This window comes from Passer domesticus, chromosome 5 (assembly GCF_036417665.1).
Source record: "Passer domesticus isolate bPasDom1 chromosome 5, bPasDom1.hap1, whole genome shotgun sequence".
NCBI lineage: Eukaryota > Metazoa > Chordata > Aves > Passeriformes > Passeridae > Passer > Passer domesticus.
Genome location: NC_087478.1, coordinates 68,265,401 through 68,381,338, shown reverse-complemented (window position 1 = coordinate 68,381,338; position 115,938 = coordinate 68,265,401). Strand labels below are relative to the sequence as shown.

Genomic DNA, 115,938 nt, shown 5'->3' with positions numbered 1-115,938 from the left:
AGAGATTAGGAGATTCCACCTTTTTGGTCCAACACCTCAGGTCCTCTCTGTAGTTAACACCTTTAGGTTAGGGTGAGAAACAAAAAGGATCCAAGCAGGCACGGGACTACGCTCCCATCCTTAGACATCACTTAGGTCACTTAGTTCTATGTTGGCTCGTAATTTTTAGGGTTTTTCCTGGAAAACTGCAACATTGGTGCAATGCATTTCTCATCTGCATACTAGCTCTGATGCCACTCCCATTCTCCTGGTACCTGCAGGGTCCCCGGTGTCCCTCCCTGGCAAGCATCAGGGGGACAATGGTTAATCACCAACCATTAACAGGTAATTGAAGAAGAACTCTTAACAATGAAGCTAACTTAACAGCACTGGACTAACTTGTTTTAACTCTGCAATCTTAAAAAAATAGATAACTTTTTATTCATAACAGCACTGCAAGATGGACAATGAGGGGCTGGGTGTGTCCAGAGGAGGGAACGGAGCTGGGCAAGGGGCCGGAGCACAAGTGTGAATGAGGAGCAGTTGAGGGAGCTGGGGGTGTTTAACCTGGACGAAAAGGAGGCTCAGGGGAGCCCTATTGCTCTCCACACCTCCCAGACAGGAGGGTGCAGCCAGGTGGGGGTCAGGCTCTGCTCCCAGGGAACAAGGGACAAGACGAGAGGACACAGTCTTAAGCTGAGCCAGGGAAGGTTTAGTTTGGACATAAGGTGGATCTATTTCATAGAAAGGGTGATTAGATATCGGAAAGGGCTGCCCGGGGAGGCGGCGGAGTCCCAGTCCCTGGAGCTGTCAGAAAGAAGCACGTGGCGCTCAGTGCCGTGGTGCAGCTGACGCGGCGGCGAGCGTTCAAAGGTTGGGCTCGCTCATCCCCGAGGTCTCTTCCAGGCCGAATGCTCCCGTGACCCTGCGCAGGGCGCAGCCGGTGGGTGCGGGTTTCCCACCAGCACGCCCTCGCACCGCGCACCCCGGGGCCGCCTCGCTTCGCTCCCGTCTCCGCGGCAACCGGGCGGGCCGGGCGGGGCCGCGCCGCCCCTCGGCGCCCAGGCGCGGGGCCGGGCCGCGGCGGGCGGAGCGTCCCGGGAGCGGCGGCGCGGGCAGACCCGGCAGCCCCGGCCCTTCTCCTTCGCGGCTCCGCCGGCGGCCCTGCCGGCTCTCCCGGCGCCATGTGCGAACCCAGCAAGCAGGACATCGTCGCCATCTTCAAGCGGCTCCGCTCCGTGCCCACCAACAAGGTAAGGGGCCGGGCCGGGCCGGGCCGGCGGGCAGCGCTCCGCCGCGGTGACACGTCGCACAGCCGGCGGGGCGGGGGAGGCGTGGGGCCCGCAGCCGGGCACGTCCGGCCCGGGACAGCAGGGAAAGGCCCGGTGAGTCCTCGGGCTGGCTGTCCCGGGATCGGGGGAGCTTTTCCCTGCCTGCCCCTCGTCCCTCCGGCCGGCATCCCGAAGGGATGAGCCCTTGGGCAGGGAGGTGCGGCGCCAGCCGGGTGCCTCAGGTCCGCTGCCAGGGTGAGCTCCGCTGAGCATAAAGGCAAGTTTCCAGCCAGCTGCAACGTAGTGTTGAGTGTGTGGTTTTGTTTGTTTTTTGTTTTGTTTTGTTTTGTTTTTTTTCCCCTGTTTTTATTGTCCAGCGAAGTGGCACAGCCATTTCTGTAGTGATAAAAGTTTGTTGGTTTGGGATCCCGTTGGGCTTGTCCCGTGCTCAGGTGGGTTTTTCCGTGGTGTGAAGGTGGTTCTGTGGTGCCCATTGGGCTGGGAAAGGTGGCTGGCCAGGTGACGCGGCACAAGTGCCTTCAGCTGCTCTGTGCTGTTAGTTTGTGTTGGCTTTGCGATGTACGCTGACAACATAGGTGATTTATACACCCACCAGGAAACTTTGGATTAGCGTTATGAAGGAACACGTTGGGTTTGTTTTCTGGGAATAGGAATCCGGATGTCTGTTTCTGGTCCAAAACTGACTTCCACACTTTGAACGCAATTCTTTAAGACTGTACACGTCTGGTTTCTCCAAGCAGAGCTCAGGGGTGAGCACTCAGTTTCTAACAGAAGAATTCTTAAAACTTGCCTTTGCCATGGGGTAAAAAGTTTATCAAGGAAAGGTTCTAGTCCCAGCAACGACGGTGAGAGATGTCTTACAAGCCCCTGAAATTCACTGGCACTCTGCCTGAAAATTGAGTAGTTTAGGGCTATTCTTTTTTATTGGGATCACAGGAAAACTAGAAAGTACTGCCCCTGGCTGACAAGCATGGAGTGCCTCAAGCAGTTCCCCTGTGCTGGACTCCTTGTTACTGTGTCATCATGTGGATGTGGTACCTGTGGTTGCTCAGGTGTATCCGTCTCCCCATGTCAGATGCCGTACAGAAATTCAGTGTTGACATAGCACATAGTAGCACAATTACCGTGAGCCAGTGGCAAAGAAGTAGCTCAGGCACAGAGAACTCGGTAACAATGTGGTGGTGCCCGGTCTGGGTGACCTAAGAAGGCAGAGAGGGAGAGTGGAAAACAGCAGCTTAGATCTCACAACTCTCCCACTCCTGCTTGTCTGACTGTTCTCCTGAAGTAAAAGTTGTTTGTTCCATCAGTTTCTCCTTGCATGTTTGTTTCCTTTCTATTTCCTTTCTGTTGTGTTCCTCTTAAGCAGTCTACCTATCCCTTTTATTTGTAAGTCTTTTTTGTGTGGGAGGGAGAAAGACATGGGAAAGTGCAAATATTGAAAAGGGTTCTGGATTAAAAGCTTAGTAATTTGCTTTAGCTGTGCAGTTTATGGATAGAACTTGGGAAGAACTGCCTGGTCTAGGCAGACAAGTGCATTTACACTGGTCTGGGTGCTCTGCAGTAGTTCTTAGTGCATGTTAGCTTAGGAAAATAATTCTCATTTAAATAAAGGTGCAGTTTAATATGTGGGTTAGAGTGTATTGAAAGTGATGTTTTAATAATTGTTTTGAAATTAACATCTGTAATTTGATGTTAGTTCCCTTTATGATAAGGTTTTGAGTTCTTGGTGTATTTGGGTGTTACATAATGTAGAGCTGCCTGATGACAGCAGACTGTTTATCAGCTGCCTGATGACTTAACAAACATGTTACAGTTACTAACTAGGATGTATTTTGTACCCATAAATATGTTCATAGTCCTTTAGCTACTTGATATTGTTGAGTGAGTTCTGCAGCTCAACCCCTTTGAAGACTTGCACACTCAGGCTGTGCTGAAAGTCTCTTTGATTCTGTCAGACCTTTTAGATATGTTCCTCTGAAAATGTTTTTTCATTTCTTTCTTTCATCCTGTCTCTGCTTGGACTCCCAGTGTGCGTGTTGTGCTGGTGGTTTATCAGTAGTTGAGTTTTGTTGTTGCAGTGTGTGTTTGGGTGTGGCTTGTGTTTGTGTTGGGTTTTGCCCCAGGATGGACTCTACTATCTTGTGTCCCTTTAGTAATTTTGAGATGATGACACTTCCAAGACAGGCAGTCCTCTTGCCTTCCCGTGGCCAGCCCTGCAGTTCCCTTCCTTATGGTGGCATTCCTGGACAGGTGGCTGTGCTGTGAGTTTGCCCTACGTTTGCCCTGAGTCCAAGTGCCCGTGCGGAGCTGCTTCCCAGCGGGATCAGCAGCTGGGATTAGTAGTGCTGATGCAAGGGAAGAAGGAAAGCATATCTGGGAACAGTGGCTGGTGACTAAGAGGAGCTGCTTGGGTTTAGATCCCCTTGGCTGAGTGTGGCACTGCCTCCTGAGTTCCAGCCAGGTTAGTGTTCAGGCAGCTGGACACACAGCCTCGGAATGGCAAAGTATGGATCTGCCCTGAGGCTGGAGCCCATTCTGGGGAAGGTTCAAAATGTAAAGGCTGAAAGTCTCTATGTAACCCTGACCTCAGGGATAAGTGCTCTTCCTGAACCAGCTCACCTCTTCTGCTTGTGCCAAAAATAGCATTTCTGTCAGCTATTTATTATTGCATTTCCATAGCCAATGTCAATATTTTATCTATTTATTTGTTAATGTAGGTGCTTTGCGCAAGGTGGATGTTTTATGATTTATTGACTGCTTTCTGTGGATTATACCCAAATCTCTGTGTTTGCTCTTGTACAAACATCTCAGTTAGTTCTTTGGCTGTTTTTTTTCCCAAAGTGACTTATACTGAATCTACACTGTGAAGTGTTTCAACACAAAGTAAACAAAAAGTATGCAAGTGTATTTTGAAAGCACTAGATTATTTAAGCATATCCTTAAAATTTGTTTTTAATTAATATTTTAATTATTTAATTGCACGTAAATCAGTGCAGAAAATACAGTCTGTTTTTTAAATGGAAACAATTTCTTACGGTGGCTCTGAAATGGATTTTAATTTCTTCCCCCTGATTCTTCTTAAAATTTATGTGGTGAGAAGCACTTTAAAAATTGAAAAAACTAAGAAAATTAGTCTAAATGTTAGTGAAACGTGCATCTATTTCTGTTGCATAACATTGATGGAAATAGCAGTTCCTCCTTTGCTTTCAGAAGAAAATTGGATGTTTCTGTTTGCATCTCAGTCCTGAAAGGTACATTTTTATGCCTGGGAATAATTTCCACAGGTGTCTGATAGGGACTCCTGTAAGAGTGAAGATAGTGAGCTGTGGCAGCCAACTCCAAGGTTGACTTTAAGATGTTGAAATTACAAAGAGCTCATAATTGGAAGAAAGGAAAGGGAAAAGAGGAGAATCTTCAGGTATGTTTATAACTGAACTTTTAAAAACATGGGTGTTTTTTTTAACCACCCACTCCAGATTATCGTTTCCCATTTGTACTCCAGGGAATTTCCACAAGCCTTCCAGCTGTAAGTCAGCTTTGCTCTCCTGTATCAGAAGTGAGACCAGGGTTGCTCTCTTGACTTCTGTTTTAAGCAGAATCTTCTCCCTTTTTTGTTGACCTATCCTCCTTTGACCTTGCAAGAAAAAGCCTGAAAATATTAAATTTAAAATTAAAATTAATCTCATGTTTTTTTAAGGAGCTGCTTCACAGAATTTGAGAAAAAAAGAACAAATTCTGGCTAGTTAGGCTGTGTGTTTTCTTAGAATATGGCATACATGAATTCTTACTCATTCTTCTTTTTCCCCCACCCATTCTGTGCCATTCTTCCACCTGGGCTTGTTTCAGGGACTCTCTCTAACCCCTCCTGTTGTCACCCATTCTGTGTTGCTCTCATTTCAGCTGTATGCCAGTGAATGCCCCATTTCCATGTACAGGAGTGGGATATGTAAATAACATTAATAAGTGTTAGGTCCGTGTTGAGAGGGAAAGGCAGGACTTGCACCTGCAGGAGCTGTGATCTCCATGATTTCTGTGTGTTTTACCAGTCATTACCTAACTGCTTAAAGTGTTCAGTTGTTGGAAGAGTTAATGCTGGATCTGCTGGTGTGCTGTGCTTGTGCCTGATAAATTTGGACTGCCCAAGCTAAATATAGTCACATTAAACTGAGGAGTTTAGCCTCAAACTGCTCCTGGGCATGTAGTTGAAATTAATTTGGATGGATGATAGGTGACATGATTTGAGCCCAGACTCAGGGCTTGTTTGACCATGTATGTACAAAAAAATAGAGACAAAAATCTCTATCCAGGTCTGCAGAGAGGGTTTCTGACAAGAAGACTTCTTAATTTTTATTTTCTTGTTCAGCTTGGCAAGGAGGTGTTGGAAGCTCTCGGGCCTGATTATGATGTTCCATATGTCCCCACCTGGCTTGGAATAAACTTTTCTTTTAATATCTGCATATAGCCAGAACTTCCATTGCTATCTGAGGATGCATTAAGTTTATAGGAGGATGTTAAAGCATAAAGTTGCAAATTGGCATACTGTCAATTTGCATATAAAAGCTTGTCTCTCTGTGGAGTTATTTCTTATTAGGTGCCCCTGGGTGGATGCTTTTATTGTAAAAATACTTCTCTGCAGTCTTTGCAGATACCTCTGAAAAAGCATTGATCAGGTAAAGTCCTGTCACACAAGAATAGGTGTGTGCACATAGAATTAACTCAGAATAGCTGTTTCTGTTTAAAGTTATTGTGTTCCTTGCATTTGATAATTGATTTGTATCAGATAATTTTTTCTGGTTCTTGCTTTCCTTGGTCAAAGAAGCACAAAGCTCAGAATAACTGAAAAAGGACTTGAAAGTCATGGTCTGCTGACCTGCAAAGTATATGAGACACACACAGAGTTCTTGCTCTTTTGTCTGAATGTTAGAGGTCCATCATGGTGGCAGAGGGTAGGAAATTCCTGGGTTTGTCCGTGCAGTAATTGTGGACTTGGTTGCTTTTTAACCAAGGTGGCACAGACAGTGGAAAGGCTGATGTGGCAATTGGTGTGTGATGAATCACGCGAATATCTGCAGAGGCTGTCTGGATAAGCTGTGCTCAGAGGCCTTTTTCACACAGCTGGATTGCCATGGCTTGCCCTGAAGGTCAAGGTTTCAATATAGGAAAGTAAATGATGGTGGCGTTAGTCCTGCTGATAATCTTCTGGGGACTCAAAGGTGCAACAGAGAGCCTGCCTTAACCACTTTCCTATTCCAGCAGTGCTGGAAGTGCTGTGTTAAACGTGTGTTTGAACTAGGCTGATGTGGGTTCTCTAACCTGATTTCTCAACCTGTGTACAGTGATTATTTTTGGAAATGGGGAGTCTGTAGTTGTGTGGGCAGATTGTGTAACTCCTCTTTAGATGTTTAAAATTAGGATACATGGAATTGTCATGTCAACAAATGCCATAAGAATGAGTTAACAAAGTTGGATCACTGCAGGGGTGTTACATTTGCCTGTAATACAACTCTAAGGCCTAATTATGCTCAAGTCCTGTTACTGATGTATGTTTGTTTGCTTGCTTTAAGGTGTGTTTTGACTGTGGAGCAAAGAACCCCAGCTGGGCAAGCATCACCTATGGAGTGTTTCTCTGTATCGATTGCTCAGGGACCCACCGGTCCCTTGGTGTTCACTTGAGTTTCATTCGGTAAGTGTTGGTGTGTTTTGACAGCAAAATTAATCTTTTAATAGTCTTCTTTGTTCACAGACCTGCTCAGAGAGGAAAACCCATTCTTCCTTCAGCTTCTGATTGTGTTGGCTTTGCTGTATCTGATAGCTTCTGGGTAACTGTGTTCATTTGCCAGCTTTGCTTCCTGAAGCAGCTCATTGTGGTGGCACCTGAGTTTTACCTTTCCAAGTCAAACTATTCTGTGGTTCTGGTACTTGGGTAGTGCTCAGGCAGTCAGCTGGTGCAGTATATCTGCATCCTGAGCTTGTCCCATTCCAGGTGAGTATCCCAGCTGCTGACTCAGGGCCTTTTGGGGTCTGATAAATAACTACAGATTACAAAAAGAAAAAGGTGGGGAGAGAAACACTTGGCAAAAAAACCAGAAACAAAGTGATTGAAAATGGCTTTGGTGGTGACGCTAAAAACATTTCTTTGTGTTTAGGTCAACAGAACTGGATTCCAATTGGTCCTGGTTCCAGCTGAGATGCATGCAGGTTGGAGGAAATGCAAATGCTGTACGTACACCCAAGTGTTTGCTTTGCACGTTGAGGCTTGGTAGGCTTGAAAAATGTTGTCTGTCCTTAGTGCCTCTCTTCCTGGGATTATTTTTATTTTTCCAGTCCTTTATCTTTATTACAGCATCCCACCCCTGTCCCACCTCCCTATCTTTAAATAATTTCTCTTGATGCTGATTTCATCCTCCATTCTTGCACCTTCTCCATTTTGGTATAGTCTGAAAATGTTTTGGTTTTTTTCTTACAAGTCAGTGATAAAAATCACTGGAAAGGCCAGATCAGGTTCCTCGTCAGTACACATCTAATCTAGACAGCTGCTCAAAGATGACTTGTAAAGCAAGCTTATTGCCCCTTCCTTTGACCATCATTCCTTCCATGGCTCATGAAAAAACCATGCCAAAACCCACCTAACTGCCAAAAGTCACTCGGGAGTAAAGATCTGACTTCACCTGAGTTAGCACTGCAGATAAGACATGCTGCATTGTTGCGGTGGGGGGACTAGCGTGTCATGGTTCGGGCCAATTCACATTGGCTCTTACTTTCAACTTGATTTTTTATGTACTTACACAGTGTGTTTGTAAATTGAAGTTCTGTTGACAGCTGTCTTGTTCTCAATCTCCCTTTTTTTTTTTTTTTGTAAGCTCTTGGGCAATCTTTTCACAGCTTTTTCCACAAATAACTGAGAGCGCTTCCTTAAGTTTGCCCATCCAGTGTGGGAGCATGCAACTTCCAAAAGCAATTTCTGCTGTTCTTCTAATTCCCTGAATGCTTATCCCTTACATATTTTCATTTATGCTTGGTCCTTAATGTTGTTTCTTTAGGAAGCTTCACCCAAGCTTGCTTTCCATACTGTTTTCTGTGACAGTTAACCATTTTAAGTCTTTAGGGTTTTTCTGGGTTTTTTTTCCTATTTACATACAAAAAATGCTGACTTTCAGGGTCATTGTTACTTATTGTCCATTTCTGTATTTTCCAGTCAGATATTTTTCTTTGAATTTGGCATGCAGCAAGTCACTATCTCAGGCTTGCAGATCTGAGCAGTTACATGGTGTCTTCTCCCTCTTTTTCTTCTGCCCGTCCTTGCTAAGTTATTCCTTTCTGTGTTAGTACTGCTGTTATATAAATGTCCTCATCAAGTTTCTGTTATGCCACTTAGTCAAAATTGTTATTTTTTTTGTACTAAGGAGAAGAGGGGGATTTCATGTTAAGAATAATCATCATAGTCTTAATCATGTTAAGAATAATTTCTTTTTTAGCTAAATGCTTAAAAGCCTTGATTAAATGATATCAATTCTGCTATGTAAAGGGTTTGAAGTAGTTAGAAAGATGACAAAGTCTGCAAAAGTCTTCTGTTAGTCTTAGCCTATTAGCAGAAGAATAACAATAAACCATAATTGTTTAATTTTGTGGGGTTTTGTCTTCCTGCTTGGATGTCACTGTTTCCTATCATACATTGTACCAAGAGGTGTATTATCCCCTCAGCAACTCCCCAAATACCTTAAAATCTCAATGGTCTGCTTTGGATTACTTCAGCAGATTAATACTTGAAACTTGAAAAAACAGATTGGTAAATTGTCTTGACATTTGAAGTAAAATTAACACTTTCTTCTAATGGCACTAAAAACCCATTCCCTTTTGGTTCCAGTTAAATACCAAATTCTAGTTTTACAAGGCTAGAAGCCTTGCTAGATTAACATCAATCAGTTGTGTTCTGTAATTGCCTGATGATGCTGAATCCTGGATAACAGTGGTCCTGAGCTTCCTGCTGTGTTTCAGATATCTGGAAAATCCAAAGTGTCATTAGTTCCTTGTGCTTTCAGATCAAATCTCTATGGTAATTGGAATTAGGGTTTCTGAGAAGCCCCTCTGAGTCCCAAGTTAATAGGTATATATATTTACATGCAGAAATGTAAATCTTCATTTATTAATTTTATATAAATACACAAGCCTATAAACATATATGGGCACATAGATATGTGCATAGACACCTCTTTCATTTGAATGAAGGCCATTTTGTACACTCATTTTGATACTATTGAACATACATTGATCTCCCCAGCCTGACAAAGATTAATCCAAGCAGTGCCTTTTAGAATATTAGGAATGTTCTGTGGAGCACAGCTACTGGCAATTAATTTTACCTCTTCCTTCCTCTTAATCACTTAATTCCAGAACAAGAATTTTTTGTTTGTAATGGAAGCTTGCATTTGTATATGCTCTTAAAGCATCACACTGATGTATTGGGTTTTTTTCTGATTTATTTATATGTATAGAAGTCACCAGAGTGGAGTTTCCTTTGTAATTTGCAGATTACTTAGACTCTATAATTTAAAAGATTAGATTTAGGCAGAGGAGCAGAGTAGTTTGCTGCATTGCAATATGTTTTTGTGTCAAGTGTCATTAGCTTTAAGCCTGTTCATCATAGCATTTTCTGTGTTCTGCTTCCCAGTCTGCATTTTTCCACCAACATGGGTGCACAACCAGTGACACCAATGCCAAGTACAACAGTCGTGCTGCTCAGCTCTACAAGGAGAAGATCAAATCTCTTGCAACACAGGCCACGAGAAAGCATGGGACTGATGTGAGTAGTGTGTGTCCTGAGGCCTGGAGATTTCTGAAAAACTTCACCTTCTTTCCCTCTGAAGTCACTTTAAGTTTCTAATCAGTAATACAAAAGATTATCCAGTCTTCAGATAACGTGTCCATTTCTCCATGAACCGTGTAGTGGTTTTATTTTTGCTTATCTAAAATTGAATGTTTAGAGGAGTGCAGCATGAAAAATTGTAATGGAATTAACTGACTGTGTGTGATTTAAGTGACGTTTGTTTTGATCAGTTAAATAATGTATTTTTTGTTTTCTTCCCTACAAAAATAATATTTGGGAAATAAGCAAGTTGTGTAGAACTTGTTGTTCTCCATCAGAAACAGTGAGGCAGTTCATGCAACAGTGAGGCAGTTCATGCAACATTGTTAGGTTGCTGACAGGAGTTAAGCAAAGTATCCAGAATTGATTTCTGAAGTGTTAGATAAGTTTGACAACAGTTCTCTTCTTCATACATAGAAAATACGTTTTGATTGTTTAATTCAGATTGTTGAAGTTTGTGACTGGTTCATTTGAAGTTGATCAGATGAGTGGAAATTAAAAGCAAGAAGGCTTCATTTTTTTTCCTCTTATCTGTGCATCAAACAGTGTGAAATTTAATAGATAATTATAATTTTAATTATTTGCACTATGGACAATAGAATTCATATTACTAAGTCAAAAGATATTTTCTCTGAACTTTGTGTACAGTTTAAGATGTAAAATGTGTTTGAGTAAGTGCAATATACTGTGTGTATCTAAGTTTATGTCAAGTTCCCCAAATAACTCTTCAAGGAACTGTGATTATCTTGCTTCAATTACAGGTTCCATCCAATAGTTTGATATTAAATATTTGAAAAATGCGCAAAATATTTAGTAAATATTTTTAGCTGTGCATTGCAAACTAAGGTGATTAGGTGCTATTTAAATTACTGAAGTAAATTATTCAGATAATTGTGTTCAGTACCAACCATCTCTCCCCCCCCCCCCCGACATGTTAAAAAATTCCTTTTTTAACTTAGTGATAGAGCTGATTGCTGAATGGTGAGGTGAGCTTGTTGTACCTTCACTGTCCTTTCTGACAGAAGTCATTATTCCTGCATGGATTAGGAAGAGCTGTGAGAAAAGATTTGCCTGTGAGTGATCTTGAAGTGCAAATCACAGGTTGGAGTCCTGTCCTGCAGTTCTCTGGCACTCTGGGGACCCCAGCCCTGAGATCTGGCTTTGCTCAAAGCTCTTGGCTGATCCAGCAGGAACACATGAAATATATATGAATACAATAAAAAAAGGAATGTCATCTATTGAACACCGGATAAATTTGTAAGGAAAAATACGGACAAGAAAAAAATTAATACTTTTTAAACCTGAAAACAAAACAGAGTTGTTTTAAGATTAATGCATTGAAAAAGAATATGTTCATGCAATTAACCTGTAAAATTCTGGCCCTTAATTTCAGCTGTGGACAGATGGGTGTGGAATGCCACCAGCATCACCTCAGAACAAAGAGGAGGAAGATTTTTTTGCATCCCATGTTTCTACCAAGGTACAAATTACCTGTCTAATTCTTGTTTGCTTTCTAAACACTTTGGTTGACTGTGAGCTCTATGGTGAAGATTAAACGCTGAAAGAAAACTTTATAGAGAAAAGGTAGGATGGGGAGTTAATAAGTACCTGCTTTTCCTTCTCTGAGTCTCAGAATTCTTCCTGGATGTGAACCACTTCCTAATATGATCATTTTAAATGACCCAAATAGTAGCTAAATATGGAATGAAAATCTATTTTTTTATAGACATGACAATTGCACTTGGAGCCAGGATTTCTTGCTTGGAAGTGCTCTGATATAAATGTACTGTGTGGTACCTTGGGTTTTCAATCAGCAAAGTGTTAACAGTTCTTACAACATTTATCAGGAGCTGGTCACAAACTGCCTTTTGAGGGGGGTGTATTTGGAGGGCGTGGGAGTACACACCAGGAATGTTGGGAGGACTGCTCACAATCAAAAATGTGTAAAAAACAGGAAGTGCAAGAGCTTCTAATGGGGAGAAGGTGTGGTGATTATATGTAAGTAAATCATCCAGCATACAATAAATAAATCTAAAGCACAGTTAAAATGGATATTAAAAGGTAGACATTTCTTGTAATTTTAATAGCTGCCCTTATGTGTACAGGTTTTAATCCTGAAAGCTGTAATCATACGAATTCAATATTAATAAACCAGTGATGCTTAGGCAGTCTTTAGCTAAGTGCTCATATTTATTGGGTGTATTCAATTTTCTGTGCACTTTTGATTCTGTCTGGTTTTTTCCAAGGCAAGGGATACAGAGTGGATGTTACCAGAACCAGTTTCTCTCCAGCAGAAAACTTCAGAAAACATTGCAGAATCCTGTGAAGGTATGATTGATTCTTTGTTAACAATAACTTGCATTTTTCTAGTATTCTATTAGTTTAGTCTATTTTTACCCTGCTTTAATAGTTAAATAACCTAAGCATGCTTAATAATACAAGAATTTAGGGTGCCTGCTGCCCTTTTAAGTGACTGGGAAAGCTGTGATGAAACTACCGCATTATGGTGTCTCTACCAGGCACTACTGTGAGTACAGTGAGATGTGTTTGATACTTCATACATTGTGAAGAGCCTTCTGATATTCTTACCCTTGTTATTCTTTATCTTTTAGGATCAGAACATGGACCAAGTGTTGATGGCCTTAGCACATCCCCACAGCCTGCATTAGGTAATGAGTGCAAGCAGCAGAAGACAACAGCAAGTACAGGGATTCCAAATATCCCTTTAGACAGAGAATGTCTGCCTAGGAAGAGCTGTGGAAATAGATTTTTGCTCCCTTTTCAGAAATTTGAACATAAAACTTGAACTGGAAAAATCCTGTGTTTATAATGCAATACCTTCGGTGACCAGGCTCTTATACTTAACACTGGGCAGTTTATCATACTGTGAGTAAGGAAGAAAAGCTGATGGAGATAGACTAGAGTAAAATACCTCAGTTATTTGTCACTGTGAGACTTGTCCTGCAGGACCAGGCTTCTGAGAACGAAGTGTTCATTCTCAGCAGCACAGAGGTAGTAAAGAAGTGCTGTCTGATCCTGTTTCAGTTCTTTAGGCAGACATGGTCTGTTATCACTGTTTTTATTTGGCGTTAGTTATTATATAGCTGGAGACTACAAAAAACTTCACTGGATGCACCTCCTGCTTTTCTCATTTTTATCTTTAACATGCTCTCCTAAGACAAGTGCTTTTCTTTGTTGCTTTGGACATCACAAGTTCTGTCTAAAGGAAAGAATCTCTGTTCTGTGTATGCCCCTTTCGACACAAATTTCAGCTGAGAGTAGTTTTTCTGTGTGCACAGGCATCCAGTAGGATGCTGTAGGAGCAGTTGAAATTAGAACAGTAGGAGCTCTTTGTAATGCTTGTGATGTTTTACTGATGCAGGTAACTATGTTCTATGTGTGTCACTGGTGGGTTTGAACACAGCCAATGCCTTTCTAGACAGGAAAAAACTCATCTTGGGAGTGATATGAAGTTAGGTGGACATCAAGTCTGATTCAGAAGAGCAAGTCCTGCTTTCCCGTTCTCTTAACTAGCAAGAGCTTGCAATGGACAACTGAGCTGTAATTTCATTCCTATTGCATATTTTCAAGAGATGCCAATCAAAGGTAGCTCCTCACATTTTATTAGAGATATCCCAATATCTCCATTATCTTGGAGATATCCACTTGTAGCTCTGTTACATAGCTTGGTTTAGTATCTCAGCCCCTCAGTGTAGAAAGATATGAAAATAAATGGCAAAATTATTTTGAGGTTGATGTTACAAATATTTTCTTCTGCAGTTCTGGAATTAATAAAAATTGAATGCTAACTAATGTATATTTAATCCTTGCAGAGAACATCACCCTCATAAAAAAGAAGCCAAATCAAGCTAAGAAAGGGGTAAGTGTATATAAACAATGAGTATTTTTAACTGTATTACAGTATCATTTATTTCAAGATAGTTTAAAGATAGTTTATAGACTTGCTTCTGCATGGGGTCTTAGCACTTTCTTAGCATCTGGTCTCTGTAAAAAAGCAGGAAGAAAGTTTAGTGTCTCTGAATGATGGTTCAGGGCACAGGAAAAGTGAGGAAGGCAGCTCAAGTTTTGAATGTGTGGCTGTTGCAACTCAAGAAACAGCCCTAATAGTCACCCTAATGCCACCCTAATCATGGGCTGTCAGGGTGACAGCTTGTTACAGGGACTCTCTCCTTCTAAGTCTGTGCCACTGTAGGACAGAAGATTTTGAAGGTTTATTGGAGCAGATAATTTAAATTAAATCTCATTATTCTGTACTCCCACTAGAAGACCCTAATAGCCAAGAGGATTTTTTTTTTATTCTGAGTGGTTTGTGCAGATCTGTTCCCTTCCAGTAAGAGCAACAGAACAGGGTAGACAAGTGCAGGTACAGTTTCTGATCTGTGTGTGCATGGCCTGGACCTTTTGCATGAAGGCTTTAAAGCAGTAAAAGGTGAAGATAAATGCATTGTGAATTTAACTGTTGCAGTGTTGCAGGTGAGGAATTAAACACAGAAGAGACTAAGAGCAGCAGTTTGAGGGCTGTGCCACCATTTGAGTCAGCACCATTGTATCCATATCTGTAGTATTAAGTGTTTTATAAATCTGATAATGGTTCCATTACAACAAAATTTATTATGTTATTCCTATACAACAAAAGAAACCAGAGTTCTATATGTTATATTTGTTTGAGTCTGCCAATCTCTGAACAATTAAAACCTGAATACTTCAATTTTTCTGTGGGGCTTCACTGCAAAGCTAACTAAATTTGTAAGAACAATTAACAGAAGCAGAATTTTGAAGTCCAGAATATGGAAAGAAGTATTTTCTGTGCTCCAAATAGTCCTTGCTGTTTGCAAGGACTGCTCCCAGACAGGATGTAGTGTTTGCTGTTGGTTTCACATCTGGCTGATGAGTCAGCTGAGGTGGTTGTCTCAGTGATAATTTTGGGGCCTTTGTTTTTTTCTTTTTCAATAATTCCAGCTTGGTGCTAAAAAAGGTGGTTTGGGAGCCCAAAAAGTGAGCAGCCAAAGCTTTAATGAGATTGAAAAAAAAGCACAAGCTGTAGATAAAATGAAGGAACAAGAAGATCTTCACAGTAGTAAGAAGACTGAGAAGGAAGAGCCACTGTAAGTATGAATTAATTATACAATTGTAAACCATGAAGCCTAATTTAATGAGCTAATCGACAGCATTTTAAATATTACCATCAATTAGCATCTGCAAATAAAACTTCAGTTCATAACAAAAATTCCCAAACAGACATGGTTAAGATGAGCCAAGCAGTAATTCCCCCAGTGCCTTTTTTTGGCTATTAAATATATGTTTATACAGTTGATGGGTTACTGTAGAAAATTAAGTATTCAGAAGACTCTTGGCTCTTGAATTTTTTTCATCTCATGCTAGATACCTAGTTTATTTTGATTTGGTGTAGTGAGCTCAATACTATTGAAAGCACTCTTTCTAAGAGCATAGGGAATATTCAACTTGCACTTACTGGGTAAGAGCAGAGGAACTTCAAGTATGTCTGAAATAGTCTGATGAAGTTTTCAGCTGATTTATGCTGGAACTGCCTTCACTTTCACCACAACCATTTGAATAATTCTGTCTGAGATCTTGACTCGTTGATCCACCTTAATTAATAAATACTCAGCCCTAAAGCTCAGAGGTTGCTGTTCCTGATTCCTCTGCTATGTGCTTTTGTTTTTTAACATTTCATTACTTGTCATCAAAATTACACTACTAAATAGTTGGTCAGTGTACACTTTTACTGCTACAGAGCTTAACATCCTGTCAGGTGCTAGAGAATCCATCCTATAACCTTTAAAAGTTTTCTGAATTGTTACATAATTGCAGGATCACTTTTTTGCTCATGATACCAAGGTCTTTGGTCTATAATCTCCTCCCCATTCCTTTTACTCACTTTTCTGTTGTCCTTGCAGAAATAAATGTTTTGGTTGCGTTAAAAAGACCAGTCACAAGGGGATCATTTGAAGTGTTTTAACCACAACATCATGGTTCTTGGTGTCCAAAAATTACCAGTGGAGAGACTCTGAAGTAACAACTAAATAATCAAAAAAAGGATTGTTCATGTATTATTATTCTTTATCAATATTGTCTTTGACTGTGTAATTTAGTTTGGAAGGAAGTCCCAACATTGTCTTGGGTTTTGTGTCAGAAATGTATAAATCCAAAGATCCAAGCTAACTTTTAATAAAAGTTCTGCAACCTTTTTGCTGTAGCTAAAACACTCTTAAAAGTGCTTGTAAACATGAGGGATGCACATGCACTGAGTTTATGGATCTAGTTCCAGTGCAGGCAAGAGAACTGTATTTCCCTGAGATTATCAATTAGGTGGCAGCAGATACCAAAATGAAAGGATGGGTGAACTCTGCTAAAATTGCATTTGCTTCCAACTAATTTGTATAGTGGTTTTAATTTTAAAAGCTTAAGTAATAAGCTTTACTAAATTAATTCAATATGACTTTGTTCTGTGGCAAGGAGTAGAAGTAATTCTTTTGTAGTTTAGTATTTTCAAGGAGGAAGAGTTCTGAGACTTAAATATGATTTTAAATTCTTACACAATTTTCTTATTTTCTGCTGTGCACTGACAAGAATAGATAGCTAAAATTGCATCTAAAAACTTGATCATTATTCCCATTTTTTTTAATCCACAGCAAATAAGATTTTGATGTTCATAAAACAAATTTCCTGAGAAGGGCTGCTAATCTTACTGCATAAAGTGCTGGGTAGATGTCACCAGTTACTCCTTTCTGCTTTGGATGATGCTGCAGAATCTCATTTGTCATTCTTCTCATAGTTCATTTGTACTTTGTGCTAGTTGAGACTTAGGAATTAAAATATTGCTTATTAAAATCAATTAAAAATTGTATCCCTTCTGACCCGACAAATTAAGTTGAGGCAGTATTTATGCAATTCTGTAATCAAGATGGAAAACCTCAGTCTCTGCTGTACTGGTGTGACTGGAAAATATTAAGATGGTTTAGAGGTAAGGGATGGAGACTTAGCTGGTCCCAGATGTGCGTTAAGGGAAGACATTAGAAAATACAGTGCTGGAATAAATATTGTTAATGTTCTACTAATATTCCTGGGCTGATTCAGTGTAGCATTGGACATTTCTCTGATGACTGTGTTTTTTTCCAGTGTATCATCTTTAAGGTTGGCCTACAGAGATCTTGATATTAAAGCAAGAGAGGAAACCTTAAACCTCTCTGGTAAGAAGAAAACAGAACTGGAGAGGCTTGGCATGGGATTAGGCAGCAATAGGAGGTATGTGAATTTCTGGAAACTGTATTGGAAATACTCTGGTTTTACACACTTAGCCCTCATTTTAGTCAAGGAAATTAAGAAATGGACTAGAGCATGTTATGGAAACTTGAGCATATCAGAAAAAAAATCTTCTCTTTGTCAAGGGGAAACTTCTGATAGATTTAAGTTCTAACCTGCTAGACAGAGGTCAACCTAGATTGTGTTTTCCAGCTGTCAGAATGGGCTTTGTCTTCAGAATTCTGTCCCTACCTGAGAGAATGATTGTTTTCCAAGGGTTTCCTTTATTTTAATTCCTCTTTCTTTAACTGTTTGTATAGCTTGGGCTTTCTCAGCAAGCATCAGAAACTAGATTTAGGCTTTGATTTCTTTTTTTTCTTCTAGGGTGTGAGTTTTGTCATCTCTTTACATGCTTGTTTTCTTCCTCTCCCCAGTGGCATTTCTCACTCAGTTGCCTCAGAGATGCAAACAATCGAGCAGGAAACACCTACAATTGCAAAGCCAAAGAAGAAGTACATGGATAATGTGGAAGACTCTTACTTCTCTTCCAGCTCGAGGTATTCTGTAAGCTTTTGATTCTGGATGGGCCCAGAAGTATATGCAAGTTCCATAAAAATATGCATAGTGTTTTTGAAAGCTGAGATGGAGGCAGTTTGAACCTGTGTACACATCCAGCATGTTTTCAGGGGACATCTGAATCAGAAGAGTGGTGGAAAAGTTGGCTGTGCCTCCATGACAGATGGATTTGTGAAGTAGGGGCAGTAGCTTTGTTGGAAAAGTGGTCTGAACTATGTGTTTGTAGATTTTGTCTTGTCCAGAGTCTAGTCTCTGCTTGCACAGACAGTTGCCATATAAGCTTTTATTAGCTGTATTCCAAATCCAAAGAATTCTTTGTCAGAATGACTTGTGTTCATTCCTTTTTTCTGTCTTTCTTGTGCTGTTATCTTCAAATTAAATAAGCATTGAAGTCTGATGTTAGATGTGCGACAGTTGCATCATTCTCTGCATGCCAACTGCACAAACTTCAGTCTTTTTGAGGTATTGTGCTGGTTGTGTTGTGTGGATGTCTGCAATCCTATTTCAGAGACTTTTATGTATCTGAACATAAAATGTGAGCAAAAAATAATTGAAATATTTGTTATCAGAGGATGAATGCAATGCACACTATAAAATATTGCTCTTGGAGAAGAAAAATAATTAAATCTTACAGGCAATAATTGCAATGAACCAGCTGTTTCTGGACTCAGATATAGATAGGTGTTGATTTCATAAACTGTCTTTATTGGATCCATGCCACAGCAACATGCTCAGTGCTGAGACTTTGTTGCTTCAGGTGCCACATTTCTCATGACCTGCAAAAATGAGTGGCCTGACCATTCATAGTGCAAACATGGAGAACTTTTTTTAAGAGTATTTTTCACAAGATACAGGTGCAGACTTCAATATCTTACCTTGTTCTACTGAATGGTTCCATTCTCCTGTGCCCCTGTGGTTTTGATCATCTTTCTCCCCATTCTAGTTATAGCCAAACTTCAGGTAAATTTCTTCAAGCACAAAATCTTAATCTTTGGCATTTTAATAGGTTTTGGTTGATTCTTTTTTCTTTCAAATACTTTCCACATATGCTGAGGCATGTGTAGGTAATCAAAAGGGGAAAAGATCAAATCAGATCATAATACCAGAATTTACAATCATGCTTCATTTTTTTTCTTTTCTTTATTTTGTATTTTCCCCACAGTTTTGATGTGCAAGAGAAGATTGCTTTATTGAATTCAGACTCGCTTTCGAGAAATATGTTTTTAGCATTTAATTTTAACAAAATGTGTGGCAAAACTCACAAGTTCTTAATATTTGGACTAAAAATAAAACCAGAACCAGAAAGAAAGGCTTTCCTGCCTGTTCTGAGCCATCAGATTCAAGTGTACAAAGCTTCTAAAGCAGTATTGTGAAATCCAAACTACTTACTGACAACTGTAGTTTTGGTGAAAACATACTTGCTAGTGAACACTTACAGCAGTCATTATCTTACAACAAATAAATATATTCCCACTTTTCAATAAATAGCAAAGTTCTGACTTTTCAATAGGTTTTTCTTTCTTTTATTCTAGGTACTCTGATTCTTCAGATCTGAGGAGCAGCACTTTCTCTAAATGGGATGACAACTCAGATGCTTTTTGGAAGAAAGAAAATAATAATAAAGACATTGATATATTGTTAACTTCAAAAAGCACAGGATTTTCAGACAGGTACACCAAGAAAACCAAATTGATTTTTGTCCAGAAAGCCCAAGTTATAATGTGATTTGAGTCCTGGTCATAGTAGTGGGATTTTCTTCAGTCTATAGAAGGAGAATTAGGCCAGAACTTCCATAAGCAGTCAGAGGATCTCTTGACTGAATTTCTTTTGTAAGCTGAATTTCTTCCTTACATTTTAAGCACTGTCTGTTGTGCTCAGAGTTGTTCAGTCCATGTAGTGGAGGTAATTCCCTCCACTAAAACACTTAAGGCAAAAGAGGAAGTAGACAAAAGATGTGGGGAGAAACTCAAATATTTGCACTGTTCTGAGCACATACCTGCTTTGTTTATTGTGTGAAAGGAAACCTTGTTAACAAATGAATGCAAATTTGGAGTGCTCAGTTCTGAGGATGGAGGTACTAGAGACACAAACAACAGGTCTGATTATGATGATAAAAAATACATTTTCTTTATGACAGATGTATTTCTATCTTTGTAATCAAGTAGAATATGTAAGAATGAGGGGGGTATGTGCTTGGTTGGTGTTTTCTGCCTCTCTTCTTTTTACTTTAAATCTTATTTTTAATTTACTTGTACAACGCAACTTGAGCACTTAAGTGGTTCTTGTTTGATTCCTTTCATTCTGCCACGATGTGAATGTGGTTTCTCTCCCTGATGCAGTTTATTTTCCTTCCAGGCCTGCATCCCGCCGTAAGCCTGAATATGAACCTTCTGCAAACACAGATGAGGCACAGAAAAAATTTGGCAGTGTCAAAGCCATTTCATCAGACATGTACTTTGGAAGGCAAGATCAGGCTGATGTAAGTAGGAAATAGTGATAAGTATTTTTAAATGTAAAAATATTCTTTGACTATAAAAATGGTATTCTTTTGAGTAAAAGAGAAGGCAATAAATAGTTAAAATTGGTAGAATTAGTGAGCTTATAGAATTATGTTCCCTTGATTATTTGTTTGATAGAAATGTACAAATTTCAGATTGTTTATAATTTAATTTTAAGGAATTGCAGTTGCATGTAGGACTGTACCTCCATCATTCTTCCTTCCTAATAGAAGTGGTGGACTGTGATTTAGCACTCCTGATTTTTGATCAGGAATTTTAGGATTTTTTAGAATCCAGCTTAATTTGTTCTAGACACCCAAATTGATGCCAACAAACCACTGCTGAAACATCTTCCTGCTGTCGATTTGTTACATGAAAACATCATTAATGTTGTAAAGGTAACCAAGTAAAGAAATTGTTCAGTGAATTGCAGGAGTTGAGTCAGCCTAGAAAAAAGATATTAGTATTGTGCTGGGTTTTGGAGGCAAGATACAGATTTTGAATGAAAAACTAACAGTGTAAGTACTAATTAAAAATACAATTACTGTTTGCAGGGAACTTGGAAAAGTTGAGTTAAAAGTCATGTGGTTGGAAGGGTCAGCAGGATGTTAACTGCAGTGCTTTCCCCTTGGTTTTACATTTTTTAGTTGTTGTTCTTAATGGCTGCACAGTTTTCCAGCAGTTGTAGGGTAACTAACAGCTAGTGGGACCTTTGCGGTTGCAATGATAAATGTCACTCTTGGATAACTCAGAAATGAGATGGTGGCAAACTCAGTGTAAGTGATGTGAAAACTGAAATGGGCACAACTTTCAGTATTGTCCACTTCAGTTCTAAATGTCTGTAGTCTCTCAGATTATCTGACATGACCTCAAAGGTGACCTCAAGGTGATAAAATCCTTTTTATTCTCAATTCTTTTCCAGTATGAAGCAAGGGCTCGGCTAGAAAGGCTTTCTGGAAGCACATCCATAAGTTCAGCTGACTTGTTTGAAGACCAGAGGAAACAATCAACAGGTACATATCAAGCAGAGTGAGAAACTGGAGCATGTGGGGAATGCAGGCCCTGGCTCTGCTTCTAATCGCAGTCATCACTGTGTTCTGCAAGCAAAATGCTAATAGCTCAAACCAGGCATGGCAGGTGTACTTATTTTTTAAAATTTTAACCCCTTGAATTTCAAGTTTTCTATTTTTGATTTTGTAAGTTCAGTATTTTATACTGCGGGCTGTGTTGCAAATAACAGACTATTTTGTAGATAAGATCTATCAAAGGAAAACTGTAATATTTTCCAATGAGCTAACACCTAAATGGACTCTCAGGTAGTTTTTTTGATCAGTTACCATAAGAAACTGTCATCATAATACTGGATCTGGGAAAATTATTAAATAAATGTTAGTGGACTTGAAATTCCCGTGTTACATGTTACATGGCATATCCATTCAGTGGGATAATTGCTTCTACCTCTGGCCTTACAAAATTATTAAGGAAGATCTTCAATTGTCTGTTTCAAAGATCTCTTGGAGCACCTCACATGGGAGAGTGTAGTTCATCAAATCAGAAAGGAAGAAGGATTAGATTGAGTGAAAAGAAGCCCCGTAGGTTATTGAAAATGTCTCATGTTTTCTTTCCAACACTTCTTGGATTGTGCAGTAATATGCAATGAAAAAGGTGGCAAATGCTGGAACATTTCATAAGCTTAATCAGTTGAGTTTCATTCCTTAACTTTTGAAGAAATTGGAAAAAGAAGAGTTACTGAAGAAATCTGTGAGTAATTATTCAGATAGCCTGGAAAAACAAATAGTGTGCAGCATCTGATTTTACTTTGGAAAACTAGGAGGGAAAAACCCAAAAACCTGTGACTGTTTAGTTTTGATCCCCTGAAAGCAAGTTTGAATACACTGACTAGCAGAGAACACACACACGGAGGAAACAGAATTTTATAATAGCTATGTTGTTAATATATTTATATAATATATAAATATAACTATAATTTATACTATAGTTTATATAATATATTTAGTATAATACAATATGTTATTTTAGGTATTATGTAATTGTATAGTTATTTATAACTCCTGTTACTGGTTGCTTAAGTAAAACCAGGGTTTAGGAATTTGAAATGTGAGAATAAAAGTTAAGGAGGGAAGAAGATACCAAGCAGAAATCACAGTAAATTGCTTTAGCCACTTGAAAGAGCATTTGCAGCATGGTGTCATAAATTCACACTATATCAAGTACTGAAACTTCCTTTCCTGCATGTCTCTGCTACACCCCTCACCCCCAAAACTGAGAGTTGGCCCTTTTTGGACACAGTGACAGTTTTTCTGCTGTGGAGTTAATGCCCAGACTATCATTAATTCCATAAAATAAAAATAATCAGGACACTGTCAATAAGAACACCACTGTAGTTCTGGAGTCCTTGCCAGGATAAAACATCCTTTGCTCTAAGGTTGTTTTTATGAGCACTGATGAGGTGTCAGGGTAGAACAGTGTGGGGCTCCTTGCTTTTGTACAGAATGCTGTAGGGAATTTTTTAATCAAATAGGGGGGCTGCAAGAAAAAGCCTTTTTGCATTATTTCAGAGCTGATGCTTATGAAAATCAAGTGGCTGACTTGGAGGTGCTGATTTGGAAGGAAACCACAAGAAAAGGAGGTGCTTTCCTGCCTTGTTTACATGAACTTTTTCACACCAACCAAACTTAGCCAGTAAATGATGAGGGAATTCTTGTGGCTGAGAAGTGGTTAGAGCTTCTCAGGTTATTTATATCTGCAGATTTTATTTCTAGGACTGATTCTAGTAACAAAAATGCCTTAATTTGATAAGTGGAACAGATCATAAGAAAGTCCAAATTATAGCTCAGAAATAGGACTGTCTGAGGGAACTCTTGAAGATAATCTGTAAAGAGTATCTATAAACCCATGCTGGGTTGAAGGATTGAGTGGGAAGTTCTCTTAATGTGACAAGATGTCTGTGCTACAAACCATCCTCTTATCTTAGGTAAAACAAAGGATCTCCAGGATTGTCTGTCACAGCCTGCTAAGGGGGCAGGTGCCTTTAACTTCCCAGGACAGAGGAGCTACAGGTTCCCTCTTCCTTCTCTCTCTTCCTCCTCCATCACTATTCAAAATATTAAAAGTCTCCATTTGGAAAATGGTGTGGTTTGGGATGGTTACTTCCTGGAACCCCATTTTTCCCCCAAGATCTTTGGGGTGACCTCATTGTGGCCTTCCAGTGCCTGAAGGGTTCCCACAGGAGAGATGGGGAGAGACTCTTGACAAGGTGCTGGAGTGACAGGATGTGGGGGAATGGATTTAAACTGACAGAAAGGAGATTTAGATTGGATATTGGGAAAAAATTGTTCCCTGTGAGGGTGGGGAGGCCCTGGCACACAGAAGCTGTGGCTGCCCCTGGATTCCCTGGAAGTGTCCAAGGCCAGGTTGGATGGGGCTTGGAACAACCTGGGGTGGTGGCAGGTGTCCCTGCCTGTGGCAGGGGGTTAGAATGAAATTATCTTTGAGGTTCTTTCCAACCCAGGCCTTTCTGTGGCTGACTCTGTGATCACAGATTCTGGTTGACTTGGATTTGTGCCTTTGACAGTATTCCATATTTTACATTAAGGCATGCCAGTAATTATTTTCACCAGTGAGTGGCTGACAGTAATTTTTAGCATATTGATACTTAGCATGCAGTTAGTTTAGAGTGAAGTTAGAGTAGTTAATTAATTATCTTCGATTTCTGTTACCTTTAGACCTGCATTTTCCATAATAACAGCCAAGCTAATTCTGTCCAAATTTTAAGGAAGGCTGGGTTGCCAGCATTGTTCTGGAGTTATAAAACCTAATTTGTTTACATTTACTGTAATTTCTATGGATTTTTCCAAGCCTCAGATGTAGTAAGGCAAAATGTTTGTGTTTATACAGCATGGAAATCACCCCTCTGCATGCATACAAATACGGTTCATCACTTCAGCCACCTCTGAAGTGCATGTATCTTTAAATTGCAAGGGGATAACAGCTGTTGAGGATACAAAACAACATTGTCACAGACTGGGAGTACACAATAAGTAATCTACTATCCCAACATTAATTGCTTTGCTGGGAATGCAGAGTGTAGAGGATGGCACTCCTGGGTGGAATTAAGAAAACCTGAAAATAATCCAAAGGAAATGCATTTAAGACATTGAGATCTCAGTCTAGTGCTCCCAGTCATACATTGTACTTCAGGGAGGGAAAAAAAAAAGGTTCATTTTAATATTTTAAAATTCTGTTTCCTCCATGTGTATGTGTGTTCTCCTTTTAGGAAGCTACAATATTACCAATGTCTTGTCTTCAGCTCCTGATATAGCTCAGTTTAAACAAGGAGTGAAATCCGTGGCTGGAAAACTTTCTGTCCTTGCTAATGGAGTCATGACATCTATACAGGTGAGTAAAAGTATCACAATCTATTAATCATCAGTTGAAGCCTTTCTATAGGGATTTAGTACCATGGATCCTGCCACTGAATTATCTTTAGGCAGAACAGAATGCATTTGATTTTGAGCTCTGTAGATATCTCAAAGTAGACAGTAAATCTTTATCATTTAGAAAATAAATCTGTATTGCTAGCTCACCTTCATTAGGATATCTTTTTTCTTGCAATTAAAAAATCCCATCATGAAAGTTATTTGTTGTCACTCTGTTTTAAACTCATCACAGTTCCTAACTCAGAATGGAATAGTTTGGGTAGAAGGGATCTGCAGTGATCATCCAGCCCAGTGCTTGTGTTGTCTCTTTAGTTGACCTTTGATCCATGTTTTTGCATTAAATAAGCCATCCTGGCCTCAGTGTCCAGCATGTTTTGTGCTCCACTCACTTGGCAATTCCTGTATGAAGTCATTGGGAGTACTCAGGTGTTTGAAAATCAGGCTGATTATCCTGGAATTCAACCCTAAACTCCAGTTCTTGGAAGCATTGGTCAATTTTCTGAAAGTCTTCAAGAATTCAGCTGTTACTTATTACACAAATGGAAGTAAAACTGATTTCTTTGCATGGAAAACCCACTCATACCTGGTTTGTTATTTGTTTTTGCTTTTCTAGGACCGATATGGTTCCTAACTGAAGCTAAAGAAGGATTCCTCTTCAGGCACACAAGTAATCACTCTGCTGATTCAAATGAAGGTTGCCTTAAGACTGATGATGTTTTTACCTGTTTCTTAGTGCAGATTTCTGACTCGGCCTGTTCTTAGTGCTACTTCATCTTAACAGAGCAGAAATCTTGCAGCAACTTGTTACATTGCATATACTTTTTTCTTTTTTGTTCCTTTCCAGCCTTTATTTCTTAACAGCCTTATTGTTAGGTAAGCTGGGAGCTTTATTTTATTACTGGCTCTGTCTGTGAGGCAGGAAGGAGAAAGGAGGTGGTGGTGTTTAGTAGACTGTAGTAAAATATACATTTAATTTAAACCTGTGTTGCCAGGAAGTAAAAGCTCTTGAAGTCATAAATTGATGTGCATTGAAATGGTGGGGAATTAGTGTTTAATACAGTATTCCAGCTAGAAGGTTCTGTGCTTAGATGTGAAATGTGGAGAAGTCAAAATGCGGTAATGCTGAATAGTGGATTTCATCTTGTGGTGGGAACAGTCTATTTATTCCTAGTTTTGAAAGTTACAAAAAAGTTTGCAATATAGAATCCTTAAGTGCTTTTAAAAATTCTGTATTGTTTAAAAATTGAAAAAAAACCCTTGAAATATACTAAGGGCCTAACAGAGTAGCTAATTAAATACTTATTCAAATGTTTAGCACAAACTTAGATTTTGATAAATTATCAATTATTGAATAAGGAAATAGGGGGCTGTGTTTTAGACAGTCTAGAATTTATTGCTGATGACATCCTGCATAAAAATGATTATGACCTTAAAGAAAAAAACTTTTCAACCAAGAATGAATTCAAGTTAATTCTGTTCTGTAATTTTCTTAATTCAAATTTGTAAACTGCTGATGTCTGTCTAATAAAAACAATTGATATAAACTCAGTTTTGAATTCAATTTCTATGTGTGGCCATCAGTATCCAGCTTTCTAAACACTGTCATCTGTATTTTGTCTATACAGTCATCTGGTAAAATCAGCCTTTAATTTCAGGTAGTCAAACTTGCTTTCTTATTAAATTGCTGTAGTGATTTTAAAATATAAACACTTAAGTTGGGGTAGAAAATAAACCACTGAACTGAGATACTGTGTTAAATACAGTTAACAGTGTAGCTGTATTTAGGATTTAATTTCTACCTGCCTCTTGTCACCACATTTCTCTTCACAGAGAAGAGCAAGGCACAACTCTTCCCAAGAATATTTCTGGGTTTCACATTCTCTGAACATCAGAGAAAGAAAACACAATTCGTATCTCATTTGCTGTGCCTGTGTTGTGCCAAAGTAAAATGCAATATGGAGATTGTTTACCTAAAGTGATGATGTTTTGTTTCCTTGGCCTATCAGGGCCAAGCGTGTGTGTGTTGGGACTGTTTGTGACAGTCACGAGAGAGTCATGAGATGAGTGCAGTGGAGATGCAATGTAATATAGTGTAATATAGTACAGAATAACATAGTATAATAAATAATTAATTAGCCGTCTGATATCCATGGAGTCCTCCTCGTTATTCCTCTCCCTGCTATGGGGGTCGCTTTGATTCACTACCTCTTATCTAATTCCCACTTCTGATAACTTGTTCTTGTGGTTGTTGAGTTTAGATTTATTGATTAAATTTATTAATAAAAAAATTGCCTTTATTTTTTAAGACAGTTCAAAGATGAACATTTGTTCTGCCTAATGGTACAGCTTTGCAATAAAAGATTTGCTTTCCTATGTCCCTTACCACCCTATAGAGATGATTTTGATAATGTAACGAAAAAGTGTAGTGCTCAGGGCATCCTTTGGTTTTCCCTAATTCCGGGTAGCAGTTTTTGGCTTTCAAAGCATACTTCATTTGACTGTACACATAAATTTATTACAAATAATCAGTGATTAAGATCAACTTTTTGGGGGTTGTGATACACAAACAGCATCCAAACTTGCAGAAGAGATGCTCCTCCTGTGTCTAGGCTGCATATTCAGACCTCTGAGGATGGATGCAGGTACTTCAATTTGGGCAGGGGAGGGTAAGGAGGTGTTCTGTCCTCTCTCCTGGTTCTTCATTTGTAACAATTTGTGACATCAGCTGCACTGCAGTAGATGTGTAACTGTGTCCTGGTTTTATGCTTTGTTGCAAATCACTCCTAGATGGAAAAATACTACATATATATATGTGTGTGTGTGTGTGTGTGTGTATATATATATATGTGTGTGTGTATATATAGAAATGCTTTTGTGACAAGCTTCTAAGGGAGACTTGGCATCGGTCACCAGTTGTGTTTTGTTGCAGTTCTTCTTCCCTTAATTCCCCCTTCCCACCGTTCCACATCTTGCTTTTCCCAAAAACAGCAGCAGCAGGGAACCATGCAAGTTAAGCTTCCTTCTTAAAGTCCTGTAAGGACACTGCATATGAGGGAAGGGGAAGGAGGGTTATTTAATACTTTATGTTTCAGGGAGTTTATTTTGGAGGTTAAATTGAAAAAGCTAAAAAAATGTTTAAACATCAGAATGAGGATTAATTCGGTGTCCTGTACTCTCCTTCCCCAAGTAAGCTGTGTACAGAATCTTGTTGTGCTCTTGTTTTAATGCTGTCACTCTGGTCTGCTCCATATCAGTTTGTCCCACTGCTGGGAGAAATAATTTCAGAGCCATTCAAAATATTTTTAGAAGGATTTTGCAGTGCAAGAATGAGCTCAGTGGCTCCCCAGCATGGGAGTGTTGGTATAGCTGCCTGTGTTTTCACACTGCTGCTGTCCTGCTGGAGCCAGAGGAGTCCAGCTGTCATTGGGAATCAGGGCTGAAGCTGAAGGCCACCTGAAACAGGCTGTGCTTCTACAGAAGTCAGGACTTTTTGCATATCCATGCATATGAGACTGGATTCCTCCTGATGAGTAATGGTGAAGCAGACCTGGAGTGGGTACAGACAGAAAAGTGGAGGCCATTCTTTGTTCTGCTGCTCGAAGTTTCACAGACACTCAGTGGCACTGCCTTTGTCTCCCTGCAACATCAGCTGCAACTGTCAGTGATCACCTTTATTCTCCAGAGCTGGGGAAGTGACTGGAGTGCTCAGAGGAGTGGCTGGGGAGGCTCACCCTGGAAAAGGAGGCTCAGGGGGACCTTCTGGCTCTGCACAACCCACTGACAGGAGGGTGCAGCTGGGGGAGGTTGGGCTCTGCTCCCAGGGAACAAGGGACAGGACAAGGGGAAATCGTTTCATGCTGTGCCAGGAGGCTCAGGTTGAACAGCAGGAAGAAATTCTTCACAGAAAGGCTGATAGGGCATCAGGTGCTGGAGTCCCCATCCCTGGAGGTGTTTAACGAAGGGCTGCTGGTATCAACTCAGTGCTTGGTTGATAAAGTGGTGCAGGCTAGACCTTGGTCACAGGCTAGACTCAAGCATCCTCAGAGGTCTATCCAGCCTGAATGATTCTGTGACCCTGTAATGAAAGGCTTCGTGCTCTGATAGTCAGTTGCACCCTTTCTGGCACCTCCCCCAACCACCCCAGGCACATGTGCCCCCACCCTCTGGCTTTGGGTGTTCTGTCACAGCAGGAAGAGAGACCATAAGTGGAAACCCCAAACAGGACATCAAGGCAGGGAAGGACTGATGGCTCACCAGCCTGGCCTGGGAAACACAGACTGTGGGGGTTCAAGAGCCTCTGGACTTGAAGTGGCTTCTGCCAGAAGTTGCTGGAGTGGTGACCAAGCAGAAACCTGGGAGGGGCATGGATGTACAGAATCAAGGGGTGACGATCAGCCTGCTGAGCTGAACCCTCACCTCCAGGAGCAGAAACAGCATCATGGTCAGAAAACAGCTTCCACAAACTTGCCTGTTCATCCTCTTCACTTCACAGGCTCTTGGTCGTTCCTAGCAGGACAGTAATAACTAAGTCCCTTCTCCCTCAGAAATTTGATTTCTCTATCCTGTTTGCCCACTGTACCTTCTTCTTTGTCCTGGTTTAGGGCAAATTTGGGGAAAACCTCCAAAGACGCCCTTCCAGAAAGCAAACCCACACGGCCCCTCCCCCCCACCAGTTTGGGAAGGATTCCTCAGAGAGAAGTGGAAAGAACCTGTTTATTTAACAGGCAAAGCACCCCCAGCACACAAAATGAACAATACCGGATGACAACACTCTTTCACCGTGCTGAAAAAGATGACAAATTCAGAATGTCTTTCCTGGGAGTGGTCGCTCTGTTGTCGGTCCCTCCGGCGCTGGGGATGGCTGCTGCAGGCCACAAGATGCAAACTCTGGGTGTTTCCCAGGTCCCAGTCCAGAGCAGGCTCGAGTGGTTTCAAGAAAGGGAAAGGAAAAAGAGTCCAGGGAAAAGACTGCTTAGCTAAACTAACTAATGAGCAGAAGCAAAAAGCAAGAGCAAAGCAAAAAGCAAAAGCCGCACTATGTACTGCCCCGTCTCTGTGTCCCGCCAGCTGTGGGGGAGCAGTCTGATAACAAAACCAAAACAAAACTTCACTCTTCAGAGCCAGTCTTGAAGGCACAGAACATAATATCCAGTATAAACATAACACAGAATTGGGGATACAAGCATCATAATGTCACCCTAGGACATCCTTATTTCCTGTCTGGAGTCACCTGTGCTCATGTTTCAGCAATACTTTTTCCGAGTTAGGACACACTGGTTTTTGTGGCTTCTGACCTCGTGCTCTCAGCACTTGATCATCCACCCTTCTCTGCCTTGTTTCCTTCCCCTCAAGTGCCATTTGTCTTGCAGTTACTTTTAGCATGATGAAGCCAGCTTGGTGGGTTTTCTTCCCTTCCTTAATGACATTAATACCACTTACTAATGACAGTTGCACTTCTGTGCTCAGTTTCTCTTCATTTTTCCAGGACCTGATAGAAAAATGTAAGAAGTTTGGGATCAACCTCAGGTCAGAGTTTGAGGTTCCCAGTCTGCAGGATTCAAGTAAAATGTGCTTCTTTGAAAGGAGGGGTGAGGGGCCAGGGAGGCAGGAGCGCACACCCTCAAGGTGTTCTGTGTTTGGTGTTGGGGAGTAAGCAGAAATGTCAATAAGGCATTGCTGAAATGTATCATTCATATGTAGCTCCATAACTGAGTTTTAACTGCTGCTCTGATCAAATGTGGTTGATAGAGGAAGGAGCTGATGCAGCAAATCAATAGCAAGTGGCTTTTTGCCTTGTCTCAGGCATTCCCCTCTCTGGCTTGTTTTCCTAAGTTTTCTAAGCATCCATGGAAATACAGTTCAATACTTTTACCTCCCTCTTCTCTCAGTGGAAGCTGTGATTTTGCAGGATCTCAGGACCTCTCCTGGGTTGCAAGGGGTTCCCGTAGTCTGGGAGGTGGATGCCCAGTAGTAGCAAAGGCAGCAGGGGCTGAAGAACTGAGCCAGCAGGCTGGGGTTTAACACACACAGCCTAAGAGGTGACTTTTTCTTTCAAATTAGAGACTTTTCAGGTGAAGGACATCTTACATGCACTTAAGTGGAAACTAAATAGAAAGTGAAAACTAAATAGACTGATCAAAAACACCAGGAAGAAATTATCTCTTCTCTGACTCTTTCCTGTTATTTCCCCACATATTTTTTTTTGGCATGAGTAGACTGGAATCCAATTTTTTTGTTGACATCAAGTCCTCATTTTGTGTTGGAAAAAGCTTCTGGATTCTGTGGGGTTTGGTGCTGTGGTGTGTTGTCATGGTGTGCCTCAGTTTCCCCAGTTCTTCCCCTGAAGTTTCCTTCTCCAGGTGGGCTGTCAATCACCTCTCCTTTCCCCACCCTTGACCCCTGCTGGGCACTGTCTATCAACCCAGAAATCCCGAGGAGAACGTTGAGCAATTGGCAGGTTCAAAGGATGCTCTCCACCCCCTGGGTGGCCATTGGCCTACCCAGGTGTCCCTCTCACCTGAGACCCCCTCCCCCTGTGCCTGGTTGGTGTTCCCTGTGTTCCTTCCCCTGCCCCTCTCCTCAGGTAAAAGGGTAAGCACACCATATGGTCGGGAGGGTTGTTGGAGTTGTTTCAAGATTCAGAGGCCATGCAGCCCGAAATAAGAACTCTGGATTAAAAACTCTCCATCAGGACCCACTCCTTCCTTCACCTCGCCTTAAGGGTTTCTCCAGCTCGGGGAAGGCCTGAGGAATGACCCCCTCAACAGCAAGCTCCAGCCCGCAAGCTCTGGAGCTCAGGATGTGCCTGGATTTGTCCCCACGTGCCTCAGCTGCGACCACAGGTACTGAACAGCGTCTCTGGGGAGAAAACTCCACAGGTGCTACTATTTGGTCAGCAGCTGGGACCAGGTAGACCAAGGCAATCCCATTTGGTAATATTGGTAAAATCCAATAGTTTGGGGTTTTTTGTTGTTCTGTTTTTCCTCATTATCTCCCTCACTGTGTACACAGGATGAATTACAGCCCATTTCCTCAATTGCTTCCAGTCTTCCTCCTCCACTGGTACAGCAGAGGAGAGATCTTTTCCCAAGGGATGAAGGGGGGGACCAAAGCCATAGATAAAAGATGTCCAGAATGAGCTCAGAAATTCAGATTGGAGGAATGCAAGGAAGCTGCACCAAAAACATCCAGTAAAGTACCTTCAGGGAGATCCCTGCTCACACAAGACTATTCATGTTATGCAAAATCCAAGTTTTCACAAAAAAAAAAATAAAAAAGATCTCATGGTCTTTGAAATAAATGGGCAGGAGATCTTTCTCCTTTTTAATGCCTTTATTAAGAAGAATCAGCTCAGGTGGGGAGAAATCGACGGGTTGCGCCCTCGCCGCCGCTGCTCCCAGGCGTGGCACGGAGGAGGAGGATGATGCAGCTTTGTCCCCTGGGCTGCAGACAGAGCTGGGGATTCTGTCCTCACGGGAGAGTCGCAGATTCCTGTTTTTTTGTCTAACACCCCGGGGCGTCTCTTTAATCAGTATCTTTTCAGGTTAAGGTGAGAAGCAAAAAGGATCCAAGCAGGTACGGGACTACGCTCCCATCCTTAGATGTCACTTACGTCACTTGTTGGCTCATAATTTTAGGGGTTTTTCCTGTAAAAACTGTAAAAATTTGGGGCGCAATGCATTTCTCATCTGCATACTGGCTCTGATGTCACTCCTATTCTCTTAGTACCTGGAGGGTCTGTCCTGGTGTCCCTCCCTGGCAAGCAGCCAGCATCAGGAGGACAATGGTTAATCACCAGCCATTAACAGGTAATTGAAGAACTTTTCTTTGGCAGTGAAACTGACTAACAACAACTGGTCTGACTTTTTTTAACTCTGCCACCTAAAAAAAATAGATAGCTTTCTATTCATAACAGTCTTGAGGAAATTTGAGTTGAGGAAATAACTTAAATTGAATTTAAGAACTAGGAATTACTTCTGCCTGAGTCTACAAAACCTGCAGCAGCAAGGTTCATGTCCGGATTCCACACAGCCCTTCCCACTGCTCCAGTGGTGCATTGATCCCTCCTCTGATAGCCGCAACCAGGAGACCTGCACAGAGGGGTCCCAGAGGAAAAGTGAGGTGAGATGTGGTGACCAAGCACTGACACAGCAGGTACTTCGTTGGGTTTCCTCCCTTTTGTCTTAATTTCCCTCAGCAGGATAGCCAGATGGAGGGTGATAAAAAGCTTCTTCCTCATCTCTCTGGCACAAGGCCCTCCATGTAAGATGAAACAAGCTTTTGCCCTCTGGCCCCCACACAGGAACACAGCCACTATTGAAATAAATGGGCAGGAGATCTTTCTTCTTTTTAATGCCTTTATTAAGAAGAATCAGCTCAGGTGGGGAGAAATCGACGGGTTGCACCCACACCGCCATTGCTCCCAGGCGTGGCACGAAGAAGGAGGATGATGCAGCTTTGTCCGCTGGTCTGCAGACAGAACTGGGGACTCTGTCCTCACGGGAGAGTCGTTGAGTCCTTGGTTTGTTTGTTTAAAAACCCGGGGGGGGTCTCTTTAATCAGTATCTTTTCAAGTTAGGGTGAGAAACAAAAAGGTCCAAGCAGGTACGGGACTATGCTCCCATCCTTAGATGTCACTTAAGTCACTTGTTGGCTCGTGATTTTAGGGGTTTTTCTTGTAAAAACTGTAAAACTGTAAAAAACCCAGGGTGCAATGCATTTCTCATTTGCATGTTGGCTGTGGTGTCACTGCCCATTCTCTTTACCCTGGAGGGTTTCTCTTGGTGTCTTCTTAGCAAAAGGCCAGCATCAGAGGAACAATAGTTAATCACCGGCCATTAACGGGTAATTAAAAACTTTTTCTTTGGCAGCAAAACCAAAGGAGTCTGACCCGTCTGACTTGGTTTTTTGGTTTTTTTTGTGTTTGGTTTTTTTTTTTTTTTTTAACTCTGAAACTTAAAAAAATTACAACTTTCTATTCATAACAACTATGATTTGTCCTGACAGCAGAAGGGTGTCCTGGAAAGAAGGTCCATCAGAGGCTCCTGGTGTGATTTTTGGCAGGACCCACTTGCCCTTTCCAACCATGGAGTACAACACTGTGTCCCCAGGTGGGTGACAGCCCCACTAAGGGAGTGATTTCAGGCAAAAGGAAGCTGTGTCCAAGCCTGGGTGCCTGCAGGGAAAGGATCCCTGGATCCAGGGGTCAGATCCCACCACAACCACAAAGACACCCACCCTGGGGACCAAGTGCTGTGGCTTGGGCTGCTGGGAGGGGCAGGAGGCTCTGGGGGCCTGTCCTGTTCCAAAACCCAGTGGTCAGCCACAGGCAGGGGCTGCTGAGGTAGAACATGCTTTTTTCAGGAAGATGCTTGGGAAATTTTGTGGGCTTGCAAGTCTGCTGAGATGAGTAAGCAGCATTGGCTCACTATTTTAATTTGGGGTTGGGAGTGGCTTTGAGGCTTTAAAATACTTCTGCAAAGCTTTTTGTCACAGCTACAGCATTCTGCTTCCTTCCCTCAATGTGTGAAGCTGCTGGGACTTTGTATAGGAGGCACATGGGATAGACAGCTAAAGAGAGGAGCAAAACTCAGCAGGACTCATTTCATAAAGCAGCAGCTTCCCCCAAACCTGGCAGAAGGAAATCCCTGTCCCTTGAATGGATGGAACAGTGGAATGCTGGAATGGTTTGGGTTGGAAGGGACCTTAAAAGCTCATCGGGCTCCACTCCCTGCCACAGGCAGGGACACTTTCCACTATCCCAGGTTGCTCAGAGCCACATCCAACATGGCTTTGGACACTGCCAGGGCTGGGACAACCACAGCTGCTCTGGGCAGCCTGTGCCAGGGCCTCAGCACCTTCACAGGGAAGTATTCCTAATATCCAACCTTAATTTTTCCCTTCAAAACAAGGTGAATCTGAAAACTTCTTTGCTAAATTCTTGTGTTCTTGTAAAAAAAAACCCCAAAACAATCAAAAAATACTAACAGGTGTCCTTTTTCTCCCCTCCCTCCCAGCAATGTGGCATAAATGCTGGTGATGGGAAAAGGTTGGAAGAAGCTGGATTATGCTTATGCACCAGAGAAGGAGCTGCTGAACATTAAAGGCATGAGTGAAAGCAAAGCTGACAAAATACTGGTAAGGATGTTCTGGAACTTTAACCCATCCTGACCTTTTTCCTTCTGTCTCCGTCCGGCTGTACCTGCAGCAAGGCCGAGGTGAGACCAGGATCTGTAAAACCTCTGACCCTCTGTGTCTTGCCAAGGCTGAAGCTGTGTTTGCTGTCAGTACTGACACAAGGGGAGATGCTAAAGACTGAAAACTCCTTTTCTCCCCCTGAATGCCCAGTCCGTGTCCCTGAGAGGCTCCTTTCCTGCTGGCACCTCAGGGACACTCCCCAAGGCAGCAGGCGGAGGGAGCTGTGGGTGTCAGCGTGGGAAGCGTCGGGACACACCGAGCTCAGCTGCAGCTGTGGGAAGAGATCTCCCTCTGGGCTGCAGGCACAGGGCAGGGCCGGGAGCTTCCTGGACAGCGTTCCCATGGGAATTCCCTGCGTGTCTCGCTGGATCCCGCCGTGGACACGGCGCAGAGAATCTCGATCGTCACAGTTGGGAACTCGATAAATTGGAAGCAAAGCTGAAGGGTTTGTCCACCAAGAGAGGTGGTGAATTACAGAGCAAAGCCTGTGGTATCTCACAAGGGGAATTTGAGATGGTCCCAATCCCTAATCTTTCTGTTCATTTTCTTTTGGATGCTGCTGTCTGCTCTCCTGAGGGTGCTGCTCCTTTCTGTTTCCATTTAATTTTCTGTATTTCATTAATTCTCTGTGGAAATCTGCTTTGAATGAAAAGGCCCAGGAGGCTGTTGATGATATCCTGCAGGTGTGTGCTCAGACCAAGAATTGTTCTGGCTGGCAGAAGCTGCACCAATCTCCCAGGAATGTCAGTCTGGATTCTTTTCTCCCGGTTGTCCCAATTTTCCCAATTTGGGGGTGCAGTGCAGCCCTGCCCTGCGTATCTCCTAGAAGAGTTTTGGTGTTAAAAGTGTTTTCTATTCTGCAGTATTTATAATTTGATTAAAAAGAATAAAACCATATCAATGTGATTTGTATTGGTTCATTTGCATTGGTTAATTAAAGCAAATCATTGAGAAGGGGGTTGAGCAGCCCTTGGCTGGAGCTGGCAGCTCTTCCTTATTGTCTCTTCGTTCTCTGAATTTCTTTGAATTATTTCATAAGCAGTTACTGCAATCAAGATACACAGTGAGAAGAAACAGCATTTCTGCCCTGCTGGATTGGGAAATCCAAGTCCAGTTCCTCAGAGGGATCGAGGGGACGGAGAGCTGAGCCTCAGGCTGGGATTTGGCAGTGGGAATTCAGTGAGGAGGGGAGAAGGGAGATCCCCCAAAACTGGCTAAAGCAAATACTGCTGGGTTTGGATGCCCCCACCCCAAAAAATGATCCTGGTTAAAGGGAACTTGAGGAAGCAGTGGGATGTGCTGGGGGCGCTGTGTTGGAATCTCCAAACCCTGGGCAGGGATGGTAAGCAGTGCCAGAGACACAGGAACACTATGGAAGTGGGGGATGTCACCTCCAAATTCCAGCCAGGAATGTTGGGCAGTACCAGGTCCACAGGAACACTATGAAAAGACTCTGCTGGAATCCCCAAATTCCAGCCAGAAATGCTGGGTACTGCCAGCTCTTAGGGACACTGCCTGATCCCAAATGTTTTCCCATTATTTTCTGTCACGCTCATCACCTGACACTTCATTAGAATCCCATGGGAGCAGCTGGAATCACAGCCGATCACACAGAAGCCCATCTAGGATTGGAAATGAGCTGTTACACAGATTTATTTTTTCCCAATGAGTTTTTAATTTAAAGCAGAACACTGCCCGTGCCCCAACCCCATATCCTTTATTTTTGGGGTTTCTACATGAGAATTATCTGCCTAGGCTGGATAAAATCTTCAAAAGGCTCTGCGGGGCCCGGTGGGGCCCGGGCTGTCCCGCTGCCAGAAGGGGCAGCGCCGGGCTCGGCCCCAGCGCCCATCCCGGAGCAGCTCCTCCCGCCCGCGGCCAGCCCGCTCCCATCCCAGCGCCAATCCCGCCCCGGCACCCAGCGGGCCCGAAGGCCCGGTTCGGCCCGGGGCTCTGAGCGATGGGTCCGGCCCCTTCCGGGCAGGGCGGGGCTCCGTGAGGCGGGGCCGAGGTCATTTAATCCCCGGAAATCGCCTCAGCCGCCATTTGCTCACTTAGCGCAGGGCGAGGGGCCGCGGTCCTTGTGCGTGCTCCGCCGGTGAGGCGCAGGAGCTTCGGCGTCCCCTCCTGTCCCTCGCCTATACTTCTCCTTCCTTCTCCCCGTATTCCCTTTCTTTCTTCCTCTTCCCCCGAAACCCTTCCCTTCTCTCCCCCCAAACCCAATCCCCTCACTTCTTCTTCTGTTGTCCCTACCCCTCTATCCCCTTCTATTCAACTCTCTCCCTCTGTCCACCCTCCCTCTTCCCTCCCCCCCCCCTTCCTTACCCCCTCCCCGATCTCTCCTCTCTCCCCGTCCTTCCCTCTCCCTCTTTTCCCGCAGCCGCGGAGCTCGGGGTACCTGAGAATAAAGCCCAGAGGGCCCGAATCCGGCGCCCCCTGTTCTCGCTGGAATCCGAGCCGGTCCAGCCCCGTGTGGGGGGACTCCAGGGAGGGCGGGAGGCGCCGGGCTCCGGCCCTCTGGGTTTTATTCTCCGATGCCCCGAGCCCTGCGGTTGCGTGGAAAGATGGAGAGCGGGGAATGGAGTACGATAATAGGGGGACAGAGGGGGTGGTCGGGAGGAAGGTGACAAGGATAGAGAATGGGGAATGAAGAGTAGAGGAAGGAGAGGAGGGGAAGGATTGAAGGCAGGTGGGGGGAGACTGGGGTGGGAGGGGGTAGCAGGGGCAAGGGGGAGCTGGGGTTGGGGGGAAGAAAGGGTGGAAGGAGGAGGGAGAGGATGGAGGGACAGAACAGAGTTGGGGTGTGTAGGGGGATGGGGGGGACCCGGCTGGGGGTGGTGGAGGAAAGAGAGGTATAGAGAAAAAGAAGGACAAAAGAAATAATCCTAGGAAAAGAGACAGCCCGACCCGGCTGCAGATAGCGTCAGCAAGAGCCGAAGGGCGAATAGCTGCGCAATTCCCTCCCCGCGGTTTAAATCCCTTCGGCCCCTCGCACCTGTGCCGGCCCCGCCGCGCCCATAAATCCCGGTGGGTCTGCGCCCGCTGCGCTTAGTGTGGTGGGTGTCTGTCCCGGGATGCGGCGGGACTGCTGCTCGGAGTGCTGCGCGGGGCTCGAGGCGCTGAAGTGGAGCCGGCACTGGGTTCCGCGCCCGGAGATCTGGGTCCGGTTCCTGCCGGTGTCTGCTTGGGGTCCCGGGTGGAGCCGCTTCTCGCTCGGCGGGTGGGGTGAAGGATTTGGGCTGGGGTGAGGACCGGGATCTCCGCGGGCAGGAGAAGCCGCTCCGGGACAGGCACTGGGACCAAGTCCGGACTGTGCCCGGTGTGACCAGGGCCCCGCTGGGGCTCGGTCCTGCTCCAGCCGCTCATCCACCTGCTGGGTGAGACTTGATGCTCTCCCTCAACTCCCCCACTTTCTCTGTGCCTCGCACCCCCCAAAATGGAAAAACCTGTGGGTTTAAAAAGCCAGTGAAAACAGTTTGCTCTTTATTTCCAGAGCACAGGAGATGGAGTCGGAAAGAGCGACGAGAATCATCAAGTCAAACAGTGAATAAGTGATTGATCCATGTGGGGATCGAATTCAGAATCTTGGCCTTGTCAGCACCCTGCTCCAAGCACCTGAGTCAATCTCAGGCTCATGGGGAAGGTCCTGCCCGGGATGGCAATGGCTGCTGCCAGCAAGGGAAATCCTATGCAAACGTAGCTCCTTCTTTCAGGCTAGTGCTGCTTTACACACCAGCTCCTAGACTGGCTCTAGAGCAGAACTGACTGGTACCTGACATGACAGCACAAAACTCTTCCAGTAATGCTAGTTTCCCGCCCTTTCCAGGATTTACCCAACCGCTGTAAATGGTACTCATTCCATGTCCATTTCCAGGGAGAAATGAGCAGGAAAAGTCCTGACGGTTCACTCAGTCCATGGCCAAAGTTCTGGAGAGTGTCAGGGCTGGTCCCACCTGCAGAGGGGCATTTCCTGCAGGTGAGTGTTCACAGCCCAAAATCACTGCAGGTGCTGAGGCTGGGGCCACTTTCCTGGCCCAGAGCTGCATGGAGGCCTTGGTGACTCCCACTCCCTGCCAGGAATGTTCCTTGGTGCTCCTTAGTGTGTCCCAGCTGGCTGGGAATGCAGGGCAGGAGGAGTCTGGGAGCCCCAGGAAGGGAAGCAGCACCTCTTGTCCTCGGTATTTGCAGGGGAGGAGCTGTGCCTCAGTGCTCTGCCCGTGGCAGGCAGCATGCCAAACACACATCCTGGGGATGGGCACTGGGATGCCCGGGCAGCTCTGGGATGGATGTTGATAAAGGGCTGCCTGCAGCTCCTGGGCCAGGGGCTGTTCTGAACAGGCACCCGGAGATGCTTCAGCCCAGACAGACCCCACTGACACCCCAAAATTACCCCGAGGAACAGCTGGCATTACCTGGGAATGTTGGCACAGTGCGTTTGTGGAGGGGCTCAGACAGCAATTCCTGGTGCTGACCTCCCAGAGTTCCCACACACCCCCAGGTGTCCCAGCCCCGCCAAACCCCTTCCCTTCCAGCCTGGGGACATCATCCATCAGCAGTGTTAAAGTCAAGGGACTCTTCCCTCACAGAAATGAAACCCCAAGCAATGCTCTTGGAGATGCCTTAAAATAAAAGGTTAGAGTCGGATGAAGTTTTGTTTGCATTAGGTTTGGAGATTTTCAGGGAGCCAGCTGGAACCACAGAACTGATGGAAAGCTTTCCCTCTGAAGGTGTGCTGAAAGCAGAGATGTGCATCCCTTTCTTGAGGGAAAAGAACTTGCAGAGGCGCTGCTGAGGCTCTGAAATGGATTCAGCTTCTGCAGGGAGATATATCCTGCCCTGGGCACAGGAGCTGCCTCAGCACAAGCCGGGAGCGCATCTGGCAACCGCCTTCTCCTGCCTTAAAATATCAACTGGACCCGACCTCAGGGGGGTGAAATCAGCTGAATTCCAGGGAACTCGTCAAGTGTCCCCCAGGGACATCAGTGGGGCTGGGAGATGAGGATTATAAATAGCAAATTCTGTGAATATAAACCTGTCCTTGTCCTGATCCCACTGAGCTTCGCTGGAACCTCTGCTGGTTCCTGCCACAGCTGGTGTTAAAATGGCAGCTCTGCATGGGAATGTCCACACTCCACGAGGCAGTGTCAGGTTATTTCATCAGGAATTCAGCAGGGAATATGGGGTTGTGGGTGTAATTCATCTGAATGAGCCAAGCTGATACTGATCTGGGCACCAACCAGAGAACAATCTTTGTGCTGCCCTGTCAGCTAAAGCCCCTGAGCTGGGAAATTGCAGCAGGCAAATGTATGGAATTATGTAAATCCCAGCATGCCCCAGAAGAACAATCCAAGTGCCAGGGTGGGAGCTCGTGTCCTTCCCCTGCTGCTGGCAAGACAAATTCCCCTGGGCACAGTTGGCCTGGATGGGCAGGGGCTGGGAGCAGAAGGGGCGGGAGAGCGGATCAGCTGGCCGGGAAGCGACGAGACACGAGGCTGCTGGAATCTCATCTGAATCATTGAAAACATTCTTGCCCTGCAGAAGCCAAAGCAGATCCCTCCTGGCCAGGCTGGTGGGCAGCAGCTTTAGGGGAAAACACCGTGGCCCTGCCAGGAGCTCTGACTCTGCTTTTCCTCCCAGCTCCTGAGAGGAAGTGTCAGGGCCACTGTGAGAGAGTTCAAATCCAAACAAACCTCACATCCCATGGAGTGAATGATCCCAGCAGAGAAATGCAGTGTTGTCATAAAAATCTTAAAGATCTGTTAAAAAGGCTATGACAACACAGTAACGGGATTCCCTTCTGGTTTGCTCTTGGAATGCTCCTGGTTCTGTTTTCATGTATTTTTACTCCTTCAATGTGCAGCTTGTAGAATTTATTCTGGAATTTACGAGGTTGAGCAGGGCTGGCTTTGGATTGACCTTCACCTCTGGTCCCACTTTGTGCAAACTCAACTTGGGCCAAGCTGGGTGAACTCATCACCTCAGCTTTCCCCTCCAAAATATCCCCATACTTACTCCCTGCAGATGAACTTCGATCTTCCCCCAACTCTGCCACTCCTCACCTCCACTTGCCCCCAAAGTGTCCCTTCTGTTCCCCACAGGTACCCTGGTGACACCAGGGAGGTCCTTTTGCCCACAGTGCCTTTTTCCTGCTCCAGGCTGCTCACTCTCTGCCCTTGTCCCCCACAGTGGGAGAAAGGAGAAAGGTTTGAGAATATATCAGCATGTTGCTATGTTTCAACAAATCTCTCATCAAATCATCTTTGAAACACTTTCCATGTGAGGTTTTTTTGTAAAAAAACTGTTTTCCTTTTCAGACTAATTTTAAAGTTTTTAAGAAAATCATGATCTCACAGGGACTCATAGAAGTTCTGGGTCAGTTCTTGTTCCATGCTGGCCAATGACCTTGAGATAAAAAGGTACAGTCATTGCTATTAATTATTGCCACAGGCTTTAGGCTTACAGCTGGGTTACATTTCTATTATATTCTGTAACTGTAAGGAGACAGACATCAGCTTACTGGAGATGACTTGCCCATTCCCTGCTCTGCTCTCACAAACCCTTCAAGCACTCTGGCAAACCCAGCACTACTGCAGATCTACGACAGAACAGCAATTTGCTCACAGGGGCTTCTCCTAAAATACATTTCCCATACGTGTCCAGAGTAATCCAAGTGCTTATTTTACATCTCCACAAGTGTGGCCAAAGCTCCAGGTACACAGAAACACCAAATTTTAAGAGTGTACCAATAGAAGCACCAACAGATTTAAGTATTACTCTTCACACAACAACTAATCCAATTAACTACTGTGCACTTGGACTGCTTGGTGTGGGAGGGTCAATAGAGCTTCTGTGTATCCTGAAGCACAAAGCATGAAAAGAAATTTTTTCCACAAAACAAAATGGAAAAAAAATATGCCATACGTTAGGAAATACCTTTTTAATTTTAAGCTTAGTGTCCTACAACTCAAACATCCATTAAAAAGAAAAAACACACATGAAATGCACAAAATCATCAAATATTAGACAAACCTTCAAACAAGCATCATTCCGGAAAATGGGCTCTTCAAGTCTCTTTGCCTCATCCAAGGCCTCTCTCCATCCTTGGGGGTCACTGCACTCACTCCAGGGTACTTGGTAGGGAAAAGAAGCAAGTGGAGATGTCATGGCTTCCCTGGGATCTTTTCTCCTTTGACCATTGCAGGCAGTGACCTGACTGGGAAATGCTCTCTGGGAACCCAGTGTGAGAAACAGGGAGCATGGGTGGACGGGTGAGCTGGGCCAGCTTATCAAGAATTTGCTTTCTTGACTGTATTTTAAACTCAGAACAGAAGCTCTCCCTGCACAGCTCCCAAAACAGTAACAACCTGTCACTGTTGAAGTTTGCGGGATCTAGTTTGCTCCAAGATTTTTTGGGGTGGGGTGGGAAAAGTTGCATGTTTTGGGGAAACACTAAAGGGCTCTGTGCTTTCCTGCCCTGCCCAAGTACAATTTGATGCCAGCATGGACATCCCATTTCAAGGCTTTGTTTTGCAATGCCAACAAAACCTTCTGGGTGTCCGTGTCCATCCTGGTCTTGCTGGCTGCTCTCACAAGCTTCCTGACGGGGCTGTCCCTGCAGAGGCCAGCAGATGCAGCCCCTGTGGGCACTGGGGACTCCAGGAGGTCACTGCAGCAGCTGCTGTGGCCCTACACAGGACTGCACCACCACGGCCCTCCCCCAGTATAACCCCGGCTCTGCTGCCAGGGCTGCGCTGCCACGCTCTGCAGGACAGGAGCTGAAGCTGACATTATTTATGGTTACATGTCTGGATTTGTTTTGTTGGGTTGTGGGTATTTTTGGGGGGAAATGAAGTTTTTTTTCTTTAAAGCATGTCTTGAAATGAAAAAAATCATTTTCCCATTCTGCCAAAAGTCATCTTTAAAAGTAGCTAAAAGGATCTTCGTTCTACTGAGGTCTACAGAAGAACAGCAATTTTGTTCTACAAAACATGTCTAAGTGATCTAGCCACAAGTGCATAAAGAATTTATTTTGCTTGAACAAATGTTTGCATTTTAGAACCTGTTTCAATGATTTTAATAGAAAAGGATTTAAGACTTGAAATGTAACTTTATTGAAAGCTTTTGATAATAAAATTTTGAAGGAAAGCATGCAGTATCTAAGAGTATGCTAAGACTCGGGTAGCAAGAAGCAGCTGATACACAGAATCAATAAACAGGAAGCCAGCTCTTTCCACTTTATCCATGGCTTCATTGCTGGCAGAATCCTTGAGCATATGGTAGAGTGTGGAGTGAAATTCAGACTCTTCTTTCAGCTCTTCTGAAAAAGCTTCACTGGTTTCAGTGAGCTTGAGGTTTTGTACTTTCTCACCACTGAACATAAAAAGAGCCCAGTCGTCGTCTTTGGCAGAACCTGCTGTGAGATATTCGCTCACCTATTGCAAGAAGAAATGCACTATTGAGGTGAAGCCTGTGCCATTGTCAGAGTACAAACTGTAATATTTGTGTGTCACATGCATTTAACCTGTGAGAAAGCCACTGCAGCTTTCAGCAGTGGGGTGTGCTACCTTTCTCCAGCCACACATGGGAGTGTTTGTCTGGCTGGGAGGTTTTAACCATGTGTTTTAGTTCACAGGTGGAGACAAACCAACAGAGAGGTTGCTCGTTCCCTCCTTTGCAGTAGGGAGCAAAAGAAACCCTACAGGCAGGAAGAAGCTGTTCATTAAAAAGCTGGCAGAGCAGATAGCTGATTTTCAAGGGGCCTCTGAAGAGCATGAAGCTCTGTCACCCCAGCTCTGGCTAAAGCCTCCCTTGGTGACTTACCAGTTCCATTTTCCTTAGCAAATGTCTTTGTTGATGAGACTTGTGTCCCCTGAGAGCTCTCACGTGCGGTCTGTGACACTGAACTGAGGCTGGGGCTGAAGCCACCACAGGTGAGTTAATTGTTTCTCACTGGGGAAGGGGTCAATGATGGTCTACCCTGGAAGTTTTGTTGGACTCCACAAACCTTGAACATGACTTGCTCTGGCCCTGCTTCTCTATTCCACTTGCTGTGAGCAAAAGCAAAAGCAGCTGCAAGCAGAGCCATCTGTTCATAGGCCTTCACTTCTGCCAGGGCAGCCTGCAGTACAAGTACAAATCAAACAAACAGATCTCTCTCTATTTCCCTGTGTTACAGCAGTGCCAGAGCCTGCTTTACTCAGTCCCTGGCTCAGCTGGCAGCACAGCAGCTCCCAGTGCAGGAAAGGGTGACCTGAGTGAAAAACGGGGAAAAACCACCAGGAACCTCTCTGGCACTCACCTTCCTGGGCACAGGGACATACTTGGGAGAGTACTCTGCTGGGAAAATGTTCACTCCAGCTCTTTTCAAAGCTGCTCTGAGGGCAAAAGGACTCATCCATTTTCCTGTTATGTGGGAAAGCACCTCCTCCTCCTCCACCACTACTGAAGACAACATCCACTGATTATCCTGTTGTACAAATCAGTGAAAGCAACTTACTGGTCATGGAAGCTCCTTTCTCGTTTGGGCTTCAAATATTGGTATTTTTGCTATGCTGGGTATTGCCCATGTAATCTGTTACTCTGGGCTGTGACCTTTCATTTACAGATCCTGAAGAAAGCCAGCTTTGTGTAGGAATTCAGAAATGACACTCGTGTACTGATTTATTCACCAATGAACAGATGGATAATCATGAGTAGCTTGAACTTTGAGAACAAGAAGCATTAGTAGTAGGCTGCTAGAACTCCCTCTATTTCTCTTGGTAGAGCTGGGAGGAAAGAGGAACACTTTTGAGCTCTCTAACAGGGGGAATAGGCTTGAATGCAGCAAGGCAAAACCAGCAGCTAAACACTGACTGAAACTTTCCAGAGCAAATGCACAGATGCTGTCTCATAGTAAATAACTGAAATTAAATAACTAGTGCAGTGCTTGGAAAGGAAGAAATTCAAATTGCTCTTGTGGAAGCATCCCAAATTCTTAATCAGGGCAATAATTATGGGGTTTTTTATCTGCAAATGTTTGATTAAAAAATAATTGACAGTACCTTAATTTGTATCTGAATGGTTGCAAAGACTGCAGTAACTGTGAAGAGTCCTTCATCCACACCAGTAGGATGCAATTCCCAGGCCTGATAGGGCAGATTCAGGTGAGCATCCTGGAGAAGGGCTACTGTATAAAAGGCACCCATACTAAAGGTGATGATCTTTTCTTCTGCTTCATAGGTTATCTTGCTGATGCCATCAGTTCTCCACTGCTGGCCTGGACAAAGAGGATGGAAAGGTGTATATGGAAGGCTTCTGGCAGTAATGCTGAAGTAAAACAAACAAACAAGTAGTAATAAAAAAAAAAAGTAAAATCCCCAAACCAATTAACATTCAAGTCCCCAAACTATTTCTGGGCTCCAAACTGACCCTTATCTTTACAGCTGGATTGTAACAACAGTCCAACTCAGATATAAATTCCACTATTCAAATTTAAAATAAATTTGTGTCTTAAGTTCATACCTGCAGGATCCCATCGGGCTAATACAGGCACTTTAAAATAAATCACATTATCAGGGAGCCTCAGGGTTATCTGTACTGCTTCCTGTGTGCCATCTTCAGCCTCTCCTGGGGAATATGGATACACCTCCAATCCACCATCCAGCAGCTTTGGCAAGAGAGGAAAAGGACAGATAAGGGGTTTATCAGAAAAGGCAGGTGTTTTTTCTTTGAGTTCATCTAACCACTGCAAAGCCTTTTAACACACCATTTAAAATGGTTTGCTTATACTGCACATTTCTAAGTACAGCTTCAAAGGCAGTAGAAGAGCAGCTACCACGAGGCCTTGGACTCCTTCCTGTGCTGCTGAAGGCACCCTCAAGGCAGTGCCACAGCGTGGGCACAGCCATTTCTCACAGATCCCTGCCTCAGACACCAGGAGCAGGGGAAGCAAAAGCAGGTGTAATTCCACTCTGTCCCCAGAGTGTTAGAGGGAAGGAGAGGTCACAGGGGCTGGGAATGAACATCCTGGGCCTCTTCCCCTGCCACAGTCCTGCCCCCTGAGTCTGGCTTTTTGGGAATTTTGCTTATTAGAGGTTTCCACAGTGCCATCTGTGGGCTAGGTCAGTGCTAGAGGAAACCAGAACCCAGTGACCACAGTCCTCAACCAGCCTGAAGAGCCTGGAGCTGAATCAGCAGTGATTTTTGGTACCACTGTGCTTCCACCTTTCACATATGAAAGAAAAACTGATGATTTGCAAACCTTGCCTGGTTAGTTTGCTGCTCAGGAACTCATGTGCAGTGCATGTGACAGCAGTGACAAACCTCAGGAGCAGCTCTTCAGGGGCACCAGGGGCTGATCCCTGTCCTCCCTCACCTCCACCATGGTCCAGTCCCCAACGTCCTGGGCCTGGGGTGGCAGCTGCAGGGCAGAGATGTGGTACACACCCCCCACGGGCACCAGCTGCTCCAAATCCACAACTTGTGGTGCCTCTTCTCTGCCTCCTGGCTCCTCCTGCAGCAGGGCATCCTCTTCTGGAAAGTTCAGCAGACAGCAGGAGTTAACCGGGTGCTCAAACTCACCGATATTCCCCATCTCCTGATATTTGCTCTGTGCTGGAAGTGCTTCACTCTGCAGCATTTCAGCCCCATCTGCTGGTGCTCCTCAACACTCACTGAAACGTGAGGACAGGCAGAGAGCCGGGCAATGAAAAGCACTTCTGGACTGGGGCTGAGCTTTTGGATTTGTAGCCAGTTCCAAATGCTTTCTATGGGAATAAGGTTTTACTGACAAAATGAGCCCACAGAAGAATTTCACAAGCGCAATAATACAGTAGATTCTGGACAGGTTTAGTAAGATTGTATTGATATGCAAAGAAATTAAGCAAATAAAGAGATATATAAAAATAAGGCACTAAGAAGTCATGTGCTGAAGGTGAAAGACATGGTAATTAGGAAGAGCAAGAGGATTTAACATGAAACACAATTTTCAGATAACAAAGATAATTCCTTTTTTTTCCTATGCATAATTACGTATATATCACCAATGTATGAACTTATGGCTTAATTAGTTAGAAAATGTTAGTAAAAGGCAGAAACACTGTGGAAAATATGCCCATAAATATTTTCTTTAAAAAAGCCAAACCAGACCACATAAAACATCACATGGGATGGTACAGGAGGAGAGGAGTTATTGTTGACAGGAATCAAGAAAAAAGTGTTCAATACTGTAAAAACAGCTACTGTAATTGTTATGAAATTTGCTCTGAGAGAATAAGACCGTATCAAAAAAGGAGAACGCTCTCTATAAATTGTCCTCAAGCTTTAAAAAAAATAAAAGTGAAAATGGTGTTAATGTCAGATTTAGTTACATTCTGTAGAGGTTTTACTCTACTGTATCACACACCACCATAATGTCCTTTTACAGTTATTCTGAACAACAAACTTACCAAGTAGCAAAAAACATTTTAGTGCATTTTACAGTGGTAGCTTACACTTTAACTTGTTTTTTTTTGAATAATAATACAAAAATATATAAGTGTCTTCTAAAGAAACTATTTATTGTCCCAAGGTAATTTATCTCCTTAACAATGGCACAATAAGGGTAAATCCAGAGAAACTGTCACTGTTCTCTATTGTTGCATTTCTGGTTTTTAACCCTCATTTACCTGGCTCCTTGTTTTGAACTTAAGGTAACTAAGCATCCTTTCACTGCTATTCTCAAAAGTGATTGAAAGAGTTTGCAAACCATGAGCATGCCAGAAAAAGCAGTTTTTCCCTTCTTTCCTAAAACAGATGAACAAACTGGAAAACACTCAGGTATAATTGTGCACATCTGTGCACATCCACTGCACCTAATACTGTGGTAAGGGTTTTCAAAGCCTGAGAGAAATAAAATACAAATTCCTCCACATGAGGCCCAAGTCCTCAAGTCCTTTATATTCTTTTGAAAACCTTGCTTTTAGGGTCTAGTCTGACAACTGGTTCTCTGGATTGTGCTCAGTCCAAAGTGTTGTGGGGTGGGGTTTGTTTTTTTACCAGAATAAAAAGGCTGTAAAGTGGAACTAAACTATGCTAATAGTTGTTTGTAGTTGTTTTATTTAAGCCAGTACCACAAGAAAACTCACCCTTATTAAACCAAAGGACAACACCACAATACTGGAGAAATTTGTAAATTATGCGGGACAGACAAACAGTTTTATTTCCTAGAATTAGGCCCTCTCACTTCAAGCACCCATTCAGGTAATACTCAGCAACACCCCACAGTACACCAATGCCTACCATGATTATGCATTTGAATCATCATTTTCTGAGGAAGTAAATCTCTCCAGAGCCTGGCAGATTCATAAAGACTGTATGTCTCACCCATAAACATATGTATAATAATATACATATCTATATAAACATGATAAACATGTTTAAGCATAAAAAATAAATAAATAAAAAGAAGCGTGGGGACAAACTCCATTTTCCTATCTGTCCTGTTATCTCTCCATATGATTTAGCAATCATTAATAGAAATGTCAACAAAACCCAAATGTTATCAAAGCATCCCTATATTTATAAACTTTGCTCCATTCACATGCAGATATTGCAGTGTTTCCATAGATCATGGGATGGCCTGGGTTGGAAAGGACCTTTAAGTCCAGTTCCAGCCCCCTTGGCACCTTCCACTATCCCAGGTTGCTCCAAGCCCCATCCATCCTGGCCTTGGACACTTCCAGGGATGGGGCAGCCACAGCTTCTCTGGGCAACCTCTGCCAGGGCCTCCCCACACTCACAGGGAACAATTTTTAACACATAAAATACTTAACCTAAGTACTTTTGTAGTGCTGCACTTAAAAAATAACCAAATACCTTGCAATGGCACATCCAAAATATCTGAATTCTTCCCAGTTTCCTCCTCTGTCTCTTTTATATCATCTGTGTTATTGCTTGTCTCTTTCAGTGAGGTGGAACTCTCCTAGACAAAAAGCAAGAGACATTTTTCCATTAGTCAGAGACAAACAAGGAGGCCCAAGGAGAAGGGATACAGAAACATTTGTACCAATCTTGCTACAGGGTCAAGGTTTTAAGAGAAATAATTTCTACCTAGCTATCAAAAATATTTTGAGTAAAGGTACTTTCTGATTTGGAACTGGATTTAGAGATAACCACAAAGTAATTACTTCATTTCCACAGCAAATTCCATCTTGAGCTCCCTGAGCACCAAACAAGCACCCAACACTTCTTCAGCAGAGTATGCACTCAAAACTTGTGGTTTTTGCTGATTTTACAGCCAGCACAGTGGCACAAAGTAAAATGTAAGTCAAGGCATAATCCAAACCAACGCTGAAACTGTGCCAGAACCCCATCTGCAGCTTTGGCCTGTGCCTGGCCAATGGTATCTATTCCCTTTCACACTCTATTTCACTGTATTTACACACAGGAATGTGGGGAGCTCAAGCTACAGCCAGACAGGGGGATGCTGAGAAACATTCCCCTAGATTTCCAGACAAATATCCAACGCAGACAGGGATTCATCCTTGCCACAGCAGACTCCTCTGGAGGCACAGCACCTTCTGTGCCCTGGCTGTACCTGCCAGCATGTGGGAAGAACACGCATCTCCTCAAACAGGACAGGACGTGAGAGGACAGAAGCTGAGAGAAGTGAAGCCTTCAGAAGGAAGAGGAAAATTCACAAAATGGACTGAGAGAAAGAGTGTCAAGACCTGGGAAAGAAAAAGAAAGGGAATAAAATGGAGCAGCTTAGAGAAAGTCTGAGAAATGTAGATGAAAAGTGCCAAAATATAAGATTATATTAAAAAAGAAAAAAGGAACCAAAAGAAGCAGGATTTCAAGCACTGATTCATGACAAAGGTGTTAGGGACTGAAAAGGAGAAAAGCCATGATCGTGAACAGAGGTTCGATCTCCATTTGATCTCTGTATGGATCTCAGAATTTGTTCATTTAAGAGTTGGACTCAAGGATCCTTGTGGGTCCCTTTCCACTCATATTATCCCATGAAATTGCTCCAAACATAGTAAGAAGGCCTAAAACTTGATGTTTTGTCAGTTATTTCTGCATAATTTTAGCTAGAGAACACAGGGCATTTATCTGCAAGTCACAGGTGATACACAGGGTGAAAACTCCAAATGCAGTATGGACAACACAAAACCAAGCAATCTCCATCACACCTAAAGCAAACATATTCCATGGAAGATAACTGAGGAAGAGGACAGGCAGCCAGAGATCATATTTGAAAAGGCTCTAACAGCAAAGGGTCAGCACACAGCCATGGAACAGCCAGACACCTGCACAGCCAACACCTGCTGAGCTCTGAATCTTAGCCTGCATGCTGCAAATTTCCCTAAAAAGGGATTCCTGCAGGGATTTTGTGGGGCTGTCAGTTTTGCAGAATTCATTAATCTATATATGCCAGAGATTTACAGAAATATCTTGCAATGGCACTTCATGCTTGATCCTACTCTTAAACCACCAAAAGCCAACTGCACACTCTGTCCAAACTTCCCTTTCTACTTTCCATCTTTCCAGTCCCTTGAGAAGAACTATGACACTGTTGACACAAACTTCCTTTTCCTATGAAACATCTAAGGATCTCACTGTCCTGCACAGGAGAGTGTGACTAAACTTGAAGTTTACAGGAGCAGTGTAGAGTATCTTTTGAGCAGGTTTTTACCTACCTTTCTCCCCTTAGAACCCGTTTCTTCTGCAGCAGGCACGCTGGGTTCCTCCCTGCCTTTCTCCTCCTCTTCTCCTGGTCCTTGCCCAGTGTCTTCTGGATGCTCAGCTAACTCCATGCTGTCTGAGGCCTCCTGTCTTGGCAGCCCTTGGCACTGCACCCACAGGGGAGACAAGTGGTCGTAGTGGGTGTGCAGCACACGAATGGCCACGCTGCTCAGAGCCAGGGATTTGGGCAGCTCAAAGCCATGCCCTGCCTCCTGGAACACATGGTCCTTGAACCTGGCAAGGGCAGTGACAACAGCAACAGGGCCTGGTAAGATTGGCAGCACTTCATTTGGTGTTTCCTCACAAATGGTCAAATCTCTTCCAGGATTTGTTGCAGTGTCTGGGGTGTCACAGTGCTTGTGCTGGCAGCTGTCTGTTAGACCCTCCAGCAAAGCCACAACTGCATCAAGGGGATCAGAAGTTTCAAAAATAAGTCTTGACAGGATGACAATGAGGCAGGATCAGATGGCAGTTCTTCTAGAAACTACATTCCTGGTAAAACTAATTTATTGGGAAAATCCCTGCACAGGTATCTATGTTAGATCACTCTCAGCACCTTTCAAAATAACTCAAATAATACTTGCTTTTGAATAAGATAAGCTAGTCACAAGTTCTAAAAATCTTCCAGTAAAGCAACACTTAGCTTTTAATTGTTGGTTGAATATTTTTAAGTTAATCTCTCTGCTTAAAACTTAATCCATATGTGTTCTTCCTGCAGGTCAGTCTGACACTGCTCAGCATCCACCCTTCTATTTATCTTAACAAAACTCACAGCAACAGGTCCTTAGTCAAGCTAAAGTCCTTTTAATAAATTATTCCTTACATTTATGGAGTGGGAGTAGGAAGTCTGCTCAAAAATCTCATTTTGAAAACGTACCATCTATATGGTAATCCAATAAAAACACAAAACTTAGATTCAGAAATGATAGTGCATCCCAGGCTTTAAAGTATTTTCTCTAACTGAGCACAAAGCATCATTCACTGCTTTGCAAGAAACTGAAACAACTTAGAAAATATTAAATGCATCAGCAAGAAACACTGCTTCCAGAGGAATTTCAATTCTCTGCATGAGCTTTATTGTTTTTCTTCCAAATTTGTTCTGGCAGTGACAGGGTTCTGCTGCTGCATTTTAATAAAGAAATTTATATATCTCTACCAGCAGCCAGCACTGAGAGTCTGCAGAATGGATGCTATTCAACAACAACAACAACAAAAAATTATGAGAAACTGATTCTTCGTGTTTACTCAACAAAGCCAGGCCTCATTTCAAATCAATAATTTCAGTGTGCTGTACCTTTCTTTCTTCTTCAGATTGACCCAAATACAGAAAGTAATGTTTTTATCCTTTAGGACTGTGTGCATATTCCCAGTTTCAGAATCTTCATACATACTAGCTATCTACAAAGAAAAAAGCCAATTAAATAATATGTTATTTATTTCACTTTGATTTATCTATGTTTACTCGAATAAATAAAGAAAGAAATATATGTAAAAATGAAAAGACACCAGACCATGTCAGCTGTGTTGTATTTATATATTAGAGCACAACAGCAATAAACTCAAATCTGTTGCTTAAAGTTTGAACTACATTGCTTTTTTTTCTCTAACTTCATAAATTCTGTGAGTGAAGTACTGCCAAATATGGGTTCTTCCATTATTTCCCTAATTCTCAGGCTAAATTATAAAAAAAACAAACAAAAAAAGGATTTACTGAGCAATAATGGACTCCTTCTCCAGATACACTGTACAGATTATTTTATCATTTAGGCAGCACCAAACTTGTAAAATATTAATTCTATTGGGAGCTTAATCCTAAATTCAGTGAACAAGAATTCAACATTTCTTAATTTCAGGGGGTTTTGACCGTGCACATACAACTGGTTCACTATTTCACTAATATTCCCTTGCTAAACATACTTTATATATATGATTAATATTCTTAATTAATGAAATTAATTAATGAATTAATGATTAGCAGGGTCACTACCTACACATGCAGTTCAGAAAACTGACTCTCCAGCACAATTTCATGTTCTTGTTTGAGTACTCTTCACCTTTCCCAAGATCTTAGTTTCGAAAATATTTTAATTGCATGAACTTGTACTAAAAAAATGTGTACAAGGCAACCTTATGAGTTGCTTTTCACATCTACATTTTCTGGTACAGTCAACAAATTTCATACAGTACCTCTTGGTTTCACCATCCCCAAGTCTCACAAAATTTCCCAGTAGTTTATTCTTGTCTGACTTAATGATGAGATTTTCCACTGTAAAGTTCACATTTTCAGGAGTTTTGAATAATTACAAAGTCTGGTGAGTGCTATAAACATGGTTTGGAAACTCACAGACTCATCTCTGTGACAGTTTAGGACCAAACAGAACCAACCATCATTAAAGGACACTTGGGGCTAACTTATGTGCACATATCACGTCTTTGAAGCAGTACATCTCACTTTGAGCAGGTTCTGGGTAGCATCATTGTACTTCTGATGAAGCAGATCCTGCAACTGCAGAATAACTTCCTGGTACTGGTCTCTTTGTTTGTCTGTGACCTCTTCTGGTGATGCCTCCAACAGAAGAAACTCCAACTTCTCAATCAACTAGAAAACATTTACATGGGAAAAGTATCTGTTTTGACCCCATCCTTAAAATATTGTGTGTTCTGTCATAAAAAATGAGGCAAACCTACTTCATTTGCACCTAAACAAATTTTGGTCACAAAAATAACCTTTTTTTTTAATAGACAGGTAAGAAATCTAACTCAGAATCAAACCAACCCAATGAAACCTGCATTATACATGCAACTTTCCCCCCAGTTTCCAGAAGACCCCATTTAACTTTCTGAAAAACACCATAAAGTCAGCATAAATGAAAATAAAATCCTAAATTTACAGAGCAGGCATAGATTGCTTAAAATTGCTTCACAAGCTATCAATGGCTCATGACTTCTGTTGGTAAAAATCAGTTCTGGGAACTTTTGCTCTTACATGACATTTTTACTGGTTCAAGTGTTACAAAATGAGGCTGTTGTCCACCAAAGCATTTACATCTGACATGAGCTTATATGCTCTGGTTTAAAATGGAAGGGAATATGGACGTTGGAATGCTAGACCTCAGTGTAGACACACAGCACACAAATCCCTTAAATGCGTATTGAAAGTCAATACACAACTTCTTCAGGATTGACAACAGATCTGTAATTTAAGAAAAATAGAAAAATTGAAGAAAAACTTCTAGGTGTTGAAGGTCTTTCAGTTATTTGGCCACAAAAAAGGGAAAAATAGAGTTAGAGGGAGGCTGTTAAGGATATGTTAAGCTTAAACTGAAATACACCATTTTAACATTACATTTAACACTACTTCCTCCTTCTTCATCACAAGCTGAATGTCCTCATCTTGGTCATCACGCCACAAGCTCATGAAAGTGTTGATTTCCTGAGGTACAGTGGGGTCAGGAGTCCCATCACAGCTGAGGTAGTGCTCCCACTGCAGAAGAGTTCAGAGAAAAGTGGATACAAGTGTGCTGCACACTGCTATTACAAGAAAAAGGAGGATTCTGAAAGACAACTATATTATAGTGACAAATTCACACCTGCATCTAAACAGGATTCTAACACGACCTGGTTTACTATCCCTGTGCCAGGAAAAAAAGGTTTACTTTGACATTAATGTGTTAAGATGCTTCTGCCCAACTCACACTTGGTGTTTATACCTATTTATCAGTGGGTTCTGCTCTGTTCCACAAAAGCAATGAATTCAGTACCTGCCACAAGGGAGGGACTGGAAGAATAAAATGACTGACAACAGAAACAAGGAAGGTGCAGGTGGAAGAGGCAAGTGGGTCTCAGATCAGATTCTGCCAAGGAAACTGAAAATTTCTACACTGGCAATAAAATTGATTAAGAGCCTCTACTGCAACGTTTATTCCTCCTTTCTCTGCCTCTGAAGGAGATTTCCTCTTCCTTACTAGCATCAATTCTTCTGTTGCAAAAACCTCTGGTAGAAATGTGAAATCCTAGATTAGGGTTTTTTAAAAATAATTTTATTTTCAAATCAATTCTTGGTCATTCCTATAAGAGGTGGAAAGAAAAAAACAGTGGCAGACTAAACCCACTTAATGCCAAACATAAGCCGAACATTGGCTCATGGGATCAATTTATCACCCATAATGGAATTTTTTTGATCCATAGAATAGGATATTAAGAATACACTGCCCCCCTGTTTGCTGAAGATTAATAACCCCATGTTACTGAAAACAGCATTGCAAAGGAAAATGTATCTTTTAAAGCAAAAGCACCTATAGGATTGCATTCCTAACCACTTCCACCAGCATTCCCACTGACTTCAAACAAAGCAACAACAGAGGAGTGCTGAGTATACTAGAAATTGCTGTATAGAAGACTGATCAATTTTCAGGAGTAAGACATCTGATTTCTTTTTTTTTTTACATCTTCACACTTAAAAGAGAGCTTCACTTTTATCATCACATTCTTAGAACTAACAGCACTAACAGCACTCCTTTTTTTTTGAGAAAAGGGATAGATTTCATGGTAAGGTGCAAATGCATGTCTTCATCTAAACTGAAATTGTTCAGAAATATATGTGAAAATTCAGTGTTTGGTATTATATATTTATTTTATCCTAAATAATCTTAACAACAGAATAAATAAAAGAATAAAAGAAACTCTGGTATTTCCATAATCTATCAGTGTTTTATCAGACTTACTTTAAAATCAATAGTTCTAGTTTGTCAAAAACATCCACGAACAACAGCTGGCAATGATCACAAGCTGTAACATGCCAATTACATTCAGAGAAAAACGGTTATAGTGAGAGTGGTAAAGCTGTCAAAGATGCTGGGGTACCTCCAACTTTTAAATATTTCAAAACCCAACTGGGCATCTTGATTTAACTTCAGACTTTGCCCTGCTTGGTGCAGGAGGCTGAATGGCCAGAATTTCAGAAGTCCTCTCTAACATGGGCTATCCATGATTGTGGAGTTGTTCTACAGAGACTTTAACAGGATTAAGCAATAACACAAGACAAAGACAAAATCCTTGTGTCCACAAGCCTGTAGGACATTAAACCTTCGGTTCCTTACCTCACCAAATGTCATTATCAGATTGTTACTGAGTGATGTGTCTGTAAGATTCTCAAGAGTTAAATCTACTTATTTCCACACCTTACCACCTCAAATTGAACTTGACAGGTACATAATGCCATTGGGTGATGATACAACCACCATGGACGTCACCTAAACTGCAGACATCAAATTTAGCTGCATTTTCAGACGTTTCCAGCCCTGACCTGGGTTTGTGCCACATCCTTCGAAAATCTAGCAAACCTCTCTCTATGAATCATGACCTTTCATATCTAGAAGCCACTGAACAAATGTTCTACAGAATTTCTTTTTAAGCCCTGGCAGAACTTTTTTGGTGAAATGCTTAAAAGCAGAATGAATTAAAGAAATAAAAGAGGAAGAACAGGTACCAGAACATCTGAAATTACAATTCCTCGTGACTGCTGGGATGAGGTGTGGGGCATTCATACTTTGATCACCAAACAGGCTCCTCTTTGCCCACATTTCTTTTCTGTGTACTCCAAAGTAAAGAAGATAAGAGAGTAAGCATGGCCTGTCATTGCTTTGAGATGGAATTCAAAATGTAGTCATAGCACACACCTACATTCAAGAACTGGAAGCTCCTGAAGTCTCTTCCTTGCCAAACCTCTGGGCAGATTTTGGCAAAAAATATTACCTTGGCTTGTTCTCTGTAATCCATTTTCCACTGCTGTGCAGAAAGAAACTTCAGTTCCAGTGAATTAAGTTCTGCTAGTTCAGACTCCCTCTCTCCTTGATACTGTTAAAAAAATACATATATTAAACAGCAGTTAAATATTTGGCTTATTTCTTACAATTATTTTACACAGAAGAAACAAAATGGGGACATTTAAATGAGTAATTATTTAAATAATAAATAAATCCAAACACTGAAAACTTGCTTCTTTAATGAAACATCCAATTGAGAAGACTGCAGTAGTTTGTAATATGTTATTGTCATCACAGTAGCTGCTGAGCCATATGATAGACATAATGTGACATATGATTGCAAACTCTCACTTCAGTTTCCGTATCAGCATCCTGGAGACAGCTGTAATGGGAGCTGCTAAAAAATGTAAGCATAACTTGGAAAAAACATGCAAGATAATTTTATTTTTTCCCTTTTAGTTTCTATAATTTTAAGGTCATCTTCTCCCTAGGAGGAAAAAATATATTCTGTGAAGTACAAGAGGAGTAGACAAGAGTGACTCTTAAAAAAATTAGCTTGTTGTAAATCTCTTTTTTTTCTTTTTAAACACAAAAATAGTTATCTATCATCAATCAGTTTTTGTTCTGAATGCCAGACTGTTCAGAAAAATAAATATACGTAGTCTAATACACACACATATATGTACAAATACAAATCACTGTATCTGTTCCAACAAGGAACTAATTAAGGAATTTGTACCAAACATCCTCACAGGGAATACGAAAAATACATTCAATTGAAAGTACAGTGGAAATGGAAAAAAAAAAAGGCATTTAACCAAAGAAACACATATGACAAAAGGTAATGTATTTAAATTTATCAAAACTGGAACATTTCCTCAATATTGTTCCCAACAATAAGTGCATAAGAAAATCAATCCCTATAAATTACTGGACTTTTACAGGCCTTGTCTCTAGTTTAGAAATAGGATTTGATTTTTTCATTGAGTAAAAAACTAACCTTTGCCTCAAGCTTTTCCAAGTGCTCTCGATACAGTCTCTCCCTTTCAAGTCTCTCTTCTTCTTCTTGTTGAGCTCGTAATAGGGCTTCAGCTGAGGATTGGGAAAGAGATCAGGGGAATAACCATGCTTTCCTAAATAAAATCTAAGATATTATTTGGTTACCAGCTATAATGATAAAACCACTATAAAATGAGCAACATAAATGTTTATCTTTCACTGCACAGAAATCTCCCATATGAAGATTGATCCAAATTAATTTGAGTACTACTAAAACACACAGTCTCTGGCACTGCCCCTATCAGGCTGTGAGGATAAAACTGGAATCAAGAACCAGTAAGTGCAGCAGCAGGAGTGCTCTCTCCATCTACAGCTTCAAGGACACAGATTCTCAATCCAAAATCTTGAGTGAAACTCAGTGCTTTAACCCCAAATTCCTCTTCTTCTTTCCTACAACCATTGGTTTCCTACAATTTCAATTTTACAGCTGTTTTTTCGTTGAAATCCACTTCAGGATCTGCTACTCCACAGATCTGGCTTCTCTTTGCTGCTATAGGGACTAGAAAATTAGAGAGGATGTGAAAACTAAAACTCATTCAATCACTAAGCCTTCAGCCTAAGATTGCATAGCCTGTGCCTCAACCCAGATGTTCCCAGTCACTTGATGTCATCACCTCCAAGTAAATCATGTCAACTGTGTGCTGCACTGAGGCAAGAGCAGCAGCAGCTCCCAAATCTGCCTGTGGCCACCTAAGCTTCCACTCCCATCACAAAAGCTTACCAGTGATTAGCAGTCACCAGCATGCCCAAGCCCCCACCAGGATTAATGGCAAGTTAATTCTTCCCAACTTCCTAAATGCAGTAGGAGTAACTAGAGAAGAGTATTGCTCTGATGTAGAAGTGAGATGCAGCATCAAGGAACAGGGAGTTTGGCCCACACCAGGAAAGAGGGAAGAACATTTCCATTTGGGAAACAGAGATAGCAATTCATATCTAGTTCAGGGTGTTACCTTCTGCCCATTTATTTAAAATGAATGATTTTGTCTATCACATTCCCTCTAAATGAAGTGCACAGTACCTTTCAGCTTTGCTTCCTTTTCTTTCTTAGATTTTCCCTTTTTGCCATTGGATTTCACATTTGCAGTAAGGGAGAGGAAAACAAATATCAGTATTATTTTAATACTGTTTGGCAGTTCTATAACTCTATAACTTTTCCCTTCCAATGTGATCCCTCAATTAAAAATTTAGACTCCCTAGACAGGCAATGAAGGCCCCAAAATAGTAATGCATACTCTGGACTAAATTTTTTTCTTCTCTTTTTTATTATAAGGTCTTAAAATTAATGTATTTTTCTATGCTAGACATTCCCAAACACAGAGACAACATGAGAATATTAAAATATTTTGGTTTAATGTAGAAATTGAATAGCAGGCAGATCTGCTAAGAAAGTAGATGCTACAACTTCAAATATTTTAGAAAATACTGGAAAATGTATTGTGGGACAAGCCTGGCATTTAGAAGCATCTAATTCACAAGACAAAATAGCAAAGAGTTCTCTTTTCTATTGTAAAATCTCACTCCAGACAGTTCACTGTTCACCTCCAGCATAATCCTAGAGTAACTATATTTTAAATTTGAGGTTTTCAGAAATTATCTGACTACTGTTCCTTCTTCATACACACTTATTTCACACTTTGATTTTGACTATCACACATTCAGATATAAATAACTACTTGTTCAGTCCACACTACTTGGCATGGCAATAAATATATTGGCATAAATATATACATAAGTGCAACATTGAGTACAGAGATTGTCATGAAGCTGGGACAAATACAATGGTGACAATTAAGTGTTACCAGAGTCTGTGTGCATCTTATTGCATTTGGTATCAAAGCATTCATTTGCAAAATTATCCCAAAATAGAGTCAGTAAAACTCACACTTCTACCCATTAGGATTTCAGGGAAGAATTTGTTCTTTTCACTTAAATGAACTGAAAATGGAAAACCTGCTTGTTTCAATTACTTGAAATCATGTTTTAGTCAACTTCTTTTCACATTCCTATGACTTAACAGAGCACTGAGAAGAGTAAGATGCACAGCTAGGGAGGGGTAGATAAATTCATTATCACTGAATTAAGAATAACTCACAGGACCAATTTATGCAACTCAGTTTCCTATGGACTTCTGCCTGTTGTCCCTTCACCCCCCTTATTCTGTGTCTAGCCTATCACCCAAATAACAGAATCCCAGAAGCATTCAGGTTGGAAAAGACATCCAAGATCATCAAGTCCAAGCTGTGCCCAATCCCCACCTTGTCCCCCAGCCCAGAGCACTGAGTGCCATGTCCAGGCCTTCCTTGGACACCTGCAGGGATAGCAACTCCAAACTTCCCTGGGCAGCCCCTTCCAATGCTTGACAAACCTTTCCGTGATGAAATTCCTGCTGATGTCCAACCTGACCCTCCCCTGGCATAGCTTGAGGCTGTTCCTTGCATCCTGTCCCTTGTTCCCTGGGAGCAGAGCCTGATTTCCCCCGGCTGCCCCCTCCTGTCAGGGAGTTGTGCAGAGCCAGAAGATCCCTCCTGAGCCTCCTTTTCTCCAGGCTCAACCCCCCACCCCAGCTGTACCTGGTGCTCCAGCCCCTTGCCCAGCTCCCTTCCCTTCCCTAGACACGCTCCAGCCCCTCAATGTCCATCTCGCAATGAGGGGCCCAGAACTGGACACAGGACTCGAAGTGTGGCCCCACCAGTGCCCAGCACAGGGGACAGTCACTGTCCTGGTCCGGCTGCCACCTCATGGCTGGGACAGAGCCAGGACACTGCCTCTCTGCCTGGACACCCGTTGCCAAGCCAAACAAGCACTGGCTGCACTGGCCATGCTCCCTCCAGCAGCGCTGCAGGAACACTTGGCTTGCCTGCTAAAGGCCCAGAAGCTTGGTGTCCTGGAAACACCTCTCCCTCCTTCAGATTCATTAACCCTGGCCACCTGTCTCAGGGAAAAAACCAAAAAATCAGATTAAAAAAAATAAACACAACAGTGAACTACAGCGAGTTTCTGCCTACCTACCTTTTTTTTTGCTTTTGGACCCTAAAAGATTAGAAGGGGAAGAAAAAGGAAAGAGAACATCAGAAAACAATGTATCAGGTAGCAAGGAATAATTACAAAAATACTATTATTCCGCTACAATTGGATGTGATCATCTATTGAAAAACGATAATGACAAGAATTTCAACGTGGCAAAAAATTAGCCTAACACATTATTCTTGGAATTTAGTTTCTACCACGGAGCCATTCTGGCAACGAAGTGTGAGCCACCTCCCGGCTGGTTCCACACGGAGCAACCACAGCAGCAAACCACGGCACAAGGACTCACATCGGGGCTCTCACAAAAGATAACTCGTCCTTCAGGTGCTTCTTTCAGCCTCAAAGCCTTTTTCCCACCTCCTGGGACTTGGGTAGCTAACAAGGAACACCCCGCTTTACTCCACCACCTCATCCTTCCCCATCCCACCACGTAAGCCGTGTCCCAGGCCCCTTCCCCGCCCCACCATGTCCCGCCGCGGGTGGCGGTGCCCGCGTCCCTCAGGATGCCGGTGCTGTGGCGGTGCCCGCGTCCCTCAGGATGCCGGTGCTGTGGCGGTGCCCGCGTCCCTCAGGATGCCGGTGCTGCGGCGGGGCCCGCGTCCCTCAGGATGCCGGTGCTGCGGCGGGGCCCGCCTCCCTCAGGCTCCCGCGGCTCCCCCCAGGCCCCGCCCGCAGCCCCGGCGGCCGCGCAGGCGCAGCTCGGGCCGGGCGCTCCCGGCGTTGCCGTAAAGCGGCACCGCGGCGGTTCCGGGAGGAGCGGGTGAGATCCTGGTCCGGCCTCGCCGGGGGCCGCGGGGAACCGGACACGGCTCCGGGGGTAGCAGGGCGGCAGGCAGAGCCAGGAGGAGGTGGCGGCCCGGGGAGGCCCCGTAGCGGGAGCTGGATTGGATTCCAGTCGCTTGTGATTTGGTTTTGGTTGCCCCGTCCTGGCACCTTCCAAGGCCAGGCTGGACGGGGCTCAGAGCAAGCTGGGATAGTGAAAGGTGTCCCTGCCCACGGCCAGGGGTTGGGACGAGATGATCTTTAAAGTCCTTTCCAACTTAGGCTATTCTGTGATTTTGTGTTTACAGAAATAAAAGTCAGTTACTTTGTCACTTATCCTTATATTTTGCCGGGGCACACTGGACTCAATTTGTAATGCACTTGAAGAGTCCTTAAAAAAGGAAAATTGATGAATGTGACAGTTGCAGGAATATAAATGTATATGTATAAAATGCATATACCTATATATACAATATAGGAATATGTAATACCTAAATACATATGGAGATAAAAATAAACACATCAAAATATGTTGTTATAAACACTGCTATATGAATATATAAAATACATAAATATGTATTCTATTTAGATATCTTTACCACTTTATATGTGTATATATATGTAGATACAGTTTTTTAGCACACCATAGAAGCAGCCAGGCCAGCAGGTGCAGAATTGTAAGGGTATGAGAAAGCAACCAATGAACAGCACTAAGTGTCCCAGTTGTTGAAAGTTATTAGAAGTTTATTTTCTGTTTGAGGGGGGGAGGGGAGAAGACAATGAGAAACTAAATAGAATAAAAAGTAGGAAACAAAAAGAAAGAAGAGACAGTATAAGCAGAGCAAATGGGGCTTGGTAGGATATGGAAGTTTTAGGAAGGCTGAGGCGGTTTACTGACTCCCAGAGAAGGCTAATTTCAAATTGATTATCCTTCAGGTAACAAAACACAAACAAACCAAAAAAATCACAAAAGGACAGAGTTCACTGAAATGTGAGAATGGCCAATTCTTTAAGAGGTGAAGTGATAAAACTGTACAAAAATGTAAGTGTCTTAAATGCCACCAGCACTTTCCTTAACCAGAAAATAAATCCCCTTTCACTGTGCACTCAGTTAATTAAAAACACATTATTCTTTTCTCTCCAAGCTGCTGTACCTTGGAAGGGAGTATCCCAAAGGAGCAGACTACTTCAGAAGCCGTTTGAAAGCAGCTTTTCTAAAAAACAAAGATGAGACAGATCCTGAAAAAATTAAGCAGCTGATTGCCCGGGGAGAATTTGTTATAAAGGAGCTGGAGGCTTTGTACTTTCTGAGGAAATACCGAGCCATGAAGCAGCGCTACTACAGCGATGACAAGCCCTGACTGTGCCTGTAACCACACACACCCAGGAAAGGTAACAATAAAAGAGCTCTAACTGCAAAGAAGTGACATGTAAATCCTTCCAACCCCTCTACAGCACAAATGAAGGAGCTGCTTTCCCACCAGAGGTCACTTGAAGGGTTTGGGTGTGTAGGTTATAGGTAATAGGTTTTCCTGTGCTGCTTTTGACCTCCCCAAACTAAAACTTCAGGTATGAAAGGATTTTGCAGGAAGGAGTGGTTGCACAGCACTGTTTTGTTTCACTTCAATGTATGTGTTGAACAGAAACTCTTACGCCATAGCTGTGTGTTTGGGTGTCAGTTCAAGGTGCTGTGCTTGTAACCCGAAAGATGAACCTGATTTAAAATCCTCCACGTTGAACAATCTGTTTCTGCTGGAAATGAGCACCCTCTCAGAAGTGAGGTTCGCAGCCCTGGAGAGGGAGTGGTCAGTTCTGGTCTCCACAGTGCAGGAAAGACAAGGAGCTACTGGAGAGGATCAAGCAGAGGCCATAAACATGAGGGGTCTGGATCATCTCTTATGAGGAGGGAATGCAGGAGCTGGGCCTGCTTAGCCCAGAGAAGACTGAGAGAGGATCTCATCAATGCATATAAATATCTCAAGGGTGGGTGCCAAGAGGACAGTGCCAGGCTCTTTTCAGTGGTGCCCAGCAACAGGACAAGGAGCAATGGCCATAAATGTAAAGCAAGAAGTTCCACCTCATGAGGAAGAATTTCTGTACAGAGGGTGGCAGAGCCCTGAACAGTTGCCCAGGGAGGGTGTGGAGTCTTCTTCTCTGTGGACATCCCAAAGTCACCTGGACTTGTTCCTCTGTCACCTGCTCCAGGTGACCCTGCCTGGGCAGGGGAGTTGGATTAAATGGTCTGCAGAGGTTCCTTCTAACCCAGACTATTCTGTGATTCTGTGAAAGCAAATTCTTAGTTTTTAACCTCATCTGCTCAACTTGCAGAAGCGCCACCTTGCTACATCAGGGAGACAGCTGTGGGGTCAGGAAAGGGGTGAGTTTGAACAACAGTGCTTTAAGCACTTGGGCCCTGAAGACAACTCCTGCTACTGCTGATTTCTGCTGGTGTGTAACTGCTGCAGCAGGAATAGAAAACTTGGCCTTTGCCCCTGGAAGAGAAGTTTGGCTGTGGCTGTTTGCTCCAGGCTGTCTCTGTAGGCCTTGGCTCAACTCACACTTGTGTCAGAGCTGATACTCTCTTGGGTTGGTTGGTGTTTCCACCAACTAAATGAGACTAGAGAGAAAAATAATCTTTGAAATACAAGTAAGGAATCACTGCAGTAGAGCTGTTGGCAGTAGCAAGTCTTCATACTGGCGCTAAAGAGTGTTTTAAGGTCAAAAAATTGCCAGCAAAGGCATCAGCAAAACTGGTAAAAACTGGTAAAAACATAAAAGTGTGACCGAGTCCATTCAACAAGGTTCACTGCACTATTTACTAGCTGGTTAAAGCACACAGAGAAAACACAAACTAATATCAATCAAAACCAAAATCAACCAAAACTTATCTCTGAGGATACTGGGGATACAAAAAGGTTAAGAATGTAAAAGGCTAAGGATAAAATGAGTAAGTGACTCACTGGGAGCATCTCCTAAGTTCAGACTGGATCCCCTGCTGCTGAACTGAGCCCCAGATCTGACCAGTGATTTATACCTGAAGGTTTAACAGCACTTAAACTTAACAGTACTTAGTCCAGTTTAATTTAAAACAATTTAACTAAAGATTCATACAGAATTTCCTATAAGTTCAACAGCAACTCATAGGCCTGAGTTACTTGCCAATCTACAGTACTTAGAATCTCTGAGAACACTATCCATAGTAGATTTTCTGTAGCATATCCACACTCACAAACAGTCCTGAAGGAGTATGTATGAGGTATAAAATTTCCCTGGAATTCACTGAAGCACTTACCTTGGATACCTTTGCATCTTGTCAGTGGCTGAAGGGTTGAGCCTCAAGGAAGGGGGGCATCATTCCACGCTCTGTTGTCACTGCTGGCTCTCCAAATAGCAAACAGGAGTTCACTGGCTCTGAGGGGCTGCACACAGAGGGAGACTTCTGGTCACTGCCCACTGCAGTCCAGGAGAGCTCCAAGGGCCTCACTCAGGAGGCTACTCTTTATAGGGTCACAAGTGAGGTGGGTTTAGTCACAGCAATTTTCCATCCTGAATACAGTCCAGGTTGGTAACTTCCTTTGAAATTTGAAAAGCAAAAATGCTGTTCCATTGGGGGTATTCTTCAGGCAGGCAAAATAAGCTTCTAGGGCTATTGGTTACAAAGCAGGAGCTCTTCAGACAGTATAAATTCCTGGGAGCTGTTTCTGAAGAACTCGAGAGGAGCTCAGCCCAGGTGCTGAATGAGCATTTCTGACATTACAGCTGGCCTAAGGAGGAGGGGGGTGGGGGATTCAGCACCATCCTCACAAAATTTAAAAAGTGATGGCAGAGTACAGTACCTTGTAATGAAATGCACATGCTCCAGTTTCTGCCACCACTCTGACGTGAAAAACTCCTTCCACATCAGCTGAGCTCCTCTGCACTTCCACCTGCTCTGAGCAGCCACCCCTCTCAAAGACAGGGACACCAAGGGGGGCAAGGACAGCAGCTCTGGGACAGGCAGCACCAGCAGAAGTGCAAGAAAGACTAGGGGACAACTGCCATGGAACTTGTGGGATGCTCTGTTACCTGAAATTCTTGCAGAGGAAAAGGAAACTGGGACAGACACAATAACTATTTTTTTATTACATTACAATAAATAGGAGCAGTACAGTTTGACAAAAAAATGACAAATTCCAGATCACCTCACAGCACATACTCCTAAAAACATTAAAAATTTTAAAACAAACAGTGGTCTTTTTTTTTTTTCCTTTTTTTAACTTAATGTCTGGCATGACCAACATTCCTAGGTCACACAACCAAATTATGGAAAAACTGGATCACACTGCATATGTTCCACATCCAATAAAGCACAATGTACAAAATGTGCATGTTTCAGTTTACACTATACAAAAATAGTTAAAATACATTCCAGGTAAACATATTACATTAAGAAGTCATTCTAGTAAGAAGTTGGCACTCAAGAGGAAAAAGCAGAAGTATTTTCAACATGAAAACACAAGACAGTGGAATAAAGAAATGTTAGGAAAGATTTACCATCTATGTAGCTTTATGTAAACTTGAGACACAATGATTTGTTTTACAGTTTGATGGTCTTTGAAGGTAATAATTGTATTGCTTCATAGTCTAGACAAGAGCAGAAGATTGCGTGTGTCAGTATTTACCAATTATCCTGTTACTGCAACAAAGCCCACTCAGCAGAAGAGTAGCAAAAAAATTTCAGGGCACTGAAACTGGTCAGAATAATTCCTTTTGGAGCAAACCAAGGATCCAGGTATTTAGCAAAGTTACATATAGCTACTGTAAGAAGGTATTACTCCCTGACACAAGGCAGTTTGATGTGGTGACATGGGCAGTGACTCCTAGGCTTGCTCAGGAGCTGCTCTCAGAACACAGCACCCAGGGATGTTCTGTGGAAGCATCTCAAACAGGGCAGGACACTGCAGTGATGATGGAGCAACTTGTGCAAGCTGCAATCCAAAGTGCTTCACCAAATCTCAACAAGCAGGAAGACAAAACTGCACAACAGTGGCAAGGATGGGGTTGGGTTTTTTTCAAGTAAATAAGGGCTAATTTAAATGGATTTTGTACTAATTTAATTAGACTGGCAGCTACAGCTCACTTTTGCTGAAAAACCCCAGCATTGGTTCATACATAGCTTTATAATAGAGCTATAGAAACCCGCTTTTGATGAATAAGATATTTCAGCTATAAAGTCTCCTAACAGCTTTAAGTTAAATTAACATCAGAATTTTTGACCAGCCCTAATTTGACATGCAGTGTGACTCAGTTACCAAAATTAAAATAACCTTAAGATTACTTCTATTTGCTCAAGGCTTACAACCCACTTTTGCTATGTTCTTCGTCTATTATGAAGAGTGTATAAAATGTGCAAGTAACTGTCTCCAACACATTTTAACCTTGCAAGCTCTGAAATATTTTGTGACGTTAAGAATCTGTTCTTACTCCTTATTGGTCCTTACAATATAAAGTTAAGTTCTCCTGTTCCTGTTTTTCAGAATATTTCATAACTTAGATTTCACACTGAAGCTGAGAGGAGTGGTGTCGGAACCCAGGACATCCCTCTGGGTGCCCGGGATGGCTCAAGCCCCTGGCAGGGGGCTGGGGAATTTTAGAAGGAAGCCAAAGACTTCCTTCTAAAGGACTAAAAGACTTGGGATTTCGATTTAACCCATGGAGCAAATTACCAACCTTGTATGACGAATTACAAGTCACAAAGTTTAAGTAGAATGATAATGAATTTATCACAGGCTGAAAAGCGGAATTTTGAGGATTTTACTATAGGGGTCTAGGAGGCAAGAGGGAGGGATTTGGGCATTGTCCTGTCCTCCTTCCTTCTTCCTAGCCTCCATCTTCTGTGTGATGCTACTTTTGGATTGGTTTAGAGTAGAAGTAGACAGTGTAACACAGGTGACAGGTATTGGAAAATAACGGCAAATAAAGTACATGTAGTTCATAGTATAAAATGTTGACACCAGCACAAGGGCGGGCAGGGTGCCTCAGACAGACCTGTTGAACAGATCTCTGCGAGTCAAAAAGAGCATGTTTTAGATAAGAGACAATCAACAACCTTGAAAACCAGAGCCAAGGGATTCTGACTCCTTCAACCATCGGGCTGGGAAAAAAGGACTCTTGGGGTCATCCTGACCGCAGGAAACCCAAGAGAGTGGAGGGGTCTGGATTTTGGTGAAGGCTGGGAAGAGGGGGCACAGGCAAGAAAATGCCTGATTTCTCCCAGACACAATGGAATTAAAGAATATGGAGCAATTCAGACACTGTGTTCCCTGCCAGCTTTGCAGGTCCCCACCTACAACAGTCACTCTGATTTTTTTGTAGAAGCAAAATAATACTTTTCACAGAAATGGTCCAAGTTACACAGTCCAATTTTTATATACATGTGTAAAAATTCCATTGAATACCTTAGGTTATGGCAATGCTGCTATTCCCTGTTCCAAATTTTCCAGTGTCCTGAACTACTCTACTTCAGTATCTCGTGTTTTATTTTTTGGGTACACCAGAGTCACACCTTCCAGTGTCACTCTGCAGCTGAGTTAGCTCCTGTGGAGAAGTGCACCTTCAGGAACCATAGCTCTCCTGAAACAACTCTACATTTACAGGGAGACACCAAGAACTGGAAATACTGCAACTACTGGCTCGTACTTCAGTGGATAACTAGGCTACTGGAGTACCAAAAAGTAAAAGCTCCTGCAAAAATCCTACATTAATTCCAATCAGGAAAAAAAAAAAGTGGGGGGAGAGAAGAACAAAAATCACAAGAGAATTTAATCACAAAGAAAGACAACATTAAACTCTTGGCGTAGCTTCATGACAGTCTAGACACTGGAATGCTACTCACCAACCATTGAATCAGTACTTCACAGATATCACACAAACAACACTGACTCTGGAAATCATGTTCCATGCAAGATTGTGCAAATTCCACACCATTTCCATGGCATAGTGGATTTCCAAATTATTTGCATGAAGCAGCTAAATTCAACTCTTTCATTCACTCATCTGATGTTGCTGGAATTTAGAATTTCTCCCCTATTTTGCACAAAATGGGCATCTGGAAACATTTAATGCCACTCTTAGCGGGGGGTGGGGGGAAGAATGGTTTTACTCCACTACGTAATTTAAGACTGATTTTGATTTAATTCTTATGTAAATTCTGGGCCTACGTATGAATAAACTGAAGAATTTAAATCAACTTCTCTGTTAAGGCATTCTAGTATTTCCTAGGGACACCCAGGGTAAAATCCTAACCCTACTGAACAAAGCTACTCAAAGCTTTGACACAGGGGGATTTCATCTTGCTCTTCAGACACAAAGTCAGTGAAGCTCTTAAAGCAACGCATTAACAATAGCAAATCAACCTAATTAGAACTTTTACTTTTTCCATTGCCAGGTGTGCATTGTATTTTTAGATTTTTTCTTTTTTTTTTTTTAATTTTTTATAGAAAAAATAGAGTATTTAAGGAGTGACCGTGACAAATTGCAGTGAAATTTTTTTGAAAGTTTTCTCTTTACATTCATTAAAGTTGATCTGAAATGCTACAAGACTAGATGCCTAGAAGCAAAATCTACAGGAAGACTATAAAGGCTTCTGGTCTCTCTCTATTGCAATCAATCTAAAATAAAGGAAAGGCTGAAATGAAAGTTTCTTTTGCTAACTAGTCCTTTTTCCCAACCAAATTTATAAATCCAAAAATTCAGAGGAGATGTTAAAATGTATAGAGCATCATTTGTTTGCTTTGTACACAAAACAGAAGTTCACAATCAGTAAGAAAAATAGGAAGTTAGCAACTGTGCATGCACCAAATAGTCCTAAGACAGTTCTCAGGTTTTTTGTGGGTTTGTGTTTTTTTGTTTTGGGTTTTTGTTGTTTTTTTGTTTGTTTTTTTTTTCTTTTCACAGGAATTGCTAGTTCAAGAACCAACAGTCAAAGAATACTGGCACTTTAAGAGGAATGAAGTTTCCACTGTCATTTAAAACAAGCATTCAGGTAAAGCTAACAGGATCATGAAGCAGAAAGTAAAGTAATGCTAAAACAAATGCTAATAATTTAGTGTAATGTACAAAATTACTTCAGCACTTCTTAAGAATAAGGATAAATTGTATTTACATAATTATACACTTTGTCTTTGTCTTCTTTTTCTTCTTTTTACCATCTTTGCTCATCTTCTCTTTGTGTTTTCTGATTTCTCGAACTAATGTGTAGAAGGCATCATCAACACCCTGAAAAGACACAGAAGATACAAATTAGGATGAGGTTCAGAATCACAGGCCTGCTGAGGTACAGCCTGTGTCCCTCCCTGGCCATGTGAGGGGGGGTTCCATCAGCACATTTTGCTGCCTACCTGCCATCCTTTGAACCATGAATCCTGGCTGCAGGACTAATCCTGTTCCTTTCTGGAATTCTCAGCAGCACTGACACAACCACCTGAAAGTACTGCTTTGGTGCCAGCAAGAACTGACACCTGCTGCCCTATTGCTCAGCTGCTTTAAACTGGGCTTAGGGCATCCTGCTGGTTACTCACAGGTGCCCATGGTGAAATTCCATTGTGTGGGAAGGAAGGTAATAAAGGATGTGCTGTCCTTTGTCTCCATCTCCAAGAGCACACCTTGCCCCACCTCAGGCTAGAAAAGTGTATTTATATAATAACACCTCACAATCTGATTTTAAGTATATATTATCACAGAATCATAGATTGGCCTGGGTTGGAAGGGACCTCAAAGATCCTCCAGTTCCAACCCCAACACCTTCCACTGTCCCAGGTTGCTCCAAACCCCATCCAACCTGGCCTAGGACACTTCCAGGGATGAAGCAGCCACAGCTTCTCTGGGCAACCTGTGCCCCAGCCTCAGCACCCTCACAGGGAAGTTGTGAGGCATTAACAACGTTATTTATGCTTTAATAATCTATATACAGCTCTGGAATATGAATTCTAATACTTGTACAAATTATTCAATACCAAATACATAGTTATAGTTAATCCACATATTCTGATAATTTCTCAGGCACATTGGTATAGTAATCACACCACAGTTTTACAGATCTTTACACATGCAAATTGATCAAATCAATCCCATGTCCCGATGATCAGTTATTTGATTAATCATTCTACTCAACTCTGAAAGTTAAGGACACTTGAAACGCATTCTCTCTGGTGCTGGATAGCCACTTAAAATCTCCACGGCTCCAAGATTTGAGCTATAGACACAAAAGCTGAAGTTTGTTCACAATGAGTAGTTTCTCATTACTTTCAGAGGTAATTACAGTTGACCAAAGTTAACTCTGATCTAAAGAGACCAGCATATCCAAAAGGCTGATGTGGACCACTATCAAGTACAATGTTATACAATGTACTTTGTTACAACTTAAGGGAAACAATTTATGGCCTTGCTCTGAGGTTGCTTCAAGTCCCACTGAAGTACTCATGCTGCAGTCTTGCCTTTACATTTAATAATTTGAGTACAGGTGGTTATAAAATCCTTAAGAGAAACATTTTCTTGATTCTTTGCTGCCTTACTCCTTATATCTTTGAGAAATGACAGTGTATCCCAGCAGCCAAATGCATCACTACAGAACTGGGTCTAGAAATTCAGTCTCACAAGTTTGCCTTCAAACTGCCAAAAACAATAAAAAAGCCACTGCATTTTGTCCTCTATGCCTACTTCAGTAAAGAACTGAAAGTGAACTCCGAAAAAACAAAAAGCCAAAAATCACCTAATTCATTACTGTTTCAGCCAAACTCCAAGTGGTGATGAAACCTACCATGAAAAGTCCAAACAACAGGGAGGTGTGAAATAGCGTCACTTAAAAAGCAGCACTAAGTACAGTCTAAATTTATTTAAAATCTTCAAGTTCATAAAACATTTACACACAACTGATGTTCAAAGTCCTTGGCGGTATATCGCCAAAATAATAATAACAGCACACTTTTGCACATTACAAGACCTTGCAAACAACTTGTTCTGCATTTTGAGGCATTATTGACCAATATAAAATTGATGCAGCATGCCTAGTGGCTTTCTGCAAAAGGTCATGTCACTTATTAGTTTTTGTAAAATTAAAGGTACTTGGTATTACTTTAGAGAGAAGTAGTGTATTTTGCTTACAGCTTCAGCACAAGGAGAATATTTAGCAATGTTCAAGTAGGAAAATGCTACAGAAGTAGCAACAGTTCATGATTCCGCTGCAGGTCTCAGTATTAAGGAGGACTACAGCACTAAGAATGAATCACAACAGAAAAAACAAGAGTTTCATTCTTATAACATAAGAACCATATAAGAACAACCTCTGCTCAAGACTCCACATGGCCTTAAGAGAGCCAGCTTTCAGAATTGTCTTTCAGCTGGTGCCTTCAAATGAGTCACACTTAAAACTGCAATTTAAGTATTCAAAAAAGCAATCCTACCTCATTAAGCATATTTTAAAATAAATACAGAGAAAATAACTTGTACTTGGGCAGTCAAAGTAATACCCAGATGCTATCATGAACCTTTAAACACATGACTTTCCAATCAAGACTGACATTTTTTTTCTACCTAGTAAGATGATGATCTGTTAAATACAGCACATGTTGCAACACAGAATCATAGAATGGTTTGTGTTAGAAGGGGTCTTAAAGATCATCTCATTCCAATCCCCTGCTGCAGGCAGGGACACTTTCCACTAGAGCAGGTTACAGAACTGACTTGGCCTTCATCCTTGCATTTACACCTCTGCAGACCAAGCCTCACTAATTATTGATCATGTTTGGTCCTGCCACAATTCATCTTCAATTCAGGTCATTAACAGAACATGACAAACAAAACTATACTTAGATCACTTGTGAGTTAGAAGTGAAGAACACAAGGTAAAGGGACGTCTTTCACTTTTCAGCCTGCCCATTAAATTTCAAATATAAGTAGTGGATACTCTGTCTCCAGAAAGTCCCTGAGGCATCAATGCTGTGAGATCAAAGGCTGCCAACCTTTCCAGTCAGCTTTTTCAGTAGGAAGGGACTGCAGGCAGCTGACCTTCCTCCCTCTGACAATGCACTTATTGTGTGCAAGCCTTTGGGGAAGCTAAGATGTACTGAATGAGAGCACTAAATCCAGGCTCAGATTAGAAACACAGTTCCCTGTGCAGGCTCAGAACTAAACCCCAGAGCCTCACTAAAGGTGCACTGACAGGCCTTGCTCCCGGCCCTTGTTCTTCCAAAGGGCAGAGGCAACAGAAACAGCAGAACTGATCCCACAGGAGCAGCCTGCTCCTGGCTACAAGTTTGCTTTTGGAGCCCCACATAGTCCCAATGGCTGCAGAGAAGTCTGGAGATGTGGCAGCAGGACCACAAGCATGCATGAGACTAGGCAACGAACCTGGCTGGCAATAACAAGCACCAAAATCATAAGGAATTTGGAATTCCTTAAAATCCCAGCGCTAAAAATAACCCTTAAACGAGTTCTAAATTGTAGGAGTTCTTTCTTATTTTTTTAATATAAAATGCATATATACATACGCACATGTATCAGTCACAAGGAACAGAAGCTATTTGTACACCTCTGTAGTACTATGGAGAGAAACCATTAAATTGCAGCTTGAATCAAGAATTTAGGCATTTTTAAATTCAAATCTAGAACTTTTGTAATTTAAACTTTTCACTACTAACCCAGCTTAACCCAAATTGCATTATCTAGATGTCTGCTTGTAGCATGCTTTTTATTTTAAAAATCTGACACTTTCATGGAACAAGTTCTTTTGAGGATTTCACTTGGAGTTTTGGAAGTTTCTCCCTGCTAGCTGGAAATGACAAATAGATCAAAAGATGTTTTGTCCTTTCTGCTTTACTGTGTAACAGCCAAAGGAATGAAACTTTCGGAAGGCATCAGCAGTTCATAGCAGTCTGGGCAGTCGAAGTTTTCAGTCTACTTGTGCAAGACTAACAGAACTCAAAAAGGCATCCCACAGGCAGCAAGAAGATAAATATTCCAAGAGGGAGAAAAACACTCTGACCATCCAACTTGATTATTCACAGAATACTGTCATTGCAGTCTGTGTTACAATGAATATTTCTGAAGTCTAAAATTCCAGGTGTAAGGCTCACACCATCAGCTGCTGCTCTCCTTAGCGGCCCACTACATATCAGACTGAAATAATACATTTTTTTACTGACTGGAAAGTAGTACAAGCCAGACTGGTTTAAATATCAGACTTCTCATTCCACTCAAATCACTACTGAACTACAGCTGTGCCCTAATAATTTTGGAATATGCTTCCTCCAGCTCAACTCTCTAAATACAAAGTTGCTGCAAATGCCCATCAATACCATGCAGAATTCACTTGGGAATAAAGGCAAACAATTCCATCCCTAAGCAGACTCCTGAAGTTCTAGAGCCTTAGATCCACAGCTATTTTCTAAACAGGGTGCAGGGAAAAAAGAAAACACAACAACAAACATCCAAATCTCAGCAATATCCACTGCTGACAGAAGACTCCGCTCATGGGGGGAGGAGAAAAAAAAGGTGCAAAACCCCCCAAAATACTTCTCTTGGACATCACTAGAAAGAAAGTAGGAAGCTGGCAGAAGGAAAGGATGTTCTGAGACATAAATAAGAACCTTACAATCTGCAAAAATCCTTCCACTGAAAAACACAACTCCCACCATCCTATTCTCATTCTCCCAACAGAAAGGGAAAGCAGACAAGAGTCAGCATCTTTCAAGTCCCACTATATAAAAAAAATTTCTACTTTGTGGTATGGTTTCACCCATAACACACCAAGTAACAGCAAAGTTAGTTTCCAGAAGGCTACAGGGCTTAAGCAACTTAATTTCTGTTGTTCTCGTCAAAAGTCATCTTGCCCAGCTTCTCTTAGTTGTTTTTTGATAGCAGGGAAGGATAAAACAAGGTGTTCTGATGGCACCAATTTTAGTAATATTTGGATGCAGTACTAGGGAGTTTAATGACTGAAGTTTCCAGTTTCCTGCAATGAAAACCTGTGATGCAAAGAGTGTCACAAAGCAACTGAATCGTATCATTAAGGTTGGAAACGATCTCCAAGCACATCAAGTCTCTGACTGAGCAACACCTTGTAAACTATGTCATGGCATTAAGTGCCACATCCAGTCATTTCCTGAACATCTCCAGGAAAGTGGACTCCACCATTTTCTTTAGGAAAAAAAAATCTAAATGATTACCTCTGAGCAGTCATTCTTCACTTAAAAGATGAGACTAACAAGCCTGAGCAGATCTAGTAAAAATTGATATGAATCAAATTTTTTTCCCAGAAAGAGAAACAAAACTTCCTCACTGAGGAGAACATTCCCACACTGTGACAGTCTCTGGAGGATACAACCCAAATTCTACTACTTCTCTGCCACATATTCTGAAGTACAAACATACACCTTGAAAAATGAACAGCTTTTCTTTTACAGAATGGGAAATTCCAGGTCATCCTCCACTTGGACAAGCATATAAGGAGTAACAACTCACTCTCTGCACTGGTCCAGAAGGAGATAAAGAATTAATGGGATAGGAATATCTGCAAGGAACTGCTCCAATGGTTTGCTCAAAAAGCACTGGAAGTGATTTAGACAAGCATTTCTTCCATTCCAGTTTCTTCTGTCCTCACCTCCTCCATTTTTTTCTTACAGCAGAATACATAGATTTTAAAAAAAAATATTTTGTGAGAATTTGGGTATTGGGGTTTTTTGGTGCTTTCTTGCTGGTTTTAGTTTAGTTCCCTCTCCTCCTCCAGTGTTCCTTCACCCCCACCTCTTGAAAAGGCTCTCAAAAAAAAGATGAAACCTTATTTTGTCCAAATCTGGATCACTCATGGTATTACAGGTGACAAAAAAGAAATGGTAAAGGTAAATTTTTTAAGTTTAGCATGGCATAAAGAAGGGCCTGAGAATTTAAAAATCCTGTATACCAGTTAAACACTGTTTTGCTGGATTAGGAACCTCCTATTTCTGCATGTGAGGAGAACTTTTAAGTGTTATCATCTTCTCCCCTCAGTTCATCAGCCTGAAGCTTCAACCAATATTCACCTCAACAGTATCGGCAATATATTCCTAATAAAACTATTGGCAATATATTCCTAATAAAACTCCATCCTCTTAACTTCTTCCCACTCAGAACTGTGACTCAGTTTCCCAGCTGGAAAATTCAATATGCAGTAAAGATTTTTTGTTAATCCATTTATAAAATCCCACAAAACAAAGCAAATCCATACTGAGGACACTGAAAAGTGATTGTTTTTATATCTGAAATTATGTCATCAATTAGCCACAAAGTCTGATTGGCAAGACACTCTCAATCAGTTTTATTTGGCAAGTGATTTGCAACACTTACCCTGGTACACTACAAACTTACCCTCTTACATTACAAGGCATTTTTTAATTTTCACACACCCTGGAGTCTTTTCTTCTTTGCTGATTTTTTTCACTCTGTACTGTCGGATCTCTCGCACCAATGTATAAAAAGCATCCTCCACTCTCTGCATTGTAAAACACAACTCCTTAAAAACTGCTTTGTTAATGACTGAGACAAACTGGGACACCCATGGAAGGGGAAAAAATCACAACAAAACCACTGAAATTATGAGCTTTACTTGAGAAAAGTACATGGAGCTCCATTTATGTATTTAAAATGCTGGGCTTGCTCATTTGCTGCTTGATAAAAACTTTTTTGATTACCACTCATTGCAAATATCCAAGCTTCAAGCCCTGATTTTCTTCTGTGCATGGTAACACTGGGCCTAAAAAAGAGCAAGACTTCTTCCATTGCTGAAAATGATACTGCTTGTGTTACTGAATATTCCCACATTTCTGTGGGCATGGATGTATACAGGAGCCACCAAACCTTACTGGATTGTGAAGTAGGGGGTACTTATGAACACACATAGTTAAACCACCCACTTGCAGTTTTGAGCCAAAGTGAGCATATGTTACTATTTGGGCAAAGAAAAGCAAGCTCCTTCATGTTCTGTTCTTTAGGTCAGAAGGGGAACTTTGCAAAAATCCACGGATCAAGCCAACAAAGTAATAAAAAAGTCCCTCCAGGTGATTTCCAAAATGGTTATAAAGAAGTAAAATTTTCTAAGATTCTTAAATTTGTGGCAGTGTTGGTTTTTAAAACTACTAACTTTACAAAGCAAGCACTGTGCTATTAAATTTAGGAAAAGTGGTATCTGAGCCATGGCAGCAAATGTTCATTATCATAGTCTTTAAGAATGTTGTTACATCAACAAGACACACCTGATCTGTTCCTCTGGGCCAGACTCAGCAACCAAGAGGGTGCCTTAACAACACCTAAATGCAAACAATCTGTGAAGTTGTGCTGCTCAGATCTTAATCTGCTGCAGAAATGCTCCTCAGGTGTTCCAGGGATGACACAGAGCTACATGTTTTACTTCTCTGGTCTCACATCTTACTTTTCTGCAGCTCTGCATTTAGGCCACTTGGATATAAACTACAAGCTTTAAAAAAAATAAATGTACACAGACTGAAGACATTTTTAACCACACGTAATATAAAGAGATACAGTTTAGTGTATCTGTGCATAAATTTAAGACTTTAAATCAGTCTGTGAGGATGTTCTTATTAGAACAACATGAAATATGTTCTACTGCAGCTTTTTAAGGGGAGAGCAAATCTCTCCTCTGCCTTACTATCAATCTCAGTACTTGTCTCCTCAATCAGATTAACAGGGTTATTAATTTAATACAAACTCATCATTTGAAAATAAAACCACAACACACTGATTATCATGGTAAGCAGCACAACCACTTAATCCCCAAAGCTTTATTACTACCAATGGGCAGTCTGGGCTTTTATTTGGCAGATTTTTCATAAATTCTCTCTCCATTTCATCTTCATATTATGGACTGAACAACAAAAGCCTGCCAGCATTGACGACCACAATTACTGGGTCATTTTGCATGACCTGTGCCACAGGTATCACACTCAACATTTATTTTTAACACGTTGTTGCTTAATCCTTACACTTTAAGGGTTCTTTGAGGGTTCTTCTGAACTACAGCCTCTTCAATTAAAAGACTTAATTAATTAGATTTATTTCTTGGATTGTATTTCCCTGTATATGCATAGTGTGCCTTCTCAGGATGTAGTAAAATATAGACAAGTCCAGGTATGTCGGGTTGTAAAATATAAAGAAAACCACTAAAACAGGCAAAATCCAAGTAAAGCTCATACTTCCATGTTTTTCTGGAAGGAATGGAAGTTTCTTTCTGAAGTGGAAACAGCAAACATTGATCAGCTGCTATGTGCTGAAGCACAGGCTGTACAAAAATCAACGCTTTCACAAATCTACTGTTTTGCAGTAGAAAGATATAATTTGATTATAGAGCTTTCACATTAAAAATTAGGTAACAATTGTTGAGTCAACATTTATTGCCAACTTTCCCATCACCAGTAGGAGCTGTAATTTCCTTTAGCAATGCAGAGAGATTGAGAGACACAGAGTGAGAAAAGAAATTGCTATTACTGCCACCACCAAGAACAGACTTATGAACCCTGCTGAAAGAGATTATTCTGAAAGAAAATCTGTACATGCACATATTTGCTTACAGCATTAGCACAATGTGACATTTTAAAGAGCCAGATGCCAATCCTACAAACTGAAGTAATTTTAATACCAATTTAAGACTCTCCAGTATTTTTTTCCTTTAATAAGCAATGACCATATAAATAAAATGGGACTAATCACTTCTTTTAGCTGTGAGAGCAGGAAGCAAAAATACCCTTTGGCAGTTATTAAAACCTTCAAAATCCAAACAGCCCAAGGAACCCAGGACCTTGAGGCAATGTTTTTGAGGTCCTTTTGCCTCCTGAATGACAGCCAAACACTCCATTTAAAATATGACCATATGCAAAGAACGGTTGTTTCAAATCCAGACCGAAGTATCCCAAACAGGAATCTTCCCAAGTTCCACTTCTGTAGTACTTAAAGGAAATGAAAGTTAGCCCTTACAACTCAAAACTGTTCTGTGCCCATCCTTAAGCACTTTACCACAGCTGATTTTCTAAAAGCAACCAAAACTTTCTACCCTTGGAGCTTTGTCCCTGGGGGAGGACTAAGCTCTTCCAGAGAAGTTCTACCTTACAACAGGCAAGTGACAAGAAAAAACTCAACCCCCAGTGTAAAAAGTCTGACCAAATTAAAGACCACTGAAAACAAAGCTTTAAGATGAAACCTGTACACAAGAACTGGATTAAAAATGGCTTGGAGTGATACAGTATCATTAAACAGTTATGACAAACCCCTAAAAAAATGGTTCAAGCAAACTATATTATCAGTTAGCCATGAATTTTAACTGATATATATGAATGAATTTCTGTAAATACTGCCCCAGTTACTTCACCAGACCAGGCATAGGTTCTCAACTTAGTTTGATGACAAGGCTGGGGTCTAACCCACTGTACATCAGACAGCTGAAATAACCAAAATGCTTTTTTAGCAGTATTCTGATGATTTAGGTCAACTTCTTCATTATACACTTTAAAAGTACATTTAAGCATGTATTCTAAATAATGAGACCTCAATCTTTGGGAAAACCTTTATTACGCTTGCAATAATGCTCAATCATCTGCCTTCCCTGTGAATCCAATACCAGCAGGAAAGCTGAAATATTCCAAGGGAAACAAAGCCCTACAGTCAAACCACACTGAGGTGTGGTTTGGCCTCACAGCTTTACCCTGTGTAACTCCCAGGCATGGAGAAGCCAAATAAAAAATGGCAGGTGTAGCTTTGGCAGGGATAAATCAAGTTTGTCCCTCATATCTCATTGATACTATGGATAATATTGGGAACTACTTGCTCACATAGACAGGGAAGAACCTGAATATAAAGCTTATGTCAAACAGAGAAAAGCAAATCAGCAATCAAAATAAACCTAAGCCATTCATCTCTTTCTCCATAAGAACTGTGAAAGGATGAGTAAGGCTCATGGCCTTACAAAACCACCAGTACTGCCACTTGCTTACTTTCAGAAACAGGACTACCACTTGTTTTCATAAATTACATTATATTGATTTCAGTCAGTGGTCCAACTGAAAATATTAATAATCTGCAGCCTTATACCCAAGTTGTAGGGTCCACTAAGGAAAGAATTCTCTGATTAATTCAATGATTTGTTTGAAAATTCAGGGAGGGATTTGGCTTAAAACACCATCTTCTTGTTGTGAGTTGAAGTTCACATCTTTATTCTCAGTCAGAACCCAAACACACTAACTTCTAGAACAACTTATTTCTGTACTTCATTTCAATATTCTTCTATTTTCTGTCCTTGCTTATGAATTTTTTTTTAATCTTAAAAACTTAGTTGAAGTGAGACATCATCCTGCATGAGCATGGATGCTCACACTTTTAAAAAAGTGTCTTGGCAATCAAAAAAGTCTACTCTGACAACTCCCTCCCATTTCCACCTTCCTTCTGCAGAAACATTTCTGATTCCCTCTGAGCTCCAGAAGAACCGGGCATAGTAAAGGGCAGAGGCAAGAAAATGGTGCCTTTCAGCAGAGCATTAGTGATGTTGTTTCCATGTGGTGGAAGGTAAGGACAGGAATGGAAAAGAAGGTTCCTACTTTGAAAGATTCATGGCAGAGTTTCCACAGACTCCAGAAGACCACCAGCTGCATCTGTTCATATTTGGAAGGTCTCCATGAGGACAGAGAGGACAGAGTTTTTATTAATGTACTGACTTTTAGACAAAGAGTGAATAAAACTATAGCCCACAGGCCTATGCAGCTCCCAAAATGGTTTGACTCCCCTAATTTAAAATTACTTTTGAAGAAGGCGTGTGTATGTCTGTATGTATTTATATATATATATACACATACACATATTTGTATATATGACAGTGCGACTGAAAAATCATTCTATGCATATACACACACATGTATATACAATCACAGACACTAACAGTTAGATCCTCTTTTTATAACTAAATTCTAGTTCTTTCTCCAATGCCCTTTTTTCTTCTCAAAAATATTTTATTTACATGGCATCCTATGAAGGAATTTCATAGCACAACGAGCTCTGAACAGCACTGGGAAAGAATCAGCAGCCATCCCTAGTGGTGCCATCTTTTCAAATCCAACAGGTTCTACTGGGCATCTTTGTTTTCAAATATCCTTTTTAATAGAAGTGGCTATGCAAAAGGAGTATTTCCCCAACAAAGCCTGATGCTGTGTAAAACAGACTGAACAAAGTAAAACCTAGATGTTGGTGTAGCACTTCTATTGTTTCAAACCTAAAATGTAATTTCAGAATTATTTTTTCACCCTCCTATCTCCATGACAGCCACTAATACAGCACCTTCCAAACAAAGCCACTGTCATTATTCAGTCCACTTGTATGCCTCCCTTCTTCAGGACAATTGTGTGGCCTAATTTATTCTCAGTCATTCAAGTTTGGTAATTCTGCTTTGATTTTTTTTTTAAATCCTACCCAACAGAGACTGTCTTTGTTGCCAGAAGTTAAGATTGCTTTGTGAAGTTTCACTAATTAGCCCAGGTTTCAACTTGTCAAAAACTTGGGTTGGTGGAGCAAATTTGCACTAGTAAAATATTCATTTCTCAGATCCAAACATGCATTACAAGCTATGAGGAAATTCTGCCAGGTGATTTAACTGGATCTCTTCAGAAATTCTGAGCAGTTACTCCAACTGTAGCATTCTGCCCTTACTTACCTCCTGAATTTGATTCACAACCTGCACATAACACTCCTGATTATGCAGAATAGGAGCCACTCAGGCCTGTTCTAATTTGTACTAACATTAAAATCTTTGCTCTTTAAAGAGAAACCACCAACCAGCATTTTTCAAGATTGCTTTCTTCGAGAAGGACTGAACCAGTTCCACCTCTATCCATAGTTTCTCTTCTCCTGAAAGCTCAGGTGTGCCACTCTGTCACCTGTGCCCTCACACAGCCCAAGAGAGGCACTGAAAGGACCAGTGAGCTACAATAAATTAAGAGTGAGCTCTAAAGTCTTAGAAAAAGTATAATTTTACACAAACAACTAATCCAGGAACTTCAGAAATAGCCTTAAGGTCAATTTCTTAGGTGTATCAAGCATGTCCCCCTAATTAGAGAATCGATGCCTCAAGGAAAAATTATTTTGTTATTAATGAAAACAAATCAGACTAAACTAATTAGCTGCTCGTCTGTTTAACCCTCTTGCTGAGGGAAAAAAAAGCATTTCACCTCTTAGCAGAAGTGCTTTTCTATTAAAATAAAAGTATTGCTATTCTATTAAAACTTCTCACAAAGTCAAGAATGCTGCAAACACCCGACAGAAGAGAGTAACAGCAGGCCAGGTCTCGCTCAAGAGTCTGCCCACTTGAAGCCAATCAATCACTCATCCATAAGCAATTATCAATTATAAGCAAGTTGACAGAAAGAAGAAACACCCCAAGGAGTTCCAATCTGCAGAAATGCATCCATTTATATGACTAAGCAAATGTCAATGCCTGGAATAATTAACATTATGGTAATTCAGATGAAAGCTCTGCCTTTGCATCTGGGAAGTTTTGAGCTTTACCTGTCTTGTCTTTGCTGATGTTTCAATGAAAGGAATTCCATAACTTCTTGCTAAATCCTGAGCTTGTTTTGTGTCTACTGTTCTGGAAGGCAAATCGCATTTGTTGCCTACTAGCACCATTGGGACATCTTCTGAGTCTTTAACTCTCTTTATTTGTTCCCTAAAAACAAAGAAGAGAAGATTGCATTTAACAAGTATTAATAGTTTATACAGTAGATTTTAGAACAGTTGAAACATTAAATTAACAGAGTTGAACATCATTCTTTATGTTAATCTACTGCACATGCACTGTTGGAAGCCATTAAACAATAAACTGACCAATCCTCTCATCATCAAGTTTAGCATCTTACTAAATAAAAACAAACCAACGAACCAACCAACAGCCTGACATTTTACGAACTACTACAGAGGTTACCATCATTACACTGGCTTTTTAAAATATTTTTTTAGCTTTGTAGCAGCTAGTATCAGAATAAGCTTAACAAGCTCTGGTATTAATCTTACTACTTACCTCTCATATTAATACTACTCCATTCATTTGCCAAAAAACTGCCAAAAGCTCTGTGTCTCCTGTCTTGATTTTGGGGGGAGGTTGTGATTTTGTTTTGTTGTTTAAGTAAAGACAGCATTAAAAAATCTGCACTTAGGGGGTTTACAACTCTGAAGACCACTAGTCTGGCTCTCTACAGGGAGGTATTTAGTAAGAGTCCCTTCAAGCACTAGTTAGAAAGCATCTTCAAAGATGTTAGATGTACTTGTGAGGAATTTCGAAGAAAAATCATTAATTTCATTACTTCTGCCTTCCCAAATAATCTAGCAGTGTGTTCCCTAATTAAAATAGACACTGTTTCCAGCTCTTTATGATCAATCAGCTTCATGCCTAGAAGGTCACCCACAGGTCTGTCAATGCACAGAAGAATTTCCACCATTCAACTCCCAACACTCTTTGAAATAAACTGTGATGGTCTTCTTATGCAAATCTGCAACTCTTTAAAAACAAAAATTCCTCATGAAAACCTCTATGCTCCTTCTTCCCCTTACACCAACATCTTTCTTGCCTTTTTCCCTTCCTCCTCTAAACCCACAGGAAACCCATTTGTGGTATTACTATTATTATTATTACTACTACCTAACCGTGGATAGACTAACATGTGTTTGGGACTAACCTTAGGCTGATGAACTCGGTGATCTTTGGTGGGAATTGCATGGGCTTCTAATAGGGAGAATTCAGGGATAACAGTAAGGTAGTGAGTTATAAATGGTCTGCTATGGAATCACCAGAGACTGCTTCTATTTCTAAATCAGTGTAGTTGACAAAGACAGCATGAGTTGGAATTCTTAACTAATTATTTCAAAGAAGATAATATGAGGAAATTTGTAACAAGTTGGTTTTTACTGTCATTTTGGAGCTTTGGTTTTGTGTGTATGTCCTCCTCAGGCATCAGGGCTCACACAGGTTATTCTTCTCACAACAATCCCCAGGTATTTCCCCCTCCAGCCCCAAACAAAACCAGCAATTGTCATTACCATCTGTACAATTACAATAGCTTCAGTTTTTCCATCTTAGCAAACAATTCCATCAATGGAACGGACAGAATTTATCTTTGGGTAAGTCTTGACTCAGAATACTAAGTCACAATAATTTACATCTAATTTATGAGCGAGGCAGATTTTCAGACTACCCAAAATTCCAGAGAACAGATGCACAAATAAGCTGCAATATTGTTAATTTTCAGATTTTCCCTATTTGATGAGAGATCACTGTATTATCCAGAGGAAGAACAAGCCCCCTTCCCACCTAATAACAAGAGCTGGTGGATTATCTCTTCATATACACACCTATAATGGTGAATATCTTCAAAAGACTTTGTATTGTTTATGGCAAACACACAGAGGAAGCCTTCCCCTGTTCTCATATATTGGTCCCTCATTGCACTGTATTCTTCTTGACCTGCTGTATCAAGAATATCCAAGAGACAAGTTTCTCCATCAATTACTACTTGCTTCCTGTAGGAATCCTAGGGAAAAAATACACCTTGGTTAACCACAAACAGGTACGGTTTTGAACATCAGTAAATCTAGAGACAATCAAATTATTTACCAGGAATAAGAGTGACTGAAAAGGTTTGACTGTGCTAAAGCTTGCTAATTTATATAAAACTTTATTTTATTTTAAATAAAATCTACTAATTTTGTTATTTCAACCACAATTTGTCCCACATTCTATGCTACAAGAATGCACAAAATAATAAACCAGAAAGAATACACAAGTAAGACAACTCCAAAAATCTTTGCCACTGAAAAGGAAGAGAAGAATAAAAAGCCTTCAGTGTTTGGGACAGAAAATCTGTTTTGTATGCCTGAGCAGGTGTGTATAATGATATCTGTTGTTAAGTTACCAAAGTTGGGCTGATATATTTGAAATTGAAGCTTTTCAGCCAGGACAGACCAACAGAGCCATATTAAAACCCTGATGGGCTGGTTCACAGAGATGTCAGAACAAATTATTTCAATGCTACTAAATCAAAGCTTTCAGGTCACTGACTGAAGTGGCTACAAAGTCCCACCAGCTATTAGATTTTATTACATCTCTGTTTACATGCCAGGCCTCTATGAGTACACAGTCTTCACAGTAAGAAGGTGAGCATTACATGCCCAATAATTTCTATAAACACCTCTGTGCTTGAAATAAAGCCAAGGCAATGAGCTTGGAAAAGGTGTCACCAACCAGCACCATGAATTATTCCCAGTGAGCAGCTCTTGCAACAAATACCAGGTATGAACACCAGCTCCTGCTGTCACCTTTCAGCTTCCTTGGCTTGAGATTAACGCAGCATTGCTGCTGTTCTGACACTGTACAGGAGCGAACCTAAGCTACTGGGAAGGGAATTAAAGAATTAAAATTGCAGTTCTAGCCAGCTGCAAGGTGAATTCAGAACAACCTTCCTTCCTTTACCCATTTGAATGCACAGCACACCTGCTCTTAGGCAATTTCTATTAATTTGTAATTTTACAAAAGACTCTGTGCTTTCCTGTTGCTCATGCTAAGAAACAAGCAGGAGATAATTGTAAATAACCAGTATTTTAAACCAAACCAACTCTGTAACCTCACATTTACTGTTAAATGTCATCCAGGCTCACGACATCAGATAAAACAATACCTACTGTTTACCTTAAAGATAGAATCTTGCCTCCAACATTATTTAGGACTATTTATTTCACAGAAGTGGAAATTCAGTGTTCAGGCAATAAGTGGGGAAATTACTTCAGAAACTTTAAAGCCATGTTTAAATATTGATAACGCTGAGAAACACATAAGCTCCAATATGTTTTAAAATATAATTAATATTCTGTCTTGCTGCTTAAAAGGAAAAAATTACAAAAAAAACCCCAAACCTAAGGATGCATCTTCATTCCAACACTTCCATTCAAGAGCAGATCCCCCATGTCCTAGGATACCTTTACCACAGTTCTAGCAGAAATTCTATCATTATACCAGACATATTTACAAAGCTTGCATTTTCTTCTTACAATTTGACTGCTAGTTCAAAAATATGAAAAGCAGTTCTTGAAAAGCCTGTACTATTGCTTTCCATCTTAAGGACTTCAAAGGGAAATTCCCCTCAAATGAACACTAAACAAAAGCTGTAAGTAATTTTCATCAAAGAAAATAATTTTTAAGAGCAAAGAAAATTGCTTTTAAGAACTGCCTAACATGTTGGCAGTAGCAGCAAAGACGCGCCAGCAAAAAGAAGAGCACAGATACAAAAATTACTGTTTTGAGGTGCTGTGTTGCTTTGCCACTTCTGGGGAGAAAATCTTAGTGACTACCTTGTGATGGGATTTGAAGCAGAAGGAAAATAAAGATGTGGGAGAGAAAATTGAAGCTTATGATTTCCAGATGAGTGAAATAATAAATATTTTTATTTTTGGCCTTTTTCCCGTCCCCCTTGCAAAACATCAAAACTGAAATTCACATTTGACACTATTAAGTAAAAACAAAATGCAAACTAGAAATTATGCGAACTAGAAGATTAATTCTTGATTCCTACCCAGCTTCAAATGTGAAATTCCAATTGTCCCAAGTATACAGTACGTAACTTTAAAAAATTTCATTGATCACATAAACTGCTTTTATTGGTCTTTCACATGCCATAAAAACCAGCAAGAATTATGTTAAAGGAGTAATAATTCCGTATGCTCATGAGCACTGATAAGAAAATGATATGAAATCTCAGCTTTACATTACATACGGAATTTAGCTAAAAAACCCCCAGTGCTTGATAAATCCCATCTAGGCAAGTAATTATTACTCCACAAAACTCCATTATACCGGAGATTTAATGCTAAAAATCACAGCTCCTGAGACTAAGCTATTACTAAATATTGGTGCTTGTTTCACAAGGGCACAGGCCATTTAAGAACACGGACTTAAATATCAGTATTCCTAAATCAGCCGAGGGATTTGGTTAATCCAATTTCCAAACCTCTGACAAGCAGCTAGGAAAGCTGCTCTTACTCTGGAACGTTTTAAAGACAGCACATATTTAGGGCTGAAATGTCCTGAAAATGTAAAAAAGCTAAAAAATTAAAGGAAGTCAAGTGAACACAAGTAATATTTACTCAGCCTCCGCCAGTAGAGGGCACTGCCCCAACTGCTCAGACCAGATTTACAACGGTTGCTACCCATTTAATTTAAAATAAAACACTTAAAATTACTTGGCTATAAATCCTTGCTCAGACATCTCCTTCAAATAAAGCATTGGACTGCGAAACACACATAAAGCATTGATATCTGAACAACTGCAGTCACCCAAACACTCATTTTCAGTCCTCCCCCTGCCCCGCCATCTGCTGTGCTCAGATTTAAGTAATAAAACACTCAAGCAGACCCTGAAATTTGACGTTTTCCAATCAGGTTATTTGTTGAATCATTAGGTTTACTCCACCAAAAAGCAGCAGCAAAATTAACATTATAAAGGCACCTGTGATAGCAGCAGCAAAATTAACATTATAAAGGCACCTGTGATTAAGTAATTAGTGTGTTTTTTCCTCTGCTCCACCATACTATGTCTTCATAACATGAGAATTTTAGAAGTGTGGAGTTTCATTCTGTTAATCACAGCAAATATTTAGAATTATTCACTAACTGTGTAGTTATGAAATATACCATGGACAACAAACACTGAACTACCTCCTCTATCTTACCCCAAATTATTTAGCATGATTATCTGCAGGAAAAAGAAGCATTCTGCTGCATGGCAATGAAACAAACAGTACTAAGTGGCAAACAACAGTAGTGACACCACTGAACTATCCTAATTATTTACCAGTCAAGGCAATTTTAACCTTATGTCCTCATACTGCCTAAAACCCACTCCACAGCCACTGTTCTTTGATTAGCATCACAACTACACCTACACAGGAAGCACCATCACCAACCCTTCTTAACCAAGTGGATTCTACCCAAGCATGAACTGGACCATTTAAACCCAATTTTTATTTTTGTTTCCAAATCACAGCCTGCCCTTGTTGGCAATGAATTACTGCTTACCCACGTGTGAGCACATACAAGGCCAGTTACCAGGAGGAGGAAGATACAGTTTCCATCCCCGAGGCCTCAGAATTTACAAGATAAGAACAGGATCTAGTAGACAAGAATGTGTAAAAGGAGCAGAAATTAATGTTGCTGCATGTGACCGCTGGCAAAACCTATTGGGTTGCTTAATTACCAGTTAATTTTTGGTGTAATTCTTAAAGAAGACATGGATTCTGGACCACAGCACTGAATTTGCCCCATCCATGGAAATGGCCACGGCCAGGTTGGACAGGGCTTTGAGCACCCTGGTCTTGTAGAAGGTGTCCCTGGACCATGAGAACAAAATGATCTTTAAGGTTCCTCAAACCCAAACCAGCCTATGATTCCATGAATGAAAGATACAGTTCTGGGATTTTCAGGTTCATTCTATAAAGAACTGTACTTCCATTTTATTATTTTACATTAAAAATGTATTTAATGTCCTTCAAATCACTCTGCTGGAGGGATAGCAAATTCCCTCAAGAGCTCCAGGAATACTGGCATTTAAGTTTCTGTGTTCCTAAACTGTTTACACAGTGACAACTTATAAGATGGAACCTGCATGGCACTTTCTGCAGTGCTTAAACACACCTCTAACCTAAGAGAAACTCAAGTAATTATGAAAAAGCATCAAAGACCAACAGCCACCAAAGGTGTTTTCACAGGAAAAAGTAAAATCCCATTTGGCTGGTTCCTCTCAGCAAATTTGTGTGATTTTAGAGAGTGTCTGGGGTTGTTGTTTTAAGACTTTCTTTAAAAAAGAGCTGCTCTGCTGGAGTACAAAGTTTTCTGCACAGGCCTAGTCACAAAACCATCTGCAAGCAAGGTGTTACTCGGCCATGCAAGAGACAGAAAAGACGACAAATGGAAAGAACCTCAAGTCAACAAATCTCTGTTTGGGCTCAGGCCCTCACTAAATTTGTGCTACCTCAGGGCACTGGCTCCTCCTGCTTATCCCTGAAAATCACTACCTACACACTTCCCAAGTCTCCATTTTAAGCCCAGATTTAAACCCTTGTGATTCCTTCAAGTGAGCCTGCAAGTTCCTTGCTGGATAAACATATAAATGAAGTCATGAGATGCAGAGCTTCAGTGCTCCGAACATAAAAACCTGAGTTAAGTTATGGTGTAATTTTGCCTTTTATAGAGTCTGAGGTTGTTAAATGCAACGATCCACAGGAGATTTTAGACAACACCAGTATTTTTCTTGTATTTACAAGACAGAGCTTGCCTGCTTATTATAAAGCTTTAAAACAGCACAACTTTTATATACAGTTTCAAACTCTGAGGTACTGAGCAATGCATTTCAAACAACCCATTTCAGAAGCTATCTTAAAACATCTTCTCTAGATACGGAAACTCGTACTGGTGTGTTTAAAGAGAGAAAAAAAAACAAAACAAAACAGGCTCCAATTTTTGCTTCATTCACTGCAACATCCTGGGACTCATTTCTCCCTGCGTGAAACAGATCCCCGATAGGAGCTGAGAAAGACTGGGACACACGTCTCACAACCACAAATTTTCCTTCTTATATAAAGAAAAACATCCCATTTAAGAGGCTGCACAAAGCTATGAAGGGTTTCACCAAGTGTTTTCAAGTGAGTTTGCAAATATTTTGTCATGAAGATCCTAAACACCAGCATCCACACTGCCCAAGAATACATGACAATTAACACCATGCTTTTAATTGATCAAAACTGGTAATTTGTTACTGCAGCTGTTGTTCCACTGCCAGATCAAGAAGCACAATTCTGTCTCCAACGCAGAAGATTATCTCTGAGCTCTTTTTACTATAAAGCCCTGTCCTTGTGGTAAGTATGCAAAAGGAAACAAGCACCATTATTCACTGATAATCTCCCCTCAGAAAAAGTATGAGATGGAAGTGTTTACCTCTATTGTGGGATCATATTCATCCACAAAGTGATTCTGGATTAGCTGTATTGTCAAGGCGCTCTTGCCTACGCCACCAGCTCCAACCACCACAAGTTTATACTCTGTCATTTTTTAGCAGACCTGATGACAAAGAAACCAACATTAAGCAGAGCTGGGCTCCCACTAACGAGGATGCCGCCGGTGCCTTCTCATTCAGCGTCAGGATCCTCTATTACCGGGAAGCAGCTCCCTTCCTGCAAAACAAGACAAAAAGGGATGAGGGAATGCTGTTCCTCAAATATTACACGCACAGGGAATAATATTAAGAGTGGGCAGCGGTCACACCGAGATTAAAAGAAATAAGTAAAAAAACCCCAAAAAACAATGCACAAAAAAAACCCCCAACAACGAACCCCAGTAAATAAATCTAAAAGGCACTGAATTACGGGAAAAGAAAAATGAGTATTTCGTGCAGGGACTTAATCCATGTAGGGATTTAGTTCCCCGCTGATTCCTCCAGGTGCCTGGCGGAGCCCGCCCGGGTTTCCCGGAGCGTCCCAGCTCCCCTCGGGATGAAGCTTACAGCCGGGAACGGGTCTCTCGTGCCCGGACAGGAGACACGGCGAGCACGGCTTCTCCCGGTGGCTTCCCCTACACAGTTCAGGGTGGGTTTTATTAAATTTTAATTGCCGGGCGAGCCGTGCCTGCGGGACCCCCGCGGCTCCGGGGCATCGCCCGCCCCGCCCCGGCTCCCTCTGCCCCCGCCAGCGCCGCGCCCGCGCCGCCCCAACTTTCCGGGTTTAAGGATTTGCGAGAAGGAGTGAAGGGGAGGAAAAAAAATCCATGAGGGCTCAGGAAGGGGTGGGGGATGTCTCGGGCGAGCGCCGAGTCCCGCAGGGCGTTGGCCACCTGTCCCCTCCCGCCGGGAAGGAACGGGAATGCGGCTCCGGGGGATGCCGGCGAGAGCTGCAGGACAGGAGAGGGAAAGGGGACGGGAGAGGCAACGGCGACGGGGGAGAAAGGGGGCGCCGGCTGCACTTCCCACCTCGGAGGGGAGGCGGGCAAGGAAGGAAAGAAGGAAAAGGGTCGCCCCGGCTCGGCGAGGTGAGGATAGGCAGTACCTGGCTGGCTGTGCCGCGTGAGCTCCCGGCACCCGCCGTGCCCGCGTCGCGTCGCGTCGCGTCCCTTCCTCTCCTTTCCCTTCCCGCTCCAGCTCCCTTCCCTTCCCGTCCCGGTGCGAAATGGCGGGGGACGAGCAGGGCTGGGCGGGCGCTGCCCAGGGAGCCGAGCACCGATGCACGGATGGACGGCCGCGATCGATGCGCTCGGCGCTCCAGCGCCCCTTGCGGCAGCGCCGGCACCGCCCTCCCGCTGCCGAGAGGTAAGGCGCGGGTTCGGGACCGCGTCTGGCCACTGCCGTGTGCAGTCCTGGGAGCCTCGGGATGAGGGATACAGGGAGCTCCTGGAGCGGAGGCTGCGGAGATGATTTAGGGACCGGAAAGGCTGAGGGAGCTGGGGCTGTCCAGCCTCGAGAGGGGCCCTCAGCCCTGGCTGTCCCTGTCTGCAAGGAGGGCTCTGAGCAGGGCCCAGGCTCCAGCGGGGCCTCCTCTCCAGCGATGGCACCAGAGGAACGGGCAGGGACACTGATCCCAGGAGGTTCACCTGGACAGGAGGAGGAACGACTTCCACAGATTGCCCAGAGAGGCTGGGAATTTCCTTCACTGGGGGTATTCCAGAGCCATCGGGACACAGTCGTGTGTCCTGTGCTTTGGGATGGCCCTGCTGGAGCAGGGAGGTGGCACCAGATGCCCCACTGAGGTCCCATCCATCATGGGATTCCATGGGGCCAGAAGATGCGTGTTTGGGGCTGGGGAGAGGCTTGGAGGAGACATTTGGGAAGAGTCTGTCCGGGAAGCTCGTGCTCGAGGGCGGTGAAGGGAAGTGTGCACAATTCCAGCATTTCCACACCGTTTCCCCCTTCCCGCACTGCCCATGGGGACCTGGGGGGGAAGAGGCACAAGAGCCACCATAAGGCTCAGGACAGGCTCATCTGAGGGGACATGTGGACTCCCAGACAGGCAGTGCTTGGTTACACATAAAGAGCAATTTGATCCATCATGGAAATGTCAGCAGAAGCTTTGTGGAGCTGCTGCAACACTTACCAACCAAATAAAGTTGGTCAGCTTTCAAAATAAAATGCAAGGTTTGATTTTTAGCTCTGAATAAAAGTTAATAAACAGAGTTTGAAACAAGTTAACAGATGCATAGTAAACCATCATTTCTTATTAAAAGGCTAAAGCCATAACTCCCATGTAACTGAAATACAGAATCATAGAATGGCCTGAGTTGGAAGGGACCTTAAAGATCATCCCGTCCCACCCCCTGCTATGGGCAGAGACACCTTTCACTATCCCAGGTTGCTCCAAGCCCTATCCAACCTGTCCTTGGACACTTTAAGGGATAGGAAACTTTTTATGATCTCCATTTCACCTCTCCCACAAATTTAGGTGTCAGTAACCTAGTAATTTTTGCATTAAAGGTTATTAGGTTGTTTCCCAACAGCCACAATTAAAAAAAAAAAAAAAAAAAACAAACAAAACAAAACAAAAAACTGCCACAAAACAACAACAACAACAAAACACAAAAAAACCCCTCACAAAAATCCATGTGACAGAGTACCATGAGATCATCTCGCAAATCAGGGTTGTTAATTAGGCTGCCTCACATGAGCAGATGTAAAACCCAAAAGTCAGACTTGCTTTCAAAGAACAAGTAGCCTGGTGGTAAAACCACAAGCTTGGGATGTGGGAAACCCTGAACCCACACAGCCACATCTGGGATCAGAAGAGTATCCGGAGTGCAGCTGCTGTTGGCAGAACCTTCTCCATGAAAACTTCAGGTCCTGATGACAGCTAGTGTTGCCTTATCTCCATAGGATCTCAGCAAAATGTGCAAACAATCCTTTTGTATGTCATGTGGAGGGAAAATGAATTGTTAGAATTCTGGAAAAAGCAGAATGCAAAGCTGCTTTTCTTGTGCACAGAATTTGTTTATAAATATCTATTATGAAACTGCTTGTTCCTATATTTGCATTTAATTTAGAAATAACTTCTTGTGCTCATGTGTGGAGTGGTTTGAAAACAAGATCAAATAAATGAGCTGATCAAGAACATTAAGTGCCAGCCCATTCACTGCTGGTGATAGTCAGCACAAATGATGGAAAACCTCTTTGATTCTGTGGAAGTTTTTTTTCTCTGACTTACCATCTTAATTTTAGTGATCTTTGGTGTAATTTGCACAGAGAATTCTGAACATGTGCAAAGATGATGTGCACTCTCAGATCCCAGAACCCTTCAGTGTGCTGCAGCTACATACTTTTGCTAAGTTAAAGCATATTTTCAATTCAAAGATTTCTTCATAATGGCAATAAAATATTCCAGTCCCTGTCTTCTGGATCCTCCATGGATATGGAACATTGAGGGCAACACCAGTCACAGCTCCTTACTCCAACAAGATGCCTCCCTTATGACATCGAGCACTAGGCCAAGTACAACCTCACATTTACAGTACTCAGATTTGCCTGTTCCTAAACATGATACAATGAATTCAGTGACATTTTCACTTTGAGAACATAGGACTATTCCTCACCTGTCAGCAGTTGTGGGCTGGGGGGCAGGACATGTAAAATTCAGCTCCAGCCTGGGGATGAATAGTAAGCTTTCCCTGTTAACAGAGAGCATCAGACAAGCTGGGACAAGAGTTAATTTTCCTGTGGCTTTTCCTGGCATTGAACTCTATGCAAAGCAGATGCAAAACCAGTGTAGTGTTAGCACAGAAAGGTAAGTGGGTTTTGTGCAACTTCAGGTTTGCCTGCTGTGAATTAGGAATATTAGTGAAGGGAATTTATTTTTAGATAGGTCAAGAGTGGTAGTGATACCTCCATTTGGGATCTGCTAGCCTTCAGGTTTTACCTTTGCCTCTTCTCCCCCCCAGGAAATTAAGACTTTTAAGGACATCCTGCCAACTTCCTTCTGCTGCTCTCTTGTTGAGATCACCTACAGAAGATTTTTCATTTTAAATTCTATTTAGAATAGTACAAATGTGCTTGCAATGTTTTGTCTGCTGACACAGCAGGATACAGTTATATTCCCCAAGACTTTTAACACTCTACTCAAGACAGTATCTACAAGACATTTATACAGTGAACTTAAAATATATAAATATTTGCATATATAGATAAATATCTCTACATGTGCAATTTGGAATATATAAGTTTATATTAAAATAAAGGCTATAGTTCTCATGAAATGGTGACTTTAATGCCCTGTCAAATTTCCTGGAGTGGTCTGGGGAGCTCCAGTAATTTTACATGTATAGACTGACGTCTAAAGAAGCTGAACTCACCCAGAATATGAATACAGCATGTATGGGCTCACACTGAATGTGAACATGTATTGCTCCATCATTGCAAATCTCTTTCAAATTATTGGATGGACCCCCAAGAAATCCATGAACACTAAACCAAAAATTACATTTCAAACCCTCAGCTATGTAAAGCACAAGTCTAGGTCCTGCTTCACTGGCTTCAGTGGCAACTTGGTTGGCCACTACCCACTTCAAGCACAAGAATAACAAGAGGTCCTACAAACTTTCCTTCTTTTTTAAAACATGTAGGCTTTAAAGGAAACATGGCTAAAGTATTTTTCTGCAATAACATTAGATTTGGCTTGAAAATAACATGCTAAGGTACATGGTATTTGTGAATGATTTGGCTTTTGGTTTAATTCAGCTGTCTCTGACTTTTTGAATATAGTTCTCTACTAAAAATGGGGTGGGGAGAAATGAACAGTTCAACTGTGAACTATTCTGTACAAAACGGGATGCTTTTGCCATCCCACTAATGTCATCTGGTATTAATTAACATAGCATCTCTCTAATTATATTGTCAGCATACAGCCACCAAATTAAAATACAAAGAGAATCATTAAAATTTCCCAATTTGACTTCAGCATTTCTTTTAAAGCACAATTTTTCAACTTCTGTGTACATAGGAAATCATCCAAAGCCCACTGAAATTAATGGGTTTCATCCCAGTGGGGCCCAGAAATGTTTGGAAAATATCAGTGGGGTGTTCCAAATTGCCTCTCTAAACCAAGTGATTTGATGCCTCTTTCTGTTGTTGGCACCAGGAGCTCAGCACCCAAAACTGAGTGTGCATGGCTGGTGGGTCTATCAGGGGAGTGAGGACCATCCTGTGGGGAAGAAAACAGGGCATTAGGCACAGTGGAAGTCCACCATCCCTCTGCTCCCTAAGAGGAACACAAGGATGAAGGACTTAAGTAGATCTGTGCTACCTGAGTGTGGAAGAGCAGGGGGGCTGCAGCATAACCTGTCTTCATCCCAGGTTACTGTGTCACACCAGGATCAGCTGCCCTCTGATGCTCTCCTCGTGAGTTTTGTGGCTCTTTCTTCCAGTGAGGAGGGCTGTGGAAGAGAACTGGTGCCTTGGCAGAGTGTGTGCTCTCAGGCAGGGAGGGCTCAAGAGGCCATGAACAAATCCTTGGGTTCCAGCTAAGTCTGTCCTGCCTCAAAGCATCCTGTCCGTGGGTGAGAGGAATCCGTGTGTGGGGCTGATCCAGGCTGAGGGGAAGCCCAAAGTAAAACACTGGCTTGTTTTTGCCTTTTGGTATGGCCTAGAGGTCAGTCCTGCTCTCAGTGAATGGCGTTGCTGCCATTTGTTTGTGCCTGGCCTTCCACATTAGCACTGTCTGCCCTTCAGCATCACTGGCCTCTGCAGGCATCCCTTGGTGTTATTAAAATCTTTGGGATCAAGCTGATTTCTACCTCACCAAGAGCTTCACCTCTCTGGAGTTTGGAAAAACTATACATCATCCTGAGATGATCAGAAACACATGGGAAAATATTTAAATGGTTCATAAAGATAAAAAAAAAAAAAAAAGAAATATTTTCTTTCCAAGACTTTTACTGCTGAATTTTTACTTCAGGGGAAAAAAAGAAGATGCTTGTCAGCACTTTAGAAATTACATTCCTTTTTCCACCTCAACAGGCCTTTGCCTATTTTGCCTAGACCTGTTAAGCTGAGTATGTTGCTACAGCTCAGGACAAGGCATAGAGCTAATATTTTTCAAAGAAATAAAAAACGTTCCAGCAGCAGTAGCAGCTTACATTTTTCTTGGACAAGATGTATTTCTTCAACTCCCCTGGGAAACTTGAAGCAGAATCCCAGGGTAGCCCTCCTCACTGACTGCTGTGCTTGGGTGCCAGCTGTTTGGGGAGTATGAGCCAGACTGGGAAAATTATTCTCTGGAGATGCTGGACAATTTGAAGACTTAGGGAAGGCTGGAAGCTTCTGACCTCAGTGATACACAGGCCTCTGAAAGCTTGGAGCCTGAAAAGCCAAGGCATGCAGGCTTGCAGTTCAGGGAACTGCCTGGCAGCTTTGGAGCAAACAAGTAGTTTAAATTGAAATCACCAGTTCCACACAGAAAATTCCAGGTGGCAAATGCATGTTTCTCCATTAGGGCCATAATCTGGATGCCCTTATTTGCCATCAGAAGGCTGGTTAGCACAGGGATGTTTGGAAAGACAGGTGTCTGCTAAGGAAGGCAGGAGCTTCCCCTGAAATGGAAAATGTAAACCTTCTCCCTCTGAATTGCTATAAATTTTAAATTAAGGGGGCTCTCAGGCAAAAAAATATGGGAGCAGAAATAACAGTTCTTTAATAGGAAGAAAAATAAAAATATTAAATAAACAATGAAGTAAACTAAAACAACACTGACTGAGTCAGAACACAACCTTGAAATAAATGAGTAGGAGATCTTTCTCCTTTTTAATGCCTTTATTAAAAAGAATCAGCTTAGGTGGGGAGAAATCGACGGGTCGCGCCCATGCCGCCGGTGCTCCCACGAGTGGAGTGGCACGGAGGAGGAGGGTGATGCAGCTTTGTCCGCTGGTCTGTAGGCAGAGCTGGGGATTCCGTCCTCACGAGAGATTAGGAGATTCCACCTTTTCGTTCCAACACCCCGGGTCGTCTCTCTAGTTAACATCTTAGGTTAGGGTGAGAAACAAAAAGGATCCAAGCAGGCACTGGACTACGCTCCCATCCTTAGACATCACTTAGGTCACTTAGTTCTATGTTGGCTCATAATTTTTAGGGGTTTTCCTGGAAAACTGCAAAATTTGGTGCAATGCATTTCTCATCTGCTTACTAGCTCTGATGCCACTCCCATTCTCCTGGTACCTGCAGGGTCCCGGTGTCCCTCCCTGGCAAGCATCAGGGGGACAATGGTTAATCACCAACCATTAACAGGTAATTGAAGAAGAACTCTTTAACAATGAAGCTAACTTAACAGCACTGGTCCAATCTGTTTTAACTCTGCAACCTTAATAAAATAGATAATTCTTTATTCATAACACCTGATACCGTGTTGGTGAGGGTGTTAGTAGCAGTCCAATTGGAAATGTGGCTGCAGTCCTCCTGGAGTGTCAGGTGTGGTTCTGTTGGAGCAGGGATCCTGTAGAAAAGGGTGTAGCCTTCCTCTGAAGACCCAGTGGAAGAAGAGGCAGCTGTTCCTCTGGGAAAATCCAGGGGAGAAAAGCCGTGCTGGTGTTCCAGTATCTCCAGATTATATCTTGGGTAGCAATGCTTGGCTCTTCCCTCTGGTCTCACAATGGGATGCTATAGTTCTTATCAGTCATGCAGTGACATTCAATAGCGTATTATCAGCAGATGTCTCCCTGGTCATAGGAGGGGTTGTGGAAGAGATAAGGAAAACTGCCCACTTAACAGAAGACAACTGCCATACAGATGGCAAATGGAATAAAATTTCCTTGACAGTCCAGGACAGATGTGTTAATTCCTGCTGGGAGCCCTGAATGCAGAGGGCAGGGAGCACGCTGGGCTTATTTTACATGGTCTTTTCCATAGAAAATAGGGTGCTGCCTCTTTCATGAAGATGTACATATCTCTTGCTGTGGTAACTTCATGACCTGTCAATCATTCTCATTCACTGCTCCGGAAAGCTAAAATATGGAGCAGCATTTTTGGCCTGTCACAATAATGCAAGACTGGATTCCCTGTGCCCTGTGACTTCTGTGTTCATGCATACAAGTGGCAGAATCTGTGTGGGCAGGGCACTTGTGCAAGGCCACTAAATGGAAGTGGTGGGATATTACACAGGGAGAGGGGCAAGCCCCCATTGCCAGTCATGAGGAGCTTAAAACACACGTGGTCTCTGAGCAGATCATTCTGTGAACTGAAACTAAGCTTGAATATACAAATTTTGTACTCATTCCTCTTGATCATGTAACACTTTCTGGTAGGTGGTGAATGGTCAGGGACTACCCCCGTAGCCAGACCCTCCACCAGCATAAAGGAGTGAAGTGTGAGTAGAATGATACGAAAGAACCCTCTTGCAGCCAGCTTTGGGCTTCACAATGTTAATTTGGAACTAAGCTTTGGAACTCAGATGTGTGGCCAGAGGCAGAGAGAACCCTTCCATCCCTGCAGTGGGAGATGTGCAATGAGGACAGAACCTCTGGTGAGGTGAACTGTTCATTCCTGCTGCTCTCCAGGCACAAGGAGGCATTGGACAGTGGTTGCTTCCAGGTATGGCCAGTGCCAACCAGCTTAATCATCTGTATCCCAAATAACCAAGCTCTTCTTGTCACAGCAGCTTCTGCATGCTGCCAGAGATGTGGGCAAAAAAAAAAAGAGAGCCCACACTACTCCTGCCTCTTCTCATCCTGGTCTCCTATCCTCACTCTAGATCTGGGGCCAGTCCAATAAATTATATGTGTTAATATGTATTTTATATCAAATGAATTTTTTTTTTATCCTTTGTGTATGCCTTTGGTTGTTACTACCATGATAACTAAACAAACACAGGAAGAAACAATGTCTGCAGCAGCAGCAGTTTGCTTACCTGCTTGCTCACACACACACACACACACACACACACACACACACACACACACACACACACTCTCCAGGGCTAGAATTTCATGTTGTTATGAATAAGGGGGTAATTCGTGCTGAAAATGTAAGATTATTAATGTAATATAAAATAAAGCTTTAAGATCATGCCAGCCAAGGGGAGAGGGTGATTGCCACACAGGACAGCTCGCAGCCGAGCAGGAGATGCATCATTAACATACAAAGAAAACCTAGCATGCACAGGAGATGGGCACTCCCCTATGGCATGAACAAGAAGCCCCCCAGCGATGATGGCCCATGTAGATGTCCACCTCAGATAGACAGGATGATCAAGGACATACTTCTGAATGAAGGATTCTGGGAACTGGGGATCGATACACATCAATTCCTGGATGAGGCTTTGTCCAGCACAGGACAGAGAATAGACACTGCACGAATATGGAGGACTCCAGGAGGGGACAAAGGGACTCCGCTGTGGGCAAGAAAAAGAGAATAAAAATCGAACTCTGACAGGCCTTGATGGTGAGCAGGGGGATTCAGTGTGATAGAGGCCGGATCACAGTTCATCCGCTCCAATCTTGGGGTCGGCACTACTTTTTGATTGTTGGCGGTTGGGACTGATCGCGAATAAATTCAATTTTTATTTTTGATCTAATTGGCTGGATCAATTTTTACCTATAACAATGTCAAGAAAAGCTCATGGTACCCAAGGTTGCAGGTCCCACTTTGCTGTGCAGTAATTCAGTTTTCATTCAGCTTTATTTCAGGAGACTCCACTGTCCATTCAGCAGCTTACACATGCAGAATTTTCTGGGAGTGGCTGCCTTTACTCCAGACTTGAATTAGAATAAATTACAGCAAAATGTGTCTAATGGGGCTTAATAAGTCCACAAGAGCGTGCAGCCTGTTGTAGGCAAGAAATCTGGAAGCACTGTAAGAATCATCCTAGAATCTTAAAATCACAGAATAATTTGGGTTAGAAGGGACTTTAAGGCTCATCCAGTTCTACCCCTGGCCATAGGCAGAGACAGCTTCCAGCAGACCAGGTTGCTCAGGGTCCCATCCAACCTGTCCTGGAACACTGCAAGGGATGTGGCATACGAACACAGCAGGAAGTATTGTTGAGGTGTAACACCTTTAGATGGTTCTAAAAATAAAAGAAACTTCTGTTTAATACAAACAGTGGGATTTTTAGGATTTCTTGCTCCTGCAGAGGCAGCTAAATAGATCCTGACATAGAGTACCAGGGAAGGAAATGTATGTGTTTATTTTGGAGTATTTGGATCATTGGGTAGAAAACCTATAGGAAAATGGAAAACATGCAGCAATAATTTATTTCTAAAGGGAAGGGCGAGAAAAGTCAAGGAAATTCACTTACAGCCTGCTTGGAGTCAGGTTTTCAGCTGGTGTAAATCTGAGGCTAGGTTAAAATTATTGGAAGCAGCTCATGTCCCATACCAATAGAAAGCAATAGGGCAGTGGTGACTTGAGGCCCTAAGAAGGTGGCAGTACCAGAATCCTGCATCAGGGTCTGCCCAGGGTTCTGTGCTGGGATCAGCTCCAGCTCCCATCCAGAGCGAAGACAGGTAGGGGTCCCTGTCCCTTGTTACGTGCCAATAAATGTGTCCCTTCTTACTTGCCAGCATCTTCCTCCTCCCACCAATCTCTCCAGGCCCTCCCTGACCACATTAAAACACCACATGAGCTTTGCAGCAATGATTCTTATTCTCTTTGTCTTTGGGTCCCAGCTCTCACCAGCTCTGCAGACTGAGAGCATGTTCTTTGTGACCTCCTCAATACGTCTGCGTTATCAGCTATTACATCTTTTATCACACATCATTGAATTTGATGCATCAGGGCTTCTACACAGCTTGCCCCTGCTCTCTAGGAATTCCACAAATAAATCACTGCCATGCACTGCAAACTGTCAAAGAGTTGCTGACATGCTCTGCAGCAGAAAACTGGATAACCTTTGGCACCAGAACGCTATATTTAAGTGCTTTAATAAAGAGCTCCATTGTATTTGGAAATGTACAGCTATGGTGAGAGGAGTTAATAGTTTGCACATGATGCATCACACCCCTTATAAAATTCTTAATTGAAAAGTTAAAAATCCCAAGCAGTAACCACACACACAAAATCATTAAGGATACTCTGTGGCTTGAAGCTCTTGCCTCTGTATGAGCTTTCTGAGCAGCCGTTGTGAAACTGATCCCAGATTTACAATAGCCAAGCTTAATGATCCAGATGCTTTTCCACACCATGGGGTCAGAGCCTTGGGCAAAGATTCCCCCCATTCAAGTCAGGGGTGGGAGAGGAAAAGGGGCGCTGGATTTGTCCAAACAGCTGCCTCTTGGTTTTGTGGGTAGCCCAAAGAAAAAGGACACCAAAGCATCTGTTCCTTGGGACAAGGCTGTGGTGTTTCTGCAAAGGGGAATTAGCTGTGTGCTGTTTATAACCACCCTTGTGGTGATCAGCAAGTGTCAGTATGTTCTTTAAATAGACACATTACCCTAAGGAAACACCCAAGTCAGCACCTCTGTATCCTGCTGGGAGAGAGGAAACCTGACCTACAAGGCACCAAAATTTGCTGTCTCTTGGCTAAGGAGCAGAAATATTCTAGCTAAGGCCTGACTGCTGCTTGCTTTTCTTGGAGACTTTGCTTTCTTCAGCTCTCACAGAAGTCAGTTTTACTTTGGGGTGACTGCAGTTAGAATTGCTCAATAATTACACAATTGGCAGTGAGAAAAGAATCAAGTCTCAAGGAACTGCTTCCTAAGTAAAGCAAGGATATGATCGAGTAATTGATCAGTTTATAGATTCCTCATTTATTCTCACTAATTGCTGTTTAATATGGAAATATTTCCAAAATTTTGTCCCAGGAAATTGCTGCTCTTTTATCTGATGCTGAAGTCTGACTATATGAATAATTCAAAACCAGACAAGACAAACCACCAGAGAGTGTGTTAAGCAAAGTGAGGATAGAGTTGCAGCTGATCAGAAGAACAGAGAAGACGGTCTTCTTTCTTCCTCAGTGCCTGCAGAGGAAAGATCTGTACCACAGTTTGCTAAACTGATGTGCTTCAAAGAGAGAAGACTGAGAGGGGATCTCATCAATGCATATAAATATCTAAGGGTGCCAAGGGGATGGTGCCAGGCTCTTTTCAGTGGTGCCCAGGGACAGGATGAGGAGCAATGGACATAAACTAAACACATTAAGTTCCACCTCAAAATGAGGATGAGCTTCTGTACACCGAGGGTGGCAGAGCCCTGGAACAGCTGCCCAGGGAGGGCCTGGAGTCTCCCTCTCTGGAGATATTCCAAACCCACATGGATATGCTCCTGTGTCACCTACTCCAAGTGCCTGGGCAGGAGGTTGGACTGGGTGATTTCCAGAGGTCCCTTCCAACCCCAGCTATTCTGTGATTCTGTGACAAGGCATGTCACCTACACACTTTTGAGGAATGTCTCTGAAATTCCCATTAAGCAGCACTACTGGTAAAGCTCAGAAATCTGTTTGGGAAGATGACAGAGGACTGCAAGATGTCATTGTACAAATGGTGTAGCTCACCAAAAATAAGACCCTGAAGACTTACCCCTGTCCTCACCCTACAATTATGGGGAGGGAGTGACCATGGAACACAGCTTTTAGGACACCATGGAATATATTTGACCTCCAAGCAGTTCTTATAGCACCTTGTCATATGTAATTAGTGAGGATGCTGGTGTTTATGTAGGGCTTGTTGTTGTGAAAAATAGAACAAAGCAATTTGGGGGCTTGGGGGTGATGATAGGCAATAATCAAACCACTAAAGTAATTTCTCTGCTTTCTATGCTTTTTCCTCTCAGATTTTGTATCACAAAATCAAATCAAACCTCACCTTATCCAGTTAGCTCACTTAACTCTCTCTTTTTTGACAGCACATGCTGTGCAAGACTTTTTCCCTACATTTCCTTCTGCCTACCATCCTTCCATTTGATTCTTGCTGTATCATAAAGCTGGAAGATCTTACCATTTCAAACTGGTTTTGAGAGCCCGTTGTCAGACTGACAAAAGACAGCAGGGAATAAGCTTACCTTGCTATTTTCCTCAATAGTTCACTTTGAGATGAAAATTCCTCCTTGGCACATACAGTCCTAAATGAAAGAGCAATTTCTGACCTGTTTGCATTTTGATTTTCTTCTTTAGTCTGCATGTGTCTCACAGATATTTCTACAGCCTGTGCTCCTTACTGGCCAGTTTCATCTTACCTCACTCTTCCATTTTTATCAAAGCTTTCCTTTTAACAAAGAGATGCTCTGGAGAAAAAGTTCAAATCAAAGTTCCCTTGAGCTTTGTGAGAGGAATCACCCTGAAACTTCTTTTTTTTTTTTTTTTTTTCCCATGATCTTCAAATCAGTGTTCTGAGATTTTTTTTTTAAATTTAAAAGAAAACTTGGTTGGGGCTAAAATTAATGGTGCTTTTTAAAAACATAAACTCATATTAGCGCCTGAACTTTGCAGCTTGTGCTCAACCATTCCTATAAGTGTTCATTAATAAAATACTTAGTGAAGGCAGAGAAATAATTAGTCTCGACTGACATCACAGGCAGAAGTGGAGGTTGTGTGTGGCTAAACAGTACAATTAGAGACCATTACAGAAATAAACTCAACTCACTCTCTTTAAGCCTGCTCTGCAGTTCCTTTGTTTCAAGGCAAAAGGAGGTAAAGGCTGGCTGGATGAGTAATAAATGTATATCACAGACATTAATATACAGTAATCAGATAGTAAAATCTTGTTCAAAAGGCCTATTGTGCAAGACACTGTACAGAGTTCCTGCCTGGCTGTTCCATAAAAGCAAAAGGGAGAATGAATCAATTTAACAGAAGATTAACATGAAGCATAGTAAAGTCAGTGCTTGTCTTTCCATGGACTTCCCTTGATGGCAGATGCCATATGCACGTGTGTGTACATGTCTGTCCTGCCTGTGCTTCTAGATGCACACATTTAACTGGGATGCAAGTCTTGCAGTGGCACTGCATAGGTGCAGCAGTGCACAAGGTCATAGACTCAGACAATGGGTTTTGTTGGGAGGGACCTTAGAGATCATCCAGTCCCAACCCCCTCTGCCATGGGCAGGAACACCTTCCACTAACCCAGGGCACCCCAAGCTCCATCCATCCTGGCCTTGGACACTTCCAGGGATCCAGGGACAGTCACAGCTTCTCTGGAAAACCTGTGCCAGGGCCTCACCACCCTCACAGGGAACAATTTATTCCATATACCAAATCTAAACCTCTTCTCTGTCAGTGTGAAGCCATTCCCCCTTGTCCTGTCACTCCAGGCCCTTGTCAAGGGTCTCTCTCCATCTTTCCTGTGGGTTCCCTTCAGGCACTGGAAGGCCACAATGAGGTCACCCCAAAGCCTTCTCTTCTCCAGGCTGAACACTCCCAATTCCCTCAGCCTTTCCTCCCAGCAGAGCTGCTCCATCCCTCTGATCCCCTTTGTGTCCCTGCTCTGGCCTGGCTCCAGCAGCTCCCAGTCCTTCCTGTGCTGGCCCCAGGGCTGGATGCAGCCCTGCAGGGGGCACTCAGCAGAGTGGGGCAGAGGGGCAGAATCCCCCCTGCCCTGCTGCCCTGGGGCTCTGGGTGCAGCCCAGCACAGGGGGGTTCTGGGTTGGGGCAGGGCCGGCTCTCACTCACAGCACCCCCAAGTCCTTCTGCCAGGGCTGCTCTGGATCTGTTCATCTCCAGCCTGGACTGATCCTGGGCATCACTTGGTCTTGCTGAACCTCATGAAATGTCCATGGACCACTGCTTGAGCTTGTACAACCAAGTCCCTCTGGATGCCATCCCATTCTTCAGGTGTGGTAACAAACCACTCAGCTTGGTGTCATCTGCAATTTGCTGAGGGTGCACTTCATCCCTGACTGTACTGAAAAATGAACCCACATTTCTCCTGGCAATGAAATCAGTGTCTGCTGTGTTTAATTGCTGCCACTCTCCTGGAATGGGTTGGTGTCCTAACAGTTGTACTGTGACAGAAACAGGGAGTGAGGGAGGATCTATCTTGAGAAGAAAAAGAGGATTACATTTTAGAAAAAAAGGTATTTTTATGGAGAAGAACAACGTGTATTTTCATCCAAACAAGCTGTTCTATGAGGAGGAGAAGGAATTTCACTATTTGAATTTTCTGGGGTTTAGTGTAAGCTAAGGTACTCAAATCCTACATTGAAGGCATGAGCTACAAAGGTTAAACCTAGCAAAGCACAGTTTTAGCAATGTGGGGGCAGGGTAAGAATGCATCTTTTCTCTTGCAGTATTTGAAGAACTAGTTCTCACCAATTTTTTAAATATTTTGTGTGGCATTTAGTGAAGCCACATCAAGACTCCCTCCTCAGCCCTTAAGAGATGCTATTGTCTTTTTTAAACACTCTTTTTCAAAGCATACTCCTTCACTGCTAAACTCATGATAAAAACCAGTGTGAAAGGCACAGAGAATTTTCAATACATGAAACATTCAATTTCGGTGGCAAACCATTAGCTCTGGAACTCAAGGAAAGAAGCCAGAGTCACAAAGTCTCATGAAGAGGAGACAAGTTTTAAATTATGTTGAAGGAAGGTGGGTGTTCTGCCTCAAAAAGATTGACTGAACCCAGTGTGAAGTGCTCCTGTCCATGAGAACTTCCAGACACAGGGTTTTTAGCTTGGATTTAGCTTTTATTTGTGAATGCCTACTTCCAAATTGCCCTTTGGTCCCTTATGGAGGAGGTTGGCTCCTACAGAAAGATCGCTGCACCTTTTACCCAAATCCTACTTCTCAGCCTGTTCCTAAGCTTTCCCTAGCCTAGCAGGAGTAATCTCAGCCTCAAAACCCTACCCAAACTTAATCAAATAAATGCACTCTGCCTATCCAGCTCTCCAACTTAGTTTCAGTAGGAAAAAATCATGCTGCAGGTTCCATATTGCTGTGTTTTATAAAGTTTTTACAATGTAAATGTACCAAGCCTTTGCCAAAATGTGCCCTAATTCTGATGCAGCCACAAAAGTCGGGGGGGAGATTGCTCAGTGCATGGCACACACTGATGGCTCTGAAATGTCTTTGTGTGAAGGAATTTCTATAAATTATGTATAAACCTGGTTTTGTTCATTTAAAGGCATTTCTTGTGGTGGCTTATTGTCTCAGGCTAATGTAAGCAGTTATGCCACCATTGTGCATTTACAAATCGGGCTATGAATAAATAACAATTAAACTGTTTATACTTTCATTTTCAAGTTTCACATCCTACTGGCACTGAGAATGTATAACCTGAAGGTTGAACTGTACAGGAATACTGTAAAGGAAGGATGCACATGGCTAAGTCTTGGCTTTATAACATCTTGCTTGCAGATATTTCCTTTTGCATCTAATGGGAAACAAGGGATGATCCATGTTTCAGTTTATCTGAACCACCAAAGTTTACAGAGAAGGAAAAGAGTGGGTGGGAAAAGAGGAAAAGGGAGGGGAAGCTGGGGAAAAAAAATCAGCTGTTGTCTATCTATATTCTAAGCACAGAATCCTCTGATCTACTGATACGTCACTTATACCAGCAATTTGATACCTTGAAAATATTTTGCACAGGGCTGATGATGTTACAGAATTTTCCTCCACCTCCTTTAACAAACAGGGCCATGGGATGATTTTCCTTTCTTAGCCTGAGTCATTTCCTCTTCCGTTGCCTCAAGCTCTTTCAGCTACAGCTGACATCAGCCATCTCTGCATCAGGGGAGCCCTCCAAGTGCCCCTGCCTGGCTGCTGCTCTCAGGAATTCCGCATTGCTCTTTGGGGAAGCTGTTGTGACACTTGCCAGGGTGTCAGTGGAGTTATTGTTCTTGAACTGCCCATCTGGGCACTCTTATTCTGCCTTTTTTTTTTTCCTTGCTGTTTTAATTGATCCACTTCCAAACGAGCCTATGCTAAAGCCACATTGACATATCTACATGGAAAAGTAGATTGAAATAGCTTGTAAGAGCTTGTATTCATCCAATGTAGGGATGGTTATTCCCACCCTAATTACTTCCTGGAATTGCCTACTGAAACCTTGGGTAGTTTTACAACAAAAATTTTTTCTATCACCTCTTTTATGCTACCTATTACAAGCAACTCTACCCAGCTATATAAAATGAGAACTTCCCTGATTTCCCTGTTTCACAAGCATTCTGAAATGCCTTCAGTGAATGATATTTTATAGATTTTACTGGAATACCACAGATAAAGCACAGCTCTTTTTAAGAAAAGATCATGTTGATGAGATGTTGCTATAGAAATACTTAAAATATGAACAGCTTTAAACTTCAGCCATTTTGTTGGAGAAAATGAAAAGACAAAAACTTACAGTTTTTTTGGCACTTCAGGCTAAGCCTGGTAGCAGAGGGGTGACAGGAGCAGGTAGCAGGCAAGGAGACCCAAAATGTGAGGCATGAGCATTTCATCAGGCAGAGCTGGAGGAGACAGGACAGGGGCAGTGCATGGTCAGTGAGAGCCTGGAGCTGCTGGGGCACAGTCAGAGGAAGGGGTTTGGGCTTAGGAAGGAGTGGAGTGTGCTGCAGGGAAAAGGGCTTTGGAGGAAAGACAATCCCAGCAGAAGGGAGCAGAAGGGAAGTGGGGAGCTGGAGTGTTGAAAGGCTCTGGAAGTGCAGAGCAGGGATAAATCTTGTGGCAGGCAAGCAAAACAGAAGTACTGGTGGCTGGGAGGTGCAGGAGGGCACTGAAATGAGGTGGCTGGGGCTCTGAGGGAGTTGGACTCACCATGGATGTACTCCTTCCCAGGCATTCCCAGTTATACTTGGGGTCTAACAGGCGTGACCCTATCAATTATCTTCGTCTTCCTCATCCTCACATTTACTGTAAGGAAGGCAGGAGCTCAGCTCAAAGCTCTTTGCTTGCTGCTGGTGGACCCTCTTTGCAGTCAGAGGGTTTTGGCAGCAGAGCTGACAACCCTGGCTACTGCAGCCCCTGGGGAGCCTTGAGGGGCTCAGGGCCTTCCTCAGAGCTGTGTGAGCATAAACCTGCTTGTGAACAACTTTTTAATTAAGAATTGAATGTGAGTTAGGCTGGGACACTCTGAGGAGAGCTTTTTATGCTGGGAAACCACTGCAATCCAAGGGGATTCAGGCTGTGAGACCCCCAGGACACCCCCGCCAAGGAGAATGTCAAAAGATGCAGGTGTTCCCATCCACAGACCAAAACAGTGAATTCTCTGTTCAAGAGGACTGAAATTGTATTTTCATAAACTATAGGGACTCCTGAGCAACAAGTTAAATGCTGCTGCTGCTGCTGTGACTGCTTAGGAGTCCACTTACTCACTGTATTTGGCAACATCTTAAATTACTTCTCATAATTTCATTTAGAGCATGGAAAACCTTTAGAGAAAGAACTGAGTGATAAGGTCCTTCGAGTTGGTTTTATGTTGAGAGCTTTATCTTTTAAGAACCTAAGTTATGACATATTTTAGAAAGCATTTGTCCATATATCAAGCCTTTACAAGAGTGGGAGGGAAAAGGAAGAACAACAGACATTTCATCCTGAAACATAAAGGAATCATGTGGATCTTGGCTTAGTTCAAGTTAATTTCTACTTAGATTATAAATCTATTTTTCATAGATTTGTTACTTGGCTATAAAAGCATATTTGAATCCTTGAATATTGGCAGTCAAAACTTTCAGGTCAGGATAATATTTTTAGCAACATTTCATTTTTAAAAAAGAAAACCATAAAAAGTTGCTTTTAAGTCTAGAAAGTTAAAGGGAGAGTTTTAAAAAGCATGGGTTGGGTCACACTTTGATACCCATGTTTGTTTTATTTTCCCTTAAAGAAAAGAAACAAAAACCCCATCCAGCATGCTTCCTGCCTGACAGATAATAAAAGACATTTCAGATTGATCCTTTTAAAAACTGCTCACAAGTTTTTTCATATCCCAGAGTAAACAGTCCATCTCAATTAATAACCCATAAAAAAGCTGAAATCAAGGGACTACCGCAAATTTCAATGGCTAGGTTTAATGAGCAGATCTTCAGGTTGTGCAGACAATTGTAACTCCAGGAATGGCAACAGCACTACATCAACCAGCACCCACTGAAGATGTGGATGGTAAATATACACTACACTCCCTCCCTCAAGACACGTGACTAATTCAGCAATACTGAGGCAGTAATTAAGGTAATTAATGCACTGGAAGGAATGAAGGCCCAATGAGAGCAGACCAGTCAGCTCAGCATGCCACGTACAAAAAGCATCAGGACAAGTCTGGCCACGTGTTCTGGGGCAAACATCTTGCCACAGAATCTTTAGTTTCACAGTTTCCTTTAGCCTCAAAATTACAGAGGGGCTGAGTCAATCCTGCCAGGATTTCAGTTAGTGGTTCCAGGCTGAGCCACTGGCACAGCTAAGCTGGGGGGCAGAGAAGGTGTGGAGCACACAGAGCAAACAGGAAGGTTCATTTCTGGCCTTTCACTCACACCCTCTGGTGTGTTTTTTGCTGCACAGTCTCCCTTCTGTGATTTAGGCTCCCTTTAACATTGTAGGCCAAACACAGCTCTGGCTGCCAGGGTTCACTTCTTTGTGCTGGCCCTGTGTGGAAAAGGGGTGTCCCAAAAGAACAGCTGCTGTGTTGTTGACACTAAGAGAAATTCTGATTTGGTATAAAGATGATTCATCCACCTTGCTCCCAGCTCAGACCAGGAAACTCTTTAGAACACTGTCTGGGCCAAGATTATGGCACCCCCTGCAATAGAACAACTCCTATGCAACCGTTTTAGAGAAGTTATAGCTTTAAATGCTCTGGAGACAAATTGATTCCAGACCTGCAAAGTTTAGAGGGATCAGAAAGATCACTTTGACAGATTTTACGCTCACCAGAGGCTCTTTATTCAGTTCAGCCCACTTGGGCCTGAAGACCTAGTTCTTCTAAGGTGACCAAATCAACATTTAAAAGCAATTCTCAGCCCAAAGGAGGTCTTCAAGTTTATCTTCAGGTGTTTTACATCCAGCAGTGACTTTTGTAGTCCCAATTACTACCTTAGTCTCTGTCCCTCCAGCCCTGCTTCTTCCACCCTCATCTTCCCTTGCTCTCCCTTCTCTGCCTCCTTCCTCCAGTGGCTGGGTCCCCCGCTCTGGGCTGCACACACCCTCCTGATGGTTTCTGCACATCTTCCAAGCACACATCCTTCCTCCAGCCCTGTGTCAACGGGCACACCTCCCCTGCCGAACAACAGGCCTTTTCTTCCACCGCCTCGGTCCCAGCACCTCACCACAGCCCAAAATAGAATAGAGCAAGGAGGGGGGTGGCTGGGCAAGGCTTGGGCTATGCTGGGCTCAGTTTCACGCCCCACAAAGCCGTGAGGCAGCAGCTGGGATGTTTTCAGCCTGTTTGCAATTAGCATGGTAGCTGGAGAAGGTGGATGTGTGCTTTCACTTAAAGGTAGGGCTCTGCTAACATCATTTAGGAGGAGAATCTCACCACTCAGCTATTTCAGCCAGTCTTTGAGCTGCTGCTGGAGCTCTTTGAGCTGAGGTATTATATAGTCCCCCTCACTGCAGAATTGGAGCACCTCCCAAGTATTTGGAAACAGAAGCCGCAGTAACAATCTCCCTTTCTTACTTGGCAGCAGGAGGAAGAAATACTTGGCATAACTTATGCATTTGTTTGCATATTCGTGGGTGGGATCAAGTTATTTGTTGATGTGTATATGGGAAGAATTAAATTTTTCTCAGTAAGTTGAAAATATTTTAGCATAAGGAAAGATGACTTCAGAGGCAGTTTTCCACACAGATCAGTGCAGCTCAATGAACTGCCTTGTGTCCCCTTGTGTTCCTTAGGTTTTGCCCAGAGGGAAAAGGTGTGGTCAAGGCAATGATCTGGTGGAGCTCATCATTCCTGTTAATTAGCTAATGGGGTCTTGCCAACATGAAGAACTTTCTGTCCCTTCCTTTCTGCTTCCAGGCAAAGCCACAGCACTGCTTTGGAAACACTTCTGTGCTGTGGAAAGCCTTTTGAAAGGGCCGAGCAACCCACCCACATGGCACAAACATCAACTGTTTGTTTGGAGAAGTCTCTGTCTAATAGAACATTCTTCACCCCGTGCCCTCTGTCACCCAGACAGGGCCGATTGCCCTGGGATGCAGCTCCTATCAGGAGGTTGCTGCATGGATCCCAGATATGAGTGTACATGACGTGTACTCATCAGATCACACATCTGTACTCTGAGGAAGGACACACCTCAGAATGAGGTCAGTATGCTCCTGAGAAATACAGCCTCAACCTTCATGGGTTACCAACCTAAAAGGGATCAAGCTCAGAAGGTGACTGAGCCTGGAGAATCAATGGGAAATGATGAAATTGCTCACAGATCAATATTGGCAGGTGAGGGAAAGGGTGGAAATGGAAGAATCCAATCCCATTACCTGCCTTAAATATAAACTGGAGGTAAATATGGTGGGTATAAATAAATGTGGGGAGAAATAGGAAAGGTGGAATATCTTCCCAGACTGAGATTTTTTTATTCTCTGAACACAATCTGAAGATATAGGATCTACTCTAGCACTGAATGTCTGGATGTATTTATCAGGAAATTTCTCAGCTGGAAAAGGATGAAGAGCAAGGGGCTTTTTCTGTCAGGATGTGTCCTTGAAGAGAATAGATAACCTTAGAGTTCTTTCCTTTCTGTCCCTTGTTTAGGCAAAAATGAAAGGCCTTGTTTCTTATTGTTCTCTTGTTATTTGAAATATCTTGTTTTCTGCCAGGCTGTTGGGGTCCACTCTGGCTAGCTATAGACCCTTGCCCACACGATATTTCATAGATGAAGGTAAAAGATTGAGAAGCGCTCTTCTCCACGTGGGAAACATTCTCCTTTATTCCAAGAGAAACACCAGGCGGACAAACCCATGGGAGAAAGAGGGTGTTCCCTCTTTTATACCCCAGGGATGGGGATAGAGAAAGATGTCTACAGCTAATGGGATACCAGTGAGGAGTGGCGAGGGGAAGGTCTCTTCACTCAGGAAGAGACCACCAGGGGGTACTGGGGTGGATGAGGGAAAGACCATGTGATGGGGAAAAGGGATAACAAACCACGTGATATAACATAAGCTATACAGTGCAATATAAAACTATTCTGTGCAAATTCCCAATCACCCAGTGCAAAAGAACAACTAAAACTAGTGCACCACAACAGTTATTAACTAATTTCTCAACAAAGATATGAAATTTAACATATACTCTCATGATACTGGCACCATTTTACTTCTTGAAGCTTCAGATTTTCTGGTGAACTGTCTCTGAAATAATGCAAAACTGGCAAAAGGAGGTCTATAAGTAATGCCCCTTCTGAACTTAGAGGCTTGAAAAAGCCAAACCTGCACCTTTTCACTGTGAGTTAACTCAGGTGGTGTGGAGCCATCTCCCAGCCTTTGGAAAATGGGAGGTATTACCCCACATGGGTGTTCCTTGGAACACAGTGCCCTACAGACAGGTGATGCAACAGCTGAGCTGCTCCTGGGATGTTGGATGTTAATTTGCCTCTGTTGCAACCTGTCCCACTCAGCCTGTCTAGCTCCTTATCCCTGTTGCTGCAGCTCCACTCACCTCCCCAAAACCTGAACCTGAGGCTTCCTGGTGGATGTCTGCTTTTCACACACCTGACCTAAAACAGCTTAAGCCTTCCATGTTGCCTGCTTTGCTACCAGTCCCTTTTTGCCACACAACCAGATGGGTGAGCTTTTATCTGTCCCAAATCGTGGCTGACTGACCAGGGATGAACCTGACCCAGCAGCCTCTGTATGGTCAAATGCAACCAGCAGCACTCTGAGCTCATTAGGGCTTTGCCTCACACCATCAGTGGCTCTCTGAAGAGCTTTCTACAGTTTCAGAGTATGGTTTATTGACCCCACACATATGCCAGCATGGTACACCATGGTTTGGCTACCTGGTCTTACAGGTAATCATTTCTCCAGGCACCTCCAGACATCAACTAATCCTACCCTTTGCTCAAGGCAGGATCATGCTGCTCAGGACCATGCCCAGTTAGATTTTGAATATCCCCAAGGTCTTTGGGCAACCTGTTCCAGTGTTTGATCACCCTTAAAGTAAATGGTAAGTTCTCCCATATTTGCCCTTGTCACGTCCCTGGGAAAAGCCTGGCTCCATCTTCTTTATATCCTCTTGCCAGTTCTCTATACACGTGGATAAAATCCACCAGCCTCTCAGCTTCTCCTTGTGGCACAGATACACCAATCCCTGAATCACCTCACCAGCCCTTTGCTGGATTCACTCGGTATTTCTGTGGCTCCCTAGTGCTGGAGGACTCCAGGACTGGATCCAGCACTCCAGATGTGTCTCAGCAGTGCTGAACAGAGAGGAAAGATCACCCCTTTGAACCTGCTGGTAAAGCTCTTCTAATGCTTCTGGGGAGGCTCTTGCCTTTCTTGCCCTGGCAGAATGCTTCTTTCTGAGACTATTTTCTGCTAGCAAAGGTGTACACCCAAAATAATGGGAAAAATGAAACTACTATAATTTTCCCTTCCTATCACTGAAGCACTATGGTTGTCACTGTACTTATCAGGAATAGACTGTGATTCATGCTCATTGGCAAACATTCACGGATCCTATGCAATTCTGCTGCAATCAGAAAATCCCTTCCATGGCTCTGGGCTGCTGGCACTGTTCTGACTATCATGATTAACAGCAGCCACCAGAAAACACTTGTACCAGGGCTCCTGAATTATGAGATGTAAACAGCCCTGTGTGCATCACTGGAGTTATACTGCATAGCTTCCCGCTATCCTGCAGAAAGGTTTTGAGCTGCTGGGCACAGTGACAGCATTCCAGTACCCTCATTTTAACACTTCCACTCCTGCAGGTAGCGTGTGTCTTGACGGGAGACCCTTACCTTGCAATTGCCTTTAGTATAAGCCAGGGTGAGGTAAAATCAAATAAGAGCAAAATAAGCTCAAAATATAAGCAATCCAAAATCCTTAACATCTTGTGAAGATTTATGAAGGCAGAGGTGACAAAGAGGACAGAAAAAACCCCTCATTTATCATGTGATGAAATCCTTAAATCCTCCTCCTCTCCTCCTTCCCCCTTAAGCTGAAAAGATTTAGATCCACTTTTAACCCACATGGTCAGACTGGATCCCTGTGCACACTCTTGCCTCAGGCAACATTTACAGCTGGTAGAACCACACCAGCTCTGTAGTTTCACCTTTGTGTGGAATTCGTGTGGGAATTGCTCACATTCACATCTCACTACTCCCAACTTGGCCCTCCTTCCTGGTTTCAGACCTCACCTCCCTAAACTATACCCTTTTTTTGGAAATACCAATCCCTGTGCCAGGCCTGATATGTCAGAGCTGTCTCTGAGGAGGTGTAAAACACCTTTTCTACCTGACAGAACCAAGTGCAAATACTCAGTGAGCAGCATTTCCCTACACTTGAACTTATTTTCCACAGGAATATGCACATGGCAACCGCACTGAAGGCAGATACCTGTCTGAAAGGCATCCTGCCTGAGATTTCACGTGACAGTCATTAATTACTTGAGACAATGACATAGCTGGGAAAGCTGAGCAACCAGTTCTTGGTTTGTGGATATTGTTTGCAGCTGCACTTCGTAAATTTGCAAGGACAAATCAAAACCAATGTCACACACCTAAATTTAACACTGGTACCTCCTTGTTAAAGTGGAGTCCTGTTTTTCCCCCCCTTCACATGGCTGTAGCAGCATGACTGGGTAAGATGCAGAGCAAATTCCTCTCTTAAGAATTTTTCATCATCATCATCATCATCATAATAATAATAATAATAATAATAATAATAATAATAATAATAATAATAATAATAGCAACAAACACTTGAATAGTGCTTTTCATCCATGAGGTGCCTCAGTAGTGTTAATACAATTAGCTAACTTAATTTGTTCTCGTCCTTCCCCCTGACCGTGCACAGGGCAGGCAAAATGAGGTGCCAAAGGAAGTGTGAGAGGCCCTGGCATCCATCCCTGAGGCCGCTCCCTCTGCCAGGCAAGTGACACAAGACCTTCCTACAATGTCCCACTCCTCCAGCTCAGTGTCCTGAGCACCTTTAAGTGGCAGCTTTTGTTCTTTATCACACAAGGCAAACAGCTTCTGGGAAGCTCCTGTTTACATTTGCTCTGGTGTGCCACCATCAGCGCTCCCCAAACCCAGGCAGGCAGGGAACAGGTGCCAGGGCTGTGCTTGAGTCACCCTCGGTATAAAAGCTGACTCATAATTGCAGTGAAGGTAGAGTCTGCTTTCAGAGCTTTGGGGAGAGACGTGAAAACTGATTGTCACATTAAAGAGAGGCTGTCAGCCCTCTTCGTCTCTAAGGAAACAGGTTTTGACAGTGAAAATGGATAATGATATCATTTCTGAAACATTTTTTTACAGTTTATGACTCCTAGACTTTACACAAATCAATTAAGCTTCTCTATGCAGCTGCTACAGAAACACATCTAAAAAAATACACATTTATGGAGGAAGTCTCTCAGTTGTCCTCAAGGAAAAAGAATTTGCATTTAAGTGAATGGAAGAGAACAGGCACAAAGACCACCCATTTTAGCTTAGATTGAAGTCAGAGCTGATTCCAAGCTATGCCAAGCACAGGTGAGTTTCAGTATGTGAAAGTTAGTTCATGTTCAGGCACTTGTGCGCAGTGTGTGCTCTGTTTGCTTTCATTACTGAGGATGGTCTCCCAGATTTAGAAAAGATTCTTCCTTCACTAATGAGTGAGGAGAGAAATGAAGTAGAATGGATTTCTCAGGAGGCAAACAAATGTGGCAAAATGAGAGACCTTTAATTTCAATGAGAGACCTTTAATTTCTGTGACACGGGAACTTTCCTACCTTTGGACTAGCAGCACTTCTCTCCACCCCTTTCCCTTCTCTGCAGCTGGCAGCTGGGACCGGCAGCTGGAGTCCAGCTGGAAAAAGGCCATGGCTGCATTAACCCCTGCTGGGCTGATTTCCTGCCCTTCACACCAAGGGAATCCTGGACTGGGAATATCTGAGAGTACTTTGGTGAAGGACTGGGAATTTCTGACTCTAATTTGGTGGAGGAGAACTAAATGACCACCTGCAGGGCTGCCTCCAGCTCTGGGCCCAGCACAGGAAGGACAGAGAGCTGCTGGAGCCAGGCCAGAGCAGGGACACCAAGGGGATCAGAGGGAGCTGTGAGAAAAGCCTGAGGGAACTGGAAGTGTTCAGCCTGGAGAACAGAAGGCTTTGGGGTGACCTCATTGTGGCACTCCAGTGCCTGAAGGGAACCCACAGGAAAGGTGGAGAGAGACTCTTGACAAGGGCCTGGAGTGACAGGACAAGGGGAATGGATTTAAACTAACAGAGAGTGGGTTTAGATTGGGTATGAGGAAGAAATTGTTCCCTGTGAGGGTGGTGAGGCCCTGGCACAGGTTGCCCAGAGAAGCTGTGGCTGCCCCATCCTTCGAAGTGTCCAAGGCCAGGCTGGATG

General features: G+C 42.5%; 4 protein-coding genes and 3 long non-coding RNA genes across 18 annotated transcripts; 3 read left to right on the top strand and 4 right to left on the bottom strand.

The window, feature by feature from the left end:
• Nucleotides 1-1,057: 1,057 nt before the first annotated feature.
• ARFGAP3 (ADP ribosylation factor GTPase activating protein 3) lies at nucleotides 1,058-26,500 on the top strand. Of its 2 annotated transcripts, none has more exons than XM_064420796.1 (16): nucleotides 1,058-1,232; nucleotides 6,836-6,954; nucleotides 7,418-7,490; nucleotides 9,940-10,071; nucleotides 11,528-11,614; nucleotides 12,381-12,462; nucleotides 12,747-12,803; nucleotides 13,968-14,014; nucleotides 15,115-15,260; nucleotides 17,296-17,421; nucleotides 17,853-17,975; nucleotides 19,527-19,664; nucleotides 20,350-20,473; nucleotides 21,415-21,505; nucleotides 24,823-24,911; nucleotides 25,566-26,500. In XM_064420796.1, the coding sequence occupies exons 1-16, from the start codon at nucleotides 1,164-1,166 to the stop codon at nucleotides 25,581-25,583; spliced, it is 1,521 nt and encodes a 506-aa protein (XP_064276866.1). In that variant the 5' UTR covers nucleotides 1,058-1,163; the 3' UTR covers nucleotides 25,584-26,500. The 2 variants fall into 2 exon arrangements, with proteins under 2 accessions (XP_064276866.1, XP_064276865.1); XM_064420795.1 differs by having other exon boundaries at nucleotides 1,062-1,232; nucleotides 24,790-24,911.
• Nucleotides 26,501-35,454: 8,954 nt separating this feature from the next.
• On the bottom strand, nucleotides 35,455-37,636 carry LOC135300845 (uncharacterized). Its single transcript, XR_010362613.1, has 2 exons — nucleotides 37,548-37,636; nucleotides 35,455-36,771 (listed from the first exon to the last, which is right to left on the bottom strand). It is a non-coding gene; the product is annotated as an uncharacterized LOC135300845 (long non-coding RNA).
• LOC135300844 (uncharacterized) lies at nucleotides 36,829-39,047 on the top strand. The gene is made up of 2 exons (XR_010362612.1): nucleotides 36,829-37,247; nucleotides 38,643-39,047. It is a non-coding gene; the product is annotated as an uncharacterized LOC135300844 (long non-coding RNA).
• A 4,102-nt stretch (nucleotides 39,048-43,149) lies between these two features.
• On the bottom strand, nucleotides 43,150-61,309 carry LOC135300841 (dynein axonemal intermediate chain 7-like). 5 transcript variants are annotated; one of them, XM_064420782.1, is made up of 16 exons: nucleotides 61,170-61,309; nucleotides 60,688-60,708; nucleotides 58,697-58,733; nucleotides 57,620-57,711; nucleotides 56,609-56,710; nucleotides 54,201-54,338; nucleotides 53,307-53,453; nucleotides 52,149-52,252; nucleotides 50,809-51,088; nucleotides 48,983-49,088; nucleotides 46,503-46,660; nucleotides 45,650-45,794; nucleotides 45,190-45,404; nucleotides 44,448-44,615; nucleotides 44,154-44,267; nucleotides 43,150-43,581 (listed from the first exon to the last, which is right to left on the bottom strand). In XM_064420782.1, exons 1-16 carry the CDS (start codon nucleotides 61,170-61,172, stop codon nucleotides 43,306-43,308), a joined length of 2,106 nt encoding a protein of 701 aa, XP_064276852.1. In that variant the 5' UTR covers nucleotides 61,173-61,309; the 3' UTR covers nucleotides 43,150-43,305. The 5 variants fall into 5 exon arrangements, 4 of the variants coding, with proteins under 4 accessions (XP_064276852.1, XP_064276853.1, XP_064276855.1 ...); XR_010362611.1 differs by having other exon boundaries at nucleotides 43,444-43,581; nucleotides 43,970-44,267; XM_064420783.1 differs by lacking the exon at nucleotides 58,697-58,733 and having other exon boundaries at nucleotides 61,170-61,288.
• Nucleotides 60,962-68,186, top strand: ETFRF1 (electron transfer flavoprotein regulatory factor 1). Of its 4 annotated transcripts, none has more exons than XM_064420793.1 (3): nucleotides 60,962-61,029; nucleotides 62,404-62,509; nucleotides 62,613-68,186. In XM_064420793.1, the coding sequence occupies exons 2-3, from the start codon at nucleotides 62,465-62,467 to the stop codon at nucleotides 62,826-62,828; spliced, it is 261 nt and encodes an 86-aa protein (XP_064276863.1). In that variant the 5' UTR covers nucleotides 60,962-61,029; nucleotides 62,404-62,464; the 3' UTR covers nucleotides 62,829-68,186. The 4 variants fall into 4 exon arrangements, with proteins under 4 accessions (XP_064276863.1, XP_064276861.1, XP_064276862.1 ...); XM_064420792.1 differs by lacking the exon at nucleotides 60,962-61,029 and adding an exon at nucleotides 61,401-61,465; XM_064420794.1 differs by lacking the exon at nucleotides 60,962-61,029 and adding an exon at nucleotides 61,490-61,553.
• KRAS (KRAS proto-oncogene, GTPase) lies at nucleotides 65,572-90,761 on the bottom strand. 4 transcript variants are annotated; one of them, XM_064420787.1, is made up of 7 exons: nucleotides 90,607-90,755; nucleotides 89,722-89,739; nucleotides 89,504-89,626; nucleotides 83,875-84,053; nucleotides 82,036-82,195; nucleotides 75,847-75,970; nucleotides 65,572-69,723 (listed from the first exon to the last, which is right to left on the bottom strand). In XM_064420787.1, the coding sequence occupies exons 3-6, from the start codon at nucleotides 89,612-89,614 to the stop codon at nucleotides 75,851-75,853; spliced, it is 570 nt and encodes a 189-aa protein (XP_064276857.1). In that variant the 5' UTR covers nucleotides 89,615-89,626; nucleotides 89,722-89,739; nucleotides 90,607-90,755; the 3' UTR covers nucleotides 65,572-69,723; nucleotides 75,847-75,850. The 4 variants fall into 4 exon arrangements, with proteins under 4 accessions (XP_064276857.1, XP_064276858.1, XP_064276859.1 ...); XM_064420788.1 differs by lacking the exon at nucleotides 89,722-89,739 and having other exon boundaries at nucleotides 90,607-90,753; XM_064420789.1 differs by lacking the exon at nucleotides 75,847-75,970 and having other exon boundaries at nucleotides 89,504-89,739; nucleotides 90,607-90,761.
• An 11,108-nt stretch (nucleotides 90,762-101,869) lies between these two features.
• LOC135301380 (uncharacterized) lies at nucleotides 101,870-109,689 on the bottom strand. Its single transcript, XR_010363144.1, has 3 exons — nucleotides 109,316-109,689; nucleotides 106,797-106,902; nucleotides 101,870-102,578 (listed from the first exon to the last, which is right to left on the bottom strand). It is a non-coding gene; the product is annotated as an uncharacterized LOC135301380 (long non-coding RNA).
• Between the last annotated feature and the right edge of the window lie 6,249 nt (nucleotides 109,690-115,938).

Coding starts and splice junctions, on each gene's coding strand:
- ARFGAP3 (XM_064420795.1), top strand. CDS start 1,164: ATGTGCGAACCCAGCAAGCAGGACATCGTCGCCATCTTCAAGCGGCTC. Junction 1,233..6,835: donor GCTCCGTGCCCACCAACAAG/GTAAGGGGCCGG, acceptor GCTTGCTTTAAG/GTGTGTTTTGACTGTGGAGC. Junction 6,955..7,417: donor GTTCACTTGAGTTTCATTCG/GTAAGTGTTGGT, acceptor CTTTGTGTTTAG/GTCAACAGAACTGGATTCCA.
- LOC135300841 (XM_064420782.1), bottom strand. Junction 46,661..48,982: donor TTTGGATGTGCCATTGCAAG/GTATTTGGTTAT, acceptor TGAACTTTCCAG/AAGAGGATGCCCTGCTGCAG. Junction 44,616..45,189: donor CCATTCAGATACAAATTAAG/GTACTGTCAATT, acceptor TTTGTACAACAG/GATAATCAGTGGATGTTGTC.
- ETFRF1 (XM_064420791.1), top strand. CDS start 61,244: ATGCCGGTGCTGTGGCGGTGCCCGCGTCCCTCAGGATGCCGGTGCTGC. Junction 61,466..62,612: donor GGCGGTTCCGGGAGGAGCGG/GTGAGATCCTGG, acceptor TTTCTCTCCAAG/CTGCTGTACCTTGGAAGGGA.
- KRAS (XM_064420787.1), bottom strand. CDS start 89,614: ATGACAGAGTATAAACTTGTGGTGGTTGGAGCTGGTGGCGTAGGCAAG. Junction 82,196..83,874: donor GAAGATATTCACCATTATAG/GTGTGTATATGA, acceptor CTTTGTTTTTAG/GGAACAAATAAAGAGAGTTA. Junction 75,971..82,035: donor CATCAGCAAAGACAAGACAG/GTAAAGCTCAAA, acceptor TTTACAATGCAG/AGAGTGGAGGATGCTTTTTA.